Source organism: Macrotis lagotis, chromosome X (genome assembly GCF_037893015.1).
Source record: "Macrotis lagotis isolate mMagLag1 chromosome X, bilby.v1.9.chrom.fasta, whole genome shotgun sequence".
Lineage (NCBI taxonomy): Eukaryota > Metazoa > Chordata > Mammalia > Peramelemorphia > Peramelidae > Macrotis > Macrotis lagotis.
In genome coordinates, this window is record NC_133666.1 from 160,987,780 (window position 1) to 161,131,958 (window position 144,179).

Sequence of the window (144,179 nt, forward strand, 5' to 3'; positions counted from 1 at the left end):
GTCACTATTGCTTTTATCAAATCACTGTTAACATATTAAACACAATAGGGTCAAGTACCCTAGAAGGATTCCAGTAGATACCTATTTCCTAATCTTTGCTTCTGGCTTTTTAACCAATTCTGAATCCATCTATTATGCTTTCTAACTCACACCTTTCAATCTTGTTCCCAAAGCTGTCAAATTGCTTTTACAATTGCCTTGTTAAAATGAGAATGTAAGAAGGGCTTTGCGGCATATGCTTATTTATGCGATCTGAGTTAAAGTATGAACCTAACCTTTTATTCTCTCCTTAGAAGACTAAATCCATAGTGGGGTAGTTTAGAAGATATCCATTAGGTGATAAGGGAAAAGATTTTTTATATGTTGTCCTTTGTTTACTTGTGAAGTAAACCTTCCTTTGTTAAAGCTAATCTTATTATTACGTGGTTATAAGTATCAGCTGTGCAAGGTCCCCTAGAAATGGTGCAACAAATTCAGTGAGGACTAGAACCAATTGCTGACTGCCTCCCCCAAGAAAATTTTTTTAAAGTCCCATGAAGGTTTAAGAAAACACTGATAGATGTTGAAATGAAATATGCCTGAACCTCAAACAGTGAGGGCCAGAGTAGTCATAGTTATCAAGTAAACTATATCCACAGTAGACCTTTTAATCATAAGTAAGGTAATGAAGTAAATATATTAAATGTAGTGAGTCTATCCATCTTTTGTTCTTTATGAAATTTTCTGGGTCTTTGTGATCAATACTTCCTTTTCTATATATTTACTAATAATATTAAAAACAAAAATAGTTTCACTTATATTATGTTCAAGCTTTCCAAACTGGTATGCATATTATATGTATATGTGTGTATATTAATTTTATGAGATGTTATCATTTGTATAAATATTTCCCTAATAATACATTATAAAATTTTATTAGAAAGTTAATTTACTGGCCTATAGTTAAAGGTTTTTCTTCTATTTGGTTTGGAGTTTGGATGTTTGATGCTTTCCTGTACTATATTCTGATTCTACCCAATCATTCAATACTTAAAAGAAGTAGTTCAGTAATCACATTTGTCCTATCAGAACTCTGAGGATGATTACCTTTGGCACTCAAACTCAATGAAAGCAATTTAGATGCTGAATTCCTTTCTACCAGTTTATTTTGTTGGTCAAATCCTTATTAGCTTTTTTTGTCCTTTCCAAAAAACAGAAAAAAACAGAAAACAAGCAAAATATGAGTCAAATTTATACCCTTATCATTATTCATTCTACTCATATGTATATGTATATCATGAATGTATGGTGTTTCTTTACTAGCCTAGGCATAACCTAAGCTTTGGCACTCCTGATAAAATTTGTATTCCTCTAAATCTGAGTATCAAGGAACAGAAACAAAGCCAAACACATTTCTAACCAAACTACAGAACTTATTCATAGCATGCAAATTACTGGCAAAATACTGGCTCCCTCAAAAAAAGGGAAAAAATAAAAAGCAATAAAATAGGATAAAAGTGAGCATATGCTTCTGCTTACTTCATTGTTATCTTCAGGTCTCAGTATTGTTCAAGTTCTGGGAAATGAAGCTGCATATATAACAGCAATTCTCTCATTGGAATGTAAAACCCTTTAAAATATGGTTCCAACCTTTCTCTCCAAAGTGATCTGGCATTACTCCCCTGGGTTCCAGTTAAACTGACCTACTTAACATTCCATTTCCTTTTGTATCTTTGCCAGAGCTTTTCCTCTGCCTTGAATTCTCTCTCTTCAATACTTCCTCCATCTTCCTTCAAATTTCAGCCCAAATGTTATACCTTTTACTGGAATGCTTATTTGAATCTCTTAATCAAAATGTCGTTTTGTACATTTGGAAAAAATATAATAAAAATGATATCTCATTGTAAGATTGCTTTTAAGCCATGCTTACCACAAATTCTAGGTTGAAGGAGTCACATCTTCCAATATTCCCATCATTTTCAACTATCAGGTTATTTATGATGAGAATCAGGGTAGTATAGCAAATCTTGTTCATTGGTTCATCCTTTAAAGGATGATATTAGTTATTAGTTCTTACTATTTTAAAACTTTTAATAAATTTTGAATCTTAGTGGCTCCATTAGATCTTTCTGTGTTTCCACTCTTTGATCAATTATTTGCTTAAATCTAGAGTGAAAAGCTTCTCTTTCCTGAGAAGGTGTGTACCAGATGTACTGACCTGGAGCTAGTTTATCTGCAGCTCAAGCTTCTAAAATACAGATTTCTCCAGTGTTAAATGTGACTTTCCTTTAGTCTCTCTGATGACATGTTGATAAATTAATTGATTTCTGTCTGTGTCTCTGTCTCTTTCTTTCCATCTCTGTCTCTGTCTCTGTCTCTGTCTCTGTCTCTTTCTCTGTCTCTGTCTCTGTCTCTCTCTCTCTCTCTCTCTCTCTCTCTCTCTCTGTCTCTTACTTTGTTACTCCCTCATCTGAGATTATCAAAATATATCTTGTCTCTGTAAAAGAATGCTGCCTCAAGCAGCAAGCTTTTGATAAGTTAAACTTCCTTAATGTCATAGTTCTTTCTTCCTTCTCTTGAACTTAGAACATTCATCTCTTCCTCCAATTTTAATTCTGATGCCCCTGATCCCACTTCATGACTTTCTATCCTACTCTCTTGACTGTAATTAAAATAATCACTACCAAAATTCAATCTAATTGGATAGTGGATTAACTATGGTATTGTTTTTCAGTATCACTAGGGAGATATAGATATTGAATTATGGACAAATTATATTTGTTTTTATTTTTACTTTAAACTGAGTTTCTCTATGGCATAAATGTTGGAAATATATGTCCAATTATTATGCTGATCAACCAAGAAGCTTTAACCCGCATTTTGTTTTACCTAGGTTAGATTATCCTTTTTTTTTAACTTTACTCTTTTTAACGTTACTTTTTGTATAGGTTCCCCACGCTTATAGTTATCCTTTTTGATGCTGTACTTAGTTTGCATTACAGATACTATATAGCTTTAACATAACTTTTAAAAATTTAAGTTCAAGAGAGCCACCATCCTGATCATTATGCACAGGCATATAGTACCATCCCAAGTCAAAAATTATCTACTTTGACTTAAGTATTCTATTCATTTATGCCTACTAGTATCACTTCTTCTGTTGAATTTCTTTGTTGCTAAGTAGTTCTCATTTTAATTATTTATTTTTAATCTATGAAATAAAACAAGCATTTCTAAAGAATAGTATAATAAAACATCATTGTACACAAAAGTGAAAATTCACTAGATATCATTTGCTATTCCTTCTAAATAGACAACAAAGGTATCATGTAAATTTCCTTTCCACCTTTTATTGTTCCCCATCTCCTCAACTCAGAGATGGCTATCTTTGAGAAGCATACATGCACGTAAACACACATCCACAGAGACATACAAATAAACATCCATGCATATATATGTGTATGCATATACTTACACATATGTAAAATTATTTGAAAAATACTTCTAGTTATCAGTTCTTTCTCTGCAAACAGAATGTGTCTTGCTTCATATAACTTTTAGAGTTAATTTTGATATTTATAATAGTTAAAATAACATACACTATCATCCTTTAAAAAATTGATGTTAGTATATACAATGTCCTTTTTACACATTTTGCTCTTCTTTAAGTTGTGCAAATCTCATGTTTTTCTAAGATCATCATACTCATCATTTCTTACGACACAGAAATATTTTATCACATTCATATAGCACAATTTGTTCATTTATTCTCCAATTGATGGACATCCCTGCAATTTTCAGTTCTTTGCACAGCAAAGAACACTGCTATAAACATTTTAGAACATATTGGTTCCTTGAACCTCTTCCTAGAAACCTGTTTTATAGTACTAAGTTAAGACTTTGAACCAAATGGGGAGACTATTTCCATTGCAGCCCAAGTTTAACATTTAATCTTACTTCTTCATTACCATCTTTTTTCAAGATCCTTCTTCTTAATTCATCCAATGGCACTGTCCTATTTTTATTCAGTCTATCTTAGTTCTCAATGATTAGTCATAAGTCCTTAGAAGTTTGGCATATTGTCTAACCCACCCCTCCAAAAAAAAGAACAGATTTAATATTTAGCATATTTTCAAATTATATGCTTGATTTTTTCAAACAAAATATTCCAGTAAATAAAATTCCATAAAATAGCATTGCTATAGTAGCTAAGAATTGGAAATTGAAGAGATGTTCCATCAATTTAGAAATGACTGAAAAAGTTGTGGCATATGATTGTAATAGAATATTGTTATGCTATAAGAAATGCTAACCATGGGGTGGCTAGGTGGTGTAGTGGATAAAGCACCAGCCTTTGAGTCAGGAGTACCTGGGTTCAAATCAGGTCTCAGACACTTAATAATTACCTAGCTGTGTGGCCTTGGGCAAGCCACTTAATCCTGTTTGCCTTGCAAAAAACAACTAAAAAAAAAAAAGAAATGCTAACCAGAATGATTTCAGAAAAACTTGGATTTACATGAGTTAAAAAATAAAGCGAGTAAGATCAGGAGCTTAATGTTCATAATAACAGCAATATTATATGATGAAGTATTGTGAATGATATATCAGTTCTCAGAAATACACTGACATAAGATAATCACAAAGGATTCATGATAAGAAATGCTATCACAAAGGATTCATGATAAGAAATGCTATCTGCCTATAGAGAATTAACAGATGAGAGAATACAGACTGAAGCTTGCTATTTTTCTTTCTTTTTTTCCTTCCTTTTGTCTTGCACAGAAAAATAATAATTAAAATATTAAGAATTTTATAAGTAACTGAAGAAAAACAAAATATTATTTTTAAATAATAAAGTTTATCTGCACATGTTAAAAGCAATATTTAAAACAGTAAATATATCAAAGGATATTGTGCAATTTCTGTGTAGCAAGGATCCATGGATATTATAATACCTAAATATGACAAGTTATATTTGAAGTTTAATTATAAATATAGGAATTATAGATTTAAGTAATTTAAAACAACTAATTGAAGACTATTTGAAAGCTTTGAAAACAGCTATCCTGAAAAATTGTCATTTGATGATAGTGATGATGTTTGTCCTTCATTCTCAAAGAAGACCTTGATATCAGGGAGATGATGCTATGACATTCACATGAATTGGATTTGAATGAGAAAGTGCTCTGCTCACTTTCTCATCCAGAAAGTCTCACTTTCACTTCCAGAGCCATCTAGGTCCAGCTATGAATCAGGGACACTGGAGATAACCCCTGAATGCAAGGCAATGACTATCAAGTGACTTGACCAAGGTAACCCTGCTAGTTAATGGCAGGTGTCTGAGGCTGGATTTGAACTCCCATCCTTCTGACTCCAAGACCAATACTCTATGCACTGCACCATCTAGCTATCATTTAGTAAATTACAGATGAATGAGTTTTATACAAAGAATAAGATAGTTTTATTATATATATATATATATATATATATATATATATAATGATATGAATATTATGTACTACATAGTATTATATATACATAGAAATAGAGTTCAAAAATAATAATAGAAGAGTATGTAAATCAACTGGATATATGCTAGCAAAACAAATATCAACTTCTTTTACAACTGAAATGTTTCAGAAAACATAAATTATAAGAACAAAGATAAAATTATTTTTTTCACTTTAAAAGTCTCTGGAAAACTCTATTCAAAGAAATTAAGAAATTTCATTGATCTAAAAATGATGATTATCAAATTTTTGAATTACTGTAACATGTAACTTTTAAAGGGAAACATATACTAGTATCTGATTATAACAGACTATCTTGCAGTGTTGAATCCCTGAACAACAGAAAGAAACTGGTATTTGGCAATTATTTATCCAATTACTGCCTAAGTAAGAAAGATTTTCAAAGACAGTAAAATATATTTCATACTCTTAACCAGAAACCTTCAATTGCCTGTAAAATGAAACTCAAACATTTCTCCTTAACATCCAAATTTTTCCACAGCTGGGACCCTTTAGTCTATTTAATAGTGAATCTCATAAATTGCTTAGGCAAACTTTTCAGCCTTCTCTCTGGCTCCTCATTCTAACATACTTAATCTGTGCTTTGATCTAATGCTCATACCTTTCCAATATTTGACTGACCTTCCTTTCATCTTTCAAAGTCTTAAATTCTTAGGATGTTTGGGGGTGAGGTTTATCACCTCCATAAACTCAGTATTTCATTGATTCAAGCTTGTGATATTTGCCACATGGACAACTTAGTTTTGGTCTTCTTTCACTTATTTGTATCCTTATTTTTGCCATTTCACCCTTTTCATATACAATATCATTTCTTTCCTCAAAAACATGACAAAATCCTTCAGGAGAATCAAAGTCTTCTATGTCTTTTGCATTATCCTCCTACCATTTATATTTTGTCCTTTTGTAATGTATTTTTGCTTTAATTTTGTGTCCATTAAAATCTATGTTGTGTGTATGGGTTGGGGAAAGAAAGCTAAGTTGAAAATAAATATCACATAATTTCCCCTAAAACTTTGATAATTTGTAAATAACAAAGCATCCTGGAGTTGTACATATGACTGGGAAAATTATTTTTTTTTAATATTTACACAACACTTTCACATGGCTCACTTATCTAGCTCACATTACTATTGTTTGGTAGTGTCCCTTGAAGGTTGACTGTTATTACTTTACTTTATTACAGATAACCCTTTGGGGGTAGGGGGAAGGTTATCCTTCAGGTGAATAACTTACAAGTCTGAATTATTGTTCTTTTTAAGCAGACAATAAATTCAGATCCTTAGCAAAAATCAAATGAAATGGTAGAACAATAAGAGTAATCACAAATCATTTTCAGACACGCAAGAGGCATACTTTCACAAAAATGCATTGAAATTCCAGGAAGGGAGATGATTAGGCCAAGGCAACTTAGAACTCTCGAACATTGTGGAGTATCTCTGAAGCTCAACTACTCTGTCTTTGTGTTGGAATGTTTGGAAAATCTACTTGCCTAGGGTAATAATTTTTTTACTAAATATTAGTGCAGAAGTTTCTCCCTTTAAATTCCCTTCAAGCTTCAGCTCTAGGCTACTTTATTACTGCCAAGAGATCAGAGAATTCTTGCTTCTACTTTCAACATTTTTTTTCTTTTCATATTCTGAGTTCTATTTTGCCTTAAGGTAAACAGTCTTTTTTACCACCAGTATTCATTTTTTTAGAATCTTATGCACATGACAACTCTATAAATTCAGTTTTTGTCTTGAGTTCATTTTTTGCCGAGCTGATATGTTTATATGAAATTAAGATATTGAAGTCTTTCATTATTTTCTAGAATGGTGAATGTATATATATATATATATATATATATATATATATATATATATATGTATACATATATATATATATATATATATGCACGCTATGTCTGTTTATAGACCTTCAAGTTTGTAAAAATATTACTACATTACCAAGATTCAAGTGAATTGCATTAAAGAACATTTTAAACAACAAATAATTATGGAAGACAATTTTTTTAAAAAGCTTATACTCCTGGTTAAATACATGAATTCTAAATTAGTGGCAACATTTCAAGTAGTCAAAGGATCTTAGTATGACTTAATTTAGCCCATTTGTAGTATCAGCAGAATGGGACCACAACAAAGGATAGCCAATACTAAAAATTATTCCAGAAAAATATGAGATATCATAAATAAATCTTGATGGATGTTTATAATCTGTTCCCTTGTTGAAAAAAAATGATTTGGGGGGGGGGGCAAAGCCAAGATGGTGACATGAGAACAGACTTTCCCAGGAGCTCTCTCCCAAATGTTTCAAAAACCTTAAAATTGCAACTCTAATTAAGTTTTCAAGAGACAGAACCCAGAGAATGATCCAGGGAGGCAATTCTCCAGCCCAAGGTAAACTGGAAGATAGTGGGAGACTTGAGGGCGCAGCAGCACAGCCAGGATCACCATGCTGGAGCGAAGGAGTTCCAGCCTTCTGGGAACAGCCCATGGGGAACCTGGGTCCCTGGGAGCCTTGGCTCCTAGCAGAAGAAGAAGTTTCCTGACCTGCCAACCCAGGGAGTACCAAGCACAACTTGGAAGATTAGCAGGGAGACTTCTGCCAGAGTGAACAGAGAGGCTAGGCATGCATGGCCTTCAGTACAGGCATGAACCTCAGCCCACACCGAAGCCCAGATGCCATGAAACAGAACCAGGCCCCCAAAGCCGCCCAGCAAGGAGCTGCCCTGCACTTGCTTTCATTATGCTCAGCCCAGGAAAGGTAAGATGGTGATGGGGGCAGGGGAGACTGTCAAGGATTCTGTTATGGCAGAGCTCAACAAAAGATTTTGAAAATCAAGCAAGGGAGGTAGGGGAAAAATTGGGAAGAGAAATGAGAGATATACAGGAAAGACATGAAAACCAAGTCAGCAGCTTAGTCAAGGAGATCCCAAAAAATACTGAAGAAAACCTGTTAAAAACCAATTTGGGTCCAATGAAAAAATTTGTTAATGAGTTAATGAGTAGAAGAATACCTTAAAAATCAGAATTAGCAAGATGGAGAGGAAGACAATAAGAAGAAAACAATTCCTTCAAATGTAGAAGTTGATGACTTTGTGAGGAGTCAAGAAACTAGAAGAAAATGTGAATTATCTCATTGAAAAGAACAATTGACCTGAAGAACAGATCCAAGAAGAGACAATTTAAAAAATCATGACCTGAAAGTCATGATTAGGAAAAGAGCCTTCACTTCATTTTTAAAACAATTCTATAAGAAAATTGCTCTGATAACCTAGAAGCAGGAATATTATAGGCAAATTCAAGAATTCCCAAGTCAAAGAGAAAATCGTGGCCAGAATGAAACAATTCAAATATCATGGAGATACAATCAGGATTTAGTAGCAGTCACATTAAGGGCTTGTAGGATTGGAATATAATATTGCAAAAGGCAAAAGAGCTTAGAATGCAACCGAGAATCAACTTTCCAGCAAAATGGAACATCTTCTTCCAGGGGAAGGATTTTCAATGAAATAGGGGAATTTCAAATATTCCTGTTGAAATGGCTAGAGATGAACAAAAAGTCTCATCTTCCAGTACAGGACTCAGGTGAAGCATAAAGAGGGTGGATGTGAAGGGTAAATTATGAGGGATTTAATGATGCTGAACTATGTGTATTCCCACATGGGAAGATGATACTGATTATCTTCATATCAACCTTCTCATTTAATAGAGTGGTTAGAAGGAGCATAGGAGGGAGCTGAACTTGAAGCTATAATATATTGTAAAAATGTACTCAATATATGAAAAGGGTATGTACTATGAGAAAGAGAAAGGAGAGGTAGAATGAGATAAGATAATTCATGTAAAAGAGTCAAGAAAAAGCTTTTGCAATGGAGTGGAAGGGGGTAAGGTGAAGGGGAATGAGGGAGCCTACATTCTCATCGGAAATGGCTCAGAGAGGAAGCAACACATACTTAATAGAGTATCGAAATCTAGAGGAAAAAGGAGAGAAAGGGGATGGGGAGGGGAGGGGAGGGGGATGTGGATGATAGAAGAGAGGGTAAAGCAAGGGAATGGATAGTCAGATAAACCATTTTCTTTTTATTTTTTGCAAGGTGGTGGGATTGGATGACCTGTCTTGGACCACAGGGCTGGGTGGTTGCTGGGTCTCAGGGTGGGATTTAGGCTTGGGGCCCTCTTAGCCACAGGGCATGTGCTCTGTCCTATGTGCTACTTAGCTGCCCATAGCAAAGTTCTGAAGAGGAACAGAGTAAAAGGAGAGAGAAAATAGAATAAATGGGAGTGGTGAGGAATGGATATAGGAATTACGATCAGCTACAGCAACTGTGGAAAAATATGAAAGTATTGCAAATGGACTTGTGATAAAGAATACAATGTACCCCAGAAATAGAGTTGATGGTATCTAAACAGACTGAAGCATTATTTTTCTCTTTCTTTCACTTTATTTCTCATGAGTTTTTTTTTATTTTTGTGGGGGGGTATTATATTTAGTCTTAAAAGACTATTTTAGTAATGTGTAAATAAATTGAAATGTAAATTAAAATTTAAAAAAACTTAGGAAAATTGGAAGATAGTATGGCAGAAACTTGCATTAGATCAACATCTCACATCCTATGCCAACTTAAGATCAAAATGAGTGCAAGATTTAGACATGAAAACAATATTATAAGCAAAGTTGGAGAACAAGGAATAGTTTACTTGTCAGATCTATGGAAATGGAAGCAATTTATGACCAAGGAAGAGATTGAGAACATCATTAAAAATTAATTGGTTAATTGTGATTACATTAAATTAAAAAGGGTTTGCACAAACAAAACCATTCTTACCAAAATCAAAAGAAATGCCCTAAATCTTGAAACAATTTTTGCAATTAGTATTTCTGACAAAGGACTCATTTCTAAAATATGTAGAGAACAGGGTCAAATTGACAAAAAAACAGCCATTCCCCAATTGATAAATGGTCAAAGGATATGCAAAGACAATTAGCAGATGAGGAAATTGAAGCTATCCATAGTCATATGAAAAATTTCTCTAAATCATTATTGGTTAGAAAAATGCAAATTAAAGCACCTCTGAGGTACCACCTTACAACTTTCATATTGGTCAATATGTTTAGAAAGGACAGTGGGAAATATTGGAAGGAATGTGGAAAATCTGGGACATTGATGCATTGTTAATGTTTGAAAATATGAGGCTGAGAGGCAGCTGAGGTTTGGAAGCTTTGTTCTTTCTCCAAGTATTTACCCTCTGCCTTAATTGGTAATACTGTGATTAAGTTTGTTGTCCAACAAAAGATCCAGATTATCTGATATATGGATATAAATAATTTTAAAGGAAGGACAGGACTCACTTTTTCAGAGATAAATCAATTTATGCCCAGTGATGTTTTTCCTGTGTTCAAAGAAGTCATGACATCAGGGAGGTGATGCCATGACACACAAATGAATTGGTTTTGAGTGAACAAATGTTGGGCTAAGCCAAAAAGCTCACATTCCCCTCTGGAGTCATCTGGCTCCAATCAATGACCAAATATGAAGAGGACATCTAGAAATGACCCTGGATAATGGCTGCTAGGTGATGGTAGGTGGAATTAGGAAAACATCTTCATATGTTCAAATCTGGTTTCAGATGCTCACTAGTTATGTGAGCCTCAGTTACCTCATCTATAAAATGATCCAGAGAATTAAATAGCATACTGCTCTAGTATCCTTGAAAAGAAAATATAAAATGGTAATTCAAAGAGTCTGACATCACTGTACACCAACAAAAAGGGGTGCATAAAATCCCTGTAGGATGTAGGATGTATTCAGGAGTTGGAGTCAAGGCTAAGATTTCACAGATGAAGATAAGGACAGGTTATTGTCTCATATGGACATTTAGAATGCACATACTAAGTCTTAAATTTTATTTTTATTTTATTTTATTTTAGGTTTTTGCAAGGCAATGGTATTAAGTGGCTTGCCCAAGGTGACATAGCTAGGTAATTGTTAAGTGACTGAGACCAGATTTGAACTCGGGTACACCTTACTCCAGGGCTGGTGCTCTATCCACTGTGCCACCTAGCTGCCCGCACATACTAAGTCTTAATTAAGCAAGACAAAACCCTGAGTCTATTTCCATTGTCATTTTCAAAAAATAAGCTCAGGAAGAAATACTAACTGGAGGAAACAAACTTTTTCATGGCTTCATTAAAAACTGTTAGTTGATATTCCTTAAAGTGGGACTAAGAGCTCTTTTTAGCATCCAAGTCCAACTGAAGGACATCCGCTGTGCATCTGGTGCTATATTGCCATTATCATAGCAACTAAAAGCATTATAACTATCTGAATTTGTTTTTTTTTCTCATTGTTTCAACTATTAAACACAGAACAATTTAAAGATGAGGTCAATATATCTGCTTAAGGATCAAACTTATCCATCTAATTTTCTGTCAAATAATGATGATGTCAGTATTTTTATTACTAGTAAAAAAAAAGATGAGAGGTCAAATATTTTGATTCTTAAGAAAAATGTAATATTTGTTTAGTATGAGTAATTCCTCTAATTTACTTACATAGGAACCCCTTTGTGTCTTCTCTTCCTATGAAATTTATATCTGTTTTGTCTCTTTATTGTCTATAAATGTATCTTTGAGATAGGTATGTGCATGTGCCTCAGCCCAGGAGACTGAATTATATGAATGCAAGGATATTTTTATTCTTTTTATTTGTATCTTCAGTGCCTGAAACAAGGTCTGTAATAGAGTAGGAGCTTAATAAATACATATTGATCGATTGTTTGATTGATTTTCTTTTTTTTTTTAATTCTAGTATGAATGTCATAAAAAGCCAATCATTCTCCTGGTGTGCTAAGGGTAAAAAGGACAAAAATAAATGGACTAGGCAAAAGATTCTATCAGCAGGAGAAAAATATTGAAAGAACTATCACTTATCAGATTTAGTGAGCTGATAGGTAAAGTTTGAATATAAAATAGAAGAGGAAAGCTGACCTGATGAAGCTGACTCAGAATCTCACCTATGGCACCAAGAGTCTTTCGTTACTTTTATGTCAAAAATCCACCTTGTTTTCTGGCAATAGGAAGGAACTAAAGGGGAGGGGGGTAAAAAAGAAAGTAATACTTTCAAAAAGGACTATCTTGGGGGCGACTAAGTGGTGCATTGGATAGAGCACAGGCCCTGGAGTCAGGAGTACCTTAGTTCAAATCCGGCCTCAGACACAATAATTACCTAGCTGTGTGGCCTTGGGCAAGCCACTTAACCCCATTTGTCTTGCAAAAATCTAAAAAAAAGACAATCTCAGTCAGTTGGTTGTGCCCTATACAAGAAGCCTCTAATAAGAAAAATGTAATTGTCTAATGCGAAGAACAATTTTAAATAGCAGAAATAATCTTTCCTCCACTCCTCTGTTAGTCCCTAATGTGCTCTCATTTTAGAAAGCTAATGGCACCTTGTGGTTAGTATTTTTCTTATTATAACAACCAGATTCAAATGATTTCATCTGTTCTACTGAGCTATGTTTGATAATATGGAACAAATGTCATAAATCAACTCACTAAAGAAGAAAATACTAGAAAAATGGTTGAGAATAAAACTGACTTTTCAGGTATTTTCTGGCAAGTCAAAAAGTAATTGGTAAAAATGCTGCCAGGAGTTTCATTTTTCATCTTCAAAGAGGGGAACAAGGTATTCCAAATAATATTCTCCTTTCTTTCAGTCTTTCCATTTGTAGCTGGAAGAATTTCTTTTAAGAACTATCAGGAAGCAACAATAAGTCAATTTATTCTATTTTCCTTCAGTCAGATTGGACCTTTTTTGGTTGTTTCCAAGAAGCCAATTAAAGTTACTAATAAAATACCTCCAGATTATTCACTAAGGCCTATTAATTGGTCAAAAATATATTAAAATTTCCTAATATACCTGCACTTATCTTTTCTTTGATATTAATATTATCCCATCTGTTGATAAAATTAGTAATATTAAAACAATACTGCATTTGTTTTATAAATCCTATCTATTCATATTATACTATCTTGTTATTAGTTGTTTTATCATATTTGCTGGTATTTTCTTAAATTTTTATATAAATATATTTTTGATATAAAGAACACATACATACAATCTATTCTTTCCCCTCTTTTTGAATACTGTTTTTATAATATTGGAATTGATTGTTCTTTGTTTAATATAATTTGCTTGAAATTCATTTGGTCCTATTTTCTCTCCCCACTTCCATATTTGAAAGTTTATCTGTGGATTTTCAATATCCTTTCCCAGTATTATTTCCTTTAAATAATCATTACTTATTGTTTTATTTATTAGAGTATTTATATAAATTTTAGATATTCATCCATTTCATTTCAGTTCTCAAATTTTAGCATATAAATGAAAAAATATTTTCTTATGATTTCTTTATTTCTTTTAAATCTATTGTATTTTTGTGTTATTAATGGAAATTTGCTTTTCTTCTATGTTTTTAGACTATTTTTTATTTTTTGATAATTTCAAATTGCAGTTATTAATTTAATAATCTTTTTTGATTTCTAAATTTATATTTTAGTATTTAGTTAGAATTTTTAAATTGCTGCTTTTCTAGAACTTTTTATCACATATGCACAGTTCTTTGATCTGTTTTTCTTTTTTTGTTAATGAAAACATTTAGAGATCTACATTTTCCCATAAGCAGTTCTTTAAAACAAAATCAAAGAATAGAAAAATGTCTGAAAATTTAAGGTAAATTTCATTTTTAAAAAGCTTACCTAGAAAACAAGTAAAGTATTTATTCCAGAGTCAACAAACTAAGATCATTAAGTGTGTGACTAAATTCTTCTCTGAATATTTACCTTGGGATTCTCATATTCATCTTTGGCCTCTTTGGTCCATGGTTAGCCACTAGTTTGGAATAAACTATAGTTTTCTTGCGCTACTGTCTTTCTTTCATCTTTCATTACTTTTTAGATAACTGTTTGTTCTACTTCCACTTATTCTGACATTTGAAAAGATTCTTTCCCTAGAATTTCTGAAAAAATGTTAATTGGATGATAGTCTGAGATCAGTTTATTCTATTTTAATAAGTTACATATGATCATAGCAACTGAAAAGGATCCTAAATCCTTCATATGTAGACAGCAGAGCTGAAATTAAAGCTCAGATGGGAGTTTAATATCAACTACTCTTCTTTGTGGCAACATATTGACTCTTTACTGAGAAGAAATGCAATGAGATCATGGAAAAATCAATATTTTGAACTTCAGTTTCCTATGTTCTAATAAAAATAGTTCAAATCAGAGAATCTTTATTAAAAAATTAAATTGTCTTCTTCCTACCTGAATCTTTGGAGAAATCACAGAAATTTCTAGGTCTCAGGCTTCTCATCTGTGAAATGAGTAGATCATTCTCTATCTATGATCCTGGAATGATGATAATAATTGCATTGTTTACCTCATGGTATAATTGAGAGAAGTACTTTGTAAACCTCAAAGCTTTATATATTTCTGAGAAGGTAATATTATTTGTAATCACCATAAAGTTAATTTTATTAAATACCATTGCTTGAATAGTGCTATTTTAATGAGTATTATTTATACTACAATGAAAGAGATAATCATGATAGTGATAGATTTTCCTAGTTTACAGAAATAAAAATCTTGAAATAATTTCAGTTACTCTGTATCTATCTTACTTCACAAGTCTGATCATATTTGTGTATATCTATTGTTAAATAGGTGAAACAAAAATGAAATCTGTAAACCAATTTGGGCAAATGACTCCCCTTTATCCTTTTCATCCAACCTCCTTGTTCCAGCTCAATTAATATTTTTTATTTTTGCTTTTATTTGATTTTTTGATAGATAAATTTATATTTAGTCATTTTTCCAAGTCTTTTTAGATTCTTCATGACACCTTTAGGCATTTTCTTGGCAAAGAAGCTGGAGTAATTTGCCATTTCATTCCGCAGTTCATTTTATACATAAAGAAACTAGATTAAGTGACCTGCCCAGGGTCCCATAAATAGTAAGTTTCCAAGACCAGATGAATAAATAAACTCAGGGAGATGAATCTACTTACTACAACTTTGGCACTCTATCCACTGCAATGCCTAGCTGCTTTAAAGACTGGGTAGAAGACAGAAAAAAAAGAGAAACCTAAACAAGTAGTGTATGAGGTTTACAATACACTTTTCTTTGAAAAAACACTGTGAAGCAGATGATTCAGACTGATGAAGTAGAGGTTAAGAACAATTTGCCTGACCAATGAGATGCTTGTCTCAAATTTAAATTGCCTAAGCCAACCATTACTAGCATTTCCATTTTATCAACAGATTAAGATTTGGCCTTGAAAACATCCCTACCTATGGCTAAAGAAAATGAACCCTCTCTGCCTAAAATAAATCACTTCAGGAGATTAAGACACTAAAGCATATATTAATTTGTGACTCAGGGAAATAATTTTAAGAAGTCTTTGACTGGAAAGCCAAAAAATTGAAAATATTTGCTCTGTTAAAAACAGGATACTCATTTGGAGAACAAGAATGAAACAAACAACTTTTCTAGCTTATGAATAACAGGAAAATCAAAAACATCAGAGGAGCAAATATTTATTTAGCACTTTCATTGTGTAAAGCATTATGCTAGAATCTGAGCACAGCAAGATTAAACTAACACCTACATGTGGAGTGCTTATATTCTACCAGAGTGACAAAATAAGTATATAAATTAGCATGATACAAAGATATTTGAGAAGGGTAGAACTCTAATAACTAAATCCATTAGGAAAGGCATCTCAGAAAGGGTATCACTTCATATGAACCTTGATTAAAGATAAAGGTTCTGAAAAGTGGAGATAATACAAACTGCATTCAAAGAAAGTATTGTGATTTAGGCAATTCATAGAATTGGGGAGAACAACTTTAGTGCAATTCAGCAGAAAACTAAACTTCATGGGACAGCATGAAATAATTCTGGAAAGATAGGAAGGAACCAAACTGTAAAATTAAGAGCATTAAATCTCAAACTATATGTCTTATATTTTATGCAGTAAAAAGCTTCTTGAGGTTGGTTAGCAAAGTATAATGATACCATACATAGGCTTTAAGATAATCTTGTTAGGGGCGGCTAGGTGGTGCAGTGGATAAAGCACCGACCCAGGAGTCAGGAGTACCAGGGTTCAAATCTGACCTCAGACACTTAATAATTACCTAGTCATGTGGCCTTGGGCAAGCCACTTAACCCCATTGCATTGCAAAAAACTAAAAATAATCATCTTGTTAGTTGTATAGAAAACACATTGAAAGAGAGAAAAGACTAGAAAAATAGAAACCAAAAAAAAACATTATTACAGTAGCTCAGTCTAACAAAGATCGGGGCCTGAAGCAGAATGCTCATTTATGAAAATGAAGTTAAGGGAAGGCTGTCTATAGTTATCTTGGGGTTGAAACACCAGGAAATTGATTAATTAAATGGTATGAGAGAAAGAAAAGATAATGACTGCAAGGATAAGAGAATGGAAGCACTGTCAATGTAAATACAAAAGTTTAGAGAAGGAAAAATGTTTGTATTGGAAAATAAAAAAAAATATTCCACTTTGGCTGTTGAATAGTCTATTATGGACTTTTTTGCTTATAAATGCAAAGCCTACATATAATTTCTTTAAAAATTTGCATACAAATATAAGATGGAAGAGCTGTAGAGAGATGGCAAGAGCAACTTGCAGGGAAAGCTTTGGAAATTTTAGTGATTATGATTGATTTGAATGATATTAGCAATTGTAGTAGTCATATACAAAGTATTATTAGAATTAAGAAGGACTTAACATCCAAAAAAAGAGTTAATAGTTCATATTAAGAGCCATAAAGATATCATAGAGTCTTAACTTTAGATAACACATTTTGATATTGAGAAATTAATGTATATAAATGGTTTTGAAAATCAATTCATATATAATAATCAGTTGAAAGAATTGGAACATTTAGACTGAAGAATGAAGATTTTACTGTATTAAATATGACATATTAATGCATATCAAGATTTTTCTTGTGGAAGAGGGACTGTTGAAGGTCAAAAACAGGACCATTAGCTAGAAATTTTGGACAGTCATTCAAAGTTGTAAGAAAATAATGAAGATGCTAACACAGATTAAACATGTGTGTCATGAGTACATTTTTCCTCTGGAGAAGTGATTGTTAAATATTTGTCAGAATATCTGAAATGTACTGCCTCCTCACCCTCAGTCTTAGAATAGTTAGCTAGTTTTGAAATTATATTTAAGTGCTACATTTTGCCAAATTTGTGACTTCCTCCTCATATTCTAGTTAACTTCCATTCTAAAATAGCCTTGCATTTAATTTTTTGTACCTAGAGCTGTTCATCACATGAAGAATGAGATGCAATTAGGAGAAAGGAGACTCAAAGGAAAATAAAATAAATCTCTAGTCTTTTCTGCTCACTCAACTCTCTAAGCAAGAATTTAATTCTTTTCATTTTGATATTTTCTTTTTTTTCCAGTTACATATTATGAAAGTTTTTCAACATTCATTTACTTACATATTTATGTTACACAATTTTCCACCCCTTCTATTCCACCTCCTCTCCTCAGCAGTCTAATAGTCTAGTGCATGTTGTACATGCACATTTGTGTTTGATATGTTTGCATATTAGTAATTTTCTAGTTGAGAAATTAAGTCTAAGGAAAAAGAAAGAAAACCATGGCTTAGGAAAGAAAAACAGAAAGATTTTTCAAAAGTTATATCAGTATTTATTCAGATTTAATGGTTGTTTTATTTTGTTTTCTTTTTTTCAATCTGGATGTGGATGGTACTGTCAATAACAGGTTTCCCAGGGTTATCCTAGTTCTTGGAACTGCTGAGAGAAGCTACATCCATCATGGTTGATCAACTCAAAATGTTATTGTAAATGTGTACAATGTCCTCTTGATTCTGCACCCTTTACTTAGCATCAGTTCTTTCAATTCTTTCCATGCTTCTCTAGAGTTCCACCACTCATGATTTCTTTTAGAACAATAGTATCCAATGGGCATCTCTCTTCAAAATCCAATTCTTTGTCACTACAAAAAGAACTATTACAAATACTTTGGAACATATGGGACTTTTCCCATTTTTTATGATTTCTTCTGGAATAGGCTCAATATTTGTATTGCTGTATCAAAGGATATGATCAGTTTTATTGCTTTTGGGTCCTAATTCCATATTTCACTCCAGAATGTTTTGATTAGTTCACAACTCCACCAATAGTACATTAATTTCCCAATCATACTACAACTTCTCCAACAATGATAATTTTCCCTTTTTGTCATCTTAGTCCATTTGATGATTGTGAGATGCATTTCTCTAATCAATCATGATTTGGAGCATTTTTATGATTATATATTACCTTAATTTCTTCCTTTGAAAACTGACTTTTTATGTCCTGTGACCATTTATCAATTGGGAAATGGTTTGCACTCATTTAACTTTGATTCAGTTCTCAATATGTTTCAGAAATGACACCTTTAACAGAACCCCTAACTATGATAATGATTTTTCAGATTTCTATTTAACTTCTAATCTTAGAAGTGTTGTTTTATTATTGCAAAAACTTTTAAATTTAGTATAGTCAAAATCGTGCTCTTTACATTTTATAATGAACTCTATTTTTTTCTTTGGTCAAAAATTTCTCTCCTTTCCATAGATCTGACAGAGTATTTCTTGATTTGGTAATTGGTCTAGGGCATCACCCTTTATTTAAATTCTGTACCCATTGTATCCGTGTTTTGGTATAGATGTGAAATATGGTTTTATGCCTAAAGTTTGCCACTGTATTTTCCAGTTTTTCCATCAATTTTTCAAAAATAATGAGTTATTTTTCCAGAAGCTAAGGTCTCTGAATTTGTCAAACAATACACTACTATGGTCATTTAGTATTGTTTCTTTTGAAAAAAATATCCTGTTTCACTGGCAGTTAGTTAACTAGTACCAGACAGTTTTGATGATTGCCACTTTAAAGTATAGTTTTTAGATCTGGCAGAGCTAGGTCACCTCCTTTTACATTTTTTCCCCATCAGTTCTCTTGATTTTCTTTACGTTTTTTTGCTCCAGATGAATTTCATTACTGTTTTTTTCTGTCTCTGTAAGATAACTATTTTTGTATTTTGATTAGTATGGCACTGAATAAGTAATTTATTTTGAGAAATATTCTCATTTTTATTATTTTAGTTCCAACTAACCATGAACAATTGGCATTTTTTTCCAATTTTTTAGATCTTCCTTTATTTGTGTGACAAGTGTTTTGTAATTGTGTTCATACAGTTTCTGGTTTTGTCTTCTAAAGTAGATTCTCCAATATTTTATGTTGTCTACAATCACTTTAATTGGAATTTCTCTTTATATCTCTTTCGCTTGAGTTTTGTTTCTTATATATAGAAATGCTGTTGACTTAGTATGTTGATATAATATCCTGCTACTTTGCTGAAGTAGTTAATTGTTTCAAATGTTTTTTTAAGATGATTTTATTCAAGTTCTCCAAGTATACCATCATATCATCTGCAGAGTTGAAATTTTTCTTTCTCTTCTTTTTCTTCCAATTTATTTTTCTCTTTTAGTGCTAAAGTTAGCATTTCTAATGTTATATTGAATAGCAATAATGATAATGGGAATCTGCTTCACCTCTGATCTTATTAGAAATGCTCCTAATTTATCCCCATTACATATAATATTTGTTGATGTTTTTAGATAGATTCTGCTTATCATTTAAGGAAAATAATTCCTTTTTCTAGTGTTTTTAATAGGAATGGATCAACTGAGAAAATCATTATTTCTGTTGACTTTTTTACTGATATGTAAAATTATGATGAATGTTTTCCAAATATTAAGCGACCCCTGCCTTTCTGATATAAATTGCACTTAATCCTGGTGTATTATTCTAGAAATATTATTTCATTAAGGATTTTGCATCATGTTCATTAGGGAGATCAGTCTATAACTGATTAGAATTAATTGTTCCTTAAATGTTTGGTAGAATTCACATTAAATCCAACTGGAACTGGAAACTTTTTCTTAGGTAGTTTATTTGTGATTTCTTCAATTTCTTATTCTGAAATTGGGTTATTGAAGTATTTTATTTTAATTTCTATTAATCTGGGTAATTTATATTTTTGTATATATTCATGCATTTCACTCATACTGTTAAATTTATTGGTAGACCAACCAATTATACAGTTGGCAAAGTAGTTTCTATTTATTTCTACAATTTCCTCCTCATTGAAGTTGAATTCATTCTTTTCATAACTGTAATTTGGTTTACTTCTTTTTTTTAACTCATTATCCAAAAGTTCATTTATTTATTTTTTTTATAAAACCAACATAGTTTTACTTACTAGATCAATGATTTTCTTGCTTTTTATTTTATTAATCTCTCATTTGATTTTCAGAATCCCTAATTTGGTATTTAATTGAAGATCTTTACTTAGTTCAATATCTTACTTTTTAATTGAAAATCTAATTCATTGATTTCCACTTTCTCTATTTTATTCATTTAAATATTTAGAGATATAAAATTTCCCCGTAAAACTGCTTTGGCTGCATCCCATGAATTTCTGGCAGATTCTTTTATTGTTATCATTTTGTTGGAGGAAATATTTGATTATTTTTATCATTTATTGTTTGATACACTTTATTACATGTAATAAAGGACCATGGAAAGATAAATAAAAATTTATTTAAAAGAAAGCTATGCAGTTTCCAATTAATTTTTGCTTTATCTTTCCATAGTCCTTTATTACATATATTACTTATTGCATCATGATCTGAAAAGCAAACATTATTATTCCTTTGCTTCTACATTTGATTATAAGATTTTTATATGTTAAAATATAGTCAATTTTTTATATGAACCATTTACTGCAGAAAATTATGCATATTCTTTTCTATACCCATTCAGGGGACTGAGGTCCCCCATTATTAATATTTTGAACTCAATGACTTCTTGTAATTCATTCAGCTTCTTTTCTAGGAATTTGGATTCTATACTACTTGATGCATATATGGTTAATAATGATATAACTTCATTGCCTTTGGTGTCTTTTAAGGAGATGTAGTTTCCTTCCTTATGCCTTTTAATGAGATCTATTTTATTTTTGCTTTGCCTAAGACCTTGATTGCTAACCCTGATTATTTTACTTTCGCTGAAGCATAATATACATTTTCTATTTTACTTTCACGTTCCCTTTTATTAGTCCATTCTTTCCCTTTCCCTCTCCTATTTCCCTGTAGTGTAGTACAGATTTTTAAGCTCATTGGAAATGTATCTTATTCCCTTTCTGAGCCAAATCTATTGAGTAGATCTATTCAATACATCATCCCTTCTTTTCTTCTACTAGAATAGGTCTTTGTGCCTTTTTACCTGTGTTATTTAAACACTAATGCCTAACATTCTCCTAGTGTAGTTTTTTTATGTTTTTAATGTTTTATCCCTTTCTTTTACTTACAGTCCTTTGTCAAAATATATCCTTTTCCCTCTCCTGATAGAAGCATTTTTATCAAAATTTGACTGATTAATTGCTTGATTGATTAATAAGCAGCATTGTCTCATAGTCAATAAGTGCCCTCCATTCTGCCTCATTAGGAATAAAATTCTTAATACTCATAAATTAAATCAAATTATAATCACACTATACTTTACCAACTTTTCAAGTATCCTCCATGGACATACAATTCTCATGTACCTTTTATACCTCACCCAAATCTGCTCTCTCCAATTGAAGCCAAAGTATCAAGGAAAAAACAAATCTCTTTATGATGTTTTCTTTTCCAGTTCCTTTAAATCCACTCTCACCCTCCTTCTCTATGGTGCTCCAATCATTTCCCTACAATCATGCCCAACCAAAGTATTTGGTACACTCTCTCACTCTGTCCTTTTAGCATACCAACCATGGTACTGAAACCCTTGGTAACTAAAGTACTGATTAAGTCAAAATCACTTTCTAATCTTTTTATGTCCCACTCTTCTAAGTATGCTATCATCCTCTGACCCTATTGTACTAGGTCCCTCCTTAAATAAGGTTTCTAATAAAAATAACATCACTTCTGTTTTAATTATGTATAGCGATTATAAATAATCCAAGTAATGGAATACCCTGAAGGTCTTTCTTAAAAACTTTAAAGTTGATTGTAAGGCATAGGAAATGTTGGCACAGGATCACCCAGAATATGATACTCTCATCAGAGAAAGTTTTGAGCTTAATGACAAGTGCAGAATTAAAGTAGCTCAAGGAAAATGTGAGATACATTAGTTTAGAGTAAACACCCTTGTTCTATAAAGAAAGACAAGAATCAACCATACTCATATCTTAGTACAATCCTTTCAACTATATTCAACCCTTTAACTGTCTTAAACAAAATACAATTCTCAAGAGTTACAGCTGTTATCTTCCCTTGTAGGGATCTATACAATCTAATGTTCATGACTAGCTTTTTTTCTGTTTGTTTCTGTTTTTGTTTTTGTTTTTTCCCTTTCCCTTTTCCTTTTCATGCATCTTTTGAGTACTGTATTTGAAAACTGAATTTTCTGTTCAGTTCTGATTTTTATATCAAAACATTTTGGAAGTCTTCTACTTCTTTGAAAATTCATCTTTTTCCCTGACAAAATATGCTGAATTTTGTATGGTAGTAAATTCTTGGTTGCAATTCAAGGTACTATATCCATCAAAATATCATATTCCAGGCACTCAAGTCCCTTAAAGTTGAAGCTGACAAGCCCCTATAAATCTGATACACTTCCTTTGTATTTTACCGCATTTTGGTTACTTAAAGTATTCCTCCTTTATTTGAGAATTCTGGAATTTGGCTATGATTGCCCTTGGAGTTTTTGTTGTTGTTTGTTGGTTTGTTGGGTTTTTTTGTTTTGTTTTGTTTTTTACTGAAGTCTCCTTGAAAATTCCTCTGAATTCTTTCAAGGACTATTTTTTTTCTTGACCTTGTGTATTAGGACAATTTTCTATGATAATTTCTTTTTTTTTTTTTTTTTAGTTTTTGCAATGCAATGGGGTTAAGTGGCTTGCCCAAGGCCACACAGCTAGGTAATTATTAAGTATCTGAGCACAGATTTGAACTCAGGTACTCCTGACTTCAGGGCCAGTGCTCTATCCACTATGCCACCTAGCCACCCTTCCAAATAAGATATTTACCAGACTCTTTTTTGACCCAGATTTTCAAGTAGACAAATAATTTGTAAATTATTTCTTCTTGATATATTTTCCAGGACATTTTTTTATCCTAAAAGTTACTTTACATTTACTTCAAGTTTTTCAGTCATTTGATTTTGTTGATTGGAAACTTGGTCTCATCTATTAATTAGGCATTTTTTGGTCCAATTCTAATTTTTAGGGTTTTTACTTTCTTCAATTATCCTTTGTTTTTTACTTTTCAGCAAGTTGTTTTCCTTTTCCATTTTATTTTTGTTGAGTTGAATTCCCCTACCAGTTGACTGATTTGACTTTTAAATGATTTGTATTACTTTTTCAGATGGTTATTATTACTTTTTATTGTATAAATATTTTATTTGTTTCCCAATCATACACAATACTAGTTTGACCTATCATTTTTGGTAAGGCTTTGAATTTTACAGTTTTCCCCTCACCTTCTCTTCCCTCACCCTCTCCCCCATAGAAGGCAATCTGATGATCTTTACTTTGTTTCCATGCTATGCAGATCAAAATTGAATGTTTTTAGAGGAAAAAACATATCCTTGATGAAGAAATAAAATATTAGAGATAGCAAAATAATGTAATATGTAAGACAATAGAAAAAAATGAAAGTAATAGCTTCCAGTCTTTATTTAAACTCCACAGTTCTTTCTCTGGATACAGGTAGTATTCTTTCACACAGATATCCTAAAATTGTCCCTGATTATTGCACTGGTGGAATTAGTAAGTTCATTAAGTTTGATCATCACCCCCATGTTACTGTTATGGTATGTAAGGTTTTGCTGATTCTGCACATCTCAACCAGTATTAATTCATGCAAGTGTTTCCAGGCTTCTCTGAAATCCTATCCATCCTGGTTTCTAATAGAACAATGGTTTTCCATACCATACATTTACCACAATTTCAGTCATTCCCAAATTGATGGACATCCTCTCAGTTTCCAATTATTTTCCCCCACAAACAGAGTTGTTATGAATATTTTAATACAAGCGATGTCTTTAACCATTTTCAGGATCTTTCCAGGGTATAGACCCAGCAGTGGCATTGCTGGATCAAAGGGTATGCTAATTTTTATTGCCCTTTAGGCATAAATCCAAACTTCTCTCCCAAATGGTTGGATCAATTCACAGCTCCACCAATATTGCATTAGTGTCCCAGATTTCCCACATCACATCCAACACTGATCATTGTCTTTTCTGGTCATTTTGGCCAATCTGAGAAGTGTAAAGTGATACCTCAGAGATGCTTTAATTTGCATTTCTCTAACCAGGAAAGATTTAGAGCAATTTTTCATATGCCTATGGATAGCTTGGATTTCCTCAACTGAAAACAACCTTTGCATATCCTTTGACCATCTGTCAATTGGAGAATGGCTTGGTTTTTTTTTTAATGAATTTGCCTCAATTCACTATATAAATTAAAAATGAATAATTATTTTAAATGGAATTTCATTTCCTAGCTCTTATACTCTATCTTGCTAGTAATATATAGAAATGCTGAGTATTTGTGAGCATTTATTTTTTTATCCTGTGACTTTGATAATATTCCTGATTGTTCCTAGTAGTTTTTAGATGATTTCTTAGGGTTCTCTCAGTGTACCATCATATCATCTGCAAAGAGTAAGAGTTTTTGTTTCCTCCTCCCCATTTTTAAATATTTCAATTTCTTTTTCTACTCTTATTGCTGAAACTAATATTTTTAATACAATAATGAATAGTAATAGTGATAATGGGAATCCTTATTTCACCACTAATCTTATTGGGAATGCCTCTACCTTATCACCACAGCATACAATTCTTGTTGATGGTTACACTGCTTATCATTCCAAGGAACCATCTATTTATTCCTATGTTCTCTAGTGTTTTTAGTAGGAATGGGTGCTGTATTTTAACAAAGGCTTTGTCAGCAGCCATTGAGATAATCATATAATTTCTTTTAGGTTTGTTATTGATATAGTCAATTATACTGAGAGTTTTCTTAATAATGAACCAACTGTATACATTCATGGTATAAATCCTGCTGAGTCAAAATGCATTAACCTAGTGATAACTTGCTGTAATCCCTTTTCTAAGATTTTATTTATTTAAGTTTTTTGCATCCATATTTATTAGGGAAATTGGTCTAAAAATTTTTTTCTCTGTTTTGACTTTTCCTGGTTTGGTGTCAGCACCATATTGGTATCATAGAATGAGTTAGGCTGAATTTCATCTTCACCTATTTTTCCAAAGATTTTATGTAGAATTCCTTAAGTGTTTGATAGAATTCATGTGTGGATTCATCTGGCTCTGGAGATTTGGGGGGAGGCAGAGTTCATTGATGGCTTGCTGAATTTCTTTTTCTGAGATAAGGTTATTTAGATATCTAATTTCCTCTGCATTTTTTTTGTAAATATTCATACATTACATTTAATTTAGAGTATCAAATTCATTGGCATACAGTTGGGAAAAACAGTTCCCAAATTAATACTTTAATTTGCTCTTCTGTGGTGGTGAGTTCACCTTTTTCATTTATGATACTAGTAATATTATTTCCTTCTTCCTTTTTTTAATCAAATTAACCATAGGTTTATCTATTTCATTGTTTTTCATAAAACCAGCTCTTGGCTTTATTTATTAGATCAATAGTGTTCTCGCCATAGTTTTTATTAATTTCTCCTTTAATTTTTAAAGTTTCTAATTTAGTATTTAATTGGAGGGGTTAATTCATTCTTTCTCTAATTTTGTTTTGTTACAAGCTTAATTCGTTGATATTCTCTTTCTCTATTTTATTCATGTAAGCATTTAAAGATATAACATATACCCTAATAAATGCCTTGGCAGTATCCCATATGTTTTGATACGTAGTCTCATTATTGTCATTATCTAGGATGAAATCTTTAATTCTATCTATCATTTGTTGTTTTATCATCTCATTCTTTAAAATGGGTCATTTAGTTTCCAATTACTTTTAGGTCTGTCTATTCATAGCCTACTATTGCATGTGATTTTTACTGCATTATAGTCTGAGAAGGAATTATTCACTACTTCTATATTTCTGCATTTGATTATGAGGTTTTTATGGCCTAGTAGATGGTCAATTTTTGTGTAGGTGCCATGTACTGCAGAAAAAGATACAAATTCCATTCTATCCCCATTCACCTTTGTCCAAAGGTCTTTCATGTCTAGGTTTTCTAATATTCTATTTACCTCCTTATCTTACTACTTGTTTATTTTATGGTTATAATTTATCTAATTCTGAGAAAGGGAAGTTGAGGCCTCCTACTAGTAGAGTTTTCCTGTCTATGTCTCCCTGTAACTTATTCAGCTTCTCCTCTAAGAATTTTGATGCTATACCACTTAGTGCAAACATATTAATTATTGAAATTGCTTCATTGTCTCTAGTTCCTTTTAAGAGGGTATAGTTTGCTTCCTTACCTCTTTTAAGGAGATCTATTTTTGTACCTGATTTATCTGAGATAAGGATGGCTTCATTTACCTTTTTCACTTCTGCTGAAGCATAACATATTCAGCTCAAACCTTTTACCTTTACTCTGTATGAATCTCTCTGCTTTAAATGAGTTTCTTAAAAGCAGCATAATGTAGGATTCTGTTTTTTAAATCCACTCTGCTATTTGCTTAAGTTTTATGGGAGAGTTCATCCCACTCATATTCAAAGTTATAATTCAGGGTGGAGGCAAAGATGGAGGCAAGATGGAGCTCGTTCCAACATATTTCACTTAAAATTATGACTTTAGCTAAATTTACAAGAGATGGAACCTGCAGAAAGATCCAATGAGGAAATTCTCCATTGCAATGTAATATGCAAGGCTGTGGGAAGGCTCTTTGACACAGGTTTGGAGGGGCAGCAGTTCAGCTAAGTAATCTCACCTATCAACATTGTGGGAATAATGTGTGGAGCACTTGAGTCCCTGAGAGCACCATTTCCTGGCAGCAGAAGCAGTTTTCTGACCTGCCAATCAATGGAATACCAAGCACAATTTGGAAGATCAGCAGGGAAATCTCTGCTAAAACAAATGGGAGTCAGCATAGCCCTCAACACAGCCATTGATCATCAGTGCAGCCCAGATCCAAGGATATGGAAGCAGGTCCACAGAGGAGCAACCTGGTATCTGCATCCTGAGTACTCATCCATGGAAGGTAAGGGGTAGGGGAAGACTGTCGAGGGCTTTCCTCTATCCCTAGGAATGGAATATGGGGTTTTGTCCATATTCAGACCCTGGTCACAGTCTAGGTACCCACACTGCCATACCAGAGCAGGGACTCTACTCCCAGCTCCAGGGCAGAGGGGTGTGCTTGTGGTCATCCACAGAGCAAAGCACAAAGCAGGAGACCAGTCAAAGCCTCTCATAAGACTTTGAAGGAACTGAGGTATTTACAAGGTTATCCCAGTAATAATCAAAAGCCTAAAAAGTACCCCAAAACCAGGGCACAAGCTAGAAAAATGAGTAAATAGAAATAACGGGAACCTGACCATAGACAATTACTTTGGCCCCATGGAAGATCAGAACACACAATCAATAGATGAAAACGTCCAAGCTTCTGAAATCAAAGCCTCCCAGAAACATAAGAGTTGGGCATAGGCTATGACAGAGCTCAACAAAGATTTTGAAAATAAAATAAGGGAGGTAGAGGAAAAGTTGGGAAGAGAAATGAGAGAGATGCAGGAAAAACATGAAAACCAAATCAGCAGCTTGGTGAAGAAGATCTAAAAAAAAAATTGCTGAAAAAAATAACGTGTTAAAAACCAGTTTATGTCAAATGGGATAAAAAACAGTTCAAAAGTTAATGAGGAGAAAAATGCCTTAAAAAGCAGTATTGGCCAGATGGAAAAAGAAATAAAAAGATCTCTGAAGGAAACTTCACCCTCAAATGTAGAACTGAACTAAAGGAAGTTGATGACTTTGCAAGGAAACAAGAAAATATAACAATACCAAAAAAATGATAAACTAAAAGATACCAAGAAATATCTCATTGAAAGAACAACTGACCTGGAAAACAGATCCAAGAGAGGCAATTTAAAATTATTGGGCTACCTAGCAGTCATGATAAAGAAAAGAGCCTTGACTTCATTTTTGAAGAATTTCTACAGGAAAATTGCCCTGATATCCTAGAAACACAAGGTAAAATAGAAATTGAGAAAATCCACCAAACTCCTCCTGTAAGAGATCAAAAGATCATATCCCCAAGAATATTATAGCCAAGTTCCAGAACTCCCAAGTCAAAGAGAAAATATTACAAGCACCCATAATGGAACAATTCGAATATTATGGAGCTATAATCAGGATTCACAGGACTTAGCAGAATCCACATTAAGGGCTCATGGGGCTTAGAATATGACATTTCCAAAGGCAAAACTGCTTGGAATGCAATTGAGAATTAACTTCCCAGAAGAACTGAGCATCCTTTTTTGGGGGGGGTGAAGTGAAGGAAAATATTTATTATATTTATTTTATTTTTGTACAAATGATTTTTTATGCATTATTAAAATATTCTTGTTTATTTCTGGCCAAGATGGCAGAGAGAAGACAGGCACTGTTTTAAGTCTCCTGATCTTTCCCCATTGATCATATGAAACAAACCTCCTACAAGAAATCCTACCCACAAAACCAAGAAAGAAAAGCCAGGATAAACAACATCTACCTCAGGATTAGTCTCCTCCAGCAGCACTGGACGAATTCGGGTGGGTTAGTCTGGGCTCAAAGGGAGGATCAGCCCTGGACCAACCACATTAACAGCTGAATTGGAACCAGGAGTCTGAGGGCCCAAGAGCCCGACCTGCTGGATCAGCAGTGGGGCTAGATGGCAGGGGCTTGAGTCAACTAGGGAGTAGAGGCACTGGTGTTAGTGCTGTCCCCCAGGAGCTTGCGGACAGGGCTGGGGGGAGAGTTCCGGTGCAGGAGAGCTGAGGACACTATCCCTGGGCTCCTCTGTTCTGAGGAACTCAGAGTCCAAGCCTCTATTACAGCTAGCTCAGAACTCTTCCAGGAACAAAAAAATTGCAAACTAATTCTCCCTCAGGCCCAGGAGTGTGAGTAGAAAAACTAGCCCAGCTGAGAAAGGACCTCAGGCCAGGGTAAAGAACACCACTGATTGAAGGCAAAAGAATTCAGTAGCTCCAAATCCTCCCTTCAAGCAAAGGGAGAAGGCCTCAATCAAGGTCACAGACACTCCAGAGAAAGCTACCAACACCTCCTACTGGCCAGCCAGAGAAATTGCACTCAGTGAGTAAAGCCTTTAGTGAGCCCAAGCCCCTGTGAACCAGCCCTTCCCCAGCTCAAGGTCTTAGCAAAATGAAAAAGGGTCAGCAGAAAGGTGGATCCATAGAAAAATTATTGGAAGGGAAAGACCCTAATTCAGAAACACCGAGAACATCTGAAGAGAATACAATTTGGTCTTCAGCACAGAAAGACTTTCTTGAAGAAATAAGGAAGGAGGTTAAAAATTTGGGAGAGACAATAACTTGCAACAAGAAAACAAATCCTTGGAATGTACAATTGGACAAATACAAAAGGAGAATAAATCTCTCAGATCCTCAATTGGACAAATACAAAATGAGAATAATTCTCTCAGATGCTCAATTGGACAAATGGAAAAAGAAAATAATTCTCTCAAAACCTCGATTGGTCAAATGGAAAGCTCTTTCAAAAGTAGAATTGACCAATTAGAAAAGGAGTTGGAAAGGTTGATGAAGAAAATCCCCCCCCCAAAAAGAATGGAGTCTACAGAAACTAATGACTTAATGAGACAGCAAGAGCCAGTTATACAAAATCAAAAAATAGGAAAAACAGAAGAAAATGTAAAATACCTAATCAACAAAACCACTGACCTCGAGAATAGATCGAGGAGGGGCAACCTGAAAATTATAGGACTTTCTGAAAACATTGAAGAGAAAAAAAGCCTGGACTTAATATTACAGGATCTAGTGATGGAAAACTTCCCTGATATCAGGGAATCGGAGGGCAAAGTAGTTATTGAAAGAATACATTGATCCTCTCCAGGAAAAGATTCAAAAATGAAAACACTAAGGAATGTTGTGGCCAAATTCCAGAACTCTTATCAGATAAAAGAGAAAATCCTACAAGCAGACAGAAAAAAACAATTTAAATATCAAGGAGCCACAGTAAGGATCATGCAGGACCTGGCTGCATCAACATTAAGAGACCCAAAGTCCTGGAATGAGATATTTTGAAGAGCAAGGGAGATTGGAATGCAGCCAAGAATCTACTTTCCCACAAAGCTGAACCTTCTCTTCCAGGGAAAAAGATGGACATTTAAAAAATGGAAGAATTCCAAAAATTCCTGATGAACAGACTAGAGGTAAATAGAAAATTTGTACATCAAACAGGAGGTTCAAGAGACATATGAAAAGGTTAAAAAGGGGGGGGGGGTAGTAAAAGGAAAAAAACTGTGATCCAGTAAGTTAAAACTGGCTATATCCCAGCAAGGGGAAAAATCTTGAGAATTGTAACTCTAACAGAGAGAATATACCTAGCCAGAAATGATGGACATTCATGATCTATCCATGAAACTGCTATATAAAGAGATGTAAGTGGCTTTAACCCCATTTGGGAGAAATACTCTAAAAACTCAAGAATTTTAATTCTATTCAATAGAGTATACTGAACTAGAAGTGACAGACACTCAGAATTTTCTATGACTTAGACAGAATGATCTAAAAAACACTACTTCCTTGAAAAGGGGGACAGGAAAGACACAGGAGGAGGGAGGGGATTCAATGGGGTAAATCTCGTTGCACTAATAGGTACCAAAAACCTATGGTAATAGAGGGGAAGAAGGGAGCAGATGAGAAACACCTGAATCTTCTTCTCATCAGCCTTAGCTTAAAGTCACCCTACACATATGCAGTTAACTTGTAAAACATCTAACCTTTCAAGTATTAAAAGAGGAAAAGGGTAGGGGGGACAGAGAAAGGGAAGGGGAGTGGGGGAAAAAGGGGAAATAACAAAAGGAAGGGAAGGGAATAGGTAAAAAGGGAAAGGGGAAAGAAAGGGGAGGGGTGATATAGGAGGGCAAATACACTGAAGGGGGCAGTATTCATTAAGAAAGTACTGGGGACTGTGGATAAAGGGGGGAAGGGGGGAAAATACAAACAGAGGGAAGATAGAACTGAAGGCAATAAAGAATTAGTAATTATAACTTTGAATGTGAATGGGATGAACTCTCCCTTAAAACGTAAGCAAATAGAAGAGTGGATTAAAAACCAGAATGCTACAATATGCTGCTTACAAGAAACTCATTTGAAGCAGAGAGATACATATAGAGTAAAAGTAAAAGGTTGGACCAAAATGTATTTTGCTTCAGCTGAAGTAAAAAAAAAAAAAAGCAGGGGTAGCATTCCTTATCTCAGACAAAGCAGCAGCAAAAATAGATAGCATTAAAACAGATAAGGAAGGAAACTTTATATTCCTAAAAGGTACCATAGACAATAAAGTCATTTCAATAATGAATATATATGCACACAGTGGGACAGCACCCAAATTCTTAGAGAAGAACCTAAAAGAACTACAGGAAAACATAGAAAGCAAAACTCTACTAGTAGGAGACTTCAACCTTCCACTCTCAGATATAGATAAATCCAATCATAAAATAAACAAGAAAGAAGTTAAGGAGGTGAACAGATTGTTAGAAAAATTAGATATGGTAGACTTATGGAGGAAACTGAATGGGGATAGAAAAGAATATACCTTTTTCTCTGTAGTACATGGAACTTATACAAAAATTGACCATGTACTAGGACATAAAAACCTAATGATCAACTGCAGAAAGGCAGAAATAGTGAATACATCTTTCTCAGATGGACCAAAAAACAAATTAGAGAAAGAATTAACCACTTTATCCTAGTAATGACAGTAATGAAACATCATACTGAAACCTATGGGATTCATTCAAACCGACTCTCGGCATATATTATAGCTCTAAATGCTTACATGAATAAATTGGAGAAAGAGGAAATCAATGAACTAAACATGCAACTAAAAAGATTAGAGAAAGAACAAATCAAAAGTATCCAATTAAATAGCAAATTAGAAATTCTAAAAATTAAAGGAGAAATTAATAAAAGCAAAAGCAAAATAACCTATTGAATTAATAAATAAAACCAAAAGTTGGTATTATGAAAAAAACAATAAAATTCATAATCCTCTGGTGAATTTGATTTAAAAAAAAAGAAAGAAGAAAACCAAATTGCTAGTATCACAAATGAAAAAGGTGAACTCACCAACAATGATGAGGAAATTAAAGTAATGATTTGAAATTATTTTGCCCAACTCTATGCCAATAAATTTGATAATCTAAATGAAAGGGATGAATATTTACAAAAATAAAAGTTGCCCAGGTTCAATGAAGAAGTGATTAAATACATAAACAACCCTATCTCAGAAAAAGAAATTCAACAAGCCACGATTGAACTCCGTAAGAAAAAATCTCCAGGGTCTGATGGATTCACAAGTGAATTCTATCAAACATTTGAGGAACAATTAGTTCCAATTCTATATACACTCTTTGGAAAACTAGGGAAAGATGGAACTCTGCATAATTCTTTCTATGAAACCAATATGGTGCTGTTACCTAAATTAGGGATAGTAAAAACAGAGAAAGAAAATTATAGACCTGTCTCCCTGATGAATGTAGATTCAAAAATCTTAAATAAAATCTTATCAAAATGATTACAACAAGTTATCACTAGGATAATACATTTAGAGCAAGTAGGATTTATTCCAGGAATGCAGGGATGATTCAATATTAGGAAAACTGTTAGTATACTCAATTATATCAACAACAAAACTGTCAGAAATCATATGATCATATCAATAGATGCTGAAAAAGCTTTTTGACAAAATACTGCATCCATTCCTTTAAAAACACTAGAGAGTGTTTGGAATAAATGGACTGTTCCTTAAAATAATTAGCAGTATCTATCTGAAACCATCACCAAGCATTATATTCAATGGGGAGAGGCTTTCCCAATGAGATCAGAGGTGAAATAAGGGTGCCCATTATCACCACTATTATTCAATATTGTATTAAAATGTTAACATCAGCAATTAGAGAAGAAAAAAAATTGAAGGAATTAGTATTGGGAAGAAAAAGACAAAACTCTCACTCTTTGCAGATGACATAATGGTCTACCTAGAGAATCCCAAGAAATCATCCAAAAAATTACTGGAAACAATTAGCAATTTTAGCAAAGTTGCAGGTTATAAAATAAACCCTCATAAAACGTCAACTTATATATATATATATGTATATATATATATATATATATATATCTAGCAAGATACAGCAGGAAGGGCTAGAAAGAGAAATCCCATGCAAAGTAACCTCAGACAATATAAAATACTTGGGAGTCTATTTGGCAAGACAGACTCAGAATCTTTTTTGAAAACAATTATAAAACACTTCTCACACAAATTAAATCAGATTTAAATAACTGGGCAAATATCAACTGATCATGGATAGTTAGAGCTAATATAATAAAAATGAAAATTCTACCAAAACTAAACTAATTGTTTAGTGCCCTACCAATCAAAATTCCAAAAAATTACTTTAATGAGTTAGAAAAAATTGTAAATAAATACAGATGGAGAAATGAAAACTCAAGAACTGCCAGTAGCTTAATGAAAAAAAGGGGAAAAGAAGGTGGCTTAGCCCTACATGATCTAAAATTATAAAGCATCAGTCATCAAAACTTTTTGGTATTGGCTAAGAGATAGAGTGGTGGACCAGTGGAATAGACTAGGTTTAAAAGCAGGAGATGATTATAGTAATCTGCTGTTTGATAAAGCCAAAGAGTCCAGCCATTGGGATAAAAACTCCCTCTTTGATAAAAACTGCTGGGATAATTGGAAGTTAGTATGAAAGAAACTTAGATTAGACCAACACCTAACACCCTTTAGCAAGATAAGGTCCAAATGGTTACAGGATTTAGACATAAAAAAACAATACTATAAGCAAATTAGAAAATAAAGGACTAGTGTACCTGTCAGATCTATGAATAGGGGAGCAGTTTATGACTAAGGAAGAGTTGGAGAACATCACCAAAAACCAATTAGATGATTTTGATTACATTAAATTAAAAAGCTTTTGCACAGATAAAACCAATGTAACCAAGATCAAAAGAAATGTAGTAAACTGGAAAACAATCTTTACAACTAAAGTTTCTGACCAATGACTCATTTCTAAAATATACAGAGAACTGAGTCGTATTTTTAAAATAAAAAGCCATTACCAATTGACAAATGGTCAAAGGATATGCAAAGGCAATTTACAGATGAGTAGATCAAAGCAATTCATAGCCATATGAAAAAATGCTCTAAATAATTAATTATTAGAGAAATGGAAATTAAAGCTTCTCTGAGGTACCACCTCACAGCTCTCAGATTGGCCAATCTGACCAGGAAGGTTAATGATCATTGTTGGAAGGGTTGTGGGAAATCTGGGACACTATTACACTGTTGGTGGAGCTGTGAACTCATCCAACCCTTCTGAAGAGCTATTTGAAACTATGCCCAAAGGGCAACAAAAATTTTCATACCCTTTGACCCAGCAATACCACTACTGTGTCTATATCCTGAAAAGATGATGAGATACGGTAAAAACATTACTTGTACAAAAATTTTTATAGCAGCCCTGTTTGTGGTGGCAAAGTATTGGAAATCAAGTAAATGTCCTTAACTTGGAGAATGGCTTAGAAAATCGTGGTAAATGTATGTCATGGAACACTATTGTTATATTAGAAACCAGAAGGGATTGGAATTCAGGGGAGTGTGGAAGGATTTGCATGTACTGATCCTGAGTGAGATGAGTAGAACCAGATAAACACTGTATCTGTATACCCTAACAGCAACATGGTGGGGGGGGGGGGGGTGACGATCAACCTTGATGCACTCTGTCATTCCATCAGTGCAACAATCAGGAACAATTTTGGGCTGTCTGCAAAGAAAAGTGCCATCTTTATCCAGATAAGGAGCTGTGGAGTTCGAACAAAGTTCAAGGACTATTCCCTTAAATTTAGAAAAAAAAACAGATATCTCATTGTGTGATCTTGTTACCTCTTAGACTTCTTGTCTCTTCTTTAAGGATATGATTTCCCTCTCATCACACCCTAATCAGATCAACGTGCAACATGGAAACAAATTAGACTGACAGATTGCTTTCTGTGGGCGGGGGGGGGGGAAGTAAGATTGGGGAGAAAATTGTAAAACTCAAATAATATCTTTAATAAAAATAAATTTAAAAAAATTAAAAAACCTACATAAAAACATTCTTGTTTGAGAGTAAACATAATACCTTCTCCCCCAAAAAATATAGACCCTCATGAGGCCTAGTTTTCAGGGCTCACATTGGCAGTTGTCTCCCTGCTGATCTTCCAAGTAGTACTCAGTGCTCTCCCAGGTGTAAGTCAGGGAACTGCCCCCACTGCCGCTGCCATGAGCTGTGGCTCCCAGTCACTTTGGGGCTGCCTCTTGGAGGCTGAAGTTCCTTCATTATGGTGGCCTGCACCTCTAACCCCATGGAGCGGAGCCTGTCCACTATTTTCATGTTGCCATGGGCTGGAGAACTGCCTCATTGGATCCGTCTGTGGGTTCTGTCTCTCAAAAATTTAGTTAGAATCCTTATTTTATAAGTTTTGAGAGAGAGCACATAAGAGAGAATCTTCTCTTGTCACCAACTTGGCTCCATCTTGAACATCGTTTTTGAGGGAAAAAGATGAAATTTAAATGAAATAAGGGAGTTTCAAATGTTCATGTTGAAACAGCCAGAGATGAACAGAAAGTTTGATCTTCAAGTACAGGATTCAGGTGAGAATGGCTGGGAAGAGCAAATTATGAGGGATTTATTGATGTTGAACTATGCGCATTCCTGTATGGGAAGATGATACTGATAATACTCACATGAACTTTCTCATTTATTAATGGAGTTAGAAGGAACTTTTATAGATGAGGCTAAGTAGACAGCTGAATTTGAAGGTATAATATATTTTTAAATGGAGGCAATGGGTGAAAATGAAATGTACTGGGAGAAAGAGAAAGGAGAGATAGAATAGACTAAAATTTTTCATGTAAAAGATTCAAGAAATAGTTTTTGAAATGGAGTGAAAGGTGGGGAAGTGAAGAAGAATGAGGGAAACTTCATTCTCATTAGAGATGACTCAGAGAGGAAACAACATACATACATACATAATGGGGCATAGACACCTAGAAGAAAAAGGAGAGAAAGCAGATGGGGGATGTAGGTGATAGAGGACAGGGTAGATCATGGAAGAGGGTAGTCAGATATAACATTTTATTTTTTACTTTTTTGCAAGGTGGTGGTGTTGGATGGTATGTCTTGGACCAAGGAGTTGGGTGATTGTTGGGTCTCTGGGGGCTTGGGGCCTCATTGCCCAGAGCCAGTGCTCTGTCCACTGAATCACTAAGCTGCCCCATAGAACACTTTTGAAGAGAGACAGAATGAAAGGAGAGAGAAAATATAATAAATGGTAGTGGGGAGGAATGGATGGAGGAAATTACAATAAATAACAGCATCCATGGAAAAATATGGAAGTAACTTCTCTGATGGACATATGATACAGGATGCAATCCACCCCAGAGACATAACTAATGGTATCAGAACACAGACTGAAGCACCTTTTTTATTCTCTTTTTTTCACTATTTTTCTCTAGAGGTTTTTTATTCTTGTGGAGGAAGGGGGGATTATGTTTACTCATGCAACAAAACTATTTTAGTAATGTCTATATAAATAAAAGTATAAATTAAAAAAAATAAATACTAATTGAAAAAAGGGGTGGCTAGGTGGTGCAGTGGACAGAGCACCGACCCTGGAGTCAGGAGGACCTGAGTTCAATTCCAGTCTCAGACACTTAATAATTACGTAGCTGTGTGGCCTTGGGCAAGCCACTTGCTTTTCAAAATCCTTAAAAAAATTAAAAAAAATAAAGTTATAATTACTAACTCTTTATTGACCTCCATTATATCTTCCCTCCATTTGTATTTTCCCCTTTGTTCACTTTATCCATATTCTCCAGTATTTTCTTCTGTATACCACCTCCTTCAGTGTATCTAACCCCTTATATTCAACCCCTCCCCTTTCTTTGCCCTTTTGCTTTGCCTCTTCTTCCTTCACTTCCTTCTGTCAATTACTCTTTTCCTCCCCCTCCCTCTTCTTCCCCCCTTAATACTTGAAAATTAAAAATAAGTTTTTAAACTTAGTGTGTGTGTGTGTGTGTGTGTGTCTGATAAGAGTCAGATTCAGGCAGTTCTCAACTCCTCCCTTCTTCCCCTCTATTGCAATAGGTCCTTTGTTCCTCTTCATGTGATGTAATTTACCCCATTCATGTAATGTAATTTACCCCATTCAGTCATCTCCATCCTCCTGTCTCTTTTCTGCCCCCCCTTTTAAGGAGATATTACTTTTAAATCATTCTTATCAGTCACAGACAAGTCATGAATGTCCACTACTTGTCGCTAAGTATGTTTTCTATTAGCATTACAATTCTCAAGTGTTATGAGAATCTTTCTCCCAGGTGTGTGTATATCTAGTTTCATCTGATTGGATAACAATTTTTTTCCTTTTTCCTTTTTTACCTTTTCATATATCTCTTGAGTCTCCTGTTTGAAATCTAAATTTTCTATCTAGCTCTGGTCTTTTCATCTTGAAAGCTAGAAGTCTCCTAGTTCATGAAATGTCCATCTTTTCCCCTGGAAGAGAAGGCTCAGTTTTTCTGGATAATGAATTCTTGACTAGAATACATGCTCCCTTGCTCATAGGAATATCATATTCTAGGCCCTTCAGTCCCTTAATGTTGATGCAGCCAGGTCCTGTGTAATCCTTACTGTAGCTCCCTAGTATTTAAATTGCTTCTTTCTATCTGTTTGTAGGATTTCTTTTTTTATTTGGAGTTCTGGATAGTACTGGAGTTTGGCCACAATATTCCTCACTGTTTTCATTTTGGGATCCCTTTGTGGAGGAGATGGATGTATCGTTTAAATAATTATTTTGCCCTCTGGTTCCACGATATCAATGCAATTTTCCTTCACTCTATCCTGTAGTACCATCTCTTGGTTTTTTCTCATCAATGTTTTCAGGAAGTCCAACGATTCTTAAGTTCTCTCTCCTGAATCTATTCTCCAGATCAGTTGCTTTGCTAATGAGTTATTTTACATCATCTCTTATTTTTTCATGTTTTTTGTTTTGTTTAAGTGATTCTTTTTGTTTGATGATGTCATTTGTTTCCACTCTTTCCAATTTTTTTTATAGAGAAGAATACCTTTCATTTACCTTTTGCAAATCCTTTTCCAATTGGTCAATTCTATGTTTGAAAAATCTCCATTTGCCCAGTTATGGATTTGAGAGAATTATTTTTTTTTGCATCTGCACAATTGTATTTTTGTTTTCTGGTTGCAAGATTATAATTTTTCTCTTGCAAATTCTTAATTTTCTCTTGTGTTTATTTTCCCACTTTTTCCAATTGAGTTTTAAATCTTTCTGGAGAGGAGATCATTTCATATTCTCCTAAGAAGTTCTAGATCTCTCTGAGTTAGGATCCTTGCTTCAAGCTAATTTTCAATGGATTCCCATTCTCCTGACTTTTCTTCATTTTCCTAAGATCTTGTGTTGGGGGAGGGACTGGTCCACAGACCTTTGGTATTGAAATCCTTAAAGGCTTTGCTCACTGAGCTTAATAACTCCAAGTGGGCTGGCCAGTAGGGATGCTAGAAGCTTTCTCTGGAATATCTATGACCTTTATTAATGCCCCTCTCCCTAAGTCTGGGAGTGTAGGGGGCTCAACAGGATCCAGGTTATTGTTCAACAAAGTGCACTATACCCTTGGACTTTATTATCCATCTCCTTAATCTTCTCTAAGTAGCAGAGGAGGTCTGCTCTCCACATCTGAGACTGTGGGCATGGAGGGCTGTTACTGAGTTCATTCTAGGAAGTGTCACTTTCTCCCACAGGAATGGGGGGAGGGGAACTGAACTGGAAACATAGGGATATTATTGAACATAAAGGGCCCTTGGTCCTGGTCTTTTAGTCCAGCTGAGTTGACTGGATTGATATCTAGTCACACACTGGATGTCTTTTGACCACTGTGCTAGAACTATCCTGTCTATCACTCATACAGTCAAAGTTTCCACAAATGTTCTACGGTTAGTTCTTGGGCCTCATCCCACTGCACCTATGCTGGATCTCTGCCCTCTGGCCCCCACTCACCCACATTCCCCTGAGACTGACCTTGTTGGTAAATGTTCTCCTATGTTCTTCTCTGGGTTTTGTAGATACAAATTCTGTTAAGAGGCTTGATTCATGTTAGTTCTGAGGGAAATCCAGGAGACCTTAAGACAGTGCCTGACTTCTCTCAGTCATCTTGGCCAACTGTCTCTATTTTACTTTTAAAGGAGTTGATTTATTTGTTCAATTTTTTATAAATTTCCTGTTTCTCATTTTTGTTTTTTCCACTTTTCTTCCTCCTCTCATTTGCTTTTTAAAATCTCCTTTAAGTTCTTCTATGAGGTTTGGATTTGAATTCAGTTCATAAACTCCTCTGAGAGTTCCCATGTAGGTAAACTGTCTCTGCTTTGTAAGTCTGAAATGATATTTTATCACCTCTATCTGCACAATAGCTTTATAAGATTAGCACTCTTTTAGTTTTCTTGTTCATTTGGATTGCTGAGCTCTGCTCCTGGGGTATATGAAGTAGAGTGCTGACTTTTTTGAGCTGAGGCTGATCCTTGTCTTTTCACTTGTCATGTTGTTGCCTATGCAACCTAGGTATTGCCTAGGCAGAGTTTGTTTCCTCCTTTAAGTTCAGGTTCTTCCTATGCAATGGTTTATTCTCCATCCAGTCCCTGTCTGTTGCCCCCATGCTCCCAGAATTCAGATCTTGTCTGGGGTGAGACTGTGGGGTGGGACCCTCCCAGCTTGTCTGCTATCTTGTCGCCAGGATCTGGACTGCTGTCAAGCTGTCAGGACCCGAGCTCCACTGTGGCTAGAAGCCTTCCTCTGCCTTTCCCAGCCTCTTGCCTAACTGGAGGTTATTTCCCCTTTTCCTGGAAGAGAAATAACTTTACTGAAGATCCTTTATGATATCTACAATTTAAAATTTATTTCAATAATTTTTGATGGGGTCTTTAGTTTTAATGTCTATGTAGAGGCTTAATTTATTATTGTGTAGGGAAAAGCTGTGGGAGCATGCTACCTTCATGCTACCATCCTCCACCCCGGGAAGTCCTGACTTTAGTTCTTATTAAAAGAGAAAACAAAAGATTGGAGTTTGTTCACTTTTCACTCCTGAAAAAAAAAAAGGAACTCCAGCACAGTAGAATTGTAACTGTTCCCTTAAGTATTCTGACTCTGATGGTTGTCATTTACAAACTTTAGATAATCCTTCCATTATTTGGAGGAAAACCTCAGATTTAAAATACAAGACATGACCCCTTTTCTTAATAAGAGCTAACCTCCCCAATTCATGAACAACACCTATATTTCTCATTCTTTGCTTCAACAAAAAGGGCTGCTGTAAATATTTTTGTACATATAGGTTATTTTCCCTTTACATTTATTGCTTTGGAAAGAAGATTAGTAGTGATATTGCTGGATCAACAAATAAGTACAGTTTTAAAGCTCCTTGGGCATAATTCCAAATTGTTCTCCAGAATGGTTAGGCAAGTTCACACCTCTATTTACTAGTTGTGTAACAATTTTTCCACATCCTCTCCAGCATTTCTCATTTTCCTTTCTTGTCATTTTAGTCAGCAGAAAATGTATGAAATAGGTCCTAAATATGTTTTAATTTGCATTTCTCTAATCAACAATGATTTGGAACACATTTTTGGAACAATGTTTTCAAGTAATATTGATAGCATAGATGATTTTCTGAATATTACCTATTCATACCATTTGACCATTTATGAATTAAATAACGGTTCATGCTTTTTTATAAATTTGTCTTTTTTCTATATATTTGAGAAATAAATAAGTTCTTTATCAGAGAAATTTGTAATTTTTTTTCTGTATTCCTTTTTGATTTGGCTCCATGGGTTTTGTTTCCACAAAAGCATTTTTGATTTGATGTAATCAAAATTATACATTTTCCCTTCTTTGATAATCTTTCCACTCTTAATGACACTATGTTTTGCATGGTCTATTTACTTCTTGCGGGTCTTTTTGGTTTTGTTTTGCTTTGTTTTTTGGAAGGCAATGGGGTTAAGTGACTTACCCAAGGTCACACAGCTAGTTAATAATTAAAACTGTATTTGAACACAGGTTCTCTTGACTCCAGAACTGGTGCTCTATCCACTGAGTCACATAGCTGTGCCTCCTTGATCATTTTTATTTCTTCACTGAACATACGATTTTCCCTTAGTCATAAATCTGACAATTGCAGTTTTCTATATTTCTCTCATTGTCTTATGATATCATTTTATGTCTAAGTCACATACTAATTTTGCACTTATCTTCATATAGATTGTGAGATGTTGGTCTATGCCTGATTCCTGCCAGATAAAATTCCAATTTTACTAACATATTTTGTCAAATAGTGAGTGCTTTCTCTCTACCTTAGATCCCTGCATTTTTCTAGCACTCCTATATATTAGTTATGTGATCTATTATCCTGATCCATTACCCTATTTCATAGTCAGTATCAGAATATTTTGATAATTATCACTTAGTAATAGTGTAAAATCTGGTACAGTTGAGTCATTTCCCTTCATTTTTTTCATTACTTCCTTGATATTCTTGACCTTTTGTTCTTCCTGATAATTTTTTTAAAATTATTTTTACAGCTATACAAATATTTCTTTAGCAGTTATATTGGTATGACACAATATGGAAATTAATTTAAGTAGAATTGTCATTTTTATCATATTGTCTCAGCCTAAGCATGACCAACTAATATTTCTCAAATTATCTAGATACTTCTTTGTGTCAAAAGTGTTTTGTAAATTATTTTCATATAGTACTGGATTTGTCTTGTCAGGTAGACAACCAAGTATTTTATATTGATTGCAGTTATTTTAAATAGAATTTCTCTTATTTTTTTCCTTCCCTTATGTGCTGATGGCAATATATAGAAATGGATTGGATTTATGGGAATTTTTTTTAAATTCTACAACTTTCCTAAGGTTGTTCATTATTTCAATTAGTTGTATATTTGATTCTCCAGTGTTCTCTAAGTATATCATTTATCATCTGAAAAGAGGGATAGTTTTGTGTCCTCATTGCCTGTTCTAATTTCTTCACTTTCTTTTCTTGTCTTCATTGCTATTTCTAGCATAACATTGAATAACTCTGGTGTTAATGAACATTCTTGCATTATAAATTTGATCTTATTTTTAAACTTTTAGTTTATTCCCAATACAGAAAATGTTTTTTTTTATTTTAGACAGATATGATTTATCATTTTAAAAAATTCCATTTATTTATATTTTCTAGGGTTTTTTGTTATTGATATGGTCATTTACATTTATAGTTTTCCAGTATTAAATCAGCAATGCATTTCTGGCACTCATCTCACTTGGTAATAATTTATAACCTCTGTCATATACTGCTATACTAACCTTTAAGAAAATTGCAGCTACATTCATTAGAGAAATTATTCTATAGTGGTATTATTCTGCTTTAGATATCAAAATCATAGTTTTGTCACAAAAAGAATTTTGTAGGACTCCTTGCTCATTTTTTTTCAATTAGTGTATGTATCACTGGAATTACTTGCTTAAATGTTTCAAAATTATCTTTAAGTGCTTACAAATTTAACTTGAAAATCCAGCTTGTCATTAAGGGTTTTTTTTTCCCTTAGACACTCATTAATGGACTGTTCAATATCTTTCCTCAAACTTATTTAAACATTCATTTCCTCTTCTGTTAATGTGGACAATTTATATTCTATAAATATTCATTCATTTCATTAGATTGTCAGTTTTATTGGCATTTAGTTGGGATGAATAGCTCTTAATAATTTACTATAATTTCATTTTATTTGTGATGTATTCCCCCCCCTTATCATTTTTTATAACAATTTAGTTTTCTACTTTAATTTTTTAAAACAAATTAATCATTAACTTAATTAACTTATTATTATTTTCATAAAATGATCTTTTAGTTTTATTTATACATTTAAATTATTTTTAACTTTGAATTTTTTCTATGTCCATTCTTTTATAAGAGTTCTGTTTTATTATTTAATTATGAATTTTTAATATTTATTTAATTTTATGCCAATTAATTAATTTGTTCTTTCTCTGTAAAAAATTTCTCTGCAAAAAGTTAGAATATTTTCTGCTAGAAACTGCTTTGGCTACATCCCACAAATTTTGTTATTTTATTATTTTTATTAAAATTGTGGAATATTTCTATTAATTATATTTGAAAACATTTATCTTTTAAGATTAGATTACTTAATTTCCTATTAATTTTTAATCTAAGAGCTAGGACAACTGTTTTTGACTGGTTAAGCACCATATTTTCCCCAACCAGAGGAAGAAAAACAAAACAAAACAAAACACAGAGAAAAAATAACCCCTCCGAATCTGATGAACACTTTACAAAAATTATCTCTTATGCATCTTTTTTCCTTAATCCTAATTCCTCATGCCAAAAATTACTAATATTTAAACATGTTTAACAAAATATGTATGTAAAATGCTAACCTGACTGTTCTCTGCTGGCAGGGGAAGGATGGGAGGGGGGAGGGAAATTTTATAACTTGGAAATATGCATGTACAAATGTGTGAAAATTAAAAAAAAATTTAATTTTAATTTAAGCTTCTATTATCTTTTAATGAATATAATATTGTTGTATTGTGAACTGAAAAAGAGTATATTTAAAATTTCTGCTTTTTTGTGTGTTTGTTAATTGTATTTCCTAATGTATTATTAAGCTTTGTGAGAGAAAGTTAAGCATATTTCTATTCAAATGCCATTGTCTCCAGAGGTCTTTCATATCTAACATATCTAAAATTCTTTTCTTTTTAAGTTGTTTCTTATTATCTCAGTAGTATGCATTAGTTATTTAGCTTCATTTATTTTACTTTTCTCAGATAAAGCTTTTTCCCCCCTTACCATTTGATGCAGAGGAAATATTGTCCTGCTGGATTCACTTGAAGAGAAACTTTGCAAATCTTTTGTTTGCATTGTTAAGGAAGTCCTCCTTCTTCCTTTTTCATCGAATTTATGCCACACCTGAGGGCCTGACCTTCAACCTGATTTGGATTGCATTGTCCTCTGATAGGGCAGCCCAGGAGTTCAGGCACTGGAAGCATGTCCAAGACCACCAAAAAGTGACCCCTCCCCAAAAGGCAAAATCTACAATATGAAACACTCAAGTCACTCTCATGTCACCATCCCTCCCATGAACTCTGAGGGAGAATTTAAGGAGATCGAGGAAGAGGCTCAGTCTCTTTTAGCTTCCAGACCCTTCTGTACCCCTGGTCAGATGTCCTGACCAGTTCAATCAGCAATCCAAGTGGTCTACTTAGCTCTTAACTTTTCTACCTCCTTTCTTGTTTGTTGTAACTTCTTTTAATCAATCTTTATTTTTCTTTTCACTCCTGTATTTCTGTGTCTGAGTGGTGATTCTTCACAAGCAGAAACGAACCCAGGTAACCAGTGACAATACATTCACTCATCTTCTTAATCTGAAAATGTGTTTTCTTTTACATCAAAATGAAGGAAAGAAACAAAATTCTAGCTCCAAAATAAATCCATTTAATCATAGCACCTCCCCCATTTCTATCACATTGTAGATTTAAGCATTGTCATCCTTTTAACCTCTGGAAAATTGGATTTTTTTCCTCTTACTTTCAGCTTTGAGATCCCAGCTGATTCGGAGAATTATATGATTCCAGTTGATGCAGAGAGTTATGGACATAGGAGATGTGCAATTGGAAAAATATTTTTGTAATCCTTTATACTGTTAAATTTTGTAAAAACATTACCTGCTCCTGTCATATAAATTGACTCCTATATTTCTTTTGTTAAATGTAAATTTGTAACATCTCATTCCCACTCCCCAGTTTCCAGTATTTTATTTGTTTTCAGTCATGTAGAGGAGGAGGGAGTTCACCTTTTCCCTGACCCTTTTGTACCCAGAGAGTGGGCATGACTATAAATGCTTGGTCTAAATAGCCCTCTTGGTGTGAGTAGACACACCTCAGCTCTCCCTGTGTTTCTGTCTCTGTCTCTCTGTCTGTCTCTCTGTCTCTCTGTCTCTCTCTGTCTCTCTCTGTCTCTCTCTGTCTCTCTCTGTCTCTCTCTCTCTCTCTGTCTCTCTCTCTCTCTCTCCTTTCTTTCTCTCAAAACTTTACTTGCTTTTAATTATTCATTTCTGTCCTCACAGTACTTGTAGTTCTTCCAGGAGAAATGGTTGGAATCCAAATATACTTTGCAGGCTGATATAATAAATTCTGAGAGGTTTTTAAATCCCAGGGTTATTTGTAAATTCTTTCATTGTTCAATGCCTCTCAGTCTTAAACTGGTGACACCAACCCCCCCACAACATTATGCATCTATGAAAGGATATTGAACCTCCTTGGATCTGCTCAGACTTCTATGAGGTTTTGCTCTAATAAATGAGAAGGTTCATATGAGTTATTAGTGTCATCTTCCCATGCAGGAATACATCATCATTAAATCCCTCATAATTTACCCTTCCTGTCTATCCTCTCTGTGCTTCACTGGAGTCCTGTACTTGGAGAACAAGTTTTCTGTTCAGATCTGTTCAACAGGAAAGTTGGAAATTCCCCTATTTCAATGAAGGTCCATCATTTTCCCTGAAAGATAATATTCATTTTTGCTGGGTAGTTGGTTCTCAGTTGTGATCCAAGCTCTTTAGCCTTCTGCAATATTATATTCCAAACCTTATGAGCCCTTAATTTAGACACTGCTAAATCCTGTGTAATCCTGACTATAGTGCCATAATATTTGAATTGTTTCATTCTGGCTGCTTTTAATACTTTCTCCTTGACATGGGATTTCTGGAATTTGACTATAATATTACTGAGAGGTTTTTAATTGGGGGGGGGATCTCTTTCAGGAGGTAATTGGTGTATTCTGTCAATTACTATTTTACATCTGCTTCTAGGATATCATGGCAATTTTCCTTGAAAATTCTTTAAAAATAAAGTCAAGCTCTTTTCCTGGTCAAAACTTTCAGGTAGCCCAATAATTTTTTAATTATCTGTTCTGGATCTGTTTCCCAGGTCAGTTATTTTTCCAATTAGATATTTCACATATTTTTCTAGTTGTTCATTCTTTTGTTTTTGTTTTATTGTTTCTTGATTTTTAACAAATTCATCAGCTTCCATAAGTTCCATTCTACATTTGAAGGAGTTTTTTTCAAAGTTTCATATCACCTTTTTCAACTGGCCAATTCTGCTTTTTGAAGGATTCTTCTCATTGGACTTGAATTTGTCTTCTAAGCTGGGATTTGTACTCTCACTACTGACCTGCTGTAATGTTGACTTGCTGATGAGCCTTTACCTATTTTGTACTATTGTTAAAGAGTCTCCTGCTTACTTTTCATCTCACCCACCTGTATTATGCTATACTCCTTTTTTACCCAGGTGAGACAGATCTTCACTAAAGTTCTTCCATAACATATTGAGTTAAGAACTTGTTTACTCATTTTTGTAGAATCTGTAGTTTTAGAGTCTGTGTCATCTTGAGTCTATCCTAAAAGTCTATAACTGTATTTTTAAATGATCTAAGAAAAATAAGTAATTCATGAATTACTAAATGGTCTTTCCATCCTTGATTTTGTGATTTCCCAACATTTAACCTATATTTTTATTGACTTATTTTTAATATATAGGCTCATTCTTATAATCAAAAGAATCTGTATATATTCAATTAAAAAAGAACATAAATAGTATTCAAATAAATTAAAATGCATTCGATATAGAAATTCATTATATTAATATTGAAGAAATCACATTACTGAAGTAACTTAGAAAAATTACTGCATACTATATACTATATTACTATAATGATATGACAAACTAATTCTCTAAATATCTGACAGGGAAAAAGTCATTTAAGCAAAAATATGAATTTTTACTAACAATGAGACTATTTTCTAGGTATATAAATGCAAGTAAATAAGTAACAATTACTGAGTCAACAATTATACCTAGATATCAGAATTTTACATTCATATTGGATAGATAACTGTAGAGGATCAATTGCTATTGAGAGAAATATCCATGTGTGTCTGGAAACAAATAAAATATGAAACCAGAAATGGAATATATAACATATAAAAATATATTTTATGAATGAATGTATATATTTAATAGATAGATATATTATAAATATATTTATTTATTTATTTATTTTTTCATGGAAAAGGATACAAAATGAGTCATATTAGCAAAAATATTGAGGATTATATGTGTTCTATTGCTTCTGACTTCTCAAAAATCTCATAATTAGAAATTATAAACCAATGATAAAGCAGTTTCAGCTGTGTGTATGTTCAAAATCCAAAAGAAGGCCAAAGGTAAACAAAACCAAAAAAACATGAACTGATGCACTTTGACCTTCAACTCACTCAGAACCCCATCCCCTATTCTTGTACTACCCTACTGAAGGACACAAAACAAAAGCAGAGGCTTGCAACAAAACCCAAGCCAACAGCTCAATCATCCTTCCCTCTTTCAAGTTTACTGGGGTTGTGACAGTATGTCTTCTCCTAGCCTATTAGGAGCAAAAGTGTACTAGGATCCACAAGTCCAATCGAGGAGCACTCTGAACACCTGGTGCCACAGCAACAAATTGAAAAACAGAGAGAACAGAATAAGACATCAAGATGGGATATTACATATTTTTGGTGGAGATATGGAGTGGGAAACCACTAAACTTGAGTGATAGAACACAGAACAGTTCTGATCATTGGAACTCTTGGAGGGGTGGTAACTGACACCGGTGGTGGTGGGGGGGGGATAAGAGAACATTGATTCACTGTGAAAATTGAAAGTCAAAAGAAGATATAAAAAAGATTATCTGGAATGCTATACACAAGCTGTGGGCTGTATGATTATAGATCAGGTAGCAAAGGACTTTACCAAGGGACAATGTACCCTCTTATATCTACAATTACTAAAACTGTGTTGAATTGAAGCACATTAGAATACAGAGATGCATGGGACAAGTTTTACAAGATAGTGTCAGAAACCACTGAAATAAAAGAGCCTAGAATGGATAACATAGAAGTTTTGATTGCATTAAAAAAATTAAAAAAGATTGGATAATTACAGTGTCTGTGAATCAAAAAGTTAAGGTCTAGGAAATAGAGTATAGATATTCAAGATGAAGATTATTTCTTTTTTAAAACATGAGCAGAAAATTAAACTAAAATAATATATAAGAATGATTCAAGGGAAGTAGAGAAAAATGTAATTCTCCTTGATGGAGATGGGGAAAAGGAGAATGTTCAGATAATAGGAAGAGAAAAATACCAAAACAAATAATATTTAATTTATTTGATATCCAGAAGAAATAAATACCAAACAAAACCCTAAAGAGAAAAGGTAATTATTGAGAGATGGGATCATGAGTAAGGGAAAGAACCAGTACAGGGTCAACATTTAAACATACACACAAACATAGACATACACACATACACATACACATACAGACACACATGGACAAACATGCTTCTCTACACTTTACAGAACTTTGACCAAAAATGACCATTTAGTAGGGCACAGAGATATTGCAAAAAATATAAAAAGACACAAATACTCAATATATCTTTTACAGACAATGATGCAATAAGAATAAAAATTGGTTTAGGGACCAGAAACAAGAGATACAGACCCCAAATAGAGATGGAAAAATGCAAAGTAACAAATCATTGAGATAATTAATGACTGTGTAAAAGAAAATTGTAAAGATGAAAAATAAAGCAAAAAACTATTGAGATATTAACAAAAACGTCAAGAAAGCAAGGGAACTGATGGGAAAAAAGTACGGGTAGATGATCTAGCTCTACCAGATCTAAGACTATACTCTAAAGTGGCAGAATTCAAAACTACCTGATACTGGATAAGAAAGATTACGATAGGTTCAAAAAGAAACAGTAGAAAATGATTACAGTAATCAACTATTTGACAAACCCAAATACATTAGCTTCTGGGATAAGAACTTACTATATGACAAAAGAAAATTGTTAGGAAAAGTGGAAACTAGTACGATAAAAATTAGACTTAGCCCACAGAGTCTTAGCTCTCTGAACTGCTGAGAGCAACAGCATCCATTAGAGTTGTTCATCTCACAATGTTGTTACTGTGTACATTGTTCTTTGGGTTCTTCTCTCTTCACTCATCATCAGATCCTGTAATTCATTCCATGCATCTCTACAGTCTGATCATTTGTGGTTTCTTATAGAACAATACTATTCCATAATACCTATGTACCATAATGTGTTTAGCCATTCCCCAACTGATGGCCATACCCTAAATTTCAAATTCTTTGCCACTACAAAAAGAGCTGCTATGAATATTTTGAAACATGTAGAATTTTTCCCATTTTTTTATGATTTCTTCTGGATATTAAGGTCAAAATGGGTACACAATTTAGATATAAAGGACAACACCATAGATAAATTAATAGATCAAGAAATGTCCTATCAGATCTATGTAAAGGGAATAAATTTATAACCTAACAAGAGAGTATATTATAATCTGCAAAATGAATGATTTTGACTATATTAAATTAAAATATTTTGTACTAATGAGATCAATGGTGCAAAAATTAGAAGGAAAGAAGAAGGATGGGAATACATCTTCCCAAGTAAAATTTCAGATGAAGGTCACATTTCTCTGAATCAAATTTTAAGGGTGCAAGTCATTCTCCAATTGATAAATGGTCAAGGGATATGAATAGATTGTTTTCAAATAAAAAAAATCAAAGCTATATATAATCATATGACAAAATGCTCCAAATCATTATAGATTAGAGAAATGAAGTAAAACAACTATGAGCTATCACCTCATGCCTATCACATTACCTAAGATGACAAAAAGGAAAAATGATCAATGTTGGAGAAGTTATGGAAGGATTGGAATTGTGAACTGATTCAACAGTTCTGGAGAGCAATATGGAACTATTCCCAAAGAACAATAAAACTCTTCCTACTCTTTGACCCAGCAATTCCAGTTCTAGGTCTATATCCAGAAGAAATCATAAAAAATAGAAAAAGTTCCACATGTCCCAAAATATTCATAGCAGGTCGTTTAGTAGTGCAAAGTATTAGAAATTGGGGTCATCATATGGAGAATGGTTAAACATTATGTTACATGAATATTATGGAATAGTATTGTTCTATAAGAAACCACAAATGATCGGAATCTAGAGAAGCATGAAATGAATTACATGAACTAATGACGAGTGTAAGGAGCAGAACAAAAAGAACAGTGTCCACATTAACACCAACATTGTGAGATGAACAACTCTGATGAATGCCATTACTCTCAGCAGTTCAGAAAGCTAGGACAATTATATTAAACTGCCTATGGACAATGCTATACCCATTCAGGAAAATAAAAATAAAACCATACAAAACCAAAAAAATCCTTCAGAATCTGATGAATACTATATTCACATTCTAAAAATATATCCTCATACCAGAAATGACTAATCTGTAAAGATGTTTATCACAAATTTGTATGTACAATATTAACTTGGCTGTTTGCCACTGAGGGGAGACTTTTGGGAATGGAGAGTGGAAGAGAATTTTGTAACTTCAAAATATATACATGCATATTGGAGAAAAAGTGTTTAGATAATGCTAAAATGGTCCTCAAGAAAAATATATATTCTTATAAATATAGATTTAAAAAACTTTAGAGGATTAATGAATTGGATGTGTGTTCTAAAAAACTAGAAAATCAAAAAATTAAAACTAAATAAAATAAGTACAAAAGGGAACATTTTAAAATTCATGAGGAAATGAATTGAAAATAAAAAATAGAGCTTATAAATAAAACTAAAATTCATTCTTTGAAGACTAACAAAATTGATTCTTAGCAAATCTAATTTAAAGGAGAGAAGAAAGTTCAATCAATACAATAGCAAATGTAAAAGGTAGCATAACAGAAAATTTCACAGAAAATGAATATGATGAAAAGACAAGAAAAGGAAATAAAATGTATTATTAATATACTATACACAATTGTTTACTAAAACCTGAGAACACAAAAGAAAGGGATATACTCAAAAATAGAATACATATATATTTATGTATATATATATATATATATATATATATATATATATGTCAGAAGATAAGAAAGACATCTTAAATGATCCAATCTCAGAAAAAGGAGATAGATCTAACAATAAGGGTACAAGCAAAGAGAATCTCCTATTTAGATGCATTCATATGAGAATTTTATTAAACATTTAGTACACATACTTTACATATTGTTCCAAAAAGTTAAGGAAGGAACCACACTATCTGAATCCTTTTATGAGACATATGTAGTCTTAATACCTAAACTAGGGAAAAATAAAACATGAGAACATGAGGAACAAACCAATAAATCAATATCATTAAAGAACCTAAATTCTGGGGGTAGCTAGGTGGTGCAGTGGATAGAGCACCAGTCCTGGAGTCAGGGGAACCTGAGTTCAAATCCAGTCTCAGACACTTAATAATTGACTAGCTGCATGACCTTGGGCAAGTCATGCTTAACTCCATTAACTTAAATAAATAAAAAAAAATTTAAATTGTTGCTATGTTAATGTTAAATGGTATGTTGAAATGCTTTTTTAAAAAAATACTATTAAACCAATTGAAGTGATTTATCAAAGAAGTCATTATTATGACCAAATAGGATTTACATGAGAGATATAAAGATAATTAAGAATTGTTTATATGTGTTTATTTCTGAATGTATGTATGTACATTATACACATGTATGTATGTGGGGAAATGGATAAATTAGAAATAAAAAATTGAACTGATAAAACTAAAATTAATTTCTTTGGAAAATACATATGTATTTATATATACATTCAAACATACATAATATTATTAAAATAAACATACAAAGCCATGATCATCTTCATAGATGGAGAAAATCTTTAACAAATTACAATACACTTCTAGGTTTGGTATTTTTTTTTTTGGTAAGGCAATGGGGTTAAGTGAATTTCCCAAGTTCACATAGCTAGGCAATTATTAAGCGTCTGAGGTCAAATTTGAACTCAGGACCTCCTAACTCCAGGGTCAGTGCTCTACTCATTGCACAACCTAACTGCCCCTACAATACACTTCTGTGCTACAAATTCTAAAAAGTATGGGCATAGATTGATCTTTAGTAATAACACCTAAAAATATCTTTGGAAACGGCTCCTTAAAAATAACAATAACAAATAACAGGAATTCAGTATAACTATATATATTACTCTTATAACAAAAAATGACAATATTACCAACATTAATTTACATTTTTTATTTTTTTCTTTTAGGTTTTAGCAAGGCAAATGGGGTTAAGTGGCTTGCTCAAAGCCACACAGCTAGGTAATTAATAAATGTCTGAGGCCGGATTTGAACTCAGGTACTCCTGACTCCAGGGCCAGTGCTCTATCTACTGTAGCACCTAGTCACCCCATTATTTTACATTTATATGCTACACTAATATTATTATCAGCAAGATACTTTATAGAATGTGATAAAATTAAAATTAATTTGGAAAAGGAAAATATCCAGAATATCAAAGTAAATGGCAAAAAGTATAGAAATCAAATTTTATTATAAAACAGTGATCATCAAAGCCATCTTGTAATGGTTTACAAAAAGGTCAGTGGAAGAGACTAGAATAGAAAAATCAGAAATAACTCAATAATTCAGGATTTGATAAAACTAGAAATTACTTAGTAAAAAAAAACCCCTCCATATTTGATTTTAAAAAATCACATAAAAATGTAAAGCAGTCTAATAGAAATTAGAACTAAGTCAACCATTTATATTATATTCTACAACATATTCTAAATGGATATGAAACCCTAATATTAGCAAACATTGTAAAATTATAAAATTAGTTCATTAAGTAGAATTAGAAAAAATTAGAAGAAAAATAGATCAGATACTTCTCACAGGTGTTGGTAGAGAGATTAACCTTTACCATCTGAGAGAGAGGGAGAGAGAGAGAGAGAGAGAGAGAGAGAGAGAGAGAGAGAGAATAAAGTAAAGAAATGATTACTTGAATTGTTATGTTTATATTTTGATTTGTAATATTATGTTCATGATACATAAGATAAGACACAGTGGATAGAGTGTCAGACTTGAATTCATAAAAACTAATCAGTCTGAGTTCAAATCTGACCTCAGATACATACCATTAATGTGATTCTTGGCAAGTCACTGAACCCGGTTTGCCTCAGTTTCCTCATCTGTAAAGTTTCTTTGTAAAGAAATTTGCAATGAGGGGCAGCTAGGTGGCATAGTGGACAGATCACTGGTCCTGGAGTCAGGAGTACCTAAGTTCAAATCCAGGCTCAGACATTTAATAATTCCCTAGCTGTGTGACCTTGGGCAGGTCACTTAACCCTAGCCTGAAGTAGATAAATAAATAAAAATTAAAAAACAAAAAGTAATCCCCAATGATATGAAGAATTATACACAACTGTAACAAAATTCCTTGAAAATGAAAAACCTCTATACAAAAAAAAAAATTCATGCACCTGGATAAGAAGGGGAAACTGTTTGTATAAAATTTCTTTGGTATTTTGCTGTCCAAGAAACATAAATAGTAAATATAAAAATCAATTTGGAAATAAACATAAAAGAATTATTACTTATTATATATTACTTTATTCTAAAATCCAACAGGGGACTTCCAGTCAAGATGGTGGAGAGAAGACAGGCACAGTTATAAAGTCTCCTGTTGTTTCCCCATCTATCATATGAAACAAACCTCTTAACAGAAATCTGACCCACACAACCCAGAAAGAAAAGCCAGGAGAAAGAACATCTACCTCAGGATTTTCTCCCACAGCAGCCCTGGGCGAATCCCTGCAGGTGAGTCTGCGTGTGGAGGGTGGATCAGACTGGATCAGCCAGATTGACAGCTGAATTGGAACCAGGGAATCTGAGGGCCTGGGGGGGGGGGGGCTGCTAGACCATGGGGGCTTGAGTCAACTAGAGAGCAGAGGCACTGTTGTTGGTGCTCACCCTCTGGAGCTTGCTGACAGCGCTGGGCAGTGGGGGGGAGCGGGGAAGAGTTCTAATTTAGGAGAGCTGCACCATCCCTGGACTTCTCTTGTCTGAAGAACTCTGAGTCCCTACCCCCATTGTGGCTGAGGCCTCTTCCCAGAACAAAAAATTACAGACTATTTATTCCTCAGGCACAGGTGTGTGAGCAGAAGAACCAGCCCAGCTGACAATAGGGAGAGGGATGACCTCAACCCAGAGTAAAGTACACCATTGATTGAATGCAAAAGGATTCATCAGCTTCAACCCCTCCCTTCAAGGTAAGGGAGAAGGCCTGAATCAAGGTCACATAAAGTCAAGAGAAAGCAACCAGCACCTCCTACTGGATAGCCAGAGAAATTACACTCAGTAAGTGAAGCCTCTAGCAATCCCAACACCAAACCCCTGTGAACCAGCCCCTCCCTAACTTAAGTTCTTAGCAAAATGAAGAATGTTCAGCCAAAAGGTGGATCCATAGAAAAATTCTTGGAAGGAAAAGACCCTAACTCAGAGAGACCCAGAACCTCTGAAGAGATTATGATCTGGTCTCCAGCACAAAAAGACTTCCTTGAAGAAATAAAGAAAGAGTTTAAAAATCAACTGGAAAATTTGGTAGAGACAATTATACCTTGCAACAAGAAAACAAATCATTAGAAAATACAATTGGCCAAATACAAAATGAGACTAAATCTCTCAGATCCTCAGTTGGACAAAGACAAAATGAGAATAATTCTCTCAGATCCTCAATTGGGCAAATGCAAAATGAAAATAGTTCTCTCAAACCTCAATTCGTAAAATGGAAAGCTCTTTCAAAAGTAAAATTGACCAATTGGAAAAGGAGTTGCTAAAGGTTAATAAAGAAAACTCTTCCCTTAAAAAAAAGAATGTAGTCTGCAGCAACTAATGAGTTCATGAGACAGCAAGAGCCTGTTAAAGAAAATCAAAAAATAGGAAAAAATAGAAGAAAATGTAAAATCCCTATCCCTGATCAGCAAAACCACAGACCTTGAGAATAGGTTGAGGAGGGGCAACCTGAGAATTATTGGACTTCCTGAAAACATTGAAGAGAAAAAAAAAGCCTGGACTTAATATTACAGGATCTAGTGATGGAAAACTGCCCTGATATCATGAAATCAGAGGGCAAAGTAGTTATTGATAGAATACATTGATCCTCTCCAGGAAAAGATTCAAAATGAAAACACTAAGGAATGTTGTGGCCAAATTCCAAAAGTCTTATCAGATAAAAGAGAAAGTCCTACAAGCAGCCAGAAAGTAACAATTTAAATATCCAGGAGCCACAGTAAGGATCATGCAGAACCTGGCTGCATCAACATTAAGAGATCCAAAGGCCTGGAATGAGATATTTTGAAGAGCAAGGGAGATTGGAATGCAGCAAGAGTCTACTTTCACACAAAGCTGAACCTTCTCTTCCAGGGAAAAACGTGGACATTTAAGAAATGGAAGAATTCCAAAAATTCCTGATGAACAGACCAGACATAAATAGAAAATTTGTACAACAAACAGGAGGTTCAAGAGACATATGAAAAGGTTAAAAAACTGGGGGGGGGTGGCTGTAAAAGAAAAAAAAAACCTGCTATCCAATAAATTGAAACTGGCTATATCCCAGCATGAGGATAAAGATTCTCATAAAGCTTGATAATTGTACCTCTAACAGAGAGAATATACCTAGCCAGAAGTGATGGACATTCATGACCTATCCATGAAACTGCTATCCAATGGCATATAACTGGCTAGATGCCATTCGGGAGAAAAAAAACAATAAGTCTTTAGAATTTTAACTCTATTAGATAGAATGTACTTAGCTAGAAGTGTAGGATACTCCGAATTTTCTTTGTCTCGGGAAGAATGATTTTAAAAACACTACCTCCTGGGCGGTTAGGTGGATAAAGCACCTGCCCTGGAGTCAGGAGTACCCCAGTTCAAATCCAGTCTCAAATACTTAATAATTACCTAGCTGTGTGGCCTTGGGCAAGCCACTTAACCCCATTTGCCTTGCAAAAACAAAACAAAACACTAACTCCTTAAAAAGGGGGGGCATGAAGGACACAGGAGGAGAGAGGGGATTGAATGGGATAAATTTCATTACACTAAGAGGTACAAAATGACTATGGTAATAGAGGGGAAGAAGGGAGGAGATGAGAAACACCTTTATCTTCTTCTCTTCAGACTTGGCTTAAAGTCAACTTACATATATTCAGTTAACTTAAAAAAATCTAACCTTTCAAGTATTAAAAGGGGGAAAGGGGAGGGAAGACAGAGAAAGGGAGGGGGAGGTAGAAAAGGGAAAACATAAAAGGATTGGCAAAGGGAAAAAGGGAAAGGGGAAAGAAAGGTGAGGGGTGGTATAGGAGGGCAAACATACTGAAGGGGGTGGTATTCAGAAACAAAATACTGCGGAATATGGATGGGGGCTAAAGGGGGGAAAATACAAACAGAGTGAAGACAGCATGGAGGGCAATAAAGAATTAGTAATCATAACTTTGAATATGAATGGAATGACCTCTCCCTTAAAATGTAAGCGAATAGCAGAGTGGATTAAAAACCAGAATCCTACAATATGCTGCTTACAAGAAACTCATTTGAGTTTCTGCTTCATTTGAAGCAGAGAGACACATACAGAGTAAGGGTAAAAGGTTGGAGCAAAATATATTTTGCTTCAGCTGAAGCGAAAAAATCCAAAAAATAAAAATGAAATAAAAATAAAATCCAACAGGGTTTCCATGGATTATAATTCATCTTGACATTTATTCATCATCCACAAATTCAGTTCCAGTTTTGGAGTGCAGTACTGATAATCTTAAGATTAGTGCTGATTTCCTTGATTATATCCTCTTAGTGCCAGATTAACTTAAGGTACTTGTGATTGTACCCCTTCTTTTGCTTCCATATGTTACATCTCAACTGGTCTGTGACTTTAATTGCCCCAAATACTTTACACCTAGAGGATATCTCTGAGTTCTCTTATTCCCCACATTACATTAGTTTTCACATTAAATTCCTCAAAAGAAAAAATAAACTTTGGCCCTTGAAAAAGGCAGAGCACCATTACATATAGAATTAATGACTCAGGTAGACCACCCTAGTCCTCCTCCTTAATTTCCTATCCCACTCATACTAGCAACTGTTCTAAACATTTTGTTTTCTTATTCATCCTATGACACTTCCTCCTGAATTATCTGTGCTGAGGACCATGCCAAAATAAATTTAGATGGCTCAGCATAATCTCCTCCCCCCATGTCTTATAGCTTTAATGATACCTCATACTTTCTCCTCCCTCATTATAGTAACTGGTGAAGAGGTATCATTTTTTTTTTTTGCTTGCAAAAGACAGTCACTTACCTGTAACTTTCATCTCACTCCCACCATATTTTAATCAGATAATGCTCATGGCAGTTATTTTCTCCCATAAACTTTATCTCCCTTTCTACTTGCTAATTCAGTGCTGCCTACAAATATAATTTTTCCCCATCCATAAAAAACATACTTAGATTCCATAGCATCCATTATTTAGTATTGAAAGTCTCCTCTTTTCTTAGTTATACTTCTTAAAGAGTAATTTATACTTCTGCATTTCAACTCTTCTATAAAAACTGGATCAGAAGTAAAATTTTCCAGTTTAATTATGCCTAACTGCTCCCTCTAAAGATAACAATCTTAATTACACAACTAATGGTCTATTATTTATCCTCATACCTGGCAGCATTTGATAATATTGACTAATTTCTGTGAACTGTTCTCCCCTCTCTGATTTTAAGATCTATTTATTTGGCTATTCTCCAAACTGTTTATGATTCAATGAAGTTGACCATTTGATAAATAGTCAACAGATATAAACAGACATCAAAAAAACCAAGTCAAAGTTATCTTTAATCACATGAAAAATTGTCTAAATTAATCATGATTAAGGAAATATAAGCTAAAATCACTCTGACATACCACCTCACACCTCTCAGATTGCATAATAGGAAAAAAGGACAAATATTGAGAAAATTTGGACAAACTGGACCACATATTATTACTGGTTGGATTGTGCACTAGTCCAACCATTCTAGTGAACACTATTGAATCACTCCCAAAGAGCAATAAAGCTGTATATCCTCTTTGAACCAGAAATACCACTCTGATGTCTTTATCCTACAGAAATAAAAAAACAAAAAGGAAAAGGATTTATTTTTTATCAAAATATTTATAGTAGCTCTTTTATGTGATTGATCAGGAAATATAGAGGATACCCATCACTTGGGAAATGGCTGAACAGTTTTTGATATATAATTGTGATGAAATATCATTGTATTTATTAAAAATATTAAAACTTGAGAAACAGAATGTTTTCAGAAAATGAGAGAAACATTTACATGACCTCATGCAAAAATTAAATAAACAGAATGAGAAAAATTGTATGTAATAAAAGCATTATTGTAAGTATGATCTGTTGTGTAAGACATGTAATTGAGACAATGATTAAAAGTAATTTAAGAAGATATATGATAAAAAAAAATTCTATCAACCTCCAGAGAGACAACTGATGAACTCTGAATGCAGACTGTAGCATGTGCTTATGTGTTGTTTCTTATTTTCATTATTTCTCTTGTTTTTTTTTTATCTATGTTTTCTTGGCTATGATATGACAATATAGAAATTTTTGGCATGACTTCAGTGGATAATGAATATCAAATTTCTTGCCTTCTCAAGGAGAAAATGTGAAATAGATGCAATGAAGAAAATTTGGAGCTCAAATGATTATTCAAAATGTTTACATGTAATTGGAAAATATTAAATGAAATAAAATATATTTAAAAATCAATTCACATATATTTTCTTCTCTAGAGACACACACATAACACAGTTCTTCATTACATTAATTAATGAAATAATTATAATTTTCTCCCTATCTTGTCTCACCCCATTCCAAATTCAACCTCTACAAACTACCAAAAACTTTTTTTCTAAAGTATAGTAATAACTATGTTTTTCTCCTATTAATACATTTTAGTGTATTTATTACATATACAAATCATTACAAAATATCTTTGTTTTTGACATTTAAAGCTCTTCACAACCTGGTCCCTTCATACTTTTTTCATATGCTTATATTCTACTCTCCTCTATACACTCTACATTTTTTTCTTTATATAAGGCACCCCATTTCCTCTCTATATATGTCTTTGAACTGACTGTTCTGCATAACTGCAATGCACTAAACCCAATTTTTGAATCTTGACTTTCAGACTTTGTTTATTAATAGTCAACTTACAATTGTACTGCATTTGTCTTTTATCTTGATTGGTGCATAGTGCACAAAAAATGTTTATTGAATTGATTTGAATTGTATGCATTGATTGAAAGATAGCCCATTAAAATATAAACTACTTAAATATTGGTATTATTTTTTCTTTTTTATGCCTAGAACTTAGTACAGTGTATAACAATTGGTAAATGCTTAATAAATGCTTACTGATTGATTACTGATTAAAACTTTTCAGTAAATCTTTGTGGCTTACATATACACATCTTTTGCCCAACCTTCAACATTTACACAATTGATCACCATCCTCCTTTTTCAATTTCATCATATCCCTTTACTCCATTTATTTTATTTTCTATAAGCAGCACACTCTCCCCAACTCATACTCTGTTTAATCCAACATTCAAGATATTCAATTGTTTCATATGTAATAAAGTACTTATCTCATGAGTCCTTTAAAGACAACTGGGTGGTTCAGTAGACAGAATGCTTGATATGGAGGCAGAAAGATTTAATTTCAAATCTGGACTCAGACACATGCTGTCTGTGAGACTGGGCAAGTCACTTAATCTCTGTTTCAGTTTGTTTAACTTTAAAACAGAAATAATAATAGCAACTACCTCTCAAAGTTGATGCAAATTTCAAATGAAATAATATACTTAAAGTAGCGAGTACAGTGCTTGAGACATAATAGGTGCTTAATATAAGCTTATTTCCTTTCTTTCTAACCAATGTATTCTCTTTTTTTGATAAACCATATTAAAAAATTGGTTGAGAACAACATCAATTAAAGAAATACCATAGTAAGAAAAGTAACAAGGAAATATATCTTTCCCATCCTTGGGAAAATTTTCTATAAATTTATTTACCAATAGTGAGGAAAGTAAACATGTATAGCAAAAACAAAAGAAGAAATCCCTCTAGAAGGGAAATGTATGCCCAGCATACATTTAGGAAGAGTCAGATAGATCAGCACTTTGTATAATCTAGATCAACTTGCATGAATTTGCAATTCTTAAAGTACAGAGCTCCATCTGTTTTCTGATTTTGTCATTCTGCAAGACTTCATGCCTGATGGTCTCCTACAGTCTTTTAATAGGAGTATCATTTATAACAAATGGCTTCTCTCTCTCTCTCTCTCTCTCTCTCTCTCTCTCTCTCTCTCTCTCTCTCTCTCTCTCTCTCTCTCTCTCTCTATATATATATATATATATATATATATATATATATATATATATATATATGGTATATATGAACATGATGTATATCTTATTTGTCATAGGTTACTCTCTGTTTATCTCATATTGCTACTACTCTATGGGGCTTTAATTGTTTTGGGTTTACCACTGTTTGGTGTTTAAAATGGCTCAACTTGGGAAAGGGTTGTAGAGTTTCTCTTTAATATAGCTTCTATCTTTGGCTAGAGTCCCAGAAACAAATTTCCTATAATTTAATTTAATTCAGTTCAATAAACATTTATTTGTTGCCCACTACGTCCCACTATTTTGCAAGTTACTGGACATATATTCTATTGGGGAAAAACATAAAGGGTTAAGAAAACACACACAGATACAAATTAAATGGTTTTTGATTTTTGGTTTTTAGCTTTGGTTTTTTTGGTAGGGAAATCACTAGAAATGGATCATGGAGGAACAGGATAGACTAGATATGTTGTTTAAGTTAGGTTGAAGGCAGTAAGTAAATCTAGGAAACAAAAGGGGAAGAGTATATAACTACCACAAGAGATTTAGAGTACTAAGTTATAGGGTTGAGGGATGTAATGTTGTCTGTAGACCAGGTGGTCTGCAAGGGCTTATGGCTGAAAAGGGAAAATATAGACTGGATCCATTTTGGGAATGCCCCTAAATAGAAATTAGAGTGATTATGTCTCAGTAATAACTGCAACGAGTAGCTTAAGAATGATTTCTTTTAAATTATACCTTTAAGATCTTTTGTTATAGCTCCTTCAGACAGGAAGAACTCATAATTGGCTAAGGGGGCAAAAACCTTAGTGCTTTTTCCTTCTAAAAGGAAAGTGCAACCTTTCACTGAGCTTTGACTAAAATAGTTGTTCCTCTTCATACAGAAATTACTTGCCCTTGACAAGAATCTTTTTGCAATATAAAACATACAGGTAGGCTCTTCGAACTTCATTAAATTTTATTCTTAGTATTTCTTGTTACCAAGGAAAGGATTGGCAGGTACCTATCTAATGCTGATCTTGATAAGAAAACTTTTGTAACTCCCTGTTCAATGTCAAATGCTAAACTGTACCACTTGTTTCTCCTTCATTTTTAAAGAAAACCAATGACATTTTGAGGTGATGTCTTGACTTACCCATAAATTGAAATTAAAAGAAGCAGAGTTATACAAACTTATCATTTTCACTCTTTTCCAGAGTCACTGGTGTCCATTAGCAAGAGAAAAGTCAAGATTACTGTCAGTGGTCCAGGATACGAGTGATTTTGGCACCTTTGATGTAGAACCAAACCCTAAATGCTCAACAGCTCCTACTTCAGTCACCTGTACAGTTGGAACAACTCAGCTGTTCATTTCTCTCACAGAAGTCTTCACATTGCTTTAGATAGACATCACCCAATTCATCAAAATATTTGACATCTGTCAGTTTCTCTCAACCTGTTTTAAGCTTATTTGTAGAGTCACAAGTGAGAGATGAGTGACAGGTAAACACCAAAGGTGGATAAGCACCTCTGAAAATGACTTGGCAAGCCCTCATACTACAAGCACTAGTCCTCCTTTAATACACCATGGAGGATGATTTAGTTAAGAGTAGTGCTAATACTCCAAGTTTATAGATTCAATCCCAGTATCAGTCAGAGTTAAACTGTACCTAGTCATCATCAGTATTTTTGATCTATACTTCTAACAATTTGCCAAAGGTTTTCTTATTCTGTAGCTCCCCCACATCACATTTTTCCATTTCAAATGGAAATTTTTCTCATGAAAATGTACAGGAAGAGAAAAAGGAAAAAAAATTCAGCTTAAATTGTCCCATAAATTTCTTCTTCTTTCCTAGTCCATATTTCTTTTTAATAAATCCAGAGGGTTGTCAACGTTTAGACCCCTGAACAAAGAAGATAATTAAAATTAAATTTAATAGAAAGTTATCAATATGTCAAATAGCTTTTTTCCCCTTTTTTTAAAGAACTTAAGCAAGGGGAATATTAGTGTTATCTTCAATATTTCCAACTATAAAAGTAATAGTTAAAGAAAAAAGTAGTCTGTAATCTTAATGAATTACACTAAAAGCGTGATCAGGGTCATTTCACATTTGAGGTTTACAAGACATACTTAAAAAAAAATATGTCACCTCACCCAAGGCACAACAAAAATGTACATACCCTTTGATCTAGCAATACTACTACTGAGTCAGTACCCTGAAGAGATTATGAAAAAGGGTATAAACATCCCTTGTACAAAAGTATTCATAGCAACCCTGTTTGTGGTGGCAAAGAACTGGAATTTAAGTAAATGTCCTTCAATTGGGGAATGGCTTAAAAAATTGTGGTATATGTATATCATGGAACACATAGAACACATAGAACAATCTATTAGAAACCAGGAGGAATGGAAATTCAGGGCGGCCTGGAGGGATTTGCATGAACTGATGCTGACTGATATGACCAGAACCAGAAAAACAATGTATACCCTAACAGCAGCATAGGGGTGATGATCAACCTTGATAGACTTGCTCATCTCATCAGTGCAACAATCAGGGACAATTTTGGATTATCTGTGATTGAGAATACCATCTGTATTCAGAGAAAGAATTGTGGAGTTTGAACAAAGACCAAAGAATATTTCCTTTAATTAAAAAAAAAAACTGCTATCTTATTATATAATTTGTTGTCTCTTATACTTTATATTCTCCTTTTGATATGATTTTTTTCTCTCTCATCACATTCAACTTAGATCAATGTATACCATGAAAATAATGTATTGACTAACAGACTGTCTTCTGTGGGGGATGGCGGGAGGGAAGTAAGATCAGAGGAAAAATTGTAAAACAAAATAAATAAAAACTTTCTAAAAAAAGAAAGAAAAAAATGTCACCTAATTACATTCTTTACTATGTAACTGGTAACTTACTTAGCAACAAAATCATATAGCTTTTTTCACTTCAGTCCAAAAGCAATAAAATTTAAGGCAACACTTTTATTCGCAATTACAGTGATGAGTGACAAATTCCTCCGCAATTACTTCAGCTTTTATGATGAAAATGAGCCAAACAATACAAATATAAAAATCTAAGCAATATAAAATGCACTAGAAAATTAGCTTTTTGGGAATCAATATATATATTAAGTAAATTAATAGTATTTGTGCTTCATCTGATTCACATACTTTCAATATTTATTACCATTCTACATCCATTATTGTACCATAACTTAAAAGGCACTATCAAACAGGAACCAGCTATATTCCTCTTAAAATTAATTATTTTTAACATCCTAAGTACTACCAGGTTTTCACTGTCATCTTTAGTAACAAGAAAGATTCTAATCATTTTACCTGTGGTTGCACCACTTACTTGGTATAGAATATCTTAGTCTTTGTATTTAAAAATGAGTCAGCTCAAAGCCCTGACTAGACATTTTTTTTTTGCCTACCACAAGTATCACAAATTGTTCCCAGTTAAAATTATATGGATCACCTTTGATTGGTTATGGTAGGAGGAAAACTGACTTGAGGGGTGGCTAGGCGGCACAGTGGATAGAGCACCGGCCGTGGAGTCAGGAGTACCTGAGTTCAAATCTGGCCTCAGACACTTCATAATTACCTAGCTGTGTGGCCTTGGGCAAGCCACTTAACCCCAATGCCTTGCAACAAAACCTGACTTGTGAGGGAGACAGAATCTAAGAAATGAACTTGAGTTTGATGTTGGGTTCTTAGAATAAAGTGGGGGTGGAGACTCTTCCTAGTCTACCATCTGGTAGTTTCCTATTTTAGTTAAATGTTCCTGTTAGCTAAACACTAAAATTCATTACTTTTATGCTACATAAAGTTGCAGTGCTGTCAGTATCTCTTGAATTTGGTGCTGTCAAAATTTAGTACATTGGAAGAAAATTCCTATCACATTCTCTGAGTTATAGCTCTGGTTAACTTTACAAAGTAATAGACACCCACAGAAAGAAAATGACAAGTCAGAAGTCATATTCTTCAGTCTCTATAATATGACAACCAACTTTCAGAGCTCCATAAACATGTTGTTCTAGTACTTTACTTACTAGAGATGAGTGGTAATTTATCAAAATGACAACCTTATATTCTTCTCTGATACCACATTCCATTGGTACAGTTCAGAGCAATATTCATTCCTTCAGAACTAATGACAGATTTCCAATGACCAGTCCATGAGCAGTATCAATATACAACATTTTCTTTCAACTATTCCAAAAATTCTTTCACTCCAAAAAATGTTTACTTAAAATTTATAATCTTAAAAATTTAATTCTTTTAAAAATTGGTCTTTATCTTATATATTCTTTCTCCCACCAAAGAGCTCCTCCCTTTTTCTGGATCTTACCAAGAAAGGCATTCTTCTCTTGGTTTAAATTTATTTCATTTTTTAATAAAGGGTTTGGATGAAATGACTTCTGAAGTTTGCCCATCTCTAATCCAAGGTTTTTATGACCCTATGAAGAAGGAAAAAAAACAAACTTTTAAACCTATAGAGATAAGAATATTTCATAATAGAAAATGTATGCTTTTTCTTACTCAATAGTCCTATCCTGTGCTCATTTATTCCATGTTATGACAGTGGAAGTTTGAGAAAAGTGGAAAAGTGGGGAAAAGACAAGGGAGATAATGCATCACAAGTTTTCCGACCATCTATCAACATTTTAACTCTTATTTTAACTGTCAAATTCATATTCTGCCCCTGACAGTTACCTTGTATGATCTTTAATCTCCATTTACTCAAATATATAGTGTTTGACCCAAATGACCTAGAAGATCTTTGTCAACTATACCTTTATTGTTCAGTAATCTCTTCCTTTGAGTTTCACTCAATCCATAGTTGCTATTGACTCAGGATTCTGGTAGTTACTATCTAATTACCCCCACCCCCCACCAGGTAACTTACCTTCTTTCATCTAGATTCATCGTCTAAAAGATAATTTCTATAAATACATACTGTCTTTCTTTCCTCATCATCTCCTGATCTCATACTAAAATTAATTGTTGAGTCATGTCCCACTCTTCTTCATCCCATGTTGGGTTTTGTTTTGCCAATTCCTTCTACAGTTCATTTTACAGATGAGGAGCTAAACAGTATTCAAAAGTTTCAAAACTTCTCTGAGGCTAGATTTGAACTCAGAATGATGAAACTTCCTGACTTCAGGCTTTCTATCAGTTCTACCACCAAACTGTTCCACTTTTCACATGTGAAAATTGAGTATCAGAGTGGTCAGAAGGAGAAAGAGAGTGAAAAGAAAAAAAAGGATTATAGTTTTAAAATCAGGCATAAATCTTGAATGGAATCTAATAATTATCCCTACCTCCTTTGTGTATATGAGAGGAAACCTAGGGCTAAGAACATTAAATTACTTGACCAAGGACAAAACATGGACTAACTACCATGTTTTGAACTTTGGTGCCCTTACTCAACATTTCATATTATTTCCACTGCAACATATTGTTTCTCTTATATTCATTCTTATTTTGTGACAATCCTCTGGCATAAGTGAATCTATTCTGCAAAAGATGTGGGATTCTGCTATTGACTCTTCCTATCTATAACTGGACTGACAATGATATGTTCTCTCACTGTACAGGTAGTAAATCTTATCTGGTTAATCACTTTATATCTAAGGAAAGTGTTGGGCTAGTCAGAGATGTTGGTGAAAACATCTTAATGAGCTTGGATGTTAAAAATAACACATAAAACAATGAAAATCAGGTCAATGAAAAGCTTCTTTTTCAAGCAGTAGGGAAGAGGAAAAAGGAGGGTGGGAGATGAAAAGAGGTCTTGACATATAGATCAGTCAAATGCAAATACAAAGAAAGATGAAAAGGTGATGCAATCAAAGAGCACATTTATAAAATCATTTAGCAAGAATGGGGGTACTTCAGCAGGCAGATATAAGGGAGGGTGTGCTCCCAAATACCATTATGAGAGTTCAAATTCTATGATTTTGCATGATTTCCCTGGGTCTAGCCCAGTTCCATATTGGAAGGGAGGGAAAATTATTAATTTGGTGTTTATTTATCAGATAAAAAAACAAGATGGAGAAGGTAAACTATTATTTGAGGGGGTGGGTCATAGCTCTACAAAACTTTGAAACGTGTTATTGTCTGTATTTCTCCATAAGTATAATCTATATACTTGCACTCTCTCATGGACTCTGTCTTCTAACCAAATCTTATAACATTTATCTTTGAAAATTTCCTTTCATCTTATTTTTCTTTCAGTTATAGCTTTTGCAAATCAGTAGGCATCACAAAAATTATTTTGTGATGTGAAAATGACCTTGCTCTGGATCTAATATTCCTGGACTACTTTTTTAAAATTATGTTTGTCACATCAAAAAGTCAAAAATTATAAGGAGATTTCTGTCACACACACACAAACACACACACACACACACACACACACACACACACACATATATATATATATATAATGTTTTCAATATTTTATGACATAAAATTATCTGTTAATAAAATAATTAAACCTGCATGGCCAGGGACAAGTCATTTAAATATTTTGAGTCTCAAGGTTTCTTTTCCTTAATCTATAAAATGGAATTGGTGTTATTAGTGGATGGAGCAAGACATGAATTAGGGAGACCTGAATTTCAAAACAAAATTACTACTTTATGATGCTGGTCAAATCATATAACCTTTGTTTATCTCATTTGCCTCACTTGTAAAATCACAATAATAATAGCATCTATTTCCATGTGTTGCTTTAAGATCAAATGAGATAGCACATAAAAATGTGAAAAAATTTAAATTATATAAATATAAATTATTATTAGAATTTCATGATTTTGAAATATAAACTATACTCTCCTTTCATCTATGATTCTGTAACTTAAATTTCAGGCATTATATGATCTAAATATCCAATCATGTCACCCTCCTATTCAACAAACTCTCTTCCTTCAGGATCAAACTAAAAAACATTTGTTTGGAATTCAAATCTTTTCTTAAGTTATTCCCTTCCTGCCTTTGTGGTCTTCTTATAACTTATTCTTTGCCATCTACTCTTCAATCCAGTGACATTGGACTCATTGATGTTTCATGAACAAAACCCTACATCTCTAACTTCTAGGCATTTTTCTGTCTGTTTCCCATGCCTAGAATACTTTTCATCTTCAATTCTGTCTTTTGATTTACCTGAATTCTTTGAAGTCCCAAATAAAATCCCATCTTTTTACAGGAAGTCTTTCCCAACGCCTCTTAATTCTAGTACTTTCCAAATTAATTCCTTTTTAGCTTCTATATAATTGGCTTTGCATATATTATTTTGAATGTTGTCTTCCTCATTAGACTGTAAACTCCTTGTGGGAAGTTCTTTTTTTGCCTCTTTTTTGAAATTCCTTGTGCCTGGCACTTAATAAATGTTTAAAAATCTCCTTAAATATCGAATAAGCTCCTTGAAGACAAGGACCATATGGTATTCCTCAAAGGACATAGTACAGTGATTAGGAAATCATTATTAAGAAATTCAATTAGTAGTATTGAAAATCATAATAATAACCAATGATTGGTAAATTAATGCATTGCTTGCTGTCTAAAAAAATTATCTAAGTAATGGAAAATATATTTTTCTCCTCAGTATTTTGGAAAGTCATCCATCCTAAGCACGTTGAACAAACTACATACATTAAAGCTAATTAAAAGCAGTTGTCTCAATATAGCCATCTGCTTAAGAGACTATTGTCATATAAACTTGAGCATGCTGGTAAATTTTAAATAAGCATAGACTCACAGAATCTCTGATAGAGAAGGGAGCGCAATGTTATATAATCCCTTGGTATGGTCCTAAAGGATGGGCCAGATGTCCTGGAACACTTGGCTGTGTGTCTGTGTGTGTGTGTGTGTGTGTGTGTGTGTGTGTGTGTGTGTGTGTGTATGCTTAATACTTGAACAAGAATCTACTCCACCTCATATATAGAAAGTAGTCATACAACCTTTATTTGAAGACCTTTATTAAAAGAAAAAGAGCTGATTATTTCAAGATGCAATCCATCTCACTTTGGGGCAGTTTTAAATATTGGGAAGAGTTTTGTTTTGTTTTATTTTGTTTACTCAGACCAAATGTGCCTCTCTTTTAATTCGACCTCTTCATTCTAGCACATAATTTTGTACCTAGTATTCCATAGGAAACTTATTTATTTAATTCAAAATAGTTTTTAAATGCCTACCAATTGGAGAAATGACTAAATAAGTTTCAGTACATGAATACTATGGAATATTACTGTTCTATAAGAAACCATAAATGGTTGGACACTAGAGAAACACGGAATAATTTACAGGAACTGATGCTGAGCAAAAGGAGTAGAGCCAAGAGAACAGTGTACACATGAACAACATTATGAGATGAACAACCTTGTTGGAAGCAACTCCTCTCAACAGTCCAGAGAGCTAGGGCAACTATATTTGACTGGTTATGGACCATATTATCCCCAACCAGTGGAAGAAAAACAAAATAAAACAAAACTCACAGGAAAAAAAAACCCTTCTTGATCTGATGAACACTTTATAAAAATTATCTCTTATGTATCTCTTTCCCTTAATCCTAATTCCACATAACAAAATTCCTAATTTGTAAATATGTTTAAAAATATGTACGTAAAGTGCTAACCTGACTCTTCCCTGCTGAGGGGAGGGATTTGGGAAGAGAGGATGGAGGGAAATTTTGTAACTTGGAAATACGCATGTACAAATGGAAGAAAAGTAATTAACTAATTAATTTAAATAATAATGATAGCTATCATGGAGACAGGGGAGATACAGTGATAAATAGTAACTCTAAAAGAAAAATCAAACTAGAACACCAGTATAAGAACATGGCTGAAAACGATCGATTTTCTTATAGTAGTACAGGGAAAAGAATACTGTATTGGGAGTCAGAGGATATGGGTTTTGATCCTTGATTAATTTTTAATTTTCAATATAATATAATATAATATGATACGATATGATATGATTGATATGATATGATATGATGATATGATATGATGATATGATATGATATGATATGATAAATATAAAAATATATTATAATATAATATAAATAATTAATTTAATAAAATAATCCTTGATTACTCCAATTCTCTTTAAGACCATGAACATTTCATTTAATCTCTCTTTACTTCCTTAGGTATCTTCACAAATAAACTGTTAAGTAGTTTAATTCCATTGTATAGTTTGATGAATTAAGCATATTTTGTTGCCAAACTGTCAAATAGTATCTTTCATCTATATAAATGCATGCAATTATATATGTATTTATATTTATATTTATATTTATATTTATATTTATATTTATATTTATATTTATATAACCTGATAATAATAATAAAATACTTTCTCACTTTAAATTTTAATTGTTCATACAAATTCAAGAAAACAAATATCTCATTTTTTTAATGGCCCTCTGGATCTACTAAAAATTGTGCCTCTGTTGCAATGGGCACACCAAGATAAATAATCTTGCATTGCTATACATGGCAGGCAGACAACACTACTGGGATAAATCTTTTATGTGCTTCTGTAGATACAGAGCAAAAATTGCATACACTCAGAGGAGTCATGTAACAATAGTATAAATTTTCTCTTCTTATTTCAGAGGCATATCAACTTTTGCACTTGTGATTTCAGAGGTACACAAGTCACAACAGAAATCAAGGAATCTAAGATAGTTCATACCAGTAAATAATAATTCTCAAAAGAAATATTCCTAATGAAGCTTCCAAATGTATCAGTTACATATTATAAGAGTTAGGGGAAATCATAAGCAGAAAATCCCTTAAAACCTGTCTAAATTACAATTGCTCAAAGAAAACCTTTTTTTTTTTTTTGCATGCAGGTAGCCTGGTATGGTTTATCAACACCTGGGTTTCAGGGAGATGCGTCCAAGGAGAAAATGATTCCTTTTGGCTTTTTCATGGACTCAATAGGTCTTATTAACAATGTTGCTTAATCTCATTGTGTCCTTTTTAGTCCTTCCAGAAAGCAAAGATTATAGTATAATGCCCTGCCACCAGATGAGATGAAAATGGTTAGGAAGATATTGGATTTTAGTTTCCTAAGTATTTCAGTTACTCATTGATAATAATTAGATTCGTAGACCATTTAAGTATAATTAAGTGCACAATGTAATGTTCTAAACTGAATGCTCAAGCACTATAGTCAATCATATCACAGTGGTCTAAAAGAGTATATGTAGCACTTTAAGTTCTTAATTTACCAAAAAAACAAAAAAGGTTAGTTGGGCTTTTGAAGACTAAATTTGAATATTTGAAAAGGAATTTGAAGAATGAGATTATATACATACTGAAATATAACATTTATTTATGTTTATTATTTCATTTTGATATCTATTTCTATTACACATTTCAGCTTTCTAATTGCAACTGCAAGATCTCCTACTAGAGTAAAGGTACATGAAAGTAACATAGTGTGTTAATGAAACTTTGTATCTCTCCAATGACAATTGTCTGAGTGATGATCTATGTTCACAGGATCAAAAATGGGATGGTGTTTATGAAGTTAGATAGTAAGGGTTTTTTTTAGCATTTTAATGAGAGTATTTAAAGGTACTTAATGGAAATATTTTAATGATATTTGAAAATCACATCTCATAATAATGAAGTGATTCAGAAGAGCTTTAGTTCTTTGGGTGGAAGAAGGGTTTCCTTCAATATCAAAAGCAAGTCATTTCGTGATGTTAATAATCCATTTTATTTTTGTAGCATTACTTAATGAATGACGTCCAAATTTTTAAAAAGTTAACGACTTTAAAGAAGAAATAAGTGAAATAAAATTTCATATTATAGTTAAACAAATCTGCAGGTCTTGCTATCCTGGTTTTGATGATTGAATCTCTTGGATTTTATAAAGTCACAGCCATACTTATCCTAACTCTTTTCTTTCTGGCCTTGAACTTAACAGTAACCTTAACCCAACCTTGTCCAAATCTGCCATTGTTTCTGCATAGGTAATGCCAGTCTCCTGCTATGGTAATACTCACCAATCAGGTAACTAACCAGACAAAATTGCTCCCACCTGGCCATCAAATTTTTTTGCATATTGATAAGAAAAACAAAAAGGCTAAGGAATTGAGTAGAACTTAATATGCATTATATATGCTAAATCTTTCAATTATTCTATGGAATCATAAGCAAAACATATATATATATCTACATATATACACATTATATATATATACACATATGTTTACATACCAACTTTTTGAAAAGTGACTTTTTAAAGATGCAAACACCTCATATACCCAAACAGAAAAGCAGAAAAAATGAATATATCTTTTATTGGAACCCAAAAATTTTTTAAAGGGTATAAAGATAAGATTCAGAATTAAATGTAGACAAAATGAAGGAGTTAGACTTCCTGGCATTTCTTGTCTCTTCCACCTCTAAATCTTTGATCCAATGAGAATATTATTAAAACTTTTACAATGAAGGAAACGTTTATTTCTTTCACCAAACACTATCATCAAAGTAAAGAAAGAATATTTCAATGCCTAGAATATGTAACTTGAACAAAAAAATCTAAAAGCAACAAATAAAAACACAAACAGCCAAAAGAATAAAAATTCCAAAACTCAAAGAGAAAATTGAAAACAGCAAATCCAGTAAATTGATATAATTGAACTGGGTTTATTTTTTATATAAATATTTTGTTTTCCAATTACATGCAATGATAGTTTCTACCATTTCTTTGCTTTCAAGGTTTTGAGTTTTGCAATTTTTTCCCCTCCCTTCCTTCCCTCCCCCTTTCCCCCAACAGAAGGCAATCTAATATAGGTTTTACTTTTGCATCCATTGATAAGTATAGATCTAAATTGAATGTGTTGTGGGAGAAGAATCATATCGAAAAGGAAGAAAGAAATCATTAGAGATAACAAAAGTGTCTATTTCATGAGACAATTCTTAAAAAGTGGAAATAATAAACTGGTTTTCCTTTAAATTCACAGTTCTTTCTCTGGATATAGATGATATTCGTTATCACAAATCCCCTAAAATTGTCCTTGATTATTGTGCTGATGGAATGAGTAAATCTATCAACATTAATCAGCACCTCATGTTATTGTTAAGGTGTATAATATTCTGCTTCTGTTCATCTCACTCAAGATCAATTCATGCAAGTCTTTCCAGGCTTTTCTAAAATCCTCTCCCTCTTGACTTTTTTTTATAGAACAATAGTATTCCATCACATACACATATCACAATTTGTTCAGTCATTCCCCAATTGATGGACATCCCCAGGATTTCTAATTCTTTGCAACTACAAACAGAATTGTTATGAATATTTTTGTACACATGGGATTTTTACTCTTTTTCATCATCTCTTCAGGATACAGATCCAGTAAGTATTGCTCGATCAAAGAATATATACATTTTTATTGTCCGTTAGGCATAATTACAAACTGCTCTCCAGAAAGGTTGAATCAGTCCACAACTCCACCAATATAGCATTAGTATACCAGATTTCCCATATCCCCTCCAACATTGATCATTATCCTTTCTGGTTATACTGGCCAATCTGAGAGGTGTGAGGTGGTGTCTCAGAGATGCATTTCAATATGATTCAATATAAATTTCAATGATGATTTAGAGCTATTTTTCATAAGAATATAGATATCTTTGATTTCCTTGTCTGAGAATTTCCTTTGCATAATCTATGACCCTTTGTCAATAGAGGAATGATTATCTTTAGAAATTTGACTCAGTTCTCTTTAAATTTAAGAAATGAGTCCTTTGTCAGAAACACTAATTATAAAAAAAAATTGTTTCCCAATTAACTACATTCCTTTTGTCCTTGGTTACAGTGGGTTTTTTGTGCAAAACAATTTATAAATTAATGTAACCATAATTATACAGATTGTTTTTATGTGCTCTATCTCTTCTTTGGTCATAAACTGATCCCCTTTCCATAGATCTGACCAGCAAAACTATTCCTTGACCTCTTAATTTGTTTTTAATATTTTTTGTCCAAATTCTGGACCCATTTTGATTTTATCTTGGTATGGTGTGTAAAATGTTTGGTCTAATCCTAGTTTCTGCCATATTATCTTCCAACTTTCCTAGCAGTTTTTAACAAAGAGTGATCTCTTATCTGAGAAACTGAACTCTTTGGGTTTATCAAACATTAGACAAACAGCAGATTACTGTTATCATTTCTTGATATTTATTTTGCACTTAAAATATTTTACTGACCCACTATACTATTTCTTATCCAGTACCAGACAGTTTTGATAACTGATGCTTTATAATAAAATTTTAGACCTGGAATGGCTGGGACACCTACTTTTGCATATTTTTTTTATTATTTCCCTTGATATTCTTGATTTTATCCATATCAATTTACTTACTATTTTTCTAAGTTACTAAATTAAAGTTTTGGAAGTTTAAGTTGAGTATGGCACTAAATAAGCAGTAAGTAAATTGATATGTTATTTTTATCATATTGGTTCGGGCCTACCCATGAGCAGTTGATATTTTCACAGTTATGTAGATCTGATTTTATTTGTGTGAAAAGTGTTTTACAGTTATTTTCAAAGAGTTTCTCAAGATGGCTTGACAAGTAGACTCCCAGCTAGTTTATGTTGTCTGAAGTTATTTTAAGTGGAATTTCTCTTTTGATCTTGCTAATAAGATACAGAAATGCTGAGGATTTATGTGGGGTTATTTTATACTCTGAAACTTTGCTGAGATTGCTAATTCTTTTCAGTTTTCACCTTTAATTATCATGATTTCTGATTTGATTAAATTGAGGATATTTAATTTGTTCTTTCTCTAACCTTTTTAGTTGCAAGCACAGTTCATTGAATTCTGCTTTATTTCATTCATGTGAGCATTTAGAAATTAATATATTACCTAATAACTGCTTTGGCTGCATTCCATAAACTTTGGTATGTTGTCTCATTATTGTCCTCGTATTGGATGAAACCATTAATTATTTCATGATTTGTTGTTTGATCCACTCGTTCTTTAAAATTAGGTTATTTAAGTAGTCCTGTTTGGTGTGGCAAAGAATTGGAAATTAAGTGAATGTCCTTCAATTTGGGAATGGCTTAGCAAACTATGGTATATGCATGTCATGGAACACTATTGTTCTATTAAAAACCAGGAGGGATGAGAATTCAGGGAAGCCTGGAAGGATTTGTATGAACTGATACTGAGTGAGATGAGCAGAACCAGAAAACATTGCAGACTGTAACAGCAACATGGGGGGTAATGATTTACCTTGATGGACTTGCTCATTCCATCAGTGCAACAACTATGGGCAATTTGGGGCTATCTTCAATAGGGAATACCCTCTGTACCAAGAGAAAGAATTATGGAGTTTGAACAAAGACCAAAGACTATTACCTTCAAATTAGGGGGAAAAAACCTGTTATCTTATTATGCAATTTTGCCATCTCATGCTTTATTTTTCTTCCATAAGGATTTGATTTCTCTCTCATCACATTCAACTGAGTAAATGTATACCATGGAAACAATTGTAAAGTCTAACAGAATGCCTTTTGTGGAGATTGGGGGGAGGGAAGCAAGAGTGGGGGAAAATTGCAAAACTCAAAATAAATAAAATCTTCCTAAAAAAATAATAGAAATAAAATAAAATTAGGTTATTTTAATTTCCAATTAATTTTAGGTATATCTCCTTAGTCCCTTATTGCATGTGATTTTTATTGCATCAGGGTCTGTAAAGAATGCATTCAATATTTCTGCCTTTCTGCATTTAATTCTGAGGTTGTTTTGTTCTAACACATTATTAATTAGATGCCAAGAACTGTAGGAAAAAAAAGTTGATCCTTGATATCTCCATTCTCCTTTCTTTAGAGGTTTATCATATCTAAGTTTTCCAACATTCTAATCATCTTTTTAACTTTCTTCTTGTTTATTAAATGGTTAGATTTATGTAATTCTGAAAGAGGGAGGTTGAGATCTCCCTCTAGTAGAGTTTTGCTGTTTATGTCTTCCTGTAACTCACTCAGCTTCCCCTCTAAGAATTTGAATGTGATACTGATTGATGCATACATCTTTATTATTTAAATTCCTTCATTGTCTTTGGTAACTTTATGGAGGATATAGTTTCCTTTCTTATCTCTTTTAATGAGATCTATTTTTTGCAGCTGCTTTGTCTGAGATAAGGATTGCTTTTCTTGCCTTTTTCACTTCAGTTGAAGCATAATATCTTGTCCAGCATTTTACTATTCCTCTGTATCTTCCTGCTTTAAATGTGTTTCTTGTAAGCAGTATATTGTGGGATACTGGTTTTTAATTCACTCTGCTTATGTTTTATTCAAGAGATCATCCCATTCACATTCAAAATTATAATTACCAATTCTTTACTGCCCTCCTTGCTATTTTCCTTTCATTTGTATTTTTGCCCTTTAACACCTTATCCTTACTCCTCTGTATTTTGCTTCTGAATACCACCTCTTTCAGTGTGTTTATCCCCTCTCTAACCCCCTACCTTTTCTTTCCCTTTCCCTTTGGCCCCTCTTCCTTCCCTTCCTTCTGCTAGTCTCTCCTTCCTCCTCCCTCCTTCCCTGTTAATGCTTGAAAGCTAAGTTTCTATATTCAATTGAGTGTGTGCTAATCCCTTCTTCCTTCTTCCCCTCTACTGCAATAGGTCCTTAGCACCTATTCATGTAATATGATTTATCCCCATTCAATCTCCTCCTTCCTCCCATCTCTTTACTGTCCCCCCTGTTTAATGAGATGTTATTTTTAAATCATTCCATCAAAATCATGATCATGTCATGAATGTCCATTTCCTCTGGTTAAGTATATTGCCTTTAATGGGCAGCAAAAGACTAGAAATTGAGGGGTTTACATTTATTTGGATAGGCAGAATAAGTTGTGATATATGAATGTGTTGGAATACTATCTTTCTATAAAAATTATAAGCAGGAAGATTTCAGAAACATCTTACTAGCAATGAATAAGCTCTTCTCAGCAATACAGTGCAAGACAATTACTAGGTACTTATGTTGGAAATGTATCCTCATTTATATAAAGACCTAATGAATTCTGAATGCACATTGAAGCATACATTTTTCATTTATTATTTTTGTTATTTTTTCCCCTCTTGATCTCTTTCTTCTTTCATGATTGCATCCTCTTTGATACAGCAATAATACTGTTAGGTCTATATTCCAAAGCCATAAATAAGGAGAAAGGATAAATTTGTACAAAAGTATTCATAGCTGTTCATTTTGTGGTGGTGAAGAATTGGAAATCAGAGGATGTTCATCAATTGGGGAATGGTTAAACAAATTGCAGCATATGATTGTAAGGGAGTATTATTGTGCTATAAGACATGACTAGCATAATGATTTCAGAAAAACCTAGAAAGATTTATATGAACTGAAACATAGTGAACCAGAAGAATGTTGTATACTCTTCACTTATCCTTCTAGTAAAAGATTTTGTTTGCTTCTTTGTTTTTTATTAATAGAATGCAGTATCTTGGCTTCTTCTGTATGATTAGGTTACAGTAAACTGCTATTGGATTCAATCACTGTTATCCCACTCGATTCTGTAAGTTCAGAACAAATCATGTGTTGACTTCCCTTCAATGTTGGTCTGTTAACTCTGGTTATTGCACTTCGGACTTATATATGTTACCCAAAAAGTTAGAATTGTCACCACTCTACACCTGGGCTCATAGTCACTCAGCTACATTCCTGGTACTTGTTCTGTCTCAGTATCTCACCGGACCTTTTGTTTACCTGCTAGAGTTTGTCTCCACCTGGAGACCATCATTACAAACTAGGCAATGAGTGATGTCAGATAGTACTTGTTCCTGCTACCAGCACTAGTTTAGGACACCCTTAGGATCTTTTTCTGACCCATTCTTTTTTCTTTGGTGCTCAGTCTCAGATCTCTTTCTATCCTTGGATGCTCCATCATAGCCACAATTGTTGCATGAAAATCTTGATCACTCCCTAACTCAGTATCCATAGAATTCACTTTCATCTTAAGATGACTTTGACTGTAAAAATGACTCACTGTGACTTTTTTTCCTTTCTTGTATTTATAAAAATTTGGTGTGGTGTATTTTTTTTAATTGGAGATGTTCCAGATGGGTTAGACAAAAAAATATTTCTTTCTATTCAATCCAATAAACACTTGTTAACCATCTATTATATACCTGTACCAAGAATTGGGAATATAAATAATACAGTGAAAAATAGTTCCTGCTTTTAAGGAGGTTACAATATAAATTGGGAATCAATAAACAATAATGGCAAAGAAATAGTTGGAGAAAAGACATCAAGAGGCACCCAGAATGGGGACACCCTGTTCTGTGGAGTTTAAACCAGACAGTTCAAGAAACATAAAATGGAGCTAGAATAAGCTATTTCTTCTCACTGTCAATGAAAGCATTTTGAGGAATTTAGTATTTCACGTGCTAGCCTTCCAATCAGAAGGGAGAAATAGCTGAAAAAGGTAGCATTAATCAAAACTTGAGTTAGCATAATGGCTAATTGAGTTTAAAAGAGCTGTTATTATCTTAGAAGGACTATCTTGTTTCATGAAGTTAAAACAAGGCGGAAGAGCAAATGCAAAGTATTGTCATCTTGATTTCACCCGCCATGTTTATTATTTTTAAATGAAAGTTTCTTATTTTCCCTTCTATTTGAATATACTAACATCAATTTATCCAATCTTTTTTTCTTTCCACTTCCTAATTCTATTATTAAATGACAACTATTATTTTCTTCAGTTGTGATATAGGTTTTCTCAAGTGCTCAGGACACTGTATAATTGAAAAGCAAAGAGGAGCATGTCTGTCATATGTATTTCCATTTCCATTCTCTCACACAGATTCAACTGTCAAGGGTATGAATCTTTAGAATTGTCTGTCTGCTGGAGTAGTTAAAGGTACTGGTAATAACAAAAGCTTCTGACATGTGTGGTTTGATTAATGATGTCCTTTATGGTAAGGGAGCATGAAATATAGACTCAATGGACCTTAGATCAGTGCCTATGGGAGAAAAAATAAGAAGAGGCAGAAGTGAAGCAGTGGAAAATCAAATTGTTGATCTTCATTCTCCTCCCCTTGTATTAGCATTGTTGTATGACTGTAATATTCACAGCTTAGCACAAATTCATATTTTATGCTTCAGCACATACCACAGATGGCAAAAATGGGAAGAATCCTGGATTTTGACACAAGATCCCTGCATTCAAATCATATTTTAAGCAATTACTAGTTGCTTGTTTCACCAGGAAAAGGGATTAATAACACTTGCAATTCAGGTTTCTGTGCTTTAGATTTTGAAAATTCTATATAAATTTAAACTTTCATTCTTGTAAGAAACCTAGCAATTAGAGCTATACAATCAGATGATATCACTGAATTGTGTAATATAAACTTGCTTCTGATTTCTTGTCCATGTCAGAAGGGCTAGAATATTGAAAAATGATATAGGGGAATAGTTGTACTAAGTAAGAAAAGCACAATATTTTTCATAAAGAAGATAATAAATGCAAGGTTTCATGGAAAGAGTGCAACATTTATTGTTAATGGATTTTTATTCCAACTGCAGATGTACCACTTTATGTTTATACTTGGAAAGTTCACTTAATGTCTCTAAACCTCAGTTTCTTCTAAAAAATTTGAATAAATGACTTCTTTTCAACAGCAATTTTATGATCCTAGTATTCTATCATTTAAATTCAAGAATAAAGGAGTTCAAAATTTGCCTCTGATATTAGGCAATTGACAACTTATCTGGTCCTTAATTTCCTCATTTTAATAAAAAAATGATAATAAGACCTGATCAGAGGGTTATTGGGAAGGTGAAATTAAATAATGTGAAAACTTTATATACCATAGAATTATTGGTTACCAATAAATGTTTGTAGAATACTGAATGAATTAATAGATGATGAGATTTCATGGGGAATTAGATCATTTTAACGTAATCTAGATAGAAAAATTAGTTAAAGTTCAGACTGTTACTATTTTATACATATACTACAATATAATATTATTCCATATTCCATAATAAGTTGAAAGTTCCAGGTCATCACAAAACTATATAAGCTATGTTGCAAATCTACTAGGTAGAAAACAAAAGAGATAATACATGCAAAAGATAATTCAATTGATAGATATAGTTAAGATGGATAATGAAATAATAGAATTTCCAGAGTAAGCAGGCATATGAAGGCAAAAAAAAATCTATTTTAAAATTATTTGCTCAGTATGATTTCATGAAGAATGTCACCATCTGGTTAGACTTATCAAAAGTATTCACCTATTTTGTAACAAATTTCTCCTTTAAAAAAATCATTTACTCTGATTTTCCAGCAGTTGAACTAATGACTTCACAGATAGATTTGTCAGGACCTTGTGTTAAGATTTATGTGGCCTATCCAGCTAGGTTACATTAAAGAAAAAAAGACACAAAAAGTAGAACAGGGAAAGAAAACTGAACAATAAAAAGAAACAAAATGAATAAATGCACAAAAACAAAGACACACAGTATCAGGACCTTTTTTCAAGATTTTAATCCTGTATTTTCTTATTGGCATACTCAGAGTGAGTGAGTTTCTTCAAAACCTCATAGGTGTTGCATATACTCAGAATAATAATTTTACCACATTTCTCTAGTTTAATCACACAAAAGAGAAGATACACCATGTATTTATGTAAATTAAGTGTTTCTAACACTAAGAACATTGGATTGATACTTTAGGATGGAGGTTTCAGTGTTTATGATTAGTCCAACTTTTCTTGAAATTAGTTGTTCAACTATGACTAGTACTGATTCAAATGTTCATCATGAAATATTTAATTTAGAATGAGATGAGTGAGAATTAAAGCCGAACGATGAGATAGAAATTCATATCAAGCCTACAAATTGCAATATCATGAGACAATATCAGTGCAATATCAGTGCCATAGATGATTCAGCTGATATAGCTAAGATGGATAATGGAATAGTAGAATTTCCAAGGCAAGTATACATGAAGGCAAAATCAAGGTAAGAAAACAACAAACAAGTTGTCACCAGTTGAACAGATTTTCCAAACAGAGGTCTCTTTCAATGGAGAATTTTTTTTAATGCTTCCCAGTTGATTCTGGATACAACAATTTTCTCTGAAAAAGTCACATTTGAGCCAAAGAATGTTAATAGTTCTCTAAAATGATTTGGAAAAGATCCTTTGAGAAAGTTTATTCCTTCAAGAAAAGTAGGTATAGGATATTTATTTATCTTCAATGCAATTGGATAGTGGAAACAAGGCAATTTTAGATTCAAAAAGGGGATAAACCAGAATTTTAGTTAAGCCATTGTAAATGTTCAAATATTTTGGTCATATATACAAATCACAATATTAAGAGACAGGAACTCTGCTAATTGAATTTGAATTTACAGACTTAAAAAGTTTCACAATATTTGGTAAGTAGATATAAATAAACATTTTCAAGGTTTTTGATATATTCTAATTTACTTATTAACCAAACATGAGAAAATGCTGAGGAGAAAACATAATGATGTGAATTATGATCACCTATACATTATCTAATAAGACAAAGAAGGTCATCTGTAATTAAATTTCAAAATGAACCCTTCTTTCCAATTCACCCAAATACTGATACAAAAGCAAAAATTTTTGTTATAAGAGAGAATGTTAAATTATGATAGGCATGTTCAGTTAAAAGGAAAAATCAATATGAGTAAAACTCATTTTTTGCAAATAGTTCAGACAGGAGTGACTTATACTAACTGAATGAATACCTTGGCTATATGAAATAAAAAGCTGATATTGCCACACCATTACCTCTAGATCCAATGGTTTGTTAAATTTGTTTAAGGTAAATCAATCTTTGTGGTTTGATCCAAGGGTTCAAAAGCATTGTAGGTTCTGCTCTAGTCTTCATTGTTCTGTGGGGGAAAATATCTGCCATTCTATAGCAACCAAATTATGTCTAAGATAAAACTTTAACCTGTAACAAACTGATCCCATTTATTTCTGCTATATGATTTGTTTGTTCTCTATAAGATTCTCAAAGTCAATTTGCTGGCTTTGATCTTTTCTACCCTGAAAAAGCCCCATAGTTCTTAATAGTTAATCTATCAGGAACATACATTTATATAATGCTTAAAATTATAAAGACTAACCAACCTGCTGGGCAGAATCAAGATGTTGGTGTGAAACTATAAAGGTGCAAGAACTTTTCCTGAAACAACTTTAAATGAAGCCTCTAAATAGAGTAATAGAAGCCACAAAAATATGGAATGAAATAACTTTTCAGCTCAAGATATCTTGGAGGAACTTCTTGAAAGATCTGTCTCATGTGGGTAAAAAGCAAGCGTGGCCAAGAGTGGCCCTTTGTAGACAGGAGAACTGGGGAGCCAGCAGGAGTTTCTCAGCCACAGCTCAGCCTAGGTCTCAGTTCATGAGGCCAATAGTGCAGCAGGCCAGCAGGAAGGGTTCCAACTCCAGCTTGGAAGGCAAAGTTCAAGATAAGGAATTCTGTTTTAACAGGAGGCTGACCTACTCTCATGCAGTGAATAAACCGTGAGGACCTGAGATGCCAGAGCAGAAAGTCAGGGAGCAGATCCCCTGATCCCAACACACAAAAAAACCCTCAGGATTACACTTTCTTTACCCAAACTATCAAAATGAGAAAAAAAGAGTGCTAAACATAGAAAGGTACTATTTGATATAGATGATAAAAGTATCTTCTCAGAAGAGGAAAGTAGTGACAAAATGTGTACATATGAAGCCTCAGAGGGCTTTATGAATTGGTCTCAAATCCAAAAAAAAAAAAACCTCTTGGAAGAGGTCTTAAAGAATTTAAAACATTTAAGAACATGAAAACATCACAAACAATAGAAAGATAAATAATAAAAAACAACCAAGACAAGAATAAATAAAGATTCTATCTGTGAAGACTATTCTTTTTAAAAGACATGGGGCTAAAAAAGAGTGACTATACATATAGTCATACAGATACAGCCACACACGCACAAACATGAAAGAAGTGTTTATAGAAATAGGAGAAAATAATTGTAGAGGAGCAAGTCCAACATAACATGTATTAAGCTCTATATCATCAATGATCATTTATTAAGTACTAACTTTGCAACACGGATTTTTCTAAATCTACAATCCTTCAAGAAGTTCTATGGGCCTCCCCATCCCAGCCCGAAGTCCAATCTTCCTCCTCCTCCTCCTCCTCCTCTCCTCCTCCTCCTCCTCCTCCTCCTCCTCCTCCTCCTCCTCCTCCTCCTCCTCCTCCTCCTCCTCCTCCCCCTCCCCCTCCTCCTCCTCCTCCCTCCTCCGGTGGCAATCAGTGTACTTGTTTATCCAAATTCAATCCAGGAATATATAAGACAGCTGCCTCCTCAGTTTCCATACAAAGAAGATATCATATCAATGAATCCTACCTGTCTAGTCCTTATTATTCTCCTGCAGCCTGAGACCTCTCTGGGCTTGGCAGAGCCCGGGATCCAGCTAGGGAGCCGGCAGGCGGGCAGAGGGGGGGGGGGGGCTCCCTAGAGTCCCAGCAGCTGGAGGTGGCCGGGCCGGGAGCTCTCCAGTAAAGTTGGGCGCGTGTTTGCGGGAACTCCAGGCGGGCGGAACAGCCGCGGTGGCCAAGGCTGCGGCGACCCCCGCGCGGGTCCCAGAGACCCCAGAGGGGCTCCCTGAGATAAAGATGAGCGCACCCTGGACCCGCTTCTACTCCAACAGCTGCTGCCTGTGCTGCCATGTCGGCACCGGCACCATCCTGTTGGGAATCTGGTACTTGATCATCAATGCCGTAGGACTTCTCATCCTATTAAGCACCATGGCAGATCCAGATAGGTATCACTTAACCAATTCTGAACTAGGGGCTGACTTTGAATTCATGGATGATGCCAACTTGTGCATTGCAACTGCAATCTCCTTTCTCATGATCTTGATCTGTGCAATGGCAACATATGGTGCATACAAGCAACATGCAGCCTGGATCATCCCGTTCTTCTGCTACCAGATTTTTGATTATGCCCTTAACTTGCTGGTGGCAATCAGTGTATTGTTTATCCAAATTCAATCCAGGAATATATAAGACAGCTGCCTCCTCAGTTTCCATACAAGGAAGATATCATATCAGTGAATCCTACCTGTCTAGTCCTTATTATTCTCCTCTTTATCAGCATTGTCTTGGCTTTTAAGGGTTACCTGATTAGCTGTGTCTGGAACTGTTACCCTGACATCAATGGCCGAAACTCTTTTGATATTCTGGTTTATATAACCACCAATGATACTACTGTGCTGTTACCACCCTATGATGATACCACTACAGCCTCAACTTCAATGGGTATAGGGGTAGGGGCAGGTATGGGTATGGGGGTGGGTGCTGGTGTGAGTGGAGGTGATGCTGCAAGTAAAGAACCCCCACCACCTTATGTATCTGCCTGAGCCTTGACGTGGCTTGACGTTGGAAACAACAGCTTTCCTCAAACATGTGAGCAATAGAATATTCAGATATGTGCCTCCTATGATTGCCCATCTGTCTGTCTTCTGTGGATCTCTTATTATTTTCAAAACCTGATATGTTAAAAATTTATTAACAATAATTTTTAAAATGTGCTTCAGTTATATCTTCTACCTGGGCTGCAGAATTTTTACATTTTTGTTAAGCCGATAGTAGATTCATTTGAAAGAATTCCTTACATTCAACATTTGGGAAAAACCAGGCCTTGAGTCTGGAGTCTTATTTGGTGCCCATGAAAATTTCTAAAATAGATAGAGGTGAGAAATATTCTTCATCTTTGGGACCTTTAAGTTTTGAAAATATATAGAATAAAATTAGGGACAAAAAAGGGTTTTCACTTCCTCTCAACAGTTCTTGGGTTCTGTAGGCCTGATACTTGCTAAAGTATCTCACTTTTTATTTTGGGGAATGGGATAGACCTTTCAACTATCACAGCATTCACCTGATAATCCTTTGTATGACTTAGAAGTCAATAGTTTCCATGCTCCAATTATGCCTACTGCCTCCTGGGCAAAAGTTACTCTTGTCTTTTTAAACTCACTCAATCTATAATTCCATGAGGAGGAGTTCTCTGCAGAAAAATGATCCCCAGAACAATGAGATGTTGATACTGGTCTAATTAAGCCATGGACTTGAAAGAGGACTGTAGCTAACCAATCTCCTTTCATTGACCCATCAACCATCCTACCACTAGAAATATGTTCAAATCACAGTTCCATTCTCTAATTGAACTTCCACAGAGGTTTGATATTTAAAATGCAAAATCAAGAGTATTTAGAATTTCAAGTCACTTTCTCAGTTCTTGCTTCTTTCCCTCAAGAGACCATGACTGGGTCTAAAACATATACAATAGAACTGGTAGTTTTTGCACAGAATAATCCTGTAATTTCCCACATTTCCTAGGGAAGAAGGCAGAGTTTTCTAAGGCAGTTTTCTCACCTGTAAAATGAGAGAATGTTGAACTATATGTCTAACATGGCTTATGTTCTCAAGTCTATATGATTTTGATTTCTCAAACCATAACACTACTGTTATATCTTTGGCCACCACTATTTTCTATCTTCTCTGACACTGAGTCCCTCACTAAAGTTGTAGGTTTCACATGTTATATTATTTTTGAACAGACCTAGCAGAATATGATCTGCTCCCTGCTCTCTCTGCCTCTTCCTCCTTTCATAACCTCCTATAATATACCCTGAACTCTATCCATCTTGATTTCATGACTCTACCCTCTTCTGGGGCATCCCCAAAAGCTTCATTCATTTTACTATTTCTGATGGTAAAGTGATAGACAGAAAAATAGGAAACCCTTGGGTTCCATTAGAATGGGCCAGGTAGGAAGGAGGGTAGGAAAGAACAGGGAAAGAATGAGAGTACATATCTACATAGGTGGGTGAGGTGTAGGCACTAGTGAAGGGTAAATGCCATCTGAGTCTGGTTTGTTCTAGAGCATGGTTGTATGACTTGCTTGGGCATTAACATATTTTAGTTGACTTGATTTATATTGAGCAAGTCCTGTTTTACAAAACTATTTTCAAATTAAGGCGAACTTGATGGGAGAAAAGAACCATCATCTTATTCAAGAGCAGAACTCCTGGAAGAGATTGCAGAAGGTCCTTAATGAGGACAAATAAGTTGGTAAATTGATGGAAGAAAGGTTTTTCTGGGCAGAGGATGTCTATGGAAGTTGGAAGAGTGATAGAGTTGTTCAACTCAAGAGAAAAAAAGAAACTCGAGAGTAGAAAACAACTGCTCCTGGGAGTTGAAGGCAGTAGACATTTTTTCCTGAAGTTGGGGAAGGAAATGGATGTGAGGAACAGTATCCAGAGAGTGAGATGAGGCAGAGAGAGGAGCAGGCCACCCAGGAAATGTTTGGTGGGCTGCAGGTCAACAGTTTGCTCTCAAAAGTCTGGTGAAAGCCAGTTCCTAACTCTTCCTTGCTTCTTCCAGTTAGGGTGAGGTCCCGTTGCTTGATCTCACTCATTAAGACTACCCCAGGTCACTCAAGGAGGTTGTCTAGCCCAGTCTCTGAGGCACATAGTTAGTAAAACATATACCTTCAAACTTAGGCAGCAAGATTTTCTTTACTTCTCTCTGCCCAGCAAGTGTTACTACCTCTTTGCTTTTCTGCTTGTTGACCCTCTGAAATGTAATGCAAACCCCAAATTCCTCTGGGGAGATGGATACAGCACTTTTCTTCCTGTTATTAACTTCCTAAAGAACTGAAAAACTTTGATACATTCATTTGTTTGAAAGTCAGCAACTCCACTATTTGTTCATTGGTAAATATAATCTATTTGAAGGCTTCCTGCAATGAAAAGTGCTATGTCCTCATGTCTAAGAAAATAGCCTTTGGAACTTCTGAGAATGCTGCCCCATGGACCACCCCCTTTCCTGAGAATTGTCATGTAAATGCTACACAATTTCCATGTGAATAAGAAATAAATATGTTTATTCCATAAAAAAAGTTCTATGGAGAGTTTAGCAGTAAAATGAGAAACAATTTTAAATGCTCCTTGGGATCTGGTTCCACTGTACTTGATAGAAGCTGGTTCTTTTATTTTTTAATGTTTTTAATAAAATCTCCATTTTTAAATATCATCATAGTTTCCCCCATTATACCTCCTCCTTCCCACTCCCAGAAAGTCAGCCTTTAAAACAGAGAGCATTTTTAATCCAAGAAAAAGAAAAATACCAGCACTATCAATCAATACATGAATAGTATTTGTTCACGGTTATATTCCAGTCATGAATTTCATCCTTCCAGATCTCAATGATATCTAAAAGGAAAGTATTAAATTCATTTTTAAATATCCTACTATATGGCAAGCACTCTTCTAAGTGCTGAAAAGACAAAGAAACATTCTTTGTCTTAGATCTTGGGTTCATAGTGTTTCTCAAATATACTCTTATAGATGATATGGGTATGATTGCATCTTGTTTTTCCATTGATGAGTTTCAAGATGATATGACTATGTCTGAGACAAAAAACCCTCATATAAGCAAGGGTGTTTACTCGAAACCTAAGTGTCTCAACCTCATTTGACCTACTCTAATTTTGCTGTGCTCACAAAGTTTAGCACTTTCTCTGATGAGGGCATCATATGCTGGGGAATCCTAAATCAGTGTCTGCCATAATTTACAATCAATTGCAAAGTTCTTAAATGAGACAGTACGAGTTTCAGGGTTAGACTTAATACATACTTAACAAAGGGTTAAGAACCTTGGGAGGAGGTGAGGGGGGAACTATGGCAGAAAGAATGTTAGGGGAAATGGTATAAATATTTCATGAAATGATTTGGCTTTGGATGATACTTTGGCTCCTCAGGATTATATGTCCTTGGAGAGCACTTGAAAAAGGGTTAAGGTAAAAAATGATTATAATTTGGTATTATTCAACACTCTGGAAAAGTGGACTTCTAATGAGATAGATAGAAGAAGGGAGTGTACTTAGTGACTTTGAGGTAATGCTAATAATCAGTCAATCAATCTACGGTAGTATTTTGATAGCACTTTGAGTTTATATAGCAAAAAATTAATCAATCTTTGATGTATGATATCTGATTACACACCAGATGCAGAATCACAAAGATTTATTATAATTTTAGAGGGAAATAAGGGAGGGTATGAAAACTGAGTAAATTCTATTGAATAGATTTGCCTCAGAGAGGAATAAGATACATTCCCACTTGGGTTTAAAAATCTATCCTACTACACAAGGAATGGGGAGGGGGGTGTGAGGAAAGGAAAGATAAGGGGAGAAGGGACTGATAAAAGGGAAGGTAAAAGTATAAGTGAAAATAAAATGGGAGTTAAATTTTAAAAGGAAATATTAAAAGGAAAAAGGAATAAAACATTGGTGAGGAGGAATAAGAGAAAAGGAAAGATAAAATTTTAAATGGGGAAAGATAGCATGGAAGGAAATACAAAATTAGTAATCTTAATTGTAAATGTGAATGGGATGAACTGTCCCAGAAAATGGAAGCAGATAGCAGAATGGATTGAAAACCAGAATCCTCCTCTTATCAGTTCAGAGAGCTAGAGCAACTATATTAGATTAACTGTGGATAATGCTATCCCCATACAAAGAAAGAAAAACAAAATAAAACAAAACAAATCAGCAAGAACCCAAAACTTCAGAATCTGATAAACACTTTATAAAAATTATCTTTTCTATCTTTTTCTCTTAATCTTAATTCTTTATACTGAAAATGATTAATCTGTAAAAATGTTCAAAAATATGTATGAACTATGCTAACCTGACTGTTCACTGCTGAGGGGAGGGGGGGTGGGAAGGGAGGGTGGAAAGAATTTTTTCTAACTTAAAAATATACATGTGCATATAAATGAAAAAATGAATGCATAAAATTAAAAAAAGAATCTTACAATATATTGTTTACAGGAAACATTTACAAGAAATACTGATCTCAGATAAATCAAAAGCAATAATAGATGTCATTAAAAGGGATAAAGAAGGAAACTACATCTTCTTAAAAGGCACAATTGGTAATGAAACTATATCTTTACTAAACATGTATGCACCTAGCAGTATAGCATCTAAATTCCTAGAGGAAAAACTGAATGAAGTACAAGGAGACACAGACAGAAAAACTTTAATAATGGGGGACCTCAACCTCTCTCTCTCTCAGAACTAGATAAATCTAATCACAAAATAAACAAGAAGGAAGTTATGAAGGTGAATGAAGTCTTAGAAAACTTAGATATGATAGACCACTGGAGAAAACTTAATGGGCATAGAAAAGAATATACTTATTGCTTGATAGTACATGGCAACTGTGCAAAAATTGATAATATACTAGGGCATAAAAACCTTATAATAAAATGCAGAAAGGCAGAAATAATGAATGTGTACTTCTCAGTCCATGATGTGATAAAAATCATATGTAATAAAGGATCACAGAAAGAGAAACCAAAAACTAATTGGAAATTAAATAAAATTTTAAATAATAATTGAATCAAGCAATAAATCATAGAAATAATCAACAATTAAATCCAAGACAATGATAATAATGAGACATCAAACCAAAAATTATGGGATGCAGTCAAGGAAGATCTGAGGGGAAATTTTATATCTCTAAATTCCTATATAAATAAAATAGAGAAAGAGGGGATCAATGATTAGGGTATGCAACTGAAAAAGTTCGAATAAGAACAAATTAAATATCCCTAATTAAATACCAAATTACAAAGTCTGAAAGGCAAGGGAGAGATTAAAAGAAATTAAAAGGAAGAACCATTGATCTAATAAATAAAACTAAGAGTTGGTCTTAAAATAATTAGTAGCAATCTAAAACTTTATGTAATTGGCATAAACTTGGAGCATTTCCAATAAGATCAGGATGAAACAAAGATACCCATTAAGACCATTACTATTTAATATAGTTTTAGAAATGTTAGCTCTAGCAATAATAGAAGAAAGAGAAATTGAAGCAATCAGAATTGGCAGTGAGGAAGCAAACCTGGCACTCTTTGAGGATGACATATGGTATATTTAGAGAATCTGAGAAAATCATCTAAAAAACTCCTTGAAACAATTAACACATTCAGCAAAGTGGCAGGATATAAAATAAACCCACGTAAATAATCAGCATTTCTATATATGAACAACAAAACCCAAGAGCAAGCTATAGAAAGAGAAATTTCAATTAAAGTAACTGTAGGGAACATTAAATACCTGGGAAACTACCTCCCAAGACAAATCCAGGAACTGAATGAACACAATTATAAAGCATTGCTCACCTAAATAAAGTTAGTTTAAAATAAGTGGAAAATATCAATTACTCATGGTTAGGTCAAGCTAATATAATACAAATGACAATTCTACCCAAATTAAATTACTTATTCACTGCCATACCACTCAAACTACCAAATAACTACTTTTCCAAGCTGGAAAAAATAGTGAAAAAATTCATCTGGAGCACAATTCATCTGGTCAAGAATAGCAGGAGGAACTGATATAAAAAAGAATGTAAATGGAAGTAACCTAGCTCTGCCAGATCTCAAAATATATTACAAAGCAGCAGTCATCAAAACTACCAGGTACTGAGTAAGAAATAGAGTAATGGATCAGTGGATTAGAATAAGTTCAAAAGAAACCACAGTAAATGACTTTAGCAATCTATTGTTTGATAGATCCAAAAACATTAGCTTCTGGAATAAGAACTCACTATTTGACAAAAATTGTTGAGAAAACTGGAAAATAGTATGGCAAAAACTAGACAAAGATCCTCTCACACTCTAAATCAAAGTAAGATCATAATGGGTACAGGATTTAGGCACAAATAGCAACACCATAGAGAAATTAACAGCACAAGAAATATTCTATCAGCTCTATGAAAAGTGGACAAATCTATGACCAAACAAAGCATTAGAGCACATTATCAACTGCAAAATTATTTTGACCATATTAAATTAAAAAGATTTTTCACTTGTAATATTGATTCTGCCAAAATTAGAAGGAATGCAGAAAGCTGGGAAGCAATTTTTACAACTAGGAGTGCTGATTAAAGTCTCATTTCTGCATCAAATATAAAAAGTTGCAAGTCATTCCCCAATTGACCAATGGTCAAAGTATATGAATAGATAGTCTTCAAATGAAGAAATTAAAACTATATAATTATATATATATATATATATATATATATATATATACTCCAAATAAATATAGATTAGAGAAAAACAAGTTAAAACAACTCTGAGTTATCACCTCACAACTATCAGAATGGCCAATTTGACAATAAATGGAAGATGATCAATGCTAGAGAGGTTGTAGGAGGATTGGAACATTAATGCATTGCTGGTGGAGTTGTGACGTGATTGAATCATTCTGAAGAACAAAATGGAATTGTTCTCAAAGAGCAATAAAACTATGTCCATTGACCCAGCAATTCCAGTTCTAGGCCAATATCCAGAGGAAATAATAAAAATTGGAAAAACATCCCAAAATATGTATAGCTACTCTTATTGTAGTGGCAAGGAATTGTAAATTTGGGGGATGTCAGATTGGTTAAATAAGTTATGGAAAATAAATATTAAAAATTACTATTGTTTTTTTAAGAAACAATAAATGATCACAATCTAGAGAAGCTTGGAATGAACTACAGGATCTGATGGTGAGCAAAGGGAACTAGAGAACAATGTACTCAGAAACAGCAACATTGTGAGATGATCAATTCTACTGCTGCTCTTAGCAGTCCAGAGAGCTAGGACCACCCCATTAGACAGACTATGAACAATGTTAACTCCATCCAGAGGACAAGAAAAGAAACAAAAATCCTTCAGAATCTGATAAATGGTACATTCATTTTTTTAAAAAAAAATCTATTTCTTTCCCTCAATCCTAAAATGACTGATTTGCAAACATGTTTAATACAAATGTTTATGTACAATATCAACCTGATTTCTGCTGAGGAGAGTGGGGTGGGAAGAGAGGGTGGAAGAAAATTTTGTCACTTAACAATATATATAGATTTATGGATGAATGTCGAAAAACTTTATAATATGTATTTGGAAAAATAAAATAACAATAAAAAAATCCCTTGCATTTACATACCACAATTTGTTCAGCCATTCTTCAAACTGATGGGTATTTGCTCAATTTCCAGTATTTTGTCCACATATGTTAGTTCTTTTCCCTTTTTAGCGATCTTTTTGAAATACAGATCTAGTAGTGATATAGCTGGATCAATTTAATTTAATTAATTTAATTTAATTAATGCACAATGTACAATGTGGTTGACCTTTGGACATAGTTCTAAATTGCTCTATAGAATGGTTGAATCAGTTCACAAGTCTACCCCCAGAGTTTGTTAGTCTCAATTTATTCACATCCTCTATAACATTTATCATTTTTCTTTTTTACCATATTAACCAATCTAATAGGTATGAGGTTTTACCTCATAGATTTTTTAATTTGTATTTCTTTAATTAAAAGTGAATTGGAGGGGTGGCTAGATGGTGCAGTAGATAGAGCACTGGCCCTGGAGTCAAGAGTACCTGAGTTCAAATCTGGCCTCAGACACTTAATAATTACCTAGCTGTGTGGCCTTGGGCAAGCCACTTAGCCCCATTGCCTTGCAAAAACCTAAAAAAAAAAGTGAATTGGAGAACTACTTTACATTCCAACAACAGCTTTGATTTCTTCATCTGAAAACTGCCTGGGTCATGTTCTTTGATTATTTATGAATTGGGGAATGGCTTTTATTCTTTAAAAAAAATCAGTTTCTCTCTCTCTCTCTCTCTCTCTCTCTCTCTCTCTCTCATGAATTTTTTCTCTGCATATAAATCAGAGATGTAGACTTTTCTTTAATCTTTTGCTTTTCTTATGGTGTCACCTTTGTTGATTCCCACATCCATTTTGACCTTATGTTAGTACACAGAATGAAATACTAGTCTGTATTCACAAATTAGTCTTATTGACTCACTTTTTCCAATTTTCCCAGAATTGAAAAATTTTTTCCTGTCTTGTATACCTAATTTGTTCCAAGACCCACCTTTCTATTTTTTAGGCAGTACCAGAAAGTTTTGATGATTTCCTCTTTAAAATACAGTTTGAGATTTGGTATTGCTAGACTAATTTATTTTGATATTTTTTCATTCAATCCCTTTTTATTATTGGCATTTTGTTCTTCTAGATAGATTTTAATTGGTTTTCATTTTTTTCTAACGCTACCAAATAATTTTTGCTAGTTTGAATTATATGGAACTGAATAAGTAAATTTACTTAAGAAGAATTCTCATTTTTGTCATAATGACTTTGCTTTTGAGAAATTGATATTTTTCTAATTGTTTACATCTGAATGGGTATATGTGAAAAATATTTTGTACTTGCCTCCAAATATTCCTGGGTTTCAGTTAAACTCTCAAAGATTATTTATTAATGATTATTTTAATTAATTAATTTTATTTTATTTTATTTTTTTTAGGATTTTGCATGGTATATGGGGTTAAGTGGCTTGTGTAAGGCCACACAGCTAGGTAATTGTTAAGTGTCTGAGACCAGATTTGAACTCAGGTACTCCTGACTCCAGGACTGGTGCTCTAGCCACTGTACCACCTAACTGCCACACTAATTTATTTTTAAAGAAAGATTTTATTTATTTTGAGTTTTAAATTTTTTCCCTAGTCTTGCTTCCCTACCCCCACCCCCCACAAGAAGGCAGTCTATTAGTCTTTACATTGCTTCCATGGGAAATATCGATCTCAGTTGAATGTGTACTCATTAACAGCAACATTGTTAGATGATCAACTCTACTGCTGCTCTTAGCAGTCCAGGGAGCTAGGACCACCCCATTAGACAGACTATGAACAATGTTAACTCCATCCAGAGGACAGAAAAAGAAACAAAAATCCTTCAGAATCTGATAAATGCTAAATTCACTTTTTAAAAAAAAAATCTACTATTTCTTTCCAAATCCAATTCATTTTCTCCTCAGAAGTGCTAGATCTCTCTGGGTTAGATTCTATTGCTTCTAAGTATTTCTCCATGGGCCCACCTTTTCTCTGACCTTTCATCATCTTCTTAGGTTCTTGTATGTAAGTGTGTGTGTGTGGGGGGGGGGGGTGGCTCTCTGAATTGACCTTGAACAATGGTCTGGGCCCTGAGAGAGAGATTTAATCTCTCTTTCAGTTGAGCTAACTCTGTTGCCCACACCTGAGCCTGAGGGGGTGGGGGTTGTTTATTGTTTGTCCTGGGGAGAGAGCTCAGCTGAAAATATGAGCTCAGGTCCCAGCACAGCTGGGCACTTTCCAGGCATGCTCTGAATCCTCCCATAGCTGCTCTCTTCCTGGTCAAAGATTCCATGGCTAAATGTGGTTCTCGTACCCGCCACACAGCAAAGCCTCCGTGGCTAACACTAGTCCTCTGCCTGCCCCCAGCTGTTATCTCTGCACTGGCTCTCTGGTCTCTGCTCCTGCTTCACCCAAGGTCCCCTAAGACAGAACTTGTTGGTAGGTATTCTTCTCCTAGCTTTCTTTTTGGATTTTGTGGATTGGATTTCTGTTAAAAGGTTTGTTTCATGTTATTTTTGAGGGGAATGAGGAGCAGTAAACATTGTGCCTGTCTTGCCTCCTCCATCTTGGCCAGACTGTCTATTTATAATTATTTTAAATAAAATTTCTCTTTCTAGCTCTTACTGTTGCATTTGATGAGTAATATATAAAAATGCTGATGATTTTCTATCCTACAGTTTAGTGAAAATTGTTCATTGCTTCAAGTATGTTTTTATTTGATTTTCTATGATTCTCTAAATATACCATCAAAACCTCCGCAAAGAGGAAGATTTACATTCCCTCATGGCCTATTCTAATTCCTTCAATTTATTATTTTTATTTATCTTTAATATAAACATTTTACTTATTTTTTCAATTATATGCAATATTAGTTTCTATCAATTTTTGTAATGTTTTGAATTTTACAATTTTCTCTGAACCTCCCTTCTCTCCCTCCACACCCTCACAAAAGACAGTCTGATATTCTTTACATTGTTTCCATGCTACATTGATCAAAATTGAATGTGTTGAGAGAAAAATCATATCCATGTGGAAAAAATAAAATACAAGAGATAGCAAAATTATGTAGTACATAAGACAACTTTTTTTTTTAAATTGAAGGTAATAGTCTTTGGTGTTTGTTTAAACTCCACAGATCTTTCTTTGGATACAGATGGTATTCTCCATTGCAGGTATCCAAAAACTGTCCTTGATTATTATGCTGATGAAATGAGCAAGTCCATTAAGTTTGATCATCATCCCCATGTTGCTGTTAGTATACACAATGTTCTTTTGGTTCTGCTCATCTCATTCAGCATCAGTTCATGTAAATCTTTCAGGCTTCTCTGAATTCCCAACCCTCCTGGTTTACAATACTAGTGATGTTTTTACACTTTTTTAATGATCTTTTCAGGATATAGACACAGTAGTGATTAGAGTATGCATATTTTTGTTGCCCTTTAAGCATTATTCCAAATTTCTCTCCAGAAAGGTTGGATGAGTTCACAGCTCTACCAACAATGTATTAGTATCTCAGATTTCCTACATCCCATCATTGTCCTCTCTGGTCATATTGGTTAGTCTGAGAGGTTTGACATAGTACCTCAGAGATGCCTTAATATGTATTTCTCTTTCAATAATGATTTGGAGTAATTTTTCATATGACAGTGGATAGCTTTGAATTCCTCTTCTGTAAATTGCTTTTGCATATCCTTTAACCATTTGTTAATTGTGGAATGGATTATTATTTTTATAAATTTGACACAGTTCTCTATGTATTTTAGAAATGACTTCTTTTTCAGAAGTACTAATTATAAAAATTGTTTCCCAATTTACATTTCTTTTGCTCTTGGTTATAGTGGTTTTGTTTGTACAAAAGCTCTCTAATTTTATGTATTCTAAATTATTATTTGTTTTTAATGATTTTCTCTATCTCTTCCTTGGTTGTTTGAGTCCTTTTTCTTCTTATTGTTATGCCTAACCTTTCTAGTAAAATATTGAATAATAGAGGACATAATGGGCATTCTTGTTTTATTTCTGATCTCATGTGGAAAGTTTCTAGTTTATCCCCAATACAGAAATTGCTTACTGATGATTTAACATAGCTACTGCTTATTATTTTAAAGAATGTTCCCTTTCTGCCAATTCTTTCTCATGTTTTTTAATGAAAATAATTGCTGTATTTAGTCTAAAGTTTTTTTTCAGCATCTAATGAGATAATCACATGACTTATGTTAGTTTTGTTATGGACATGGTCAACTATGTTTGTAGTTTTACGGATATTGAGGCAACACTGAAGTCCTGGAATAGTTTGCATCAGCTCATAGTGTAAATTCCTTAGGATATATTATTATAATCATATGGGTAGTATTTTGTTTAAAATTTTTTCATCAGTGTTCATCAAGGAATTTGGTTTGTAATTTTCTCTGGATGTGAATGGAATTGTCTATAGAAGATTTCTTAGTATTGTCAATCAATCATCTCACAATATTGTTGTTAATATGTGCAGTATTCTCTTGGTTTTTCTCACTTCACTCAGCATCAGTTCATATAAATATTTCTATGCTTCTAAGCTACTACCATTCTTGATTTCTTATAGAACAATAATATACCATTACATTCATAGATCATAACTTGTTTAGCTTTTCCTCAATTGTTGGGCATTATCTCAACTTCCTTTTCTTTGCCACTACAAAAAAAAGCTGCTATAAATATTTATGAACAAATGAGACGTTTTCCAAATTTTTATTATTTCTTTGTAATATAAATGAAATATTGTTATTGCCAGATAAAATGGTATGAACAGTTTTATTGTTCTTTGCAAATGGTTCTAGATTTATCGCAGAATAGAGAATTAGTTCACAACTCTATCAATAGAGCATTAACAATTTACCAACATCCTCTCCAACATTGATTATTTTCTTTTTTTGTCCTATTAGCCAGTCTGATAGGTGTGATTTGGTACCTCACTGTTGTTTTAATTTGCATTTATATAATCAAAAATGATTTGGAGCATTTAATTTCCTCATCTGAAATGTACCCACGAATATCTTTTGATCATTAACAAATTTATGAGTGACTGTACTCTTATAAATTTTATTCAGTTCACTTTATATTTTAGAAATGAATCTTTTATTAGAAACATTAGTTGTGAAAATTGTTTTCCAGCATTCTAATCTTGAATGTATTGGTTTAATTTGTGCAAATACTTTTTAAATTTAATAATGTCAAAATCATCGATATTGCATTGTAGAGTGATCTTTATATCTTTTTTTGGTCATTAATTTCTCCCCTTTCCATAGAGGATTTCTTGTTCTCTTAATTAGACTATGCTTTCACACTTTTTGATGCTATTTTGGAAGAAAGTTGGCCTATGCCTGGTGTTTGTCATACTACTTTCCAATTCTCCAACAATATTTTGTTGAATAGTGAGTTCTATACCAGAAGGTAATACTGTTGATTTTTTCAGGAAGTAGAATACTATAATTATTTACTGCTGTTTATTTTGCAGCTATAGTAATCCACTTGTCCATTAATTGACTTCTTTTTTTTTTGGTATATTTTTGGTTTATTTATTTTCTATTATTACAGTTTTGAGAGTGAACATGAACCCCATCTCTCCAAAAAAAGATAGGGACATCTCAAGAATAGTGAGAGAGAAAGAAAAATATATTTCAGTCTGTGTTCAGATTCCAATGACTTTGTCTCTGGAATGAGTTGCCTTCTTTATCATAAGTCCACCAGGGAAGTTGTTTCAATATTTTTTCTACTCTGGCTAATAATAGCTGTATTTCCCTCCACTGTATTACTCCCCACTCTCATTTATTCCATTGTCTCCCTCTCTCTCTCTCCTTTTATCCTGTCCCTGTTCAGAGGGGTGTATGTGAGTAACCTCTCTTCTATCACCCTACTACCCTTTCCCCTCTCCCCATTATCCCTTATTCCATCCCTTTCCTCGCATTTTTCTCTAGGTAAGATATATTTCTAAACCCTATTAAGTGTGTATGTTATTATCTCTGAGCCATTTCTGTGGAGAAAGAAGGCTCATTCATTCCCCTTCACCTTCCCCTGGTCCACTCCATTGCAAAATCTTTATCTTGACCCTTATGTCAAATATCTTAGCCTCTTCTTCCTCTCTTTTCACTTCCTCCCAGTACTTTCCTTTATCACCCACTGACTCCAGTTTATTACTGTATACCATTATATTCAGTTCCTTCTTATACCTTGTCTGTATATGCTCTCATAAATGAGAAGATTCATATAAATTATATCATATCATATCATATCATATCAGTATCTTCTTTCCATGCTGGAACACAAACAGTTTAACAACATTAAATTCCTCATAATTAGTCCTTCCCATTCAGCCTCTCTATGCTTCACGTGAGTACTGTACTTGGAGATCAAACTTTCTGTTCAGCTCTGGTTGTTTCAATAGGAAAGTTTGAAAGTCCCCTATTTCATTGAAAATCCATATTTTCCCCTCATAAAGGGTGTTTAGTTTTGCTGGGTAGTTGATTTTGGGTTTTAAACCAAGATGTTTTGCCTTCTGGAATATAATATTCCAAGCCCTACAAACCCTTAATGAAGATACTGCCAAATACTGTGTAATCCTGACTGTAGAGCCACTCTAATTGTATTGTTTCTTTCTGGAAACTTTTATTATTTCCTCTTTGACTTGGGACTTTTGGGATCTCCTTTAGGAGGTGATCAGTGAATTCCCTCAATTTCTATTTTACCCTCTATTTCTAGGATCTCAGGGCAATTTTGCTGTATTATTTCTTGAAAAATGAAGTCTAGGCTTCTTTACTGGTCATGATTTTCAGGTAGCCCAATAATTTAATAATTATCTCTTCTGAAACTGTTTTCAGAGTCAGTTGTTTTTGCAATGAGATATCTCACATTTTCTTCTAATTTTTGGTTCTTTTGGTATAGTTTTATTTCTTCCTGATTTGTCACGAAGTCATCAGTTTCCTTTAGTTCCATTCCACATTTGATGGAGTTACATTCTTCAGAGAGCTTTTTTTAATGTTCTTCCCCAGCTGGCCAATTCTGCTTTTTTAAGGTATTCTGCTCATTTGCCTTTTGTGTTGCTTTTTCCATTTGGCCTAAACTGGTCTTTAGCATTTTATTTTCTTCAGTATTTTTTTTGTATTACTTTCACCAAGATGCTGACTTAATTTTCATGATTTATCTGCATTAGTTCTCATTTCTCCTCTCACCTCTACTTCCCTTAATTGCTTTTCAAAGTCTTTTTTTGAGCTCATCCATATCCTGAGAGCATTTTCTTTTTCTATTGGAGGTTTTGTATATAGAAGCTTTGGTTTTGATATCTTCTGAGTATGTATTTCGATAATCCATAGAACCAAAGTAACTTTCTATGTTCAAATTCCCTTTTCTTTTGTGTACTCATTTTTTGACCTATCACTGATTTACCACACTTCCAAGACTTTGGAGGATTTTTGGGACACCCCATTGGGACCCTAATTTCTCCAAGATCTTGTGAGACTGCTTTCTTGCCTGTGCTGTGGTATGTGGATGATGATAGTCTCTCCCTTCTGCCCTGGAGCTTTGAGGGTTGTCCCTGCTTGGCTATGGTAGATTGGGTTCTCAGACTGCGACCTGGATCTGAATATGGATATGCAACAGATTTCTGCCCCAGGGAGAGCAGAAAGACCCTTTACTCTCTGTGTGCTGGGAGCTCTGGAAATGCTGGGTGGCTTCCCAGACTCCTGCTGCAAGTTCTCACTGCAGGGCTGTTCTGAGGCCAGCACTCCTTTCTATGCTCACTCTGGTGCAGAAGAGTTCTCTCACTATCCCGTAAAGCTCTTCCTGGTGATCCCTGGGTCAAGAGGTCTGGAAACCTCTCCCTCTTCCACAGATCCAGGTGCCGCAATGTACCCAGACACTACACTGGGCTGTTCCTGGAATGCTGGAGCTGGTTTGATCCATCCCAGCTCTGCTGCATTGCATCTGCACTGTGGCTCTTTTCATCTTCTAGTCCTGCAGATTTTCTTAGTTGTCTTGGACTAGAAAACTGCATTACTCAGTCTTTCTTTGGGTTCTGCCCCTCTAAATTTTGGCTAGAATCATAATTTGATGGCTTTTAGAGTTTTGGAGGGAACAGGTCTCTGGGAATCCCCACCTTCATACAGCCATCTTGGCTCCACCCTCATACCTCCCCCCCACCCCATTACTTGAGTTCTTAACCAGTACCAGGGCATTTTAATGACAGTCACCTTATAATACAGTTTTAGATCTGGTACAACAAGGCCACATTTTTTTATTGTTTTTATTTTGTTTTGTTCTGTTTTCATCAATTCCCTTGATATTCTTGACCTTTTGTTGTTGCAGATGAATTTTGTTACTATTCTTTCTAGATCAGTAAAATAGTTTTTGACAGTATGATTGTTATGGCATTGAATAAGTAATTTAATTTGGGTAAAATGTCAATTATATTATATTAGCTCAGTCTAACAATGAGCAATTGATGCTTTTCCAGTTGTTTAGATCTGATTTTACTTGTGTATTTTGTAATTATATTCATATAGTTTCTGGCTTTTTCTTGGGAGATCAATTCCCAAGTATTTTATGCTATCTCCAATTACTCTAAAGAGAATTTTTTTCTATTTGTTTCTTGCCTTTGGGCTTTGTTATTCATATAGATAAATGTGGATGATTTGTGTGAGATTATTTTATATCCTGCTACTTGCTGAAATTGTTAATTGTTTCAAGTAGTTTTTTAGTTGATTTTTTAGGTTTAACTAAATGTACCATCATATCCTCTACAAAGAGTGAAATATTTTTCCTCATGGACAATTCTAATTCCTTCAATTTCTTTTTCTTCTCTTATTGCTAAAGTTAATAATTTTATACAATATTGAATAGTAATGGTGATAATGAGCATCCTTGTTTCATCCTTGAACTTATCAGAAATGCTCCTAGTTTATCCTCATTAAATATCAAGATTGTTGATATTTTATACAGGTACTGCTTACTATTTTTAGGAAAACTCCATTTTTTTATTATACTCTCTAGAGTTTTTAATAAAAATGGATGTTATATTTTATCAAAGACTTTTCCAGCATCTATTAAGAAAATATTAGTTTTATTAGTTTTGTTTGTTTGAAATAATCAATTCTATTGAGGGTTTTCCTATTATTGAAGCATTACTGCCTAACTGGTATAAATCCTACCTAATCATGGTGTATTATAGAGTAATAAATTCTTGAAACATGTTTACTAAAATTTCATTTAAAATTTTTACATCAATACTCCTTAGGGAGATTGGTCTATAATTAATTTTTGTTTATTTTGTCTCTTCATTGGCATTATCTGGTGTGAGATTGGTGTGAGATGACTTTTTAGATTTAGATTTAGATTTTTTTTGCAGGGCAATGGGATTAAGTGGCTTGCCCAAGGCCACACAGCTAGGTAATTATTAAGTGTCTGAGGTTGGATTTGAACTCAGGTACTCCTGACATCAGGGCCAGTGCTCTAGTCACTGTACCACCTAGCTGCCCCATAGATGACTTACTTTTGATACTGGCAGATTGGTTTTCTTTTTTTTTTCTTTTTAAATCAGATTAACTAAAGATTGATCTATTTTTGGGGGGGATTTTTCATAAAACCAACTTAGTTTTATTTGTTATTTCAATAGTTTTCTTACTTTGTTTTATTAATTTCTCCTTTTATTTTCAGAAATTCTAATTTAGTATTTAATTGTGGATTTTAATTTTTCTTTTCCTAGCATTTTTATTTATATGACCAATTCATTGGGTAATTCATGCCCAATTCATTCTATTTTATTCATGTAAGCATGTAGAAATAAATTTTCCCATTTAAAACTGCTTTAGCTGCATCCGACAAATTTTAGTATAATGTCTCATTGTTGTTATTGTCTTGTATGGAATTGTTGATTATTTTTTGCATTGTTATTTGATCCACTCATTCCTTAAAATTAGATTATTTAGCTTCCAATTAAATCTTTGTTTATCTCTTCATGACCCTTTATTACATGTAATTTTTATTGTATCATAATCTGAAAAGGGAGCATTTAACATTTCTTTCTGCATTTAATATTGAGGGTTTTATGAGCTAATAGACTGTCAGTTTTTGTTAGGGTACTGTGTACTACAAAGAAAAGATATAACGCTTTCTATTTCCATTCAGTTTTCTCCTATCATATCTGTTTTCTAAAATATCCACCTTCTTAATTTTCTTCTGGTTTCTTTTGTGATTACATTTATTTAGTTCTGAGAAAGGAACATGAGATCTCTACCAGTACAGTTTTGCTATCTATGTCTCCCTTAATTCATTTATCTTCTCCTCTAAGTATTTGGATATTATACCTCTTGGCATATATAACTTTAATTATGATATTATTTCATTATAGCTTTCTTCTTTATCTCTATTAATGAAATCTATTTTTGCTTTTGATTTTTATGAGATCACAACTACTGCCCCTGATTTTTTACTCCAGTCTTGGCATCTCATAGATTTATTAGTTTCCACTTGTCCAATTCTAATTTTTATGTTTTTTTTTAATTCAGTTAGTTTTGTGTTTCCATTTTCATTTCATTTATTTCACTTTTTTGATGAATTGCATTTTTTAAAATTGCTGCATTTTACTTCTTAATGCATACATTCTTTTTCCAATTGATTGATTTTATTTTCTGATTATTTACATTTTTTCCTAAGTGGGTCATTTTTACTTTTAAAGGACTTTTCTTCCTCACTCACTTTTTTCCTCTCAATTCATTTTTTTCCATTTTTCTTCTTCCTCTCTTCTTTAGTTGTTAATATTCTTTTTGATTTCTTCCATGAGATTTTTGGATTTGAGACCAATTCATAAACTCCTCTGAGGCTTCATATATTGGTAATTTGTTGCTGCTTCTCTCTTCAGAAATGGCATTTTCATCATCCCTATAAGAATAGTAGCTTTCTATGATTAGAAATCTTTCTAGGCTTTTTCTTCCTTTTAATATTTGAGCTCTACCCCTGGAGTACAGGTTATGGTCCCAAACTTTCTGTTTTTTGTTTTTTGATTTTTAGGATCTTTAGCCTCTAGTTTATTGCTTACCAAAGTGTTGCCTATGCAACCAAGGGGCTGCCTATTCTGAGGTTTGTTTCCACCTTTATGCCAAGGCTTTGCCTATTTAGCTAATTGTTCCCAACCCTTTCTCATCTGCCCAATGTTCTTAGACCTTAGTCCTTGTCTTCTTATCTGGGACCCTTAATATTGGCCTGCTGCCATGTGGACTTGCTGAACTTGTACCTGAGCTTCACTGTGGTTAAGAGTTTCCCACTTACTGTCTCACTCTCCCACCAATGCTGGACCTTAGTTCCTCTTTACCCAGAAGTAACAGACCTTTGCTGAAGATCCTCCATGATATCTTGAGAGCTTGTTAAATTCTTTTTTTTGTGGAATCAATAAATTTAATATCTGTATAGATGTTTCATTTAAAATTCTTTCAGGAAAAGCTCTGGGAGTTTTCTGGGTTGTTGCTGCTATCTTGTCTCCATCCTACAGACATCTCAATTCTAATTTTTAAAGATGTACTTTCCTCAGTGAGCACTTGTATCTCTTTTCCATTTGGACAATTCTATTTTTAAAGATGTTTTTTCTTTCCTTTCAGTGGTATTTTTGGTACTTCCCTGCCCCCCCCCAATTCGGTCAGGTCTGCTGTTCTAAATTGTTCTCTTCAGTGGATTTTTTAACCTCTTTTGTTATTTACCCTATTTTGTTTTTTAATGTACTTTTTCCTTTAGTTTTTTGTGCTTCCTTTATAGAGCTGTTGTTTGTTTGTTTTTTATAATTTTGTTGCATCATCTCATTTACTTTCCCATTGTTTCCTTTATCTCTATTATTAATTTTAAATTCATTTTTTAATTTTTAAAAAATTCTCTTTGGACCTGGGATTAATTTGAAATTTTTCTTTAGGTTTTCTATGCAGCTATTTGATTTTGTTGTCTTTTTTTAAGTTTTATTTTATCTTTTTCTGTCACCATAATAACTTTCTATGGTTAGAGTCTATTGTTGTTTGCTTCTTTGTTTAGTCTATTTCTTGATTTTTAACTTTATGTTAATGTTAGACTCTGTGGACAGTGTTCTACTAGACTCTGCTCTGATGTACAAGTATTCTTTCCTTTGTAGAACTCTGACCAGGGTCCCTACCGCTTCATGCTTTACTCAAATTTTGCTCCTCCATACCTGGGAGCCAGTGAGGCAGACCTGCATATAGGCAATGTAGCAGTGTTCGCAAATGGAAACCTATAATTTTCTGATCCCTTCACTATCTATGTACTGAGAGTTCTTAAAGTAACCTATGCTAATTCAGTTTCCTCCAAGGACTGCTCTTGAATTGCCTTGCTATGGCCTATGCTGGACTTTGCAGACAAACATAATTTGTCTTGGGCTATAAAATTGCCTTGCCTTGTCCTGTTGTTGGTTCTGGTGCTCTAGATTTATTTAAGGTATTATTTAAAAGTTGTTCAGCAGGGTATTTAAAAGAGTTCAAGCAAGTCCCTCCCTTACTTCACAGTCTTGACTCCATTGAGTTGCTTCTTCTAAGCATAAATTGATATATTTTGAAATCTATAGCATTTATGTTTAAATCTATAATACAAAATGTTTAAAATAATGTATCTCTGAAAATGAATGAAGCAGAACAGGAAAAATAAGATAAGTTATACAGAGGAACTTATATAGAATTTAGTTAGAATAGAAGTAAATAAAACTTTAATGTTATGGAAACTAAATTTGTATTTTTCTATTTGGTATGTTCCTAATAAATGTTTGCTCAATGAACTTTCAAGTGATTAAATAAGAAATAAATGCTGCATTCAGCAATTTTTTAGTCATAAACCATTTTTTATATAATTTAGAGTTTCATTGTTTATTAAAAATTGTTTGCCATATCCTTCTCCAGATCATTTCATAGATGAGGAAACTAAAGCATAGAAGCTTAAATGATTTGCCCAAGATCATATAATTGATAAGTTTCTCAACCCAAATTTGAATTAAAGAAGAGGAGTCTTTCTGAATCCAAGCCTGAAACTCTATCAACTCTGTCAATATGTATATATTGTTCAGTTTGTATATTGGGATGCCCAATATGCATATACAACAAAAATAAAGATGTATAAGTTTAGTATATATAGAAAACAAAGAGAATTAATGAGGATAATAAGTGTTAACATGTACTCTGCAAAATTATACTATAACTAGAATTTTCTTTCTTCATAAGGAAGTAAGACAGTGGAGTTACACAACAACAAGCCAATTAGAAGGATTTTTGAGACACAGAACTGTTTGACGTAACAGTCATACTTTATGAGTGATCTGTATCTGAATTTGCAGATGTTTATAGCAGCCAGAAATAACAGAATTTGTTCCTGACTAATTCAAGGGCAACCTTGTATGACAACTGCAAACTCGAAACCTTCCTTGGAACTTCCTAAACATCCTGCTCCCTGTATTTTGTATGTCTTCTCTTATCTAAAAACCTTTAAAAATTATTTTTCCCACCCTTTTCTACATCTCTTTTGAGTTTCTGAGAATCTCTCAGCTCAGTGTTTAAATGAATGAAGGTCTAAATGATCAAAGGGAGCAGATTAATTTAGAATGAGGGAATAGAAGAAATGGCACAATGGGAGTTTGTATTGAGGCAGGAAAATTTAATCACATATTGCCCTATCCACTATTATATTAATTTATAATAGTATTTGCAGTCTGACAAAATGGGCATAGGATTAACCTGGCAGTCAGGAAAACCTGTATCTAATGTATTTTAGTTCTGTGACCTTTGGATAGGTCACTTATCTTTCCAATGTCCCAGACAATTCCCTTTAAAACTATGCTATGTTCGAGTTACATAGGACAGCTGGATGGTGCAGTGCATAGAGCACTGACCTTGGAGTCAGGAGGAAAGGAGTTTGAGTCCAGCTTCAGACATTTGGCACTTACTAGTTGTGTGGGCTTGCTTGCATTCAGACTTATCTCCAATCGTCCTGATCCATATCTGGCCATTGGACCAGATGATTCCAGAGGAAAAAATGAAGCTGGTGAGCTAGCACAGCATCTCCTAACTCTAATCCAATTCACTTGCTTTTCATGGCATCACCGTCCCAATGTCATGGTCTTCTTCAAGAAGGAAGAAGAAACGCCACATTTGAGTTTCAATTAACATTGGTAAGATGGTTTCCCTTGGGAAGTACCCCAAGAATTGACATGGTATCTCTTCTCTTATGACTGATTGTTTGATCTACTTGATCAGTACAATTAGGAAAAGTCTGATCCATCCTACACATGTTTCCCCTTTCAATTTTTTTTAAATTGGTAATAAAAAACAAATTGTTTATTAGTAAGACTGAAACAATGACAAATCTCATGGATACTTGTGTGATTATATATTTACTATAGTTCACTTATGAAAACAATTTCCCTTTCAGTAAAGGATTTTTTCTCTGATCTGAGTTCTTCATATATTTATTACTAGCAAAAACACAAATTTTAAAAATAGATCATCTTACAGATTTTTCCCTTAGTATATCTTACCATTTAAGAAGGCTTGCATGATTTGTTGAAATGACAGAAATCAACCATTTTAGAATTATGTTACTATTTCCTTCCTCTCTGACCTTGGAATGTTAAGTGTAAACATTACTGCTTGAGCTGGTTATTTATTCTTCTTAATTTCACTATCATATAATCCTAAACAGAAGGTTATGCCACTTGCTAGAGTTTATCCAAGAAAGTCTCTTCCTTTAGTCTCATAGCAGTATACTACCTAAACTATAAAAAGAATAAAACTTAGTATATCTTGCCTTTCCCCTTCAGATTCTAATTCTCTAAAATAGGCAGGCTATCATTGAATTCACAGAAACTAAAAATTAAGGAAATCATAATGAATTGTCATGGAAACATGTTGTTCAGTTGTCCATTACTTTAAGTTGTAGGTGTGTTTGTGTGTGTGTGTGTGTGTGTGTGTGTGTGTGTGTTTCTAGAAAAATATGTGTGATTGGATATGATCAAGGATGCAACTCTTTTAGGAGAATTGAAATAGAGAAGAAAGAATCTTTTAAATGTGTACCTATTTATATAAATACTCAACTGAAATCCTTAAGATGAGAGGTGATAGGGAAGAGAAATTGATTTCCAGAAGGTTTGTAATGAATGTATGCTGGCCTTTGGGGCCCATGATTCCAATATTTCTGAGGAGCAAAATTTCTTTGAACAGAGAGAGATCTGGTGTAAAACTGAGAAGAAAGCCTAGATATTAGTGGTTAAGCTTATAAACTACCTTCATTCTCTTCCACAAAAACTCCAGGTTTGGATATATTTATTACCAAAAATATAACTGAAAAGATATTTTTCTTTAAGACAAATTTATCAGACTGAATTAGAAAAGAGGGGAAGTAATGCTACATATAGCTATACACAGTTAAAGCAAGGAATGACTTTTAAACTATAAAGATCTGTCACAAAAGAAAGATATAAAACCCTTCTTAACAGACTGATTCTGAAAGCTCCCTTTCAATCATTCTGATATAAAATTTTTTACATCAGATGGATCTATTACAATGACATAAATAAATAAATTCAGCATAAATCATCCCTGTAAAAAAAGAGCCATTTTCATCTAGTAGGATGAATATATACTCACAAATGCATACCCATATACACATTTAGCTACAAATGGACATGTGTGTGCAACTATTCACTTATGGATGTGTGTGTCATGTATATATATAGTTCTGGTGCATATTACAGGCATGAAATATACACATGTTTGCATGCATGCATGTATGCATGTGAACTTTAGGAAGGCCAATTTGATAGCTCAGTTGAAGGATAGACAAGAGTGGAGAGAGACTTTTTGAATAGACTTATACTAGAAAGTCCAACCAAAAGGCTGTTACAATAGTTTAGACATGAGTTGATGAGAGTTCTATGAGAGAAATAGCATTGTCGGAGGAGAGAAATGGCTGCCTATATGCTTCTGTGTTATATTATTAGAAAAAATATATACACTTCCCAAATACCAACCTATTGCCACTAGGCCCAGAAAAGAAAGATTTATATGGGACCCTCAGTGAATCCAATTTGTTATTTTGAGAATTGAGAAAGCAATTGGAGCATGCACTACAGATGTGAAAGACACATACATTGCAATGTGTGTATATATACAAACTACATATAAATTGTGTGTTGTGAACATTCTATAACATATGTGTATATATGTAATTTAATGTATATGTAATTTAATATATTTTAATTAGTATATATAAAGTACTGTGCACATTTTAAAGTACTCTATAAATATTACCTATTTCGGGAGGCAACTAGTTCAGGAGTAACTAGATCATGGCCTGTGAGCTCAAATTCATTCTTTTTACTAACTGTGTGACCCTGGGTAAGTTCTTTGACCCAAAGACTGTCTCAGTGTATTAATTTCTAAAATGGTGATAAGTACACTATGTAATTCCCAGAATTTGTCTGAGAAGAAAATGAGATAATATTTTAAAGCATCATGAAAACCTTAAAATATACTATAAATGTTATATATATATATATATATATATATATATATATACATATATATCCAAAAATATAGTCTATCATAATAATTTACAGATTTTCATGTGACAAAGATAATCGATAATCCCTCAGCAAATAAAACTACTGAGCTTATACAGCTTCCATTAGGTTTTTTGTAATCTGTTCTATGAATAGCATTCATTTTACAGAAAGGAAGAAAATGTATATTTATAGAAATTCATGATTTGTTTATTTTCCATTTTTAATTTACTTTTATCTATATGTACGTGTATATTTTTCAGCTGCAAAATTTCCACCCATCTTCTCACCAGACTCCACTCAGTTGTGAACAGTTAAATTAGCATTGTAAATACAAACTTTTTTTTGACTAGGCAAATGGTGTTAAGTGACTTCTTCAAGATCACAGAGATAGGTAATTATTAAGTGTCTGAGACTGGATTTGAACTCAGGTCCTCCTGACTCCAGGGCTGGTGCTCTATCCACCCCTGTACATACATATTTTTGTTAAACATATTTACAAATCATTTATTTTTGGTATGAGGAATTAGGATCAAGGGAAAGAGTTCAAATCTGCACTCAGTCACTTATTATTTGTGTAGCTTAACTCTATTTATGTCAGATTCTTCATCAAAAAAATGAGCAGGAAAAAGAAATGGCAAACCATTCCAGTATCTTTGGCAATAAAATGTCAAATGGATTCACAGAAAATTGGATACAACTGAAAAATGACCAAACAATTCCTCAAATTATCATAATAATTATAACTAATATTTGCATACCACTTCAGGGAATCTAGGTAGCTCAATGGATGGTGTACCAGCCATGGAATCAGGAAGACCCTGCTTCTTAAATACAGGTCTGGCCTGAGATATTTAGTGGTTGTGGACCATAAGAAAGCTTGATTTGTCTCAAATTCCTCATCAGTAAAAAGAAGTGGAAAAGGAAATGGCAAACTATTCCAATTACTTTGCCAAGAAAACTCCAAAAGAGATCACAAAAATTTAATCAGAACTTAATATGACTAAGTGATCACAATAAGTATCTACCATATACCTGGCCCTGTATTAAGCTCCAGAGACACAAGAAAAAATGTAAATGAAAAACCTTGCCATCAAGGAGTTTACAGTCTAATAGAGGACGAGACATAAAAAGAAGTTGAAAAGAAAAATTGTGAAGAAGGGACCCTTTCTCCATGGCTTGATGCTGACATGTAGCTGGGTAGGAAATAATGAGTGGTCCTTGGCCCATCTTTAATTGGAAGATCTTGGAAAAACTCTCCAATGTCAACCCTGTACCCTTTCTCCTTAGAAGGAGGGAATGATCATACCTCCATTAGTAGGGAGATGTGTTTCATTGTTGTTATAAACTGACAGAAAGATGATTTCCTTAAAATAATAATGAAATCCAATAAATTACTTTGTAGAAAAAGAAGAGGAAGGAGTCTAACTAAATCGACTTTAAATCCATAATTATGATGGAGGTATTCCCTGAATTATGAATACCCAACTTGTTATTCTATATCTGTGAGATATTGTGTGAACATTGACTCACCTCTGCTCGACCATACCAAGATGACTCTCGGCAGCGATCTAGCTGACTGAGGTTAACTGTCAGAACAAACGTTTTTTTTTTTTTACTGCTTTCCTTTCCTTTCAAGAGAATCATGAATAGGACATATTCACATTTCTTTCTGTCTTTCATTACTCAAAGCTCAGTTTATTCTTACACAATCTTTTTTTCATATATATATATATATATATATGTACATATATATATATATATATTCATATACAGATATATACATTCAAACATCCTCAACAAATCCCTTCCTTCTACTCTCTTTTCTACCTCTTCTCTAGTTTACTTTAAGAAATTTCTATTCATGTCACTTCTTTTTTCTCTATGTCTCTTCCCTCCACTTAATTTTTTTAATAAAACAAAACACATGAACCCTCACAATAGAAACAAAAACTCCAAATTGTTATTCCACATCAAAATAGCTGATACCTCAGGTTCTAAGGGTAACTGTAGGGGATTGCTTCTAGCCCTGTTGCTTACTAACTCCAATCATTATGATTCCAAGTAGTGAAAAATCATTAGATCCAATTAGCTATTGGTATATGCATTTAATCAAATGATTTAGCAAGTATAGAGATTATAAAACATTCTCCTCATACTTTGCTGTATTCTATGCCATGATTATATTTATAAGGTTTAGACTGAGCCCATACTGAATGTACAATGGGAGTGAGGCACACAGATAAAGACTATATGTGGAGGGCGGAGCCAAGATGGTGACATGAAGGGATCCAGTCTTCGGAGCTCTCTGATAAAACTTATAAGCTAAGGACTCTAACTAAACTTTCCAGAGACAGAACCCACAGAGGAACCCAATGAGGCAGTTCTCCTACTCAAGGTAACCTGGAAAAGAGCAGAAAGGCTCTGCTTCCCGGGGTCAGAAGGGTGGCCTGCCAGAGGGGTGGCCCACCGGAGCAAAAGAACCTCAGCCTCGTGGAGGCAGCCCCAGGGTGCTGGGAGCCGCGGCTCTCAGCAGCAGGGGAGTCTCCTGAACTGCACCCCGGGGAGCACCAGGCACAAAGTGGGGGAACAGCTGGGGACCTCTGCCAGAGTGAGCACTGGAGCCCAGCCCTCAGGGCACACAGCCAGCAACTTGATCTTTCTGTAGCCCTGATCCAGGAACAAAAGCAGGTGGAGCTGTTAAGCAGGAGCCCCCAGGGCATGAGCCCATTGAGCAGAGGGAGAGGAGTGAAGAGAGAGAGAGACTGCAGAGCTTTGTCTTCAGCCCCAGGAACAGGACTCTGGGGCTCTGACCACATTCAGATCCTGATTGCAGTCTAGGCCCCACCCCAGCAGAGCAGCAGCCCCCCCCCCCCACCTCAGCCCCATGGCAGAGGGGGGCACATATGGTCATTCACAGACCAGGAGGGAGGACAGAACCTCACACACTGAGACCCTTGTGGGAGTGTCCCAAAGGATCAGGAAGTACTCCAAAACAGGCACAGGCTGGGAAAAATGAGCAAGCAGAGAAAAAAGAGGAACACAATTGAGAAATATTTTGCAAATGAGCCAAGAAGGATCAAAACACTCAGTCTGAAGATGAGGAAGCACAAGCTCCTGCATCTAAAGACTCCAAGAAAAACAGAAATTGGGCTCAGGCTATGACAGAGATTAAAAAAGACTTTGAAAATCAAATGAGGAGAAGAATGCTTTAAAAAGCAGAATGGGTTAGATGGAAAAAGAGATAAGAAAACTCTCTGAGGAGAACAAATCCTTCAGACAAAGAATAGAATTCAGGGAGATTGATGAATTTGCCAGAAATCAGGAATCACTACTTCAAAACCAAAAAAAATGAAAAATTAGAAGAAAATGTGAAATATCTCATTGAAAAAACAACTGATATGGCAAACAGACCTAGGAAAGATAATTTAAAAATTATTGGAATACCTGAAAGTCATGATCAGGAAAACAGCCTTGACATCATTGTCAAAAAAATTACTACAGGAAAATTGCCCTGCTATCCTAGAAGCAGAGGGCAAAATAGAAATGGAGAGAATCCACCGGTCCCCCCCGAGAAAGAGATCCCAAAAAACAGCCCCTAGGAATATCATAGCCAAGTTCCAGAACTCCCAAGTCAAGGAGAAAATGTTACAAGCAGCCAGAAGGACACAATTCAAATACTGTGGAGCTGCAGTCAGGATCACACAGGACTTAGCAGCAACTACATTGGAAACTCGTAGGGCTTGGAATAGAATATACCAGAAGGCAAAAGAGCTCAGAATGTGACTGAGAATCAACTACCCAGCAAGGCTGAATGTCCTCTTCCAGGGAAAAAGATGGACTTTCAATGAACCAGGGGAATTTCAAATGTTCCTTTTGGAATGGCCAGAGCTGAACAGAAGGTTTGATTTTCAGATACAGGACTCGGGTGAAGCATAGAGATTGGAGGAGAAGGGGAAAATATGAGGGACTTTATGATGATGAACTGCATGTATTCCTGTATAGACAAATGACACTGATAATACTCATATGAAACTTCTCAGCTAATAGAGCAGGTAGAGGGAGCTTTTATAGTTGAAGCACAGGAGAAAGCTGAATTCGAAGGTAAAATATGGTGTAAAAATGGAGTTAATAGAAAAAAAGGGAAATGTAATGGGAGAAAGAAAAAGGAGACAGTGAATAGGCCAAGATATTTCATATAATAAGACTTTTCTTTTTTATAATGAGCTATTGCAATGATATGGAAGGGGGGAAGGCAAGGAGGAATGAGGGAAACTTCGCCCTCATCAGAGGTGGCTAGGAGAGGAAACAGCATATATACTCAGTGGGGTATAGGCATTCTGAGAAAGGAGAGGGGGTGACAGGGGGAAGGGGGGATGTGAGTGATGGAGGAGAGGATGGAGAGTGTTCCTTTTTTTACTTATTGCACGGGGCTGGGATTGGATGGCCTGTCCAGGACCACAGGGCCAGGTAGATTCTGGGCCTGAGGGGTGGTATGGGGACTCAGGGCTTCTTGGCCTCAGGGCCAGGGATCTGTCTGCTGCACCACTCAGCTACCCTACAGCAGAGTCAGAGTGAAAGGAGAGAGAAAATATAGTACATGGTAGTGGAGAAATACCAAAGTAGGGAGTTGTAATCAGCAATGGCAACGTTGGAAAAATATGGAAGTAACTTTTGCCATGGCCTAATCATAAAGAATGTGATCTATGCACAACAGAGTTATTGGTGTTAGAACAAAGACTGAAGCACATTTTTTAATATTATTATTATTTTTTTTGGGGGGGGTGCAGGGCAAATGGGACTGGGTGGCCTGCCTGGGGCCACATAGCAGGGTGATCCTTGGGTGTCTGAGACCAGATTGGGACCCAGGTGCTCCTGGCTCAGGGGCCAATGCTCTGTCCACCACCCAGCCACCCCTACTATTATTACTATTTTATTTTATTTTCGGTCTTTTTTTCTCTCTTTTTTTTTGTTTCTTCAGGGCAGTGGGGATCAGGTGGCTTGCATGTCACACGGCTGGGTGATTGTTGGGTGTACGGGGCGGATGTGGGCTCTGGTGCTCGTGGTTCCAGGTCTGGTGCTCCATTCATTGTGCCACAATTATTATTATTATTATTTTTAATTTTAATTTTTTTCTCTCCCCTTTACTTTATCGCTGAAACAAGTCTATATTTATGGGGAGGAGGGGGTATCTCATTTACTCTGAAACAAGAATATTTTACTAATGTAAAAATAACATTAATTGTACAAAATGAGAATAAATATTAAATTAAAGGTATAGCAAGGAAATAAAAAAAAAAGACTATATGTACATTCAGCAACTCACAACTCTGGAGCTGCAAGTCTTAATGCCCCTTCTCACTTTAAAGAGCCTTTACAGAATTCACTCTGGGATGTGGCACTGATGATATTCTGGTAGGTCACTCAGTGTCTGGGTTGAATTCCAATGGGAAATCTCTCTTCAGTTTGTATCTTACATGAGGTTGTCCTTCACAGTATATGTTATCTGATAATTTAGTCAAGGCAGGTTAATCTGCTTCTAGGTTTGCTTCTCACAAAGCACACTATCTTTGCTAGATAGATTGATTAACTGAACTCACTGGATTCATCCTTCAATGGGCTACCAATTCTAACCTCAGGCTTAATTGAAGACTACCATACTGTCAGTAAAAAAGAAGATGCTGTTATCTTAGAATTGTCAGAAAAATCTAATTATGCTCCTTTAGGATCTTGATTTTGAGGTTTTTTTATTTCCCAGATAAATGATATGCAAAGTATACTTCTAATTCTTGGCTGTTCTCCTTGACACAGAACTCTGTTCCCTCATGGAGAATCTTCATTGTAATTTATGATGATTTCAAAGATAGTTTCCTAATCATCACATCTTCTGATTAAATGAGTCCAAGGGACAGGTCTATTGTCTGTTTTTCATCTTTTCATGTACAATTAAGTTATAAAAGTATGACATATTTCCTTACATTCTTTAGTTTCTTTCTCTGACCCTTGCTGATCGAAAAGGGAAACATATTAATATCAAGAACTTAAATTCTTCAAAAACACCTGGAAGTTCCTTCCTAATCTACTTTCTCTTCTTCATTATATAAAACCTATTTTTTGAGTACTCTTACAAATATATCATTTTTTTTCTGTTTTCAATTTTTCTATTTTATTTTGAATTATTATCTGTTTTATTTTAGGGCTAGAGTTACATCAATATTATTTTCAGTCATTTTCCAAACAGATTAATGACAATTCCACTCATTTTCCTGAATTATTAATAAATTTATAATTAATATTAGGGACAAATAATACAAAAAGGACAGAAACAAATGGCACAGAGGGTGATGTAGAGGTTGAGACGGTGTGGGGAAAGGGATGAAATTGCACTGGAAAGGAGGTAGTGATGTGGAAGAGAATAGGATGAGGGCAAGTCACAGAAAGTAATTTGTAAGATCAACCATTAAAGTTGAGAGCACTTGATAGTATGAACCCAGAAGAAGATGCAGAAGCTTACAGACTAATTTTTAAAGGATTTTGGTACAGGATGAACTAATTCTTTTTTTGGCAAGGCAATAGGGTTAAGTGACTTGCCCAAGGTTACACAGTTAGGTAATTATTAAGTGTCTGAAGTCACATTTGAACTCCGGTCCTCCTGACTCCATGGTCAGTACTCTATCCACTGCACCACCTAGCTGCCCCAAAAATTAGTTCATTAATAAATCCAAATCCTTTAAGAACTGTCAGAAAAACTTTAAAGTTAAAGTATGCACCTCATCTCACAGCTATCAATATCAAATAGAAAGGCCATGATAGCTTCCTCTATTTTAGCACAAAGTCTCAGGGTATAATTTTTAGTTAATATGTGGTACAATTTCCAGATTTTGGTCCTTTGATCTTTGGGACAATATAAACATGATTTTTAAATTTAAATTTTCAATATTACTTTCAGCTGCTGTTTCTTTGGGAGAGAAACTTATAAATACATTTATTCAACCAGTTAAAGGTGGAGAAATTTGAATAAATTCCACTTGCTATATATATCCAAAATACTAAAGTAGGAGAAATGTGAAATATTGTAAATTCTCAATGAAAATGATTGAAAATAATACTATTAAAATATTAATCATCAGATAAGAAAGAAAAAAGACAATAAAATAAATTAGAGTTTATAAAGAAAAACTATTTTGTTGGTTGATATTTAACTAGTTTTAGTATATAAAAAAAGTCTTTGTGATCTGAATTAGCCACCTAAGTACAATTCACATTTTACCATATTGTTTCTATTAAAATTATGTCTGAAATTTAAAAATAAAACATAAAATTTTAGAAGAATTTTTTTAATGTTGGAGATTATTCCACAGAGTATGACCTTGCTTTTTAGTCAAATAAACTTCCAACAATCTCACATCTCTGAAAAAATGCAAATAAACCTAGAAAAAAGTCCAATTTGGAGAGGGAAAACAGAAGAGGGCATCAATATGCAATTCCTACCTCTGGCAAAAAATGACTGGGTTAACTGTACCAAATTAGTTGAACTTAATGCAGTAAGACCCTGATGTGTTATCCTTTAACACAATGATCTCTATCAAAATTCTCTCTCCTGGTTCATTCTTCCTAATCCTTATGACTACTATTTACTGTCTTCTTGAATTTTTCCTCTTTTTATTGGCATCAAATTCTATGGAGAACTATTCTAAAATGACTACTTCAATGATTTCATGAGACTAGAAAGAATAGCTGAAGGGTGAAGGGTTAAATTGAGATCTTCCTTATCAGTGATCAAAGTCCAAGGAGAAGGAACTTTCTGAGCACACTGAGCCGAAGCATGTTGACCAAAGCATGTTCCATGGCAGGGAGTGCTGAGAAACATTGCTAGTAAACAAGTTTTGGGATCTACACTGGGGACTTGGCCCATCCCTAGGTGTTTAACCACAAAACACATGGAGAAAGTGATTGTACTCAGGACCTGAGGGTGTTTTGACAAAAACTCATCACTCACTGAGTTTGGTTGAGGGAGTCCACTGATCACTGAGTTTAGTCTTGGAAACCCTTGAACCTGTACCACTTTTGTGTAAAAATTACAAAAGTCTTACTTGGGAAAGTAGGTTTTGAATGTTACCCATTTCAGTGAAGATGATCTGTAGAATGGGCTTTCCTGATCAATACCCTGAAGTCTGTATTATGATCAACTTCCTCAACCACCAGATTTTCAGATATTGGAGCATCTCAGAAGGGCAAATACTTTCTTTTCTTTATCTCTTATCTTTCCTTTTCTTTATCTATTTTGATGTTTTCCCTTCATCCATATGCCTGTAAATATTTGAGTATCTCTTGGATAATAAATAAATATAATCTTGAGTTATAACTATATTTTCATTAAATTCACATTTAAAGATTTAAGACAGAGTGGAAGTATGGAATGGCTTATGGAATCTGATGTTGAGTGAAGGGAGTAGAACCAAGAAAATAATGTACACATCGATAACAACGTTATGAGTTGAACAAACTTGATGTAAGCAGCTCCTTTCAGCAATGCAGAAAGCCAGGACAACTGTATTAGACTGACTATGGACTATATTATCCCCATCTAGATAAAGAAAAACAAAACAAAACACACACACACACACACACAAACAAATAAAAAACTAACCTTTAGAATCTGATGAACTTTTATAAAAATGATCTCTTGAGTCTCTTTTTCTTAATACCAATTTTTCATACCCCAAATTATTTGTCTGTAAATATGTTTATCAAAATATGTCGATTTGCCAATGATAACCTGTTGGCAGCTGAGAGAAGACAGGTTGGGAGGGAGCATGGAAGGAAATTTTTAACTTAAAAATATACATGTGCATATGGATAAAAATAAATAAATTTAAAATAAAAATAAAAAAAAGAAAAAATTGGGAATAAAAATAAAAGACAGGGGCAGCTATGTGGCACAGTGGATAGAGCACCGACCCTGTAATCAGGAGTCCTGAATTCAAATCCGACCTCAGACACTTAATAATTACCTAGCTGTGTGGTCTTGGGCAAGCCACTTGACCCCATTTTCCTTGCAAAAAAAACCTAAAAAAAAGAAAAGACAGAGTGAGTGTGTCATTGTGTGGACAGTTTCAAACCAATCAAGCAAAAAGTCTGCACAGCTCATGTTAAAATAGTCCTCACATTCCCTACTCAATCACTCCCTTTACTACTTTATCATTCTTAATTTCTACCCTACCTTAGAAATAAGTGAAAAAAAGTCTTTTGCGCTGTCAAAGTAGCTATCCCATAGTCAATGCATTAGTGAAACTCTACATTTTACTCCACAAGAGAGGAGCAGATGCCTTCCCTCATTCAGCGTTTTATTTGGCACTATTTAAAAAAAATTCAAAATTGATTAAAAGATGCAAAGCAGTGCTGATGAGAAGCTGATGTATTATAGGTTGACATAGGAATTAAACATGAAGGAAAGGTATTAAAGTATATGTAGAAGGAATAAAGCAAAGTATCTGTGTTCATTCTGTGTAAAAACAAGCATTTCTTCAAACTCTTGTTGTCCACAGAGCAGTGTTCTGTTTCAATTTTTATTTAATGGGGTTTAACAAGAAAAGAAAGCAGGTGAGAATGGTTGACAGTGGAAAAACTTTCATTGAAGGAAATCCTTAACAAGGGGTAACCTTTTTATCCTCCAATGAAAATTGATAAGAATCTCAACATTCTGTCAGTTAAAACTTCAAATTATAAGAAACAGAAGATGAAATGAAGGATAGTAGTGCTTAGTGACTTCTTTTTTAGGTACTATGGATATTTTTCAAACTAGCAATAATAAAATTTCTTTTTTTAAAATTTCCCTGGGCATGTAAACAGAATGGGAACAGAAATTCCCAAGACTTATTGTAACAGATGACTACTGTCCACTTTTTGTGATTCATGTGGACATAAATGACACTTCCAGTGGGAATCTAGAAGCATAAATAACAATCATAAAATCTTAGGGGAAAAATACAAGTATGATAGTTTTTCCAAGTTGACAAGTTCTGTTTGCATAACTGATGATTGTAGAATGACTTCAGATGAGAAAGTTAAATGTGTTTCTGCTAAGGATGTATTTGTCCCAAAGTCCTGATAATCTAAACAAAAGAATTTCCCCCTAAAAAGAAAGTAGAATGGAAAAAAACACCTTTGTCACTTTTCATGGTGTCCCTCCAGCATTTTCAGCATACAGTTATGTATCTTTTTCTTCTCTAACTCCACTTTTACTTCCTCATTCCTTTTTCTTGATAGTGTTCTCTCTTGTTCTATCTGTCCACTCTGCTATTTTTTTTTTTTTGATGGTCTATTTTCCATGTACTACTTACTAAATACCCTCTGTCTTAGTACTTCTTTCTTGGTCTTTTGATTAGATTCTAGGAATTTAGTATCAAATTTTCAGATGTCTACTAAATCTCTCTGTCCAGCCTTAATTTCTAACGCAAGTTCCAATTCATCATGACCAACTAAAGGTTTTACATTTATATGAATGAAACTCAATTGTTCTAAACATACTCAAAATTGATCTGTCAACCTCTCTCTTACATTTGAGGGCACTAATATATTTCCAGTCACTCAAATTTAACTTTCCCTGTTGCCTTACTAAGTCCACAAATAATCAGATGACAAATCTTGTAGATTCTACCTCCACAGTATTTCTCACATTTCTACCCTTCTCTTTTTGTCCTGTCAACACAACTAAGCAACCTCCGTTTTCATGCCTTTATCACCTTTTGCTTATACTATTGTAGCATCAACTAAAGATTCCAATTTCTCTTCTTTCTGAGCTACCCTTAATACTTTGCTAAAATACCCTGCCAAGAACATAAATTTGATAATTTCATTATCCCACTCAAGAGATGTTCACAAAATCCTTTTACATTTAGGTGAGTGCTTTAAGACCTAAATGTTCTGATATATGCTTACCTTTTCAGATTTGTTTCTTTCTATACCTTCTTATAAACTCTATGATTTAAACAAATTGAACTACTTTATTGCTTCCTCATCTTGTAAATTTATATTCCTTGCCTCTGCACCTTTTCCGTCACTTGCTTTTGCTTCTCTGTGCCTTTTCAATATCTGTGTTCCCACAACAACAGGGGTTAAACCCACAGTACTACCATGATCCAAAAAGAAAAGGGTTTAGCAAAGGGTTAAGGGTAGATCAGAGAGCAGAAAAAATGAAATCTTTGTTACTTTTAATTGTTCAAGCAAAAGGTGATCAAAGTTTGAATATTTTGACACTAATATCTTTCCTTTATCATTTTAGAACTATTGTGGGAATTTTTAATTTTTTTATTATTCAGGACTCAGAGTCACTTCTCTTGAAAATTTTGGCTATCTAAAAATTTCTTTTAGGTTAATGTTAATCTCACCTAACCAAAATATAAGCAAGGATAATATTGTAAAGGGAAGACTTGTGCCATTTTGGAGATATGAAAATAATAATAAATAAATAAAATCTTTAAAGCCTTCTTGTGCAAGAATTTCTCTGATAATAAATCTTTATAACATATACATCTCTTGCTCTCAGCTTGTCCATTTAAAATAAATCTTTATGAACTTTGAAAATGGAAGATTTTCAAAGCCAGTGTTTGACCTGTAAACTGAATTAGTTTGCCTATAAAGTCTGCTTAATAAAGTTTGTTTACTTAAGAGATGTTTATTATGACTCTGGTGACTGTAGGTTCAATTTTTATGACATTGAATAAAGCATAAGATTATAAATCTTATTTTTAAAATTAAATTTATGTAGTAAAAAAACTACAAGATTGAAATACTTAAAATGATTATTTCTATGTTACTCATGCATTATTTTAACTATAAAAAAACTGTCTAATTTTAATTTTTCTTCAGAGGCCATTCCCACTTCTCTGAACCTTGACTTCAGTAAAATAAATCCTAGGGCTTTGCCACTATAATTTCTGTTTCATGGCAGATATTGTTTAGCATGAAATATCTACCAAATAAACTCAAAAAGTAGATGTTTTTCCCCATAGCAACACCAACAGAAGAAAAGTTGAAATTCTTAATGACTTGTACTAAAAGGTAACTAGTGAATTTCTAATCTCTTTCACATATAGATATAGATTTAAAGATATATAGATATATCTATAACTATAGATATATCTACATATATGAGACATGCATATGTACACATATAAATAAAAAGTATATATAAATAATATTAAAAATACTACTTATATTTCATAATATATTCCTTTTAAGACAGATCATAACTTTGCCAGAAGAACAAACTGAAATCCTCAGTCAGTTGGATATCTCAAATATTTTTATTTGCAAGTTCAAAAATATGAATAAAACCAAATACTACCAGATTGTGTTTATGAGAGTGGATTTAGTTGTTGATTTGTTCTAAAAGGGGATTGTTACTCAGTTGCAAATGATTTTGATTAATGCCAGCCTTATATTTGTCAAGTCATGAAATACATAAAACTTATAAGTACAGAAATAAGACATCATTAATTGTGATAACAGTGTCACCAGTATGCTGTCCTGGGTCATTGTGTCTGAATGCTTAAACATACAATCAGGTAATTTATCAAAAAGTTAGTACACCTGTAAGAGAAAGGGGGAAGGATCATATTGAGGTATGGTCATGACATTCTAGCCACCCTCGGCAATCCAGGCAATAATACCCAATTCTTTCTAATTTACCCTTCATGTTATAACTCACCATAAATTCCAGTGAGCTGCTACAAAGACATAAAAGTAACACAGGCAGCTTATCTGGCTCAAGCAGGCTTTATTTAAGAGGCAAAGTCCCAGGATGGGGATTTGCCTTAACCTAATTCAAAGCCTCAAAAGAAGAAATGCAAAGACATTAGTAGTATTCTCTCAATAGCTGAATTGTTTAGAAGTAGAAACTTTCTTATTGTCAGTATGGTCTTTAGACATAGAAATTAATATTGCATTTGATATTAACAATATTCTTGCCTTATTCTAACTACAGACAGCATTGCAATCATAGAAACGGCAACTGGAATCAGAAAGACCAAAATCAAATCCAGTCTCAGACATTTACTTATTGTATAAGTCTAGGCAAGTTAGTACAGTATCTAGCACATAGTAGGTACTATATAAATATTTGTTTCCTTCCTTTCCTCTTCCCCACAGAAAGACCAGTGATACCATTACATAATAAGAATTCAAAATTCACTAATGAGAAATACACAAAATGGAACCAGTTATATTCTTCCTAAAATCCACTTTTGAGGGGTTGCTAGGTGGCGTTGTGGGGCAGCTAGGTGGCATAGTGGATAAAGCACTGGCCTTGGAGTCAGGAGTACCTGGGTTAAAATCCATTCTCAGACACTTAATAATTACCTAGCTGCATGGCCTTGGGCAAGCCAGTTAACCCCATTTGCCTTGCAAAAAAAAAAACACCTAAAAAAATCCACTTTTGAAAAGTTCTTCTTGTCTAATATCTCCATGTTAAAGATAAGGAAAGTGATGCTCCTAAAGTTTCTAAATATGTTAGCAATTGAACCAGTATATTTAAATTTAGTTTTTCTGATTCCTGAAGACTGGGATATTATTTTTTTCTTTTGGCTATGCAATAGAAGTGAATCTTTGTTTCATTTATTTCTCTTTTTTTAATATTTTTTATTTATTTCTTATTCATGCATATTTTTAAGTTACAAAATTTCCTTCCACCCTCCCTTCCCCACTCCAGTCACAAACAGCCAGATTAGCATTGCACAAACATGTTTTTGATAAATATGTTTAGAGATCAGTCTTTTTTTAGTAGGAGGAAATAGGATTAAGGGAAAGAGGTACATAAGAGATAACTTTTATAAAATGTTTATCAGATTCCAAAGAGTTTTTGTGTTTTGCTTTGTTCTTCTTCTTTTGGATTGGGATAACATTGTCCATAGCCAATGTAATATGGTTATACTAGCTCTCTGTACTTGTTTAATTTCTTTCTTACCTACCTTAATAAGAAACCAAAGGTCTTGCCTTTCCACATTGATTTTTTTTTACTAATTAAAGATAGTTATTCTTTGCTTCTTTTTCTCAACTTTTTTCCTTATCTAATCTTCCTCATATTGGATATTGTCTTAGTCAAGCAGAATGAGGTTCTGCACTGCATCCAGGGCCATCTCCATCATCCTGATTTGTATCTGGCCAGCGGACTCAGATGGCTCTGGAAGAGAAAATGAGACTTGTGAGTTTGCACAGCCCTTCTTCACCTAAATACAGTTCACTCACATGGATCACAGTATTACCTCCATAATGTCATGGTACTTTACAATAATAAGAACAAACTAGAACAAAAATTACTTATTAGTCTTATGAGAAATCATAGGTAGATGACTTAATCTCCCCAAGGTTCAATATCTTATCTTTAAAATGGGGATTATAATGGTATGTTTAGGCTTGTTACTTCATAGGGTTGTTTTGAGAAGGGCATTTTATTTATCTTGAAGCTTTCTGTAAATATACTTTTTTTGCTATTTCTATAATCTTATCTTATATAGCTTTCCTTATCTTTCCCACTCTGCCAGTTTAAAATTATAAAGATTCTTAAAAGTCACCTACCCTTACACAAATACGTTGGTCTCTAATCCCAAAGCTACTAATAGAACTGCCACATACATTGATCAATTTAGTTTTGAGATGATTTTTTTTATTTATTGATTTATTTTTCCAAGTATATGCAAAGATAGTTTTCAACAATCATATTTTTAACTTTTTGAGGTTCACATTTTGCTCCCTCTTTCTTACTGACCCCCACCCCAATGGAGAATAGCCTAAAATAAGTTATATATGCATAATGTTAAACATATTTTCAAATTAATCGTGTTGTGAAAGAAGACTTAGAACAAAAAGAGAAACACCATGAGAGGGGAAAAAAAACACAAAACCAAAATGAAATTTAAAAAATTGAAAATTGTAAACTTTGGAATGTAGATGGTATTTTCCATCACAAATATTTTGCAATTGACTTGCAGTGCTGAGTTGAGCAAGTCCATCATACCTGATCATCACACAATGTAACTGTCAATGTATGTAATATTCTTTGGGTTCTGCTTACTTCATACAGCATCAGTTCATGCAAGTCTTTCCAAATTTTTCTGAGGTCTGACTGCTCATGATTTCTTACAGAAAAATAGTACTCCTCATTTATATATCACAATTTATTCAACCAGTTGAGGGGCATCCATCAATTTCTAATTCTTTACAACTATGAAAAGAACTACTATAAATATTTTTGTATATGTAGGTTTATTAAACTTTGTTTTGATATATATGGAATACAGACCTAGTAATGATATTGCTAGATAAAAGGATATGCACAGTTTTATTACCTTTTAAATGTAGTTCCAAATTGTTCTCCAGAAAGGTTGGATAAGTTTACTACTCCACCAACAATGCCTTGGTGGTCCAGTTTTCCCACATCCCATCCAACATTGATTTTTTTACTTTTTTTTCATGTTGATCAATCGAATATAAAACAGAGTTGTTTTATGTAATTTGTAATTATCTAATCAATAATGATTTAGAGCATTTAGAGATAGTTTTTATTTCTTCATCTGAGAATTGCCTGCCCATATTTTTGACCATTTATCAATTGAGGAAAGACATGTATTCTTATAAATTTGACTCAGTTTCTATATATTTTAGAAATGATTTACTAATCAGCAACATTAGTTGAAAAATTGCTGCCTTCCTTTAAATCTTGGTTGCATTGGTTTTATCTGTGCAAAAAATGATTTAATTTAATGTAGTAAAAATTATCCAATTTGCATTTCATAATGTTCTCAATCCCTTCTTTGCTCATAAATTCGTCCCCTTTCTGACAGATAAGCTATTCTTTGCTCTTCTAACTGGCTGATGGTATTACCTTTTATGTCTAAATTCTGTATTCATTTTGACCACATCTTGGTGTAGGGTGTGAGATGATGGTCTAAATCTCCATTTCTGCAATACTATTTTCAAGTTTTCTCAACAGTTTTTATTAAAGAGTGTGTTCTTCACTTAATAATTACCTAGCTGTGTGGACTTGGGCAAGCCACTTAACCCCATTTGCCTTGCAAAAAAAAAAAAAAAACCTAAAAAAATAAAGAGCGTGTTCTTATGGCAGAAAATATAGTCTTTTGGTTTATCAAACAGTAGATTACCAAGGTTATTTAGTACTGTTTCTTTAATACCTGATCTATTCCAGTTATCTATGACTCTCATTCTTAGTCAATCTCAGACAGTTTTGAGAACTACTACTTTATTTTTTTTTTTAGTTTAATGTATTTTAATAGCAAACTTACAGGAACAGCACAGAAGACAGACAACATTAAAAACATGTACTTGCATGTAGGACAACTCAGTTAGAAAAGTATAGTGAATGGATGGAATCTACCGTATGATAAAAATGATACAAACACCATTTAGTTGCCGTCAATAAGAAATTTACTTTTTAAAAAAATCCAAATGCTGGCATTGTCCAGAAAAATTTAACAGGTTTATTTATAATTGTTATAAAGTTGAATGGTTGAAACTTGTTCATGGAAACATTTTTTTGACCGCATTAATGCTTTATGTCCTCGCATTTATATTCAAAATTCACACACAAATGAAAATGAAAAAAACTTGCCAATACCTGATTCTGTCCCCTATTTTTCCATTCGCAATCATATACTTAGGTACCTTTTGACCCCGTGGGAAAAAAATATCTAACGTTCAGAACTACCAATAACAAGAAGAAGAGATTTTTTTTTTCTGTTTTGAGAATGAAGAATGTTTCCCATCATAGTGGAATTTTAGCACGTTCTCCACGTATGCGGCGTGCTAGCTGGATATCTTTTGGCATGATTGTGACACGTTTGGCGTGGATAGCACAAAGGTTGGTGTCCTCAAACAGGCCAACCAGAGAAGCTTCACTTGCCTCCTGCAAAAGCACCAATTGCTGCAGTCTGGAAGCGCAGATCTGTGTGGAAGTCCTGAGCAATTTCACGCACCAGACGCTGGAAGGGGAGTTTACGAATCAGAAGTTCGGCGGACTTGTGATAACATCTGATTTCACGGAGAGCCACAGGACCCGGCCTGCAGCAGTGAGGCTTCTTGACCCCTCCGGTAGAGGGCGCACGCTTGCGAGCGGCTTTTGTGGCGAGCTGCGCCCTGGGGGCTTTACCACCGGTGGATTTTACAGGCGGTTTGCTTGGCACGAGCCGTGTTCCTGAAAACTTCTCCTTAGACACCCCCTTCGCTACGGCTGGGCTGGCGGAGCGGGAGGCGGCCCTGGCGCTGGGAGCTGCGGCGGCGGCGGCTGCGAACACCGAGAACTGCTACTTTACAAAATAATCTTAGACCTGCTAGGCTTAGGCCATCTTCCTTTACATTTTTTTTTATTAATTTCCTTAATATTTTTGACCTTTTGTTGTAATTTTTCTGACCATATAAAGTAACTTTTTGCTAGTTTAATTGGTACAGCACTGAATAAGCAATTTAGGCAGACTACAGGTTGGTTCTTTGAACATTTTGTGTAGAATCTCTGAATCTTTGCATCTTATACTTTTCTTGAACTACTACAGACCATAATCAATTCATTGACTTTTTCTTCAGGTTGAAGTCAATCCCTCCCTAGCTGAAGTTCCAATCAATAAAGAAATTTAGAAAGCATTCAAATTCTTTTCATGTAGCAAAGCACCTGCCACTGATTTTATTCCAGTTGCAATTTAAAAGGGAGGTCCATTATTCATACAAAAGTTGACTGAAATTTGGAGGGTTTATGGACAGAGAAGGCTTTCCTCTAGTAGACTGTCCTGTTAAAATTTCAGTGGGTTCTCTCTCTTAGTGATTGCTTGCAAGATACTTGCCAAAGTCTTCCTTAATGAACTTATCTTCACCTGAAGTTGATCATCTACCTGACAACCATTGTGACCTCAGAAAGGGCCAGGGAACAATCAATATGGTGTTTGCTGCCCAACGAATGTCAGGAGGTCAACAGATGTTTGAGCACAACGTTTTTAGATCCAACCAAAGTCTTTCATACTGTCAGTTGCAAAGCATTACAGAAAGTTATATCAAAGTTTTGTTGCCCAGAAAAATCCATCAGAATTGCATGTCAATTTCATGATGGCTCTGGAAAAATAGATAATGTTCTCACAATTTCCCAGTCATCAAGGTAGTATGTTTGCTCCTATGCTTTTTAGCATGATGTTTTCAGTCACTTTGTCAAATACTTTCAATGAGGACAAAGAGAATATCAAGGTCAGCTACTGCATTCATGGGATTTTTTTTCAACTTGAAAAGGCTACAAGCTACAACCAAAATGGAGGGAGTATTTGGTGCATGGTTTTGTTGTTGTTGTTTGTTTGTTTTCAGGAAAATACAAATGCTTCATCAGTCAGTATCACAACATTCGTATGTGGAACCATGAGTAACAGTAAATGGAGAAATTCTGAATTCTGTAGCTAAGTTCACTTACCTTGGTTGTATACTTTCTAGGAATGCATACATTAATAATGAGAGTGACAAATGATTTGCCGGAGCTAGTTCAGGGATTGTGAGACTTTGAAGGAGAGAATACATAAGAGAAGAGATATTAGAACAAATACCAAACTGAAGTTCAACAGAGCATTCATGCTGCTCATTATTGTATGCTAAATAGTATTACAACAGCGTGCCTGAACTGCATGCATTTGAATTTCTGAGGAAGGTTCTAAAATTCCACAATAGAACACTAAGGCCATTTCTTGAAATAAACTGCCAAACATTTAAATGTTACTACAGAGCTCTCTACTCTAATGGGCTGTCAATATTATTGCTTGAACACACTTGCCAAAAAGACTCTTTTATTAAGACCTCACATAAAGCAAGCCCTCACAAGGTCAGAAGAAGCAATACAAAGGCACACTCAAGGACTCTCAAGAACTTTGTAGATGATTGTGTGATTAAGAGAAACTGGCATATGCCCTACATGGCATACCCTAATTCGAAAATGTAGTAATTTCCATGAGCCAAGCAGTATTGTAGTAGTTCAAGAAAAGTGTAAGATGCAAAGATTCAGAGATTCTACACAAAATGTTCAAAGGACCAACCTGTAGTAGAACATTGTGAGCTCATATTAGTCTGATTACAAATAGTCAGACACACTAAAACTTGACTCTAACATAATGATGCCATTTTGATTTTCTTTGAGAGCAAAGCACAACAACCAACAACCCCAAAGTTCTTAAGAGTCCCTGAGTGTGCCTTTGTATTGCTTCTTCTGACCTTCTTGTGAGGGCTTGCTTTATGTGAGTGAATTCTTCATAAATGAGTCTTTTTGAGGTTTCTGCCTGGATGTGGGAGGGTGGGTCTTCCTCATCATTCATGGGAGCTTATTGGTTTGTGTGTGTGTGTGTGTGTGTGTGTGTGTGTGTGTGTGTGTGTGTGTGTGAAAGACAGACAGAGAGAGAGAGAGGGAGAGAGAGAGAGAGAGAGAAAGAAAGAGAGAGAGAGAGAGCATTGAGCCAGTATACATGACTCTGCTGAAAACAAACAGGGCTACTGGGTCACCCAAAGAGACCAAGTGACAACAATGCATCATGTGGTATACTCTAACCATAAGAGAATCAAGTTAATCAAGTTACCTCTTTGCATTTATTAAAAACATTTCAAATCTGATAAATTTTCCCCCAATCAAAATCTAAAGGAAAGCAGTATGAAATAGATTTGATGAACCAATAGAAATTATTACTTGAACAAAAAAATAAGCTTTTACACTAGAACCAAAAAAAGTGGAGTTATCTGGTGCAAAGACTTTTTATTTCATAGTCAGTATATGATAAAACAGAAATAGCATTTTCCAAGTGATAAAAGTTTATATTTGGGTATTTTTATACATTAGACCAATTCTTATGTCGTTCTAATTTCTAATGCCTTCTCTAATCTCCTTAAATTTTATTACCATCCAATTTGTTTAGTCGATATCTCTCATTTCATTAATTCTCTTTGAACTTCAACTTACTCTCAGTGATTCTCCTTTTTTATTTTCTGCCATCCATTTTGATGCAGTCCCATATTGAAGCAAGATCAGAGAATGTGATTCGCTTTTAAGGGAATTATAAAGAAATCTTTGGATAATATTCCTGGGCTCTGTAATCTCAAGATTTTATACATTCTTTGAAAGTTTGTTTAGCATTTTATCTTTGTTCCTTAATTGCCGGTGAATTTGTTTTGAAAACAGTATTCCTTTGAGAGAATTAAGGAAAATTTGTGGGGAATCACAAAAACTGGTCTAATTTTGGCATACAGAAGGTAGAGGGAGATAGTTGGAGAGACATTACTTAGAAATATTGAAAATTCAGAGAAAATAGAGTAAATAAGAAGGATTTGAGATCTATAATTTTACTTTCCAGAGTACAGAATCCATTTCCTCATTCCTTTTACATGCACTGGGGTAGATATTGCCTAAATGAATTTTGGCATAAGAAAGAAGTGTGCCTGTTCTCCTACTGATTCACTTTTATATAAATATAAGAAAGTCAAAATAATATAAGAAATTTTACCACTCAGTATCATAACTGGTTGCATAGCAAATAGATCACTGTACCTAGAACCAGGAAGACCTGAGAAAAAAATAGCCTTAATCACTTACTGAACAAATCACTTAGCTTCTGTTTATCTCAGTTCTCTTATTTGTAAAATGGCAATAATAACCTGGGGTACCCTCCCAAGTTATTTTCATAAAATAAAAACAGTTTTAAACTGATTTTCAAGTCTTAAAGTGCTATAGAAATATTACTCATGGAGACAGCAAAGTAATGCAGTGGATAGAGCACCAGCACTCAGGAGGACTTTAGTTCATATATATGGCTTCAGATACATAGATGCTAGTTGTGTGATCTTGGGCAAGTCACTTAAAAACATTGCTTTGCAACAATAAAAAAACAAACATTAGATCATATTAGAAATTCAATATACTTTATTTCTAGAGCCTACTTGAAGAATTTGATGTTCTAAAAATGTAGTCTGCCATCCAAAAACTATCTCTAATTTCCCTTTCCAATCTTATTTCATAACCTTTTCATCCAGTGAGACATACCCAACTTGAAATGTATTCTCCAAGCATATTGAAATCTTTCATTTTCAATATCCTACATTACCTCAACAAGTAGAATATAAACTACTAGGAACAATGTCTTATCTTACCTTTTGTTGTAAAACAGTATGTGTACAATGTTTGCTTATGTGGAGGAAGAGGTACTGATTTCATCAATTGCAATTTGACATATCTATTCCGCTAAAGAGAAGCTTTAACAAGTTATATTCGAAAGATCTTTATTCTCATTAAGATTGTGGATCTATTTTTCCTCTCTTTATATGCAAAATGACACTTTTGAACCTTGTTATTTCCCTTAATTTTTAAAAATTACAAAAAACAATTTGAAAAGCTAAAATATCTTATGCTTTAAATAGAAATCTGAACTAACTTTTTTAAGTAAATCAGATTCAGAGGAACATAACATTGGGTTAGAAAATGAATGTTACTACTCTCTAAAAAATATATTTTAGAGAGAATCCATATAAGACAGATGTTCATATGACAGTCAGAAGAAATGACACATGGACATTCTCAAGTTCTCACCAAAGAACTTTGACATTAATTGTGAGAAATTGGAGACACACAGATCATCCAGCATTGCATGTTCTCACCAAAGAAATAACTGTGCAAAGAATTATTGTGATGTTGAACAGTTTGCCCTAGATTAAAACAGATATCATTTGATCATTTATGAAATTATATCTCAGTAATATTTTTGTCACCCTTTCATTAACTGAGTTAACATCAAATTAACATCAAGCTTTAACATCAAATTCTTCAAGTAGGCTCTAGAAATAAAGTGTAATGAATTTCTAATATGATCTAATGTTTTGTTTTTCTATTTTTGCAAAGCAATGATTTTAAGTTATTTGCCCAAGGTCACACAACTACTGTCTATGTATCTGAAGCCATATATGAACTTAGTTAACTCCATTTCTTTTAAGGGATTCTTATCTACAATTATATATGTAGCAATTTTCTGAAATAAACTCACCAATTCTCTTCCATTTAAGGTCACTTAAGGTGTTAATATTTAATTTTTCCATCTTTTCATCTCCTGTTTGATCTGATCCAACTTACCTTTGTTCATATATCTTCTATCTGAGATTTCTGTCACTATTGATCTTTATACAATCAATTTTTTTTCCAGGACTAGACATCCATGTCTGAGTTTCCATTGAGCTTTGACTTGTATCCTGCATTCTTCCTGAAATTCTTATAGCTGTCATTTGCTCTTCCCTAGTAACATATTGAAAACTTTTCAGCTTCAGGAGCTCATCTTCCAGTGACATGTCTTTTACTCAATATTATTTTTAATATGACCCAATGGATTTTCTTGGCAAAGATGATGGAGTGATAATTTTGTACTCATAAACAAGCCAAATTCCTGACTCATTCATGGTCTGCTGTCCTTTAAGTGCTCAGTTGGGTTCTGGAAACAATAAAATGATTTATTTGTGCTCTGGTAAAAGCAAGAAATAATTAACCTACTCTAGAATAAACCAAATGGTTTCTTAGAAATCCAAATCTATTCTACCTTTAGAGAAGCATTTACTATGGAGATGGTTGATGGACAAAATTACAATCTGGGATTCCTGGAATCATTTAAAGGTACAGATGAATGTCTAGAACTAGATATATAATCCCAGAACTTCTTCAACCTAAGGCAATTGAATAAAGGAATCAGTCTAAACACAGTTAAATGTATAAAGGACATTGGATCATGAACTTTGTTTAAATGACATTTCTGTCATTAGCTAGGTTGAGGTGACTTTAAGCAAGGCACTTCATCTCTCTATAACTGAATTTCTTCATCTGTAAAAAAAATCCTGCAATTACAAATATGTATATATATTATGGAGCTTTTTTTTGATTTGTTTTGTTTTCAGTCCATTTTGCAAGGAAGGAAAGAAAGCACTCTGCCTGTTCAAAACAATTCTGAAAATATGAGGAATGAAAATTTTCTTTTTGAAGTAGAAATTTGCCAATTGTTACTTGATTTAAGTTGTATTAATTTTTAGTTTAATGAACTGTAAAACTTTTTTCTTGATTCTTTTCCATTAAATACAAACTCTTTGGTTATTCATGATATTTAAGCTTATATATTTGGGGGGGGGTATTCCTCTGAAATTATCTTCCATTTATATCAAATATATTATTATGTTCATCATTATAAGTATGTTGTTACAACTGTCCTGAGCAGGAATAGATACATCCCTAGCATCTTGTCCCCCCACACACACTTTTTTCTAGGGAGAACTTTGATACCTTACTTGAGGGGAAGTAGGATTTGGGTCTGGAAGCTTAGTCACTCATCTTCTAAGACAGGGGTATCAGGCTAGAATTAAACATGTCTGGGCTCTTAAATATTATTAGTTTAAAGGATTTAGTTTTCAGGTTCAAGCTACAATTTTGATTTCTATTATTTAATGGGGAAGAGTATATCTCAAAATCTATATACACAGTTTAGCATCCATCCCATGACATACCACTTTCACAATGAACACACAAAGAAAATAGAACATTAACCTATCTATTTAAATAAAAGCAAATCTTAGAAATTATATGTAAAAGAATATATATTAAATAATGCATGTTGACACCATTCTTCCATTGGGAGTGAGAGACCTCAGCTCAACCAACTCACTGAAAGGGAAAATTTCTCTAAAGTCTCTAGTGTAGCAGAATCATGATGGAGACTATTATCTCCATTCAAGTTAACTTCTTCCAAAGTTTTTTTTGCTCCCTTAAAAAAAGTGTTGGCATTATCTATCTTAACTCTTGAAGTAGAAGCCAGAAAATGATAAGAAAATGAATACAAGAGAATCTTGGCTAATCTAATAGGTGTGAGATGATACCTTATTCTTGTTTTAATTTGCATTTCTCTAATCAATAATGATTTGGAACATTTTTATATGATTATATATGGCTTTCATTTCTTCATTTGAAAACTTTCTTTTCATATCCTTTGACCATTTATCAGTTGGGGAATGACTTGCATCTTTAGAAATTTGATGTAGTTCTCTGTATATTTTAGAAATGAGCCCTTTTTTCAGAACTCCTAGCTGTGAAGACTGTTTCCCAAATTTCTGTTTTCCTTCTAATTTTGAAAATATTGATTTGATTAGTGCTAAAACTTTTTAAAATTTAATATAGTCAAAATCATTCATTTTGCAGTTTATAATGCATTCTATTTCATATTTGGTCATAAATATGTCTGCTTTCCCTAGATTTGATAGAGCATTTCTTAGTCTATTAATTTATATAATCTATTAAAGCTTTCTCTCTTTGTAGGTGATATCATGAGGTACTTACGGAACATGAAAAAATAATATTTAAAACTCCTTGAAATGATCTACAAATTCAGCAAAGTAGCAGATTATAAAATAAATCCACATAAATCATCAGCATTCCTATATATGAACAACAAACCCAAGAGTGAGATAGAAAATTCCACTTAAAGCAATCGTGGACAGCATTAAATACTTGGGAATTTACTTCCCAAGACAAATCCAGAAGCTGTATGAACACAATTATAAAGCACTTCTCACCCAAATAAAGTCTGATATAAGAAATTGGAAAAATGTCAATTGCTCATGGTTAGGTTGAGTTGATATAATAAAAATGACAATTCTGCACAAATTAAATTACTTCTTCAGTGCCAACCAATAAAACTACCAAATAACTATTTTAACAGGCTAGAAAAAATAGTAAAAACATTCATCTGGAGAAACAAAAGTTCATCTACACAAGGGATCTAATGAAAAAAATGTAAAGGAAGGTGGTCTAGCTCTATCAGATCTAAAACTATACTACAGAGCAGCAGTCATCCAAACTGCCAGATACTAGTTCAGGTACATAGTAATAGATCAGTGAATTAGGATAAGATCAAAATAAACAGTAGTAACTGACTATAATAATTTACTTTTTTGGCAAACCCAAAGATATCAGCTTCTAGGATAAGAACTCAGTATTTGATAAAAAAAAATGTTTGGGAAACAAAAAATAGTACAGCAAAAATTAGGCGTAGACCCACATCTCACACCCTATACCAAAATAAAGCCAAAATGGGTACAAGATTTATACATAAAGGGTGACACCATAGCTAATTTTCATGGTTTCTTTCCAAAACTCCCTGGTATGGTCCACTACCAATCTTTTGGAGTCAGGGTTAGTCATGGATCGATCAGTGTTCTTAAGTATTTGAAAGTTGTTTTCCTTTTATATCTCTGGGAAAAATATCTTATTATTTTAAGTCCAGGCCTTGTCCAATTTGTAAAGGTATGTTTTCCAAATGATATTTATAGACATATAAAGCAATTATTGTACATGTTTTGTTTTTGTTTTTGCAAAGCAATGGGGTTAAATTACATGACCAAAGTCACACAGCCAGGTAATTATTAAGTGTCTGAGGTCATCCTGACTCCAGATTCGATGCTCTATCTAGTATGCCACCTAGCTACCCCTGCTGTACATATTTTTGTAAATATGGCTTCTTTTCCACTTTTTTCCAATTTTTTTGTAGATATAAGATTAGTAGTGGGTTTCTAGGTCAAAGGGTATTTCCAAATTAATAATAGTACATAATTTAAATTTCCAGAAGAACAAATTCCACTCCTTTTTTCCCTTTGTTTTGGGGAACTGATCAGTTTGAAATTGAACTTTATAATACTTTTCATTTGTATCTCTTACCATTTGTGATTTGGAATATTTTTTTTCTGATGGTTTCCAGGACCCCATCATACCTTTAGAAACTCCTTACAGCTTAATCCTTGCCACTTTCACTATAATACAATACCATGGACTCCTTGTTCTCTGAGCAAGACATTCAAATTCCCAGTTCTGGACATTTTCTATACCTTTCTCCCATACCTGAAATTATCTCTCTCCTCTTCTCTGTTTCCTGGTTTCTCTGGATACATTTCAAGTCCCAGATTAAATCTCATCTTCAATATGAAATCTTCATCTATCTCCCTCCTGTGTATATCTTATTTGTACATAATTGTTTGCATTATATCTATCCCATTACACTGCGAGATCTTTGAGGGCAGATATTGTTTTTACTTTTCTTTGTATGCTTGGTATACAAATACAGAATATAGTAGGCTAGAAGAAAATTAATTTATTCAAGTAGAAAATTAATTATTAACAAATTTACTTATTTTTTTGTAAACCTTGTTTTTCAAAAGGGGAACAGAGTAATAGAATAGATAAAAATGGATTTTGAGTAAGAAGATTTGAGCCAGATTACAGTTCTGATACCCCTGTGTGTATATTGGCATGTCACTCTAACTCTCTGGGCCACAGATTCTTCAAGTAAAAAAATGAGATGATTGGAATTTTAGGACTTTTAAAATCATAAGTTTATGATCTTATGATTCTTGGAAGAAGCACCTAAATGCAATTATTTCAAATGAGAATATACACTTTCAAAAATTATGGTGAGAATGAACCAAAGAAAGGTTAATACATACACATGCAAATGCACATACCAAGAGAGAAATTTCAAGTCAATTATCAAATAATCTCATTTTCTATAGGAAATTTTTTAGAGGAAAAACATGTCATAGCAAAGCTTTAGACGATTTGCAAATCGTTCATTTTAACAAGCAGTGGCTGGTTTAATAAAAAACTATGCTGAACAAGAAATGTGGAGTGATTTATGTAAATCTGCTTTATTCAGCATAAATGAAGTATGTGGTTTAAGTCAATTATCAACTCAGGGACTTTTGTTGGCTTCCTTTGGGTTCATTTAAATGATCTGAAAAATGAGTAAAAGAAGTAGATACATATTTTATGTGAAGAATTAACTTCATGTCAAAAACAAATTTATTATCTTTTCATAGTGATTGACTATAATATTAAAAGTGAAATAGAAGGGAAATCAAAGTAATTAATTCATATTAGTGTTTATATTTTAATCCCAATTCCCCAAAGTGAGAAAGAACTAATCATATAGGACTTGTAGAATTTCAAAGTTCTAAATGTAAATTGGGTTAGAGTTAAAATAGTCACATGTGAAATACAGGATTAGAACTTTGAAGATAGAAAAGCATAGTTGTAAAAACATGAAGCTGTTTTTTCATAAAATATTTGTAAAAATGGTTCAATCTCAGTGATTCATTAGTGAGAAGATAACCATAAAAAGGTGGATTGTATTTCTGTAGTGAATGTAGGTTTGGTGCTGGAGGTCTTCCCAATAAAGTTGGGGAAAATAAATTAGGGCAAGGAAAAATGTCACAAAGCCCATTAAGAACCATAGCCATTAGCAAAGAATTGGAAATTGAGAGGATACCCATCAATTGAGGAATGGCTAAACAAGTAATATGGTACATTAATACTGTGGAATATTATTATTCTATAAGAAACCATAAATGGTCAGACTCTAGAGAAACAAGGAATGACTTATGGGATCTGATGCTGAGGGAAGGCAGTAGAGCCAAAAGAACAATGTACACATCAACAATATTATACAATGAAAAATCTTTGTGGTTTGCTTTGTTTGTTTTGTTTTTTAGGTTTTTGCAAGGCAATAGGGTTAACTGGCTTGCCCAAGGCCACACAGCTACGTAATTATTAAATGTCTTAGTCTGGATTTGAACTCAGGTACTCCTAACTCCGGGGCTGGTGCTCTATCCACTGTGCCACCTAGACACCCTGAGATGAACAATCTTAATGGAAGCAACTCCTCTAGACAGTCCAGAGAACTAGGACACATGTATTGGACTTTTAATAGTCTATATTATCCCCAACCAAAGGAAGAAAAACAAAACAAACAAAATAAAAAAGACACAGAAAAAAACACCCCTGCCAAATCTGACGAACACCTTATAAAAATTGTCTCTTATGTATATCTTTACCTTAATCCTAATTCCTCATGCCAAAAATTGCTTATTTGTAGATATGTTTAACAAAATACATATGTAAAATGCTACCCTGACTGTTCCGTACTGAGGGGAGAGGAGTGGGAAGGAAGGGTGGAAATGGATGAAAATTTTAAAAAAATTAATGCTAAAAATAGAACCATAGCCATATAATTTTCTCCTTTTTTAAAATGTGATTTTATCTGCACTATCTATAGTAATAGGAAGAAATGCTCTAAATCATTATTAATTAGACAAATTCAGATTAAAACAATGCTGAGCTACTTACTACCTCACAACTATTTCAGTGAGATCAGTGACAAAAAGGAAAATGATCATTGTTGGAGAGCATGTGGAATTGGGACACAACTGGGTAGGTCGTGAACTGATCCAAACATTCTGGAGAGCAATTTGGAACTGTGCCCAAAAGGCAAATAAACCACAATACCACTATTAGGTCTAGATCCCAAAGAAATCATTACAAAAGGAAACAAACCTCTATTTACCAAAATATTTATATTAGGTCTTTTTGTAGTGGCAAATAATTGGAAATTGAGCCCATCAATTGAGAAATGGCTAAACATTTTATGGTTCATAAGAAAAAATCTGGAAAGACTTGCATAAACTGATGTTGAAGGAAGCAAGCGGAATGAGGAGAATGTTGTATACATTAGCAACAACATTGTGAGATGATCAGCTATTATGGACACAGCTCTTTTCAGTTCAATGATCAAAGACAGTCCTGAGAGATCTGTTATGGAAAATGTCATCTACATCCAGAGAATAAATTTGAATGTAGAGCAAAATATCCTAAGTTCACTTTTTAAAAATTTCTTCATTTTTTTCTTTCTCATTTTTTCCCTTAGTTCTAATTCTTCTTTCATAACACATCTAATATGTGCCTGTACAACTTCTATGATCTTGCTCACTTCTTTAGGGAGGGAAGAGGGAATGAAGGGTGGTAGAGAATTGTGGAATTCAAAAATTTGCAAAAGGATAAATATTGAAAACTACTTTTGCATGTAATTGGACAGAAACATTTTAAAACATGAATTAATAGCAAAAATAAAAGGTTAGATTTCCCTGCATTATCCAGGGCACTCCTAGGTCTAAACCACGCTCTGATTGCATGGCAGTTTTGACATCTGATTTTCCAATCTGAGCTAGTCTATCTTGTAGGTAGACTGATGGATCTCTGCACACTACATATATGAGATCTCATCCTATTGGTACTGGTATTAGTGAAGACAACTAATCAACTTTAGCCCTACCTTGGTCGAGAACTCCAGAAGTCCAAATAACTTCATGCTTCATCTTTATACAATATGTATTTGCAATCTATAGCTATAGATATGCCAGTATATGCTATCTCTTCTGACTTTGATTTGTGTTCCTGAAGTAATCAGGAATAAAAGCCTTTTATTACTGAGGTATGAGTTGTTCCAAGTACATGGAGCACTTTCAACTAAGTACTACCCTTAGGGGACTTAACCAGTCTCCTCTAAGGTATTACATATATGACTCAATAGACTGTGATGTTCTGATTATTACTGCATTTGCTTTCTGCGGTGTTATAACTTTTTCTTGCTTTTACCTTATCATAATGTAAATATTTTCTGCATAAGAGTTAATGTTTTAATAGTGACTAATTTTGTCCAAGTGGAAATCAAACAAGTGGGTTCTCATGAGCTCCGATAAAAAGTAGTATACTTCTTCCACAACAAATTGTTCACATATTTTGAAAAGTTTAAATTGTGGTCCATCCCTCAGCACCTCAGCTCTGCTAGTGTATTAAGTCAAGTTGACATGAATGAAACAGTGCAGAAAGAGAATAGTCAGTTATAACCTGAAAGAGATTAAAAGAAAAGTTCATATTTTGAAAGTGACTGGCCATTTCACAAGGTAGACAATCTAATCACAATGTTTCCATTATGTTATGGAAGGAGCATTTCTCTGTACATGGACATTCTTTTTTGATCCAGTCTGATTAAGAGGGAAGCTTAAAAGCACACCACTGAAGAATGTGTTTAATTGTGCAGGCATCAAGAAGTTAAGAACAATACCATACCATTTTCTAAGAAATGTATACTTCAAATATTTCCAATACACTGCTGAAAGTTAGGGACACTAAGAGAACAAAAATATAAGGGATATCAATTTGGGACATTCTTAGCACCTGAGTACAATATCATAACACATGATGCTACAGGCATTATTTATACTGTGACTTCTGATATTGAATATGAGTTGCATTTACCTATTGACATCTGCTTTATGATTTTTGAGTCAGTATATCTTTCAACTGAAGGAGAATTTTTCTTACTATGAAATTATAACTTAAATTTGGAAGCATCTTAACAGAAACAAATTATATTAAGGTGCCTGAATTCATTGTCAGGTACTTTAAAAAGAAAACCAAGTTTTGCTGGGAAGTTATGGTGTTCACTGAATGTGCACATTAGCAGATTAATAGACAGCTAAGTCATACTTAGTTGTGGAATGATTAGAGAGTTTATTTATGGAATGGGCAAAGTCATTTTTTTTAGTTTCTTCTGTCAACTTTCTCTCTATATTAAAACTTTTGATGCCATAGGAGAAACTAAAAAAGTCATTATACATATAAGTTTCTAATAGAAACCAGATGACAATATTGTTTATCTACATGATGTATATCCTGAAAATAATTGAATATTTTCATTAATATGGATTTGAGTATGCTTTTTTGTTGTTTCACATATATTTGCTTTTGTGCTATTGGCAAGTACATATTTGCCAATCGAAAAGATGACTGTGCATGAAATATATATATATATATATATGTGTGTGTGTGTGTGTGTGTGTATAACCTAAGTTTTATGTATATCATCTAAGAATAGATTTACTTTCTATTTACCTGTTCTTTATTCCTTATTAGTCAATCAGTTATTCTTCAAGTCTCTTTAGGTTATTATTATTCTGTTTTGTTTTAGTCTATATACATTTTCTTTTGTTCCCTAAATATACTATGGTACTATATGCACACACACACACACACACACACACACATATATATATATATATATATATATATATATATATATATATATATATATATATATACACACACACACCCTGTCTATAATTAGCCCTTTAGCCTCTGAAAGAATTTAGCAACTGGAGCTTTACATTTTACTATGTCTATTGAATGCATTGTTGATATACTTTTGTAAAGAATAGCACTCTAGTCAGCAGCTAGGTAGCACAGTGGATAGAGCACTGGCCCTAGTCAGGAGGATCTGAGTTCAAGTCCAGCCTCAGACACTTAATAATTACCTAGCTGTGTGGCCTTGGGCAAGCCACTTAACCCCATTTGCCTTGCAAAAAAACAAAAAAAAGAATAGCACTCTATTCTAGAATGGACCTGACTCAAACTAGTCTCTGGTAGTTTAGTTTCAATACTGGAATAAAATAAGAAATTCCTATATCATTTAATAGTCATCAAAAGAAGATTTATTTAGCTATAGTAGAGGAAGGATATTCAGCTAAGTGAAGCTACCCTGATTGTGGACTGCCCATCATGTACTTCCAACTAAGTCTTTGAGACATTATGGAGATGCTTGAGTTGTTTTGTATGCAGGTAACCAAGATCTGCTATAAAACAGTGTGAGACTTTAGTATTCTAAATCAATTTAATCTCAAAGATTATTTTATTACCTTAAAAAAGAGGGGGGTGGGAAAGCCCTAGCCTAACTGAAGGATACTTTGAATCTAACCACTCCAGTGCTATTAGGCTATTGCTTGGTTGAATATCCACATTAATGTTCCTTTTTGTTTTAAAACTGTGTTGTATAGGTACAGATGTCAGATATACCACAGAATATTTTACAAAGGAATAGAAGAATACATATTTACTGAACGTGGGAGAAGTGCTGTTTTAGCATTGCCAAAGGTGCTATGACTGGCAAATAAATTCCCATTGTACTGAAGCAAACTTTGATAAAAAAATCTGTGCTATTGGCAATAAATTGAGGAGGGAAAGGGAGCAGAATTTAAACAAACTAAAAAATGTACCTGGAAGCATGAAGGAGAACTGTGTTGCCAAAACTTTTTGGACTCCTTAGACTGGAGTTGGTGATTGGTGATTCCTCATCTTCCTTCTTTTTTCCTTTCACTATTCTAAAGAGAAATGTACCTTACTGCCCTTAAAAATACTCTCTCATATTTACCCTGTTACAAAATTTGTTTTGTTTCATTCTGTATAATCACCACAAGGATTTAATTGATTTTATTTTTATTTTGAGGGATTGGTTATGGAGAGGGAAACTTCAAAGAAAAAAAAAGCTTATTTTCTCTTTGCTTGAGTATCTCTGTTTATTATTAAATTTTGTTATTAATTTTTGGAATGAAACAAGCATTTCCATAACATACCTTAATAAAAAAATGACTGTGCATGAAACAGATCCACTATACACAAGTAGCCATTCCTTTTAAATAAACAACAAAATTATCTAGTTAACTGTTTTTTTTCCTTTTTTTAGGTTTTTAATTTAATTTTATTTAAGGCAATGGGGTCAAGAATGACTTGCCCAATTACTAGGCAATTTTTAAGTGTTTGATGTCAGATTTGAGCTCAGGTCCTCCTTTCTCCAGGGCTGGTGCTCTATCAGCTGTGCCTAGCTGCCTCCCTTATTTCTTTTTCTTTACTCCCTTCATGCCCTCTAATTAAAGAGGGATATAATTAAACACAAATTTTAATTGTGTGTATATGTATATATATATATATATATATAAATATATATACATATATTCACAATGCACATCAACATACATGTAATAATGCATGAAAAAGCATGTGTGTATATGCACATACATACACATGTATGTATAATACATATATATACATAAATATCTAAGGTGATGAAGAAAAATATTATCTTCATAGAAAGACAGAAAGCAAAACTGCAGTTGATGGGTATCTCAACATGCCCCTTTCAGACATAAAATTAACAAAAATAAATAAAAAGAACCTAAGGAGAGGAATAGAATTTTAGAAATATTATAAAGTACAGAACTCTGGAAATTATTTAATGGAAATGGAAAGAAATATTTATATTTCTCAATTGTGTGTGAAAATTTCAGAAAAATATTATCATCTTGGATTTCTGTGGCTGAACAAAGATGAAGGAGAGAAGCTAACCTGTTCCCAGAACTTTTCCCTATCAAAGATACATGTAGCCTCTACTCTGACAATCAAGCTACAGATGCCACCAAGAAAAAGAGAAGATTCAAAGAAGTTTTCAACTGCAGACATCCTGGGGAATCTTCAGTGAAGGTCCATCTCTTTGGGGGAAAAAAGGGAATTAAAGTCCATGAGGCAGGAGAGTGGCAAAAGCCAGCAGAGGGATTTTAGCCATAATCCAATCCAGGTCCTGACAGCTTAATATTAACAGAGAGTTTCATTAAAAGGTAAATGAAAAGGAGAAGGGAAAAATAAAACAAAATAAAACAAATGTTACCCAAGACCATCAAATTCTTTACAACCCTAAAAGGGAAGATATAACACTTATAATTCTTGAGAATTTCACTTCTCTCCTAAGGTAATTCAAGGCTCAGATATAATTGAAGAGATTGGACTTAAAGGATAAGAGTATATTTGGTTCTTGTTTCTCCAGTGAAGATGTCCAAGATGACATCACTATGTGTGAGACAAAAAAGCCTTGATGAAATGCAGAGGTTTTAACTTTAAATTTCAGTGTCCCATTATCCTCTGACCCACTTTAATTCTGTTGTACTGACAAAAACTTAGCACTTTGTCTGATGAGGGCATCAGAAACTGCAAGGTCCAGAGTCAGTATCTGTGTAAAGCACAATCATTTGTAAAGTTCTCAGGTGAGACCTCCAGAGCCTCCAAGTACTTAGAGATCTTTAAGATTCTTGGAATTAATGAGATCAGAGTTTGACCCAATCCACCCTTCACTTAACAAAGTATTAAGCACCCAGGGTGGGGAGGCCTGTAAAATGTAAGAGAAAGAAGGGAGTTAAGTATCATGTGAGGGTGGGGGTGAGGGAAAGTTTGAGAGAGAAAATAGGCCCTGCTTCACTTAACTAGGCGTGTTTGTGTGTGTCTGTGTGTGTGTGTGTGTGTGTGTGTGTGTGTGTGTGTGTGTGTGCAACTGTAAAATATTAGAGAAAGCAAGCCATGATTCACCAAGGGGTTAAGTACCCAGGTTGGGGGGGGGCAGGCAAAGTGTGAGAGAAAATGGGCAGTGGGGGGAGGAAAGGCACAAATAGTTCAAGAAATCATTTGGCTTTGGATGATACTGTAGCTCATGAGGAAGACTGTGTGTCCTTGGAGGGTAGTTGAAAGGGGGTAAAGTAAAAAATGATCAAAAATCTAATTGGATGTAATTTGCCAATGCTGCTTATCAAGCAATCAAACAAGCCAAGCAATCTGTGATGACACTTTGATTACAATATGAACTTATCAAGAAAATAATCAAAATGTGTTCCATAATACCTGATTAAAAATACTACAGCAATAAAGAACACCAGGTTAAGAGGGACAAAGATTTATAATTTTAGAGGGAAAGAAGGGAGAGTGTGAACTCTGAGTAAATTCTATTCAATAGATTTGGCCCAGAATGGGAATAAGATACATTACTGCTTGGGTTTAAAATTTTATTTTAATCTGCAGGAAATGGGGAGGGTAGAAATGGGGTAAAAAGATAAAGGAAGAAGGGACTGATAAAAGGGAAGGCAAAGGTAAAAGTGAAAATAAAGTGAAGGTTAAATCTTAATAGAAAAGTCAAAGAGGAAAGGGTATAAAATTTTGGTGCTGAAGTATAAGAGGAAAGGAATTAGAAAAATATAAATAGAGAAAGAGAGCATTGAGGGAAATGTATAATGGCAATCAACTGTAAATGTTGGGATGAACTTTCTCATAAAACAGAAGTGGATAGCAGAATGGATTAAAAACCAGAATCCTACAATATGTTGTTTACAAGAAGCACATTTAAAGCATGGAAATATGCACAGCGTAAAGATAAAAGGACAGAACAAAGTATATTAAGCCTCAGCTGAAGGAAAAATATCAGGGTTCACAATCCTAATCTCAGATAAAGGAAAAGCAAAAATCAATCTTATTAAAAAGTATAAGGAAGGTAACTACATCTTAAAAGGCACCATTGGTAATGAATCTATATCAGTACTCAACATATACACACATACTGGCATAGCATTCAATTTCCTAGACGAAAAACTTGAGTGAATTA

The 144,179-nt window shown here is 33.8% G+C and overlaps 1 protein-coding gene and 1 pseudogene across 1 annotated transcript; one reads left to right on the forward strand and one right to left on the reverse strand.

The window, feature by feature from the left end:
- The first annotated feature begins 8,142 nt into the window (after window positions 1-8,142).
- Window positions 8,143-84,838, forward strand: LOC141498875 (lysosomal-associated transmembrane protein 4B pseudogene; annotated as a pseudogene).
- A 40,636-nt stretch (window positions 84,839-125,474) lies between these two features.
- Window positions 125,475-127,730, reverse strand: LOC141498876 (histone H3.3A-like). The gene is given in 3 exon segments (XM_074201940.1): window positions 125,475-125,932; window positions 125,934-126,304; window positions 127,655-127,730. Coding segments are annotated over 3 exon segments (594 nt in total). The 3' UTR covers window positions 125,475-125,785.
- Between the last annotated feature and the right edge of the window lie 16,449 nt (window positions 127,731-144,179).